This window comes from Megascapheus bottae, unplaced genomic scaffold, assembly GCF_031878675.1.
Source record: "Megascapheus bottae isolate mThoBot1 unplaced genomic scaffold, mThoBot2.hap1 H_3, whole genome shotgun sequence".
Classification (NCBI taxonomy): Eukaryota; Metazoa; Chordata; class Mammalia; order Rodentia; family Geomyidae; genus Megascapheus; species Megascapheus bottae.
The window spans coordinates 763,008-903,995 of NW_028327860.1; the positions used below are offsets into that span (position 1 = coordinate 763,008).

The 140,988-nt window shown below is 50.3% G+C and overlaps 4 protein-coding genes across 7 annotated transcripts in view; 2 read left to right on the plus strand and 2 right to left on the minus strand.

Annotated features, from left to right (window-relative positions):
• Positions 1-304: 304 nt before the first annotated feature.
• Positions 305-11,344, minus strand: LOC150038940 (protein ANKUB1-like). The gene is made up of 5 exons (XM_090328212.1): positions 9,593-11,344; positions 8,971-9,114; positions 6,374-6,590; positions 2,221-2,335; positions 305-1,247 (listed from the first exon to the last, which is right to left on the minus strand). The coding sequence occupies exons 1-5, from the start codon at positions 9,680-9,682 to the stop codon at positions 305-307; spliced, it is 1,509 nt and encodes a 502-aa protein (XP_090184338.1). The 5' UTR covers positions 9,683-11,344.
• A 1,970-nt stretch (positions 11,345-13,314) lies between these two features.
• On the plus strand, positions 13,315-49,947 carry LOC150038941 (E3 ubiquitin-protein ligase RNF13). 4 transcript variants are annotated; one of them, XM_090328219.1, is made up of 10 exons: positions 13,315-13,423; positions 22,572-22,698; positions 25,171-25,251; positions 26,660-26,785; positions 36,181-36,268; positions 39,425-39,515; positions 42,590-42,695; positions 45,985-46,078; positions 48,313-48,393; positions 48,623-49,947. In XM_090328219.1, exons 2-10 carry the CDS (start codon positions 22,585-22,587, stop codon positions 48,982-48,984), a joined length of 1,143 nt encoding a protein of 380 aa, XP_090184345.1. In that variant the 5' UTR covers positions 13,315-13,423; positions 22,572-22,584; the 3' UTR covers positions 48,985-49,947. The 4 variants fall into 4 exon arrangements, with proteins under 4 accessions (XP_090184345.1, XP_090184346.1, XP_090184347.1 ...); XM_090328220.1 differs by lacking the exons at positions 13,315-13,423; positions 22,572-22,698; positions 25,171-25,251 and having other exon boundaries at positions 26,698-26,785; positions 36,181-36,278; XM_090328221.1 differs by lacking the exons at positions 13,315-13,423; positions 22,572-22,698; positions 25,171-25,251; positions 26,660-26,785 and adding an exon at positions 30,350-30,415 and having other exon boundaries at positions 36,181-36,278.
• Positions 49,948-53,636: 3,689 nt separating this feature from the next.
• Positions 53,637-57,515, minus strand: LOC150038942 (profilin-2). The gene is made up of 3 exons (XM_090328195.1): positions 57,317-57,515; positions 55,907-56,099; positions 53,637-54,276 (listed from the first exon to the last, which is right to left on the minus strand). Exons 1-3 carry the CDS (start codon positions 57,446-57,448, stop codon positions 54,179-54,181), a joined length of 423 nt encoding a protein of 140 aa, XP_090184321.1. The 5' UTR covers positions 57,449-57,515; the 3' UTR covers positions 53,637-54,178.
• Positions 57,516-137,950: 80,435 nt separating this feature from the next.
• The window catches only part of LOC150038943 (TSC22 domain family protein 2-like), a 33,103-nt gene continuing 30,065 nt past the window's right edge, over positions 137,951-140,988 (plus strand). The window contains exon 1 of the mRNA XM_090328213.1: positions 137,951-139,179. Within this exon, the coding sequence (XP_090184339.1) occupies positions 137,963-139,179 (1,217 nt within the window). The 5' untranslated portion in view covers positions 137,951-137,962. The remainder of the gene's footprint in view (positions 139,180-140,988) is intronic.

The window sequence follows — 140,988 nt, forward strand, 5'->3', positions numbered from 1 at the left end:
CAGAACTGGAGGAGTCACTACATAAGTAACATGAGTCTGAGACCTTTGGTTTGTTGTCATGAGACATGAACTGGCTATATAACCCAGGTTGGCCTTGGGCCTGTGATCCTCTTGCCTCAGCCTCCCGAGTGTCAGATGGTAGGCATGCGCTACCACACCTACCAACACGTGGTCCTTGCTGCTGGGGCTTGTTGGGTACACTGAGGCAACTGATGTTGCTCTGTTATAGGGGCGCTTACAAAAATGTTCTCTGCCCTGGACCTTCTGTATTAAAGGCCACCTGGCATGCTCAGAGGAGAAAACTTTACCTTGCCACAGCGAGACAGTAGACTGCGTTCTCTCTGGGGGTCCTCCCACTGTACCGTGTGAAAGATGAAAAGGAGGACCTCAGTAGATCCTCAGCATGTGGTGTTGCATAGTAAAGGGATGGGTGGGAGTAGCCCGCTCTTGAAAATGGAGGGAGGGGAACTTGGGGGAGGTATGTATTCCTCATGTATGGTTCTTGTTTGCCAGATGGTGCAGTAATTCTCTTCTGGTTTCCCTGCTGAGGTCTTTGTAAACCAGAGAACCCATTTGCATCTTCCAGAGGAGGCAATGTGAGGGTCTGCTCTCTGGAGCCCCTCTGCGAAACCACCAGAGAACTGCCAGCTTTCTTGCTTGTAGTTTGCTCCTTGAGGGGAGGAAGCCTGCTCAGCGTGATCTGTGAGTCCCTGTTCCCAGCCTTATGCCAGCTCTTGGAGGTCATCTTCGGTGTGGTAAAGCCATCCACCATCACAATATCTCCCACCTTTGCCCCCGAGCTCCTTGTTCTGCTAAGCTGGCTTTTGTGAAGGCTGTGATTCTGAGCTCGGAAGATCCACTGCTTTATTTTAATATAAATCCTCATCGGGACTGTGATTTTCAGAAATGGAACCGTGGACCACATTTTGCCTAGCAAATATAGCACACAGTCTTCATGCCTCTGTCTGGCCGCGATGCTCAGGGGGGTTTGTCCCTCGGCGTCTCTGCATACAAGACACAGGACGCTGCAGTTGACAAAGGCCTTCAGGATGAGCAGTCGGCCAGCCTCTGCAGCGGCATGCACTGGGCATCTGGAGACATCGACATGAAGGGCTTGATGGCACCACGCACGGTAGGGGTGAACGCCCACTGCCTCCTGGGGCCTTGCCCCCTGCTTCAGGGCCCACTCGCTGAGGTCAGTGTAGCCATGAAAGGCGGCCAGGTACAGCGCCACTCTCCTCTGATACCTGGATGAGGAAAACGGGTCGGGGAGGGTGTGAGATAACTGAAAAGCAAGAAGCGTATTCGTTTCTTCCTTTTCCCGAAACATTTTTAGGAAAAGACTTAGGTAGCGTAAGGTTAAGTTATATGGGCCCGCCTTACATTTAGTAGCAAATGGGAATTACTGCAAGCAATGCAGCATAGTTTGGGACTGTGTGAGTTTGAGGTGTGCATTTTTTGTGTTTCTTTTCTGAAAGTCCTTGTTTTCTGGCTTCTATAAGTACCACTGTCTTGACCAGAATCACTGCCTCTCCCTTCCCCACATCCCTCCTCTCTCCTCAGCCTTCCCCAATACTGGCCTCTATGTCTCCCCTCCCCTCCACTTCCCTCCCCTCCCCTTTCCCCAGCACTGGGCTTCTGCCTCCTGTTATTCTCATAGAGGTGAGTGTCATGTAGCACATAGCTGGGAATGTGGCTTGGTGGTAGAGTGCTTGCCTAGCATGCATGAAGCCCTGAGTTCTATTATTCCTCAGTATCACATAAACAGAAAAAGCTAGAAGTGGCACTGTGGCTCAAGTGGTAGAGTGCTACTAGTCTTGAGCAAAAGAAGCTGACAGACAATGCCAAGGCCCTGAGTTCAAGAAGGTGGAGGAAGTAGAGGAGGAGGAAAAGGAGGAGGGGGAGGAAGGGGAGGAGGAGGAAGAAGATAAAGAGATAACGAAAAAGAAAATAAAATAAAAAATAAATAACTGAATAGGAGTGGCAAGTATGTTCAAAAGTGCGAGAAGCATAAAATCCAAACCCAACTAAACCGAAGTCGCCTCATTAACTATTTCTGAAGGCAGTGATCCATCACCATAGGCCATCCGGCCTCCTGCAATGCCCCTGTAGCCCATACCCTGGACTGGGCCCAGCATCCTTCTACTTGGAGCTGGAGCTATAACAGAGCCTTGGTAAGAAATTATGTCAGTGAAGGCAGAATTTACTTCATCCCCTTACTTGAGTACTGGTCCTTCTTTTGATAAATAGCGTTGGACTTTGAGTTTTTGTCCAAGGAGACAGCCCATTAGAAATTCCTTCCATCCATCCCAGACATCCAAACGAAGTGTTGTTCCTGTGGATCAAGAGAAGTGGTTTAATTTACGTGCATGCAAATGTCACAGTAAAGCCTCCATTGTGGGCTTGGAGTTTGGTCTAGTGGTAGAGTGCCTCACACATACAAAGACCTGGGTTTGATTCCTCAGTACCACAGATATAGAAAATGCCAGAAGTGGTGCTGTGGCTCAAGTGGAAAGCCCAAGAACAGTGCTCAGGCCCTGAGTTCAAGCCCCAGGACTGGCAAAAAAAAAAACAAAGTGCCTCCATTGTACACTTAATGTGTGCTAATACTAACAATAATTTTTGGGAGGCAGTCGTGGAACTTGAACTCAGCTCTTCAGCTCAAGGCTAGCACTCTACTCCACAACAATAATTTTTAAAAGGTAATTTCTAGTTCAACCTATCACTATGATTTGACAGTCCATAACACTTTTAGTAATAACAAAAGCTTTTCCAAGGCAAGATGTGAGCAGATGCATGAGGAAGAGTAACCTTGAAGAAGGAGACTTGGTTTTTGTTTATGCTTTAACTTGAGCCTTTATTAGCTTGGAAAAGGCATTTCCCTGGCCTTCACAGATGAGCCATGGGAAGCTTCAGCCTCCCTGCTCTCCTGAAGGTGAGGCCACACAGCCTCTCCGGGCCTCTCTGGCTTCAGGTACAGGGAACCCCACTGCTTCCAGAGTGGAGTGCTGGTGTGCCCCTGTGCACTCCCACCTGCCTTGTCTCTGACCCACCCCCTTCCGTGCCCCTATTGTGAGTCCCAGGAGCCTACCCCATCTTTGCCTTTTCAGGACTGAAGAATTATCTTGAAATTTCCTGCTCAGAGCCTAATCTCAGGGGTCACATTTCTGCTGAGTGTTTTCAGAGCCTCCAGTGGGGGCTACCGCCTTGTTCCTGCTGGACTGACTGCCAGAGGGTCTTCTGCCCTGCAGCTGCCAGGTGTCAACGTTGCTTCCTGTTCTGGGACTTCCACCAGATGTGGGGCTGAGGGTTCCCACCCACCACCCATCTGTGCATCCTTAACCTCAGAGTTTCAGTTCAATCTTCCTTAATACCAGGAGAGCACCTCCATGCATCCTGGTGTTTTGTTCCACTTTAAGGAACTTGTTTAAGTCCCAGTACCAGCAGACACACACACGGCCATGTCAGTTTTCTGTTGGCTAGCAAATGTAAGCAAACTACAAGCAATTCAATTGCTAGTAGTCAGTGGTCCTAATTTCTCAAAGAACAAAGGTAACAATTGAGAGTTTTTTCTTTTAATACCCAAGTTTTAAATATTCAGAGAATTTCTAAGCACCCTCAACTTTTAGCCTCATAGGTCTCTAATGCCTTCTTTGTCACACGCTTAAATTTCCTCTGAAGCTTAGGGGTTCTGCTGGAACATATAAATCCACTTGAAAACTGAGATACTGATTCAGGGAATACTTCCCAAGCTTATCACTGAAAGGACAGTTAACGTAATAAAACCCAAGCCTCGGGACCCTTACTATGCACAGTGTAGCCTGGAAAGCACCTGGTAGCCACCAGCCTGTTCCAGACCACTGTCCCCAACACGGGGTTGGCTCCTGTTGCCCTCGTTTCTGGGTTCTTTCTGAATATGGAAACCTTTATCCTGGCTTGAAGCCTCCCTACACTGGGAAAATCAAGAGAAAATATTGATCGGAACTTAAAGCACATCAATAAAGACATACTGGCTTGACCGTATAAATTATTGAAAAGAACCCAGCTGTGGGTTTGGTCACTATCTGTGGGCAGTGTGACCTTGGTTAGGTTGTCTCTGTAAACCCCTGTTTTCTCGTACATAAAGGGAATTAAGATGGCACAGTAGGCTTCCCAGGGTTGGCAGTGCAGTCCTGGAGCCAGCCCAGACTTCAGTATCTGAGCTGGCAGGGCTCTCTGCTCCTGGGTTAAGTGTCCAAGGGGGCTGTGTGCTCTGGCTGACCCTGAATACCACCAGGAGGGAAAACCAGTCTCCGGCATCAGAACGTAAAGCGCAGGCACACACTCATGCAATCTGTTCCAGAAAGGATAAACGTGAGGTAAGCAAGAGCAGAGGATGGGGCCTGGCCAAGATAAGAGCCAGAAATGGAGCTAAAATGAACACCATAATTTATGCAAGTCCTATATACATATTTTTCTTATTTTATTCATGCAGCCCAAATCCTGATCCTTGTGCCTTTCCCTCCTGAAGGGCTAGGATTAGAGATTCCATTTCTGGCTAGTCTGATAGATGATTAGTAAGTTAGTTACTGAATCACTAAATGTTCTGTCATCCCAAAAGCCCTTTGCTCACTTCACATCTTAAACTTTACCCTCTTTCTGTCTCCATCTGCGTGATCATTGCCATCCCCAGTGACCTTTTATCAGCGCAGAGGGTTTAGGATTGTCTGGCCTTTCCCTAGTCTGGTGAAAAGTGTGTTCATCTTCTGTTAAAATTCAAAATCCCAACAGCTTCCATGCTCACCTTCCACCTCCACTGATGCCTGCTTGCCGTGAGCTTGGCATGTCCTGAGTCCTGGCAGTGCTGGCCTCTGGCCCTTGCTACATGGTTCTCTGTAGCACCTTTCACAATGTTGAACCTCTCCTTTATAGGCAGAATTCCCACCTTAAATCTGCTAACATGACCCATCTCTCCAAGTTTGTCCTGGAAAGGAATTAAATGACCTTGCTTGTAGTAAGAGCTTTGTTCTGAACTCATTTTTGCTATGTCACTTTAGAAAATGATTTTTTTTCATATCTACAGCATGTAACCCGTATCTTGAGCGAGCCACTCAAAAACTACGCATTAAACAAAACAAAACAAAAAAAACCCAAGCCCTGTAAAAGACAGGTTGAGCCATTTCTAAATTCCTCAGCTCTACAATGTCATTTTAATCAGAACAGTGTAGGACCTAGGGACAGCATGAGTTTCTCCCAGTTTTGTTTTGTCTTTTGGCATATTCCTGGATAATTCGATTATCAGTTGAGGTATCATCACACTCTTTGGGCAAAAATGGGGACAATAATTGATATAAAAGTTTTGACTGTCTCAGTTTGAAACTGTGAGTAGTATTGCCAAGAAGATACAGTAGCCAGGAGAAATAGGGATCAGTGCATCACACTGTTAGCAGTTGTAGAAAGCAAGCCTACTCAACCCAAGTGTGCTACAAAGCTCGGGAGTCGGCTAGAAGAACTCAAAACTCAGATGCAGCTCACTCCCCTCAAGCAATACTCTATTTTTTTTTTTTGTGGGTCGTGGGCGTTGTCCTTGCGTTCTTCAGCTCTACCCCTTGAGGCCACATCCCTGCAATAATCTTTTTTTTTTAACAATTATTTTTGCGATTCAAGTAATTGTCTAATGTGGTTAAAACTAAATGTAGAATCTGTTAAATTTGAATTTGTCATTCTGATGGCTGGCTACAGCAGATACGACCCAGAAGTACAGCACTTAAAAAAGAGACTATTATTTCTCTGGGGAAAATGTCTGCCTACTAAAGCACCTCATCCTTCACCGTATTGGTGTCACACTGTTAAAATGATTGCTTTAATCTAACTGGCAACAGTTTAAGATAAGAAACAGATTCAGAATAGCATTTTATGCTGCTAACTGCTTTAAAGAGAAAGAAAAGTATATGAACTTGAATTTACTTGTATATATGTTTGCGATACACTGAACAAGAACAGATACAATGGTGTGAGTTGTGGATATTAGCAAAGCCTGCTCAGAGAATAAGCAGATGGAGACCATTCTCCTTCTTAAATGCCCTGGCCACAGGTCCATCATCCATAGCTGTGCTCTGTTCAGCAGCTCCATTTGCGTGAATTTGGAAATGCTTTTGATTCTAAATTTTCAGAATAATGATGGTTGCCTGTGGGACAGCGCCTGAGTGCCAGAAGGACCAAGAGGTCCAGGAAACTAACCACTTTCCATCCTTCTATACATGTGCCATTTAAACCATTTACCACTGCAAAATAAGTTAAAAGTTTTAGCCTTTGAAAATACAGATTTCCATTTTCTCTGGTGTCCCAGAGTGCCGATGGTGAGCAAGGCTGCCAAGAGGGCGGCGGGCAGTACCGAGGCCGGCGTGGTAGTCTCCGAGGGTGTTGCAGTCGTACATCTCCAGCCCCTGAGGGCAGCGGAGGCAGTAGGCACTCACTGGAATGCCACATTGCCGTGTCACAAGTGTCCGCAGGTCTGACACCTTTTTACCCAAAAGAGAAATGTCTTCCAAGATGGGCATTGTCTCCTGGGTCACCGCATTGAACACGTAGAGGATAGGCTTATCTTCTTCCTAAGGACGAACAGGAAGGAACTCACTGTCTGGTGAGGGGGTGAGGGACCGAGATGTTAGAGAGGTGCTGCTTCCACAACAGTGGGGTGACAGGTAAAAACAAAGACTTGTGTATTATCTCTCTCCCCAGTCCTGAATGGGGAAGGAGAAATGAAAAGATGGAAACTGTATTATTTGTTTATTTTTGCCAGTCCTGGGGCTTGAGCTCAGGGCCTGAGCACTGTCCTTGGGCATTCCTCAAGGCTAGAGCTCTACCACTTGAGGCACAGCACCACTTCTGGCTTTTTCTGTGTCCACAGTACCGAGGAATGGAGCCTGGGTCTTCGTGCATGCGAGGCAAGCATTCTACCACTAGGCCATGCTCTCAGCCCCTGAAACTCAGAAGTTAAAAACACAAAGTAAATTGACAAAAAAAAAAAAGCAGATAATTTCCCCTTAATGCTAAGGAGACAAAGAAGAGGCTCTCTAAATCTGATTTCTTCAAATGTTAAAAAAAATCTGGAAACTCTTGATGAATGCCAAGGAGAGGAAGAATAAAAGGATATAGCAGGCAAAATGAAGTCTGGAAAGCCACCTGAGTTTTGTGTGGGCCTCACTCATTTTACCTACCCTGAACTACTGTCTAAGGATGAGGTGCCAAATGACAGGAGGACATGTTTTGGTCCAGCTCAAAATACACAAAAGCCTCAGATAGAAGCCACCATCTTGAGTCTTTAACCCCCACTCCTGCATGAGGAACAGGAAATGGTTGATCAATTCCTCCCCAGAATACTATAAGACGTATCTGTGAAAATATTCATTGTGTGTGGCTCCTTTTTATGAGAATCCCTGGAATGATTTTCATGACTAGAGCTCCAGGACGTGTGATTGTGTGTGGAACCCCTCATCCATCCTCTGGGGACACTGACTTTAAGGAACCCCCAGCTGGGAGAAGACATGGCAAGGCCCTGAGACAGACTGTTCTCACTTAGTCAACACAAGACACGCAGACCCCGTGAACAGTTTACACCCATGCCATGCTGGCAGCGGTGCAGAGGTGTGATTTTAGTGAAGCCCTCCTTCATCGTGCATGTTGATTTGGAGCCTAAATTTTTGGATAATTTAAAAACTGTCTAAGTTGGGACCGGGAGTTTGGCCTAGTGGTAGAGTGCTTGCCTAGCATGCACGACAACCCGGGTTCAATTCCACGGTACCACATACATAGAAAAAAGCTGGAAGTGGTGCTAAGGCTCAAGTGATAGAGCTCTAGCCTTGAGAAAGTCCAAGGACAGTGCTCAGGCCCTGAGCTCAAAAACTGTCTAAGAGGGAAACAGGAGTGGAGCTGTGTAGAGGGAGAAACGGAGGGGAGGTTTCTCTCATTGCTCAGTGTTCTTCATTGTGTATTTGCTTTGGCTACAGAGACCTTTAGTTTCTATGTTTTGCAATATGCTAGATGTATTCCCTGACAGCAATGTAGAACTTCTAAAGTAGTTTTAGTTCCATAAGCATTTGTTTTACTTAAATGAGTTCAGTCTCTTAATACTTTTTCTGGCCAGTCCTGGGGCTTGAACCCAGGGCCTGGGGCACTGTCCTTGCGCTTTCTTTTTTTTTTTTTTTTTTTTTTTTGCCAGTCCTGGGCTTGAGCTCAGGGCCTGAGCACTGTCCTTGGACTTTCTCAAGGCTAGAGCTCTACCACTTGAGCCTCAGCACCACTTCTGGCTTTTTTCTATGTATGTGGTACCGAGGAATCAAACCCGGGTCTTCATGCATGCTAGGCAAGCACTTTAACCACTAGGCCAAACTCCCGGCCCCCTTGCGCTTTCTTAAGGCTAGTGCACTACTACTTGAGCCACAACACCCCTTGCAGCTTTTTCTGTGTATGTGGAACCAAGAAATTGAACCCAGGTCTTCATGCTAGACAAGCACTCTTACTACTAAGCCAAACTTTTGGCCCCTGGCTTTTTTTTTTTTTAATGCAGCAACCCTATATTTTTGCTTTCACTATTAAAACTACAGTATACATTTTTGAAAAGTTCCTTTTATCTTACGATCCAAATGGGAAAGAAAATGATGCTGACATATCCTTAGTAGAGGCAGGATGGAAAGTTGGAGGAAAATATTCATCCTGCTAGCAACATTAATCAAGCCAAACCCAGACTAAAACCAGCAAACACGGGAAATGGGTGGGGAGGAGAAAATGATTACATTTCCTCTTTCCTGATGAAAAGGGAAACTGGTTTTACGTCCTGTTTCTCAGATTTAGGACATTAATGACTTCTTTTTTTTTCCAGAAAACAAAAACCACCTCCTTCTAGGTGAAGAGACTAATTTGGGTGGGTTATCCACAACTTGATTTGAAGTGTGATAGACACCTTGGCAGATGTTACTCAGATCATCATACCTTAACAAAGCATTTAAGAGTTGAGCAGAAAGATATTCCAACATCAGCAAGACTCCAGCTGTTCCTCAGAGCAGCCCCAGCATACACTAGCTCCAGATACCGCCGGCCTTGTTTGTCCTCAGAGAGAGGAATGTGGAAATAGTCCTTAAAGACCAACAGCACATTATGAGGACAGGATATCTCTGTATTACTAGACAAGAACTGTAATCTCTCTCTCTTTTGCCTTCCTTCCTCTGTGTATATGTCTTTCTACTTCTCTGTCTCTAAGTATTTTTTCCAGTTGGCATTATAATTATTTTCTGATAAAGGGAAAATATATTAGTGTTCTTAACTTGGACTCTTTAGACATCCCCAAACGTTTATGAAGAGGGAGGGATACTCACTTTGAGATTTTAATTCAAGCACTATATATAATAATATAGTAATTACTATTACTATTTGTGGTACTGGGTCTAACACCTCCAAGGCTACCAGATTCTTATCAACTTATCGTATAAAAAATAATGATCTTTTCATTACTTTCAGTTTCCTGCTTGCTGAAAACATTCCCAACCATTCATTAAGTTATTCTGCATAATTAAAATCCATACATACTTTAGTGGCTCTGGAACAAAGTGCGTACCTTTATCATCAGCTTGACGGTTTCCACTGTGTCATCGGCAGAAACCTCAAAAGGTTCAAAGGATCCTTCAAAAGCTATGAAAATCCTCATTATGTAATCAGCTTCTCAGGAACAAGAGAAACAAAACAAAAAAGCTGCCTCTTTTCAAAGATGCTGCTAAATAGTTGGAAAAAATCCAATTCACAATGAAGGACAAAGAAGGGGGGAAATATTAAGGGCAAAATTGATGGCTGTCACTGCCCAGCCTGGAGGGGGACTTAAGAGAGCCAGAAGAGCAGGTCCACAGTATCACAGGTGGGGCCAGAGAGACAGGAAATGTTTCCCTGCCACAGGCTGCAGTTAGCAGCTGCCTTGTTCCTGCATTATGGCAACCTACACACAGGACAATGGCAAGGCGGGTGTGGACAAGCTTCGAATGTAGCACACAAAAGCACTACACACCGATCATACCTGGTAGTGTGATCGCCACCTTGTCTCTGGAGATCACATTTACTCTAAGACAGCTGTCAGACGAACCTTTAAAAATAGATAGGATTGTAGAACACGGCCTGCATGAAGCGAGAGTTGATTTTGCACAATGAGATAATCCTGAAAGTCCTCAGTAAATAACTCTGAGCAGAAGCATGCTTGTTTCCATAACAACTCTCTGTACTTGTCCTCTGGCAGTATTTCTGATCCTGCCACCGGGTTTGGGACAACATTCCTGCACCAGGGAGATGAATGTGTATGCATTCGGCCTGTTGTTCTTGCATAATGGAAGCTGCTGAACAGCAATACAATACAGTTGATGTTTCTTATATTATTTGCCTTTATTTATATAGCAATTTACAATTGCTATTTTCTTCAACCCCACTTGATGTTGCTGGGATTGATTTTAATCCCTATTCAGAGTGAGCAAAGATGTGTCTTTAGTCAAGTTGATCAAGTAAGCATTTTATTAGAATGTTAAAAAGAGGCTCTTCTGCAACTCGTTTGATGTACCTGATTTAATGCCCTTATATCTGCACAGTTTTTCATGTGTAAATCTTGCCCTCTTCCTGAAATACCTCCTTGACTGAGTACAGGATCATCACCTTGCATTTCCTTTTCTTAGCAGCACTTAGCACAATGAGCAGGCACTCAGAAAATGGTACTCTGTATACCAATTCTCTTCTGATTCCATCATGCAATAATGGTTAGAAAAGGAAAAGATAAGCCAGGTGCTGTGGCTCACCTTGTAATCCTAGCTACCCAGGAAGGGGCTGAGGTCTGAGGACTGGGGTTAAAGCCAGCCCGGGCAGGGAGGTCCGTGAGACTCTTGAACCACCAGAAAACCAGAAGTGCAATTGTGGTTAAAGTGGTAGAGCACTAACCTTGAGCAAGAGCTCAGGGATAGTGCCCAGATCCTGTGTTCAAGCTCCTAAACTGACCAAAAAGGGAGTACAGGTGTGGCCACACACTCAGTTCACTTATGAGTTTTAAAAACTGTATTTTATTGTTGGGGTGATGTATAGAAGGGGTGCGGTTACATTCATCAGGCAGTGGGTCCATTGCTTCTTAAACATTGATCGCCCTTCCCGTGTTTTTCTCCCACTTTCACTTATGTTCCATGTCATCTCAATGGAAATTTAAGGATATGCAGAATATTTGTCTGTCGATGGTCGTGGGGTGCATGGGTGGTAGACGTTCCTATGACACAGTTAAAAGTGATTTCTGGATGTCTGAGATTAGAGTTGTGAGTGAGCTTACGTTTGGAGCTGGGGTGGGGTCCTGTTCTGTGGGTCCTGTCCCGGGGAGGGGTCCTGTCCCGGGGGATCCTGTCCCGGGGGGGGGGGGGGCAGTCCTGTCCCGGGGGGTGCTGTCCCGGGGGGTCCTGTCCCGGGGAGGGGTCCGGGACGGGGTCCTGTCCCGGGGAGGGGTCCTGTCCCGGGGGGGGCCCTGTCCCGGGGGGTCCTGTCCCGGGGGTGCTGTCTCGGGGGGGGGCCCTGTCCCGGGGGGTGCTGTCCCGGGGGGGGGGTCCTGTCCCGGGGGGGGGTTCTGTCCCGGGGGGTGCTGTCCCGGGGGGGGTCCTGTCCCGGGGGGTGCTGTCCCGGGGGGGGGGTCCTGTCCCGGGGGGTGCTGTCCCGGGGGGTGCTGTCCGGGGGGGGGTCCTGTCCCGGGGAGTGCTGTCCCGGGGGGTCCTGTCCCGGGGGGTCCTGTCCCGGGGGGTGCTGTCCCGGGGGGGGGGTCCTGTCCCGGGGGGTCCTGTCCCGGGGGGTGCTGTCCCGGGGGGGTCCTGTCCCGGGGGTGCTGTCTCGGGGGGGGGGGGCCCTGTCCCGGGGGGTGCTGTCCCGGGGGGGGGTCCTGTCCCGGGGGGGGTTCTGTCCCGGGGGGTGCTGTCCCGGGGGGGGGGGTGCTGTCCCGGGGGGGGGTCCTGTCCCGGGGGGTGCTGTCCCGGGGGGTCCTGTCCCGGGGGGTGCTGTCCCGGGGGGGGTCCTGTCCCGGGGGGTGCTGTCCCGGGGGGGCGTCCTGTCCCGGGGGGTGCTGTCCCGGGGGGTCCTGTCCCAGGGGGTGCTGTCCCGGGGGGTGCTGTCCCGGGGGGTGCTGTCCCGGGGGGTCCTGTCCCGGGGGGGGGTCCTGTCCCGGGGGGTCCTGTCCCGGGGGGTCCTGTCCCGGGGGGGGTTCTGTCCCGGGGGGTCCTGTCCCGGGGGGGGTTCTGTCCCGGGGGGTCCTGTCCCGGGGGGTCCTGTCCCGGGGGGGGGTCCTGTCCCGGGGGGTGCTGTCCCGGGGGGGGGGTCCTGTCCCGGGGGGTGCTGTCCCGGGGGGTCCTGTCCCGGGGGGTGCTGTCCCGGGGGGTGCTGTCCCGGGGGGGGGTCCTGTCCCGGGGGGGGTCCTGTCCCGGGGGGTCCTGTCCCGGGGGGGGGGTCCTGTCCCGGGGGGTGCTGTCCCGGGGGGGGTCCTGTCCCGGGGGGGGGTCCTGTCCCGGGGGGTGCTGTCCCGGGGGGGGTCCTGTCCCGGGGGGGGGGTCCTGTCCCGGGGGGTGCTGTCCCGGGAGGTGCTGTCCCGGGGGGGGGTCCTGTCCCGGGGGGGGTCCTGTCCCGGGGGGTGCTGTCCCGGGGGGTACTGTCCCGGGGGGGGTCCTGTCCCGGGGGGTGCTGTCTCGGGGGGGGGGCCCTGTCCCGGGGCCCTCTCCCGGCGGGGTCCTCTCCCGGGCGCCCTTTCCTCCGGGCTGGCCGGCTGTGCGGGACGAGGCCTCGGGCGGGGCCCCGGCGGCTGGCGGCGCTCGCGCTCGGCCGGCTCCGGGCCGCGGTCTCTCTGCCCGTTCTTTTTCTGGCTGGTGTCTGGGCTACTGCTCCGTCCGTGCGGACGGTGGGTGGGTAAAGTCAAGAAGAGGACGCCCGGCGCCCGCCGGCGGAGCCCCGCGCCCGGAGCCCGGAGCCCGGCCGCCGCCCCCCCACCCCCGCCAGGCCCGCGGCCCCGGCCGGCTCTCGGTCCCGAGCAGCCTCGGCGCCGCACGCCGCCCCGCCCCGCGCTCGCTTCCCTCCCGGGCCCGGGTCGCCAGGCCGGCAACGCGACCCGAGGGCCGGGCGTCTCTCCAGCGCGGCTGAGGTGAGCCGCGAACCTCCGCGCGAAGGTGTGTACGTGGGGAAGGGGGCGGAGCCGAAGGACGGACGGGCAGCTCCGGGGCCCAATAGCCTTCCTCCGTTTTCAGGGCGGCCAGTGGGAGGCGGGGGGCGGGACTTCCTGCCGACGCCGCGGCGGTCCCGGCGCACTCGGGGCGGTGGGTCGGCGCGGACCTCCGGGGATGCGGGCCGGCTGAGGACTTCTCCGCCGCCGCGCGGCCGCGAGCCCGACTGCCGGGCCGGGCGTGAGGTAAGAGCCCGTCCCGCTCCTCGGTGGCGGGGCCTGGCCGGACACACTTCTCCCGGCGCTCGAGCTCGGGCTCGGCCTGGCCCCGGAGCTGGAGCTGGGCGCGGCGACGCGGGAGAGGGGGCGCAGACCCGGCCGCCGGCGCCCGGTCCGCCCCGGGGGCCCGTCCCGGGGTGGGTGGCGCGCGGCCGCCGGCGGGCCTCGGCCCCGCAGCCTCCCGGGCTGGGGCTCGGCACTTCACCTGCGGGGCTGACGTAGAAAGTTCGGGGGCTCCCTCTCCTCCCCGGAGCGCCGGGCCCCCTGCTGCCCGCCTGGACGTCGGGGTGACCGCGCTGACCACGGAGCCCGGCGGCCGGGGGCCCGGCGTCCTGACCCGGAGCGCCGCGCGACCTCGCCGGCAGCCGCTGGCTGCGCTGCGCGCGGCGGGTGGATCCTCGGCTCCGTCCCACCGGCCGCCCCCAGCCCGCCCGGCCGCTCCTGGAGGTAGAACAGCGGAAACCACGGCTGCGTTCCCCTCGGCCGTGCAGTGAGCCGGGGGTGTGCCTCCGGAGGGAGGCCTGGCCCTGCGGGACTCCCCGAGAGCCTGCGCCTTGTCCTGCAAGGCCAGACGGGTTCATTACTAGATTTCTAATCGGTTTGTGCAGGGAGATAAACATTCTTTCATAAAGCTTTAGGTTCTGTCCTGGTTTGGTTTGGTTTTCCTTCTTTCTTTCTTTTTTATTTATTTCTTTTAAATCAGTCCTGGGCTTGAGCTCAGGGCCTGAGCACTGTCCTTGGACTTTCTCCAAGCCAGAGCTCTACCACTTGAGCCTCAGCACCACTTGCAGCTCTTTTCTATGTATGTGGTACCGAGGAATCGAACCCAGGTCTTTGTGCATGCTAGGCAAGCACTCTACCACTAGGCCAAACTCGCGGCCCTTGGTTTTGTTTTTTATGTGCATGAATCATCAAGAAAATGTTAATTTTAAATGCATTAGCATAGATTACAAAAAAACAAGTATTTCGGGGCTATGAGTTTGGCCTAGTGGTAGCGTGCTTGCCTAGCATACATGAAGACCTGGGTTCGGTTCCTCGGTACCACGTACATAGAACAAAGCCGGAAGTGGTGCTGTGGCTCAAGTGGTAGAGCTCTAGCCTTGAGAAAGTCCAAGGACAGTGCACAGGCCCTGAGCTCAAGCCCAGGACTGACAAAAAACAAACATACAAAAAACTCCAGGTATTTCAAAATACTGGATTTCAAGTTTAAGAGTCAGATAAGGTTCACCTCTGCCACTTACTAATTCTGTGACATTATCTATAAATGAGGAGAAACTTATAGGGATAAAAGAAAATCCGGTGGGTCATAGTTGTAATCCTAGCTGTGGTTTTGAAGCCATCGTGGACAAGAAAGTCTGTGAAGAAACTCGTATCTTCGGTTAAGTGCCCAAAATGCCAAAAGCAGAACTGTAGCTCAAGAGATAGTATGTTGACCTTCAGCAAAAAAGACTTGGTTCAGGCCAAGTCTAGCCCAAAGACTGACACTTAAAAAGGAAGAAAGAAAATCTCTGTTATATAGTTAAGCCTTAAAGTATTTTTTAATTGGTTGAATAGAATCACAGTTATTTCTCTCTGTGCATAAGGCATGTCAACTGCCTTATTAAATAAATATGTGCATATAAAATATATGAATGTTTTACCTAAGTTATTCCTTAAAGTCAGCTATTCAGTTGAATACTGACACTTGTGGAGTTTAGCTTTCATTTCTCTCCAGCACTTTGGATGGGCATAACTTGCTTGTTGTTTTGTTTTACTTTTGTTTTTGGTGCCAGTCCTGGGGCATGAACTCAGGACCTGGGTATTGTCCTTGAGCTTTTCTGCTAAAGGCTAGTACTCTGTCATTTTAAGCCACAGCTCCACTTCCAGTTTTCTGATGGTTAATTGGAAATAGAAGTCTTAATGGACTTTCTTGCCCAGGCTGGCTTAGAACCATGATTCTCAGATCTCAACTTTCTGAGTTGCTAGGATTATAGGCGTTAGCTGCTAACAACCAGCCCAAAGTCAGCCATTTTTAGATCATACCAACAAGAAGTAAGCATACCATAATATAACCAAACCACTTCAACTCATACATCTGACTTTTAAATAAAAGATATAATTTTGGGCATTTTAAGATCTGGGAATTAGTAATATTTAGCAAAGGGCAAAAGGAGTTTAAGTAAAAATAGCAGTTTGTACCCTTTGATATGCTACCACCATATGTTAATGCATTTGGCAGTTACACATGATACAAAAAGGGGAAGGGAGTTGGTAAACATTCTCCTTTGTCTCAAAGAGGAAACAGTAGACAAGTGAATTCCTTTTAATCTTGTTTAAAAATTCAAGTATTCTATACATATTAGCATACATAAAAAATAGCTGACTAAACTTTTACACTGCACAAAAATAGTCTTGGGAACAACGACAGCATGTGATTGACATGGTCATTTTCTACATCATGGTGTATAAGTAGCTAAACAGTAATAGCTAACATTGTTTGCCATAGGCCAAGTCGACTTCTAAATACTTGACCTCACATGATTCTCGCAGTCATCAAGGTGGCAGATAGTTGAGTTATGTCTTTTTCATAATGGGGAATCTCAGACACATAACAGCTCACGTGTTTCTGAAACATCCAGATATATTATTTGCTCAGTTCAAACACAGATAATGGAGTCGCTGACATTGGAGCCTACATATTCTAACTGTAGCCTGTCCCTCTTGTGACATAGTTCATTAAAAGTTACAGAATGCCAGTGGACTATTTTGGATTCTTACTTGCTGATGACTTTGGGCAGACTGGTTTCCTTAACTCCTCCCTAGTAGTGTTTGGAGATTAGGATAATTTGTCAAACACGTGATGGAATATGTTCAGCAAATGATGGCCCTCAGCTTCCTTCCTTTCCTTGAGGGTGTGGAGAAGGGTGGGAGGAAAAACAGTACTACACCAGGTCACTCCAGAGTCCCATGTAAAGGTGGGAAAGGCAGGCTGCATTTGCCAAGGCTGTGTATAAGGAGCAGGCTGGTGAAGAGATGGATGCAGATTGGGGAGATCCTTCAATGGCCTATATATAGTGTTCAGTTGAGAAATCTAGAGCAATGTTCTCTTTACTCTGGGAGCAAAGTCTAGGACTAGAGTAGCAGCTGGGAGATGGCAGTTCTGTGCCGGGTAGTTAACAGCAGCTGAGGCAAGGTAATCAGTGCTTTTTGTCTTCTGATGGGCATTATTTTTGGAATCAAAAAATTTTATTAAATGGCAGTATCATATATCAAGAAGCTAATATAGTAACATTAGCTTAAGTCAGTAAGTAATGGAATCAAGATTAGAGCTCTGATCGAGATGTTATATTCTCCTTATAGTCCTAACAATTATGCCTTAAAAGCTATTGAGAAGATGGGCGCAGGTGGTTCATGCCTGTAATCCTAGTTAGATCTGAGGATCGAGGTTCAAAGCCAACCTGGGCAAGAAAGTCTGAGCCTTTTTTTTTTTTTTTTTTTTTTTGCCGCCAGTCCTGGTGCTTGAGCTCAGGGCCTGGACACTGTCCCTTAACTTCTTTTGCTCATGGCTTAGTGCTTTACTTGGACTTTATCTATTTATGTGGTATTGAGGAATTTAACCTAGGGTTTCATGCTTGCTAGGCAACAAGCACTCCACCGTTAAAACACATTCCTAACCTACTGTGAGACTCTTGACCTCCAATAAACTGCTCAAAAAAGCTGGAAGTGGAGAGTGCTGACATGAGCCAAAAGAAGTTCAGGGTCAGCTCCCAGGCCCAGAGTTCAAGCCCAGGACTGGCAAAGAGAGGGAGTGAAGGAGCTATTGAGAAACCACAACTGGTTTTTATATCTGATAGTGGATAATGTTTAAGTCTCCAAATCATTTATTTTAAATTTGGGAAGACATAATTAAAATGATCTTTAAAGATAACCATAAAGTTAGAGTAAAATAAGAACAGTTCAAATCTTTTTTTTTCTTGTCATTTGAGAGAAAGCTTTTGCTCTCTTACTCTGTAACTCCAGGTACTTTTACGGTTCCTACAAACAAGCATATTTCCTTACAGAAATGGATGAATTTGGGTTGGGACAGAAGTACAGCATGAGACTAAAATATCTTTTTGTTGTTGGTGGTGGTACTGGGGCTCAAACTTGGGGCCTGACCACTGTCCCCTAGCTTTTTCACTCAAGGCTAACACTCTACGCGTGAACCACAGCTCCATTTCTGGCTTTTTAGAGATAATTATTTAGTAACAGAGTCTTTTGGTCCAGTTTTTTTTTAAATCAGTAATGCTGAGGAATGTAACTTGAGAATCAGTTAATGCAGAGGCTTTCTTCAGAACATGGCTGTCCTATGAGTATTAATTGGCACTGAAGCTGTTGACATCAGACTGTTGAATCATCCTCACAATTAAAAATGATTTAGAAAGAAAAGCTCTGAAAGGAATATTGGTCTTCCACTCACTATTTCTATCATTTTTAAAGTTTTAAAGAATTAATTTTGTGTGGATGAGATGTATAGTCTTGCCATAGATTTAAATGTGAAGTTAGGATTTGCTGTGAATTTTGGCACTTGTTCCATTTTGCAATTACCAGAACTGGATGAGTAACCACCATCTGAGCCCAACCTTCCTGCAGATGATCTCATGTGCCAGTGAGGGTGCTCCCGTTCTCAAAAATGAGGCCAAGAGGAAATTCAGCACAACTACAACTTGGTTTCTTCTCTTTTCTTTTTTTGGTTGTTAGGCTTGAACTCAGGGCATGGACACTGAGCTCTTTTGCTCAAGGCTAGTGCTCTACCACCTTGACCCACAGCTCTACTTCTGATTTCCTGGTAGATAATTGGAGATAAGAGTCTTGTGGGCTTTCCTGCCTGGGATGGCTTTGAACTGTGGTCCTCAGATCTCAGCTAGGATTACAGGCGTGAATCAACAAGTACCTGGCTTCTTTACCATTCTTAAGTGTATTAATCCAGTCATAAGGTCAGAGCCCTAGTGATTCAATCCTCCCAAAGTTCCACCTTTGGGTATGATTGTATAGTGTAGAAGACCAAGCTTTCAGTCCATACAATACCCCATAACAAAAGTCATATAATGAGTGATTGTTGTCGTTAATGTACTATGTTATCTCTCATCTCTTTTGCTGTCCCTCGGTTATCTCATATTGTTACAGTATTTCACATTGGTATATTGTGTATATGCTTATTTGGTTATTTGAAATAGGATAGGGAAGGGAGGAAAACAAGATGAGGGGCAGGGGTGGGGGAAGAGAAATGGGGACCAAGACATGAAAAAGGGTATCAATGTTTGGGAAGTAATGCACCTTCTATCTAGTGAATATAATGTAACCCTTCTATTAATTACAATAAAAAATATGGAGAGAAAAAAAAGCTGATAAGGAAGCAATGTAATAATATACCAAGTTATAAAAAGGGAAAATAAGGTGGGAGCTTGTTGGAGACTGCCTCAGGGTCTCTTAACTTGCTGTCTAAAACTTTTAATATGATAGCTTAGTAAAAAGTTTTAGGCCGCTTAATTTGTGCTAAAAGACATCTGGATCATTATCTTTATTTACCGGTTGCTTTACTCCGTGCCAGGAGACATCCGGACTGCTATCATAATTTATAAGTCACTTTGCTCTGTGTCAAGAAGCATCTGGACTGATATCTTGACAGTTAATTTAGAGACTATTCTGATTTACGCTAAGTGTTATCTCGACAGGTCACTTGCTCCATCTCCTGTCTTCCCAAACCTCCTTTTCCTGCCTATAATGAATCTTGCAAAGTAAAAATTCTGCTGCGCTAGCCCCTGCTTTCGAGCCCTATATAAACCCCCTCTGACTTTCAATAAACAGACCTTGATCAGAGCACTGTCTTGGTCTCATTCTTTGTGTTTGTCTGTCCCACTCATTTAGGTACGGTTCCCTCTCGGGTCTCAGTTGACTGAACCCCGCGGGCCGGGGCAGGAGCTGGTGGCTCACATCTGTAATCCTAACTACTTAGGTATCTGAGATCTGAGGGTTGTGTTTGAAGTCAGCCTGGGTAGGAAAGTCCATGAGACTCTTACTTCCAGTTAGCCACCAAAAAGCTGAAAGTAGAGCCGTGGCACTATCTTTGAGCAAAAAGCTCAAGGATAGAATAGTGCCTAGACTGTGAGTTCAAGCCTCAGTCTGAGAACACAGTGTTACACACACACACACACACACACACACACACACCACTTGCAGTTGTGTACATCAACAATAAACACATCAAAAAGAATTATTTTATATATAATAGCAACAAAACCAATAGAATATACAATAATAAACTCAACCAAGAAGTAAAAGGATTTTTATACTGAAGATTGCAAACTTTGGTGCAAGAAATTGAAAACAAATAAATGGGATATATCCATGGATCACTATCCAAAACAGCCTATGGATTTATGGCAGTCCCTGCCAAGATCTTAATGATTTTCTTTTTTTTTTGACAGAAATTGGAAAATTTATTCTAAACTTCTTATGAAGTCTCAAAGGATCCCAAATAGACCAAGCAATACTGAAAACAACCAAGTTGGAGGTCTCATATTTTGTGATTTAAAAGTTTACCACAAAGCTACAATAATTAAAATAGTGTGAAACCATCATTTAGATAGACCAATAGAATAGAACAGAGAGCTCAGAAATAAAGTCTTAGATGGTTAAATGAATTTTGACAGTTGGGGTGTGTGTGTGTGTGTGTGTGTGTGTGTTGGGGAGGTTGTATATTGCTCTTTCAATGAGTACTTTTGGAAAAACTGAGTATCCATTTGTGAGATGAATAAAGTTAGATTTCTACCTTATAATGTATACCAGAATTAACTCAAAATGTATCAAAGACTTAAATGAAGGCAATAGGTGAAACTCTTAGAAGAAGACACAGCTTTATTTAAATTTGGCAATAATACTTTGGATATGATATCAAAAGCACTAGCAACCAAAGGAAATGTCGACAGCCTGGAATCGTAAAAGTAAACACTAGTATGCATTGGAGGTCTTCGTGTTCTGACTATCATCCTTGCATTTCCTGGGTTCAGAACTATAGAAGGAGCGTTAGTCTTGTTTAGACCAAGCAGGTCACTATGGTCAACCTGATGCCTATTTTTTTCTTCCTGGTAAAGTGGATTAGCAACTATATCCTATTCTGTAAGGATTTCTGTGTTTTGTGACGTAATTTTGGCCAGAACTTGCTCATAGTCAGTGATGTGTTTAGATGAATGAATGTGAGGTAAGGTGTGAAGTAATGCAGGTATAAGCTTCCAAGAGAGTCCTTACAGCAAAATCACACAGGTGGGCCCAGTTCCTCTAAAAACACATACGAAATGTCTAGAGATGTAGTGCCCAGAGTTGATGTTGGGAAGTGTTCATGTGCACACCCATTGTGGGTACCAAACTCCAGAACCCTAGACACAAAAGGAGTGTTTCATAGAAGCCACATTGTTCACAAAATGTAGGCATTAGATTCTTACCAGGAAATGGTGGGGGTGCTAGCCAAAGGCCAGTCTTGCAGTCAAGATAGCCTTTCTAAGGGAAACAATCTCAGTACTGCTATTAACTGTTTTCCTGCCTACCAGAATTTTATCAAGTGTATTTTACCTTTAAAAGCAGCGTCGGAGCTATACATCTTGAAAAGTTTTATGATAGTTCACTAACTCCAGCCAGGGGTCAGTGGCTCATGCCTGTTACCCTAGCTACTTAAAAGGCTGAGATCTGAGGATGCAGTTCATAGCCAGCTGAGCAGGAAAGTCTGTCACTTATCTCTACCAAAAACTACCCGAAGGGCTGGGAATTTGGCCTAGTGGTTAAAGTGCTTGCCTAGCATGCACGAAGACCCGGGTTTGATTCCTTGGTACCACATATATAGAAAAAGCCTGAAGTGGTGCTGAGGCTCAAGTGGTAGAGCTCTAGCCTTGAGAAAGTCCAAGGACAGTGTTCAGGCCCTGAGCTCAAGCCCAGGACTGGCAAAAAAACAAAAACAAAAAAACTACCCGAAAAAGCCACAAGCGGTACAGTGCTAGCTTTGAACAGAAAAGCTCAGGGACAGGGCCCAGACACAGTCCAAGTCCTAGACTGGCAAAACAAACAAAAAACTTGTAGTTTACAGATGCTATTTTTAATATAAAATTTTGCAGTTGTCACTGCAGTCTAATTTAAGAGCACTTTGGCCATTCTCCCTCCAAAGTCTGTAACCATTAACAGTCATTCTGCCCCATATGTCCCTCTTCTTTGCCTCAGGCCGCTTGTCTTGATCCCTGTTGACCACTAAACTACTTTGTGTCTGTCTGTGGAACAAATCTTTTTCTAGCTTATTTTCACCTTGATTTCATCTGTGATATTAATGGCCTTGAAAAATGGTAGTTCAAAATTATTCATGATGTCTTGCTTTCAGTTGAAGCAGTGAGTCAACAACATCTATGAGTCAAAGATTCAGCTTTACTTTGAAGTAGCTTCCAAATCCGGAGCACTTAGCAATAGTAATCATCATCAAATGGTATTACATAAATTGGTAGCATTTAGTGAAGTAATTCATTATTGTGTCATGTTTGTAAACTTTGTGCTTATTTTCAAGTATGTTATACAATTGATGGAGGCTTGCTGATGAGAATATTATTTATTGCTTCTCATTTAGTGTCTTGATTTGTTGTAAGATAAATAAATTGTATTTACTGTTGAGCATTTAGTATCTTGATTTGCTGCAAGATAATGTAGAGGACTGCCCTGTTGCTGTTTGGATATAGAGAGGCAAAATTGCATTGTTAGGAAGTAATAGGTATAGATGTATGTACATATATACATATTCATACATACATACATACACACACACACACTATATATATATATATATATATATATATTTATATATCACCTATCTACTCTCACATGTTTGGGACTAGGAATGATTTAAGATTTAGGAGTTTTGGGGCTTTAAAACAAACTTGGTTATTTGCCTAAATATTATATATATCTACGTATATATACATATGTTTATTCATATGCTTTTAGAGTATGTTTTAATTTTGGCATTCCTGTGTTTGTAGAGGAATGCTTTCGGGTATTAGGAATTGATGATAACAGACGGTGTACTCCTGAGAAGAAGTCAGCAGTTTCTTGTTCTTTTCTCCAGGAGACTTTACGAGATGCTGCTCTCCATAGGAATGCTCATGTTGTCAGCCACACAGATCTACACCATCCTGACTGTCCAGCTCTTTGCATCTCTAAATCTACTACCTGTAGAAGCAAACATTTTAGCAGTAAGTACAACATAATTTATGTCCCAAAGCATCCCTTAAGAAAATGCTTTTTAAAGACTTCTCAATGATAGAATCTTAAAGGTATTTACTTGTAAACATACCCAAGCATAGACACAGTTACTTGAACGTGGAGCCTGGTTCCTTTTCATTGCTTGACGTCTGACAGGAGTCGTGTGTAGGCTGCATCTGAAAAGTGGTGTTGCTGCTGAGCGTGTGCACCTCAAGTGCCCAGCATACAGATCTACATGCTTATGTGCTCATGTAGAGTTTTGCTGGCTTCTTGATGCCAAGTGTATTGTTATTATTGTTGTTGTTGTTGTTGTTGTTGTTATTATTATTTTCTTCCAGTTGTAAGGCTTGAACTCTGGGCCTGGGCCTTGAGCTCTTTAGCTCAAGGCTAGCACTCTACCACTTTGTGCCTCAGTGCCACTTCTGGTTTTCTGGTGGTTAATTCATGCCCAGGCTGGCTTTCAACCATGATCCTCAGATCTCAGTATCTAGGATGACAGGTGTGAGCCACTGGCGCCCAGTGCCAGTTGTGTTCCTACAGGCTGTAAGATCTGTACGTTACTTACATTGATGATATTTTAAGATGATCTAAAAAATGTTTATTGAAAGACTCAACCTAAGGATAAATAAGTCCAAAGAGAAGCATAGATGTCTAGTCTTCGTTGGTGAAAAAAGATGTTAGAAGAGCAGTGTTCCCCAAAACCTTAGTAGTCCTCTTAGCCGTGTTTTTCCTTTCTTTCTTCTACATTGCAAGTGGGAGCATGTCTTATATTTCATTTCTATAAAGCTAGGAAAAGAAGAATTGACTCTCTGTGTGTGCACAGATGATATGCTAGGTCTTTTTGTGTGCAGCTACTTTGCTTGGTGCTACTAGGAAAGCAATGGAGACCAGTTCCTCGAGTAAGAGCTCATATGGACCACTAGAGCTGTTCTGACATTGAGAAGATAGTATGCCCCTTCTCCTTTCCTTCTCCAAAACAGTCCCCCTGCACTTCCATATATTTTCTTTCAATCTAAATTACACAGGTTCAACACTGTATCTATATATTACCCCTTTCTTAACCCGTTTTCCTCCATCCTCTTCCTTTTTGATAGTTTTTGGTGGGTTTCATTACGCTCTTTTCACACATACTTTTCACACATATACTTTTTATGGTTGAAGTGTTTATTTTTGCATTTCTGAAGATGACATAAGCTAGACTGGGACTCCCTGATGAATGTGTGATTTAGGAGTGATATCAATAAATTGGATGTGTGACTTAATCCATGTTTTGTGGTGCTTTAAGGCTCCCTTGTTCCTTGCCTTCTTTTCTATCTATCTGTGCTATCTGTGACAGACACTACTACTTGAGCTTCACCTCAAGCCTGACATTTTTGTGGATAGAGATGGAATCCCACAGATTTTTCTGCTTGGGCTATGATCCTCGATCCTCTCATCTCAGCCTTTTTTTTTTTTTTTCCCCAGTCCGGGGGACTGAACTCAGGGCCTGGCCACTGTCCTTGACTGTCCTTGGGCCTTCCTCAAGGCTAGTGCTCTACCACTTAAGCCACAGCACCATTTCTGGCTTTTCTCTGCACCAAGGAATTGAACCCAGGTCTTCCTGTGTGCTAGGCAAGCACTCTACCACTAGGCCAAACTCACGGCCCCTGATCTCAGCCTTTTGAGTAGCGAGGATTATAATCATGAGCTAGTGGCACCCACTTATTCCATCCTTTTGGTCTATATTTAAAAATGTTTGTTGATGTTTAATAGTTAGGATCTACATGTTGTGAATAGTATCTTAACCTCCAACCTCCTCTAATCTATCACAGATTTCACCACTGTGTGTTACGTGTTTACTATATTTGCTTGGTTTTATCTGTCTTCCTGTTCTTTGGCTCTTTGCATAGCAGATTGAAAATTACAAACGATTGAGCAAGCTCACCTTACAATTATATTACCATTCGTGTGTGTGTGTGTGTGTGTGTGTGTGTGTGTGTGATACTTAGTATCAAACCTAGGACCTCATGCATGCTTGAGAAGTGCCACTGAGCTATACTCCTAGCCTTATTTTTAGTTTCTATAAGCACAGAGAGGTTTTCTTTATTGTTATTGATTTAGTAGAAGACTCAAATATGGAAGAGGAAAGTTGTCAGATAATCTCTATGTATTTTATTAAGTTTAGTCCTCTTATAGCTAAGCCCTGTATAAAGTTATTCAGCTTACATGAAATTGACAATGCTCTAAAAGTGTAAGTTAATACTGTTTCCTTCCCCAGTTGAAGTCAGATTCAAATTTCAGCAGTTATATTATAAATTATGTTTTCCTTACTATATTAGTGGATGAATATTTACAAAATGACTTCATTGTAGTAAGTTACAGTAGTAAATCAGAATTCTGGAAATAATATATCTGGTGTAATAATTTTTAAAATGTCATATGTAAATTGGCTTAAACTTAGCTTATTTTAATTTTATATTTAGTATAATTTTGAAAATGCATCTAAGACATTTGAGGATCTCCCAGCAAGATTTGGTTATAGACTTCCAACAGAAGGTTTAAAGGTAAGAAAATAATGATTTTTGTTGTTCCTTGTTTAAGATTGACAATATTTCTTATCATTTTATCTTAAAACAACCCATAATGTATTTGAGGCCTTGAGATTAATCTCACACTAGAAGTGTGAAGACAGTGTAAGTAGGAGAGGGGAGAAGGATGGCAGCTCTTCCAATCTTGGTGTGGTGTAAATGGACATAAATGGGCATATTAAAATAAGACTCTCCTTTAAAACTAGTTGAAGCTAATTTTTAAAAAAGGAAGTGAAGATCATCTGTTAATGTTTTATTTTGCAGTAGTCATTGCTGGCATTTTAATATATTTCAGATGTGGGTTTTTTTGTTTGTTTGTTTTTTTGCCAGTGATAGCTTGAATTTAGGGCCTGAGCACTGACCTTGAGCTTTCTCAAGGCCAGCGTTCTACTACTTGAGCCTCAGCAGCATTTCTAGCTTTTTTCAGTGTATGTGGCACTAAAAAATGGAACCTGGGCCTTCATGCATGCTAGGCAAGTGCTCCTGGCCCCTGAGATGTGTTTTTAGGATATATGCCATGTATGTTTGTAGATGTATGTGCATAGATGTATTAAATAAATGTTTATATATTAGAAATCTGTATGTAACACTAATAGAAATTTGCTACTTACCTTTTTCCTTTGTGTATCTGGATTTTCTTTTCTTGCAGAAAAACAAGGATTTACATTATTTTTAATGGCTATGTCATTTTTTTCCCCCAGAGCTGAGGACCGAACTCTGGACCGTCTGCTGAGCTAAATTCCCAAACCCTCCTTTTTTTTTTTTTTTTTTTTTTTTTTTGCCAGTCCTGGGCCTTGAACTCAGGCCCTAGGCATTATCCTTGGGCTTTCTCAAGGCTAGAGCTCTACCAGTTGAGGCACAGCACCATTTATGGCTTTTTTCTATGTATGTGGCACCGAGGAATCAAACCCAGGTCTTCATGCATGCTAGGCAAGCGCTGTACCGCTAGGCTAAACTCCTGGCCCTACAAGGCATTTTGACCAGTGGAGTGACTGTCTTACATGGGGCCTAGTGGTAGAGTGCTTGGCTAGCGTGCATGAAGCCCTGTGTTTGATTCCTCCATACCACATACACAGAAAAGGCTGGAAGTGGTGCTGTGGCTCCAGTGGTAGAGCGTTAGCTTTGAGCAAAAGAAGCTCCAGGGTAGTCTGAGGCCCTGAGTTCAAGCCCCAGGACTGGCAAAAAAGGAAAAAAAAAGTATTAAGACACTGAACTCATTTAAGAAAAACAAATGTTTGTGGAACTAAAAGTACTTTAGAAGTTCTGCATTGCTGTCAGATAGTACATCTAGCATATTACAAAACATAGAAACAAACTAAAGATGTATGTAGAGGTAACTTGGTTTGTTGAATGAAATAGATCATTGTAACCAATTCTTTTTCAGGGTTTTTTGATTAATTCAAAGCCAGAGAATGCTTGTGAACCCATAGCACCGCCACCACTAAAAGACAATTCATCTGGCACTTTCGTTGTGCTGATTAGAAGATTGGACTGTAATTTTGATATAAAGGTACTGTTTTCTTATTTATGAATTAAGTTTTCTTAGGAAAAATGATTTAAGCCAATATAGAAAATAATTCAGACTTGAAAAACAGGAGTGAAGGCAAGGAAAGTTGAAGAGAGGAGATAGTGAAATAGTTGATTCTGTTACTCCCTGAAGTGGCTGAAGGTGGCATTTCAGATAATGAAACCAAGCTCTCATAGAACTTCCCTGACTACTATGTCTGATAGAGCTTATTTGGTGACACAAGAAAAGCAAATCAAGCAAAGTTAGATGAAGAAAACCCAAACAGATGGTGCTCAGTACCTCACAGAACCAAAACTGATTCTGAGAAGTCTACTGATTCCATGAATGGTCAGTATTTATAGAAAAATTCACGTGAAGAAGCATAGAAAAAACTTAAGTCACTTGGCTTCACGGCCTTCTGAAGTTCACCAGTTCTAGTACTGTGATTGAACTCTGTATCATGTTGGGTCCAGTGCAGAAGCTTAAACTGACTTCCTTGCCTTAATAATTTTACTTAACGCTATGTGTATAACCAGTGTTGCGACAAGTCTGTCTGTTTACCAGCCCCGGCAGAAAGGCACATGGAGACTGGTTTGAGGCAACCTTAAGGTGACTTGTCATAGACTACTTTGGGCCCAAGTGTGGTGCTGTGCCTACAAGACACAGCCTGGCTTCATGTACTGTCTGCAGCTTGGCTGCTGGTGGCCAACTGGGCAGCAGGAGAAGCTGCTCACATCCCTCCTGTGCGGGAATTTTGACTAGCTTTTGTTACGTGAAAGAAAGGACACCTGCATAGCAGACCCACAAAAGGGCTAAAACGGTGATGATAAAGGGTGTGAACATGTAGCCCGCTTGGTACCGAACACGTGCTGTTAGGATTGTGTATTTGTTCTACTCTAGACGCAGTTTCCTGAAGTGGGAAGTAAATTGGAGGTTGAAATCAAAGTTAATTACAGCTTTAATTTGAATTCTTATAGGAATTAACCCAGAATTAAATTATAGAAATTACAGGTTGTTTGGACAAAAAAATGAACTGGGCCACGCTCGCGGGCCCTGTGTTACCTTCTTGAAGTTTGTAACTTGCTGTGTGCTGTGCTGATGTATTTGGTGCCTTTATCTACTAGACTGTGTCCTTGGTGAGCTCACTGTCTGTCTACCTTCCTCAATGGCATGTGCCAGGAAACCTGTCAGTCACTTCTTGGGAAGCTCTGCCCTTCTTTCTGTCCCCTGTGGCAGGGGAGTTAGCTGTCCAGGTATGCCACACTTCCACTTGGCAGATAGGTCCCTTGCTGCTCTTAGGACCTTATTTCATTAGATTTATTTCACTTCTTTGTGTGTATAGTGTTTAAAGGTTATGTCTTGTGTATATTCATGTGTCCATTTTTTATCATAGGGCAAGAAAAGGTTGTCAGACAAGGCTCGACCACGAACTCCTGTTATAAATGCTCCGATTCCTATTCCTATTTCTTCTTTAAATATAGTAATTACAAATGAGTAAATACAGATGAAGTGGCATCTGTACACACAGATAGAGCAAATGACAGATTTTCTCTAGTACAGACTATCCTGAATGGTTTGTGACCCAGAGCACCATCAGGGCAGCAGAATATTCCCAGTGGTTTGTGGGTGACCGGGAGTTGAACTCCACACAAGGGGAGCACCGTGGAGATGTTTGTCTTGGGTTGGAAGAGGCATGTTGAGTCTTCTCATCTGTCTGGCCCCGAAGGGAGGCCTCGTGTGACTGCATAGGACATTCCCGTGGCCAGAAACAGCACTGACACTGACAGACCCTGTTTTCTAGAACTCGACTCTGCAGAGGAAAAGCAGAAACAATGCCATTTTGTTTGTCTTTGTACAATAGTGTTTTTTTTTTTTTGGTGACAAAATGTGATTGTTTGTGATTATTAGTTTTTGCTAAGGGTGAGCACATTCAAGGTTAAAAAATTCTGCTGCCTTTTCATAAATAAATTCAGCATGAGATAAATCTTTCAGATAGAAAATTGACCTTGAGATATTCACTGGAGAGATTGCTCATAAGGCTCACATTGTCAATTTCCTCTGAAAATGCCCACTTAGAGAGAAAACATTAAAATCATACCTTAAAAGAGAACCATTTGGAACTATACAACTTTTGTGATTATGAACAAAGTAGTTGCTTTTTGTTTGTTTGTTTTTTAAGTCTTCCCAGGCTGGCCTCAAACCACTATCCTTTCCATCTCAGGCTGAGTAATGAGGATTACAGGTCTGAGCTGTCAGCACATAGGTTCTGCCGTGTGTGTGTGTGTGTGTGTGTGTGCGCGCGCGCGTTTGTCCGCCCGCTCTTGTGTGTGCCTACCTGTGTCTGGGTGTGTGTCCATGTGCCCCTGTGTGTCCTAGAGCTTGAACTTGGCCTGGGGCCTGTCCCTGATCTTTTATGCTCTAGATTAGCGCTGTACCACTTGAGCCACCGTTCAAATGCCTAGGCTGGTTTTGAGCAGAATTCCTCAGATCTCAGCCTCCTGAGTAGCTAGGTTTATAGGTGTGAGCTACCTATACAGAGCTTTCTTTTACCCTTTAATTAATAAACATACTGCTTAATAACAACCTAATACCATGAAGCTAATCATTTTATAATTATATATATATATATTATTCATTTAAAAATACAAAATTGGAGCCGGGAGTTTGGCCCAGTGATAGAGGGCTTGCCTTGCATGCACGAAGACCTGGGTCCAATTCCTTGGTACCACATACATAGAAAAAAGCCGGAACTAGTGCTGAGGCTCAAGTGGTAGAGCTCTAGCCTTGAGAAGGTCCAAGGACGGGCAGGGCTCAGGCCCTCAGCTCAAAGCCCAGGACTGGCAAAAATAAATAAGTAAATAAAATAAAAATACAAAATTATCTTCTAGTGAGAGGAAAGTAATATCCAGTGAAAGTATTTTAAATTATATATGCTTTATTCTAACATAAAGCAATATAAACGCCAGGAAGTTTATCTCTTCCTCATACCTCCTTTTGCTTGAGAATTTTACATAGGTGTCAAGATATTGAGATGCCTCATATATACCATAACTGAGTAAGAAGGGGCATGAGGAAAAAGGTGGCATATATCACCAGTTTGTTAATGAGGTTAAATGTCATTCAGAGCTTTGCATCAGCTCTTCCAAGAGAAATCTACAGTATTCCTAAACTGATATTCAGAGGAGGATAGGTTTGATCTTTGCAGGTGTAGGAAAGAGTCTTGATATTGGCAGGGTTATTTGCCCCTTTTCTGAGTTTCACTTCAAGAAGTTACCTCCAGACATTTTTATGCCATGGAAAGTACTAATGGTGTCTGGAGTCTCCTCCCAGTCCTTCTGTTGCTTTGACTGAAAAAGGAAGATGATAGCCAGATTTTAAGCCATACCTTATTTTGCAAGGCTCTCTTTTTATCTTTATTTCTTCCCTTATATTGTAGGAACAATACTTTCCTTACCTCCAGTAAATACTGAGGTAGAGGAAAGAGCTTTGTGAGCCTGAACTGGTGATCAGGTTACCTGTTGCTTTGTGGTGGCAACCATTTTCCAGGGAACTTTATCATTTGGCCTTTGGAAAGATTTACAAACAGAAGCTGGAGTGCATTTCTGGAGAGAATCCATAGAGGACCTTAGAAATGTAAGTGGCACGGAAAGTGACAACCCAGTTATGTCCCATTGTTCACACTGCTGAGACCTGTGTGGGGTCAGTGGTCAGGTTTGCATTTTAAGTTGGCCTCTGGAGATAGAGATTTCAAATGTGTGTTGCTTGTCTTAACCTTTCAAGCACTAGGGTTACAGCTGTGCCACCCTCATGCCTGTTTTGTCCTTTTTTTATAACCATCTTTTTTGTGTGTTTTGGAGTATAGCATGAATACTAAAATTACTTATTTCATACATACTTTGTAAATGTGCAGCTTAAGTAATAAAAATATATACCTGTGGGCTGGGAGTTTGGCCTAGTGATAGAATGTTTGCCTAGCATGCACAACTCTCTGGGTTCGATTCTTCAGTACTGCATAAAAGGCCAAAAGTGGTGCTATGGCTCAAGTGGTAGAGCACTGGCCTTGAGGAAAGGCCAAGGACTGGCAAAAAAAAAAAATAGCTGGTAGTACCTAGTAATTAGTACCTGTGTACTATCAGATATTACTAATTACTAATATGTTTCTTTCTGGTATGTTATTAATATTACTTTCCAGATATTACTGTTTAGTTACTTTCTAGTATATTATGTTCATAAAAGACATTGTTGGATAAAACTTCATCTTTTATATGACATCTCCAGGTCATGTTAAGCTAGTGTTTGATCTTTGTGATGAGTTTCCTCTTGGAAGTGTTCGTTCATTAATTGCATGTTTTCAGTGTAATGAAGTCAAGTTTACCACTTGGTGATGCTTTTTACAGCTGCTGGCTTTTCATCCCGTGTTTGAAACACTGCAGTGGGAAAGATTCTTTGGTGAGGCCTAAGCACACCTCCTCATGGCTGGGTACTTTTGATTTCTTGCTCTCTGTTCCATCACACCATGTTCTTCCCCGGCTCTTCCCCGGCAGGACAGGGTTCAGTGCAGACTGCCCGTAGATGCCTGTTTTCTAACTTGGGTTTCACAGTAGTGTGAGTTCCCTCCAGTTTTGTGTCCTGAACCTTGGAGAACAGTGCCCAGCAAAGGAGCAGTACTCAAGCCTGTCACTGGGTGGCGCTGAGTTTCTTTGCGACAGATACCCCTGCTCCATCAGTGGCTTTTCACATTACATTCACAGGGTTACCCTCTGTGTGAGTCCCTGTCACTGCTGTGTTCCTGGTAAGCAGACAGCAAGCACAGACAGTTATCCCTTTGTTGCACAAAAGGTTCTTCCAAAAGCTTTATGTCCGTGATGAGTGGATTGCAGTGGAGCTTCTGCTGTGATAGGTTGAGGAGTAAAAGTTGACTAGAGAGAGTATGAATCTTATCAGTAGCCAATCAGAAAGTATATAAAGTTAAACCAAATCCTTCATTTAAATATATACCTTAAAAGACACAGGTAGCTGGAGAATACTTTGAGTACCCTCTTAGACTTACAGTTCCAGTAATTAAAGGCAATAATTTAGGCAACGTTTTAGTAGTCATTTGTTTTAACTGGTATAGTTTATTGCAAATAATTGAATTTCCCTATATTTCCCTTCATTACCTACTTCTTATTGTTACTCTATCTTGCTAAATAATAGAATTTAGGACTAAAATTTTCTTCTAAATCATATAGTTTTGTTCTATGTGAGCTGTTTAGAATCTGATACATACTGACAATATTCTTTTCTCAATTCCCATTTAAAAGAGATTATCTTCATACTTACAATAAAATTATTAAAATATTAAAAACATTAAAATACTTGAAATTAAGAGAAAATATAGTTCAAAAAATATTATCACTTCTTTTCTCCATTACCCATATTCAACTTATTCTGAGGAACTCTGGTATCTGTCTACCAGGGATGCATATGTAGAGGTGATAGAATGAATGCCTCCCTCCTGTCTGTCTTTGTCTGCATTATTTTCTCTCTGTTGTTCAAACAGAATGAATTATTCTCCATACCCCCCCCAAAAAAAATACTATTAGAGTAGAGATAAAAGTATTTTAGGGATTCTCAGGCCCTGAGGATAAGAAAGGGAGGAAGGAGTGGGGGAGGGAAAGAAAGAAAAAAAAGAATTTGATAGGCTGGGAATGTGGCCTAGTGGTAGAGTCCTTGCCTGGCATGCATGAAGCCCTGGGTTTGATTTCTAAGTACCACATACACAGAAAAGGCCAGAAGTAGCGCTGTGGCCCAAGTAGTAGAGTGCCAGCCTTGAGCAAAAGAAGCTCAGGGACAGTTCCTGGCCTTGAGTTCAAGCCCCAGGACTAGCAAAAAAAAAAAAAAAGTATTTGAACTTCAAATATAGGTTTGAAATAGAAGCTTTGAAGTTGGGCATAGTATAATTGCTTGCTTAAATTTGTACAACTTGTATATAAGAAAAGCAGGACTTGCCGGGTGCAATGGCTCCTGTCTGTAATCCTGGCTACTCAGGAGGCTGAGATGTGAGGTTGGAGGTTCAAGGCTGGCCGGGGCACAAAGTCCGTGAGACGCTTATCTCCAATTGATGACTAGAAAACCGGAAATGGTGCTGTGGCTCCAGGGGTAGGGCGGTATCCTTGAGCTGAAGAGCTCGGGGACAGAGCCCCATCCCCAGAAAGGAAAAAAAGGGAAAAAAAAGCAGGACTTGATTCCAGATTACGCAGTTCCAAGACTGTAATGGTAATCATTTGGCTCTTCTGTCCCTCAGCATCACTCTTGAAGTCGGGTCATTCTTTGTGCTTTCTGTTGTGTTATTTTGTTTTTAATATGACATTTGTCTTGTCATTCTTCTCTTCTGCATTTCTATAAACTCTGCTACATTATTTTTAACACTTTCCTTCTTGCCATATGCTGTTTTGTTTATAGATTTCATTTTTCTCACAGAATCTTTGAGATTAACAGTACAGGAGTCTCAGCTTTCTTCTTTTCCTTCTGTTCCTTGTCCTGATCTATTGGAAAATCTGATTATGTTAGTCAGCTTTCTGCTACTACAATAATGCTGGAGAGAACCATCTTGTAAAAAGAGAAAAGCCTTAATTTTTCTCATGATCCAGAGGTAAGGAAGTTAAATGTAGTGCTGACCTTATGCTAGTAGGAAGCTAAGGGAGCAATAAGACACGTGTCCCACACTCCTCAAGGGTATCCTTGCACCTGGAACCTCCACTGAGCCCTTCCTCATAAAGATTTTACCATTCTCTAGTAGTGCCAGGCTTAGCTTGAGAGTTTTGTGGGGACATTCAGGTTCACATGGTAGCGGTAGCTTTTTGCCTCTCTGTCTAAGCTGTTCAAGAAGTAGTGTCCAAATCGCAGCTAGGCCTGAGTGTGTGGTCGTAAGCCCTTTCTTCATTTCTAAAATGGGAAAGAATACTTATGTTATAGAATTGTATTGATATTGGAGCTAATCTAGCAAATAGTTTACAGCTTTTGTTTGAAGCTACATGATGTACATTCTGTTAATTATTCCTCCAATTCCTTATACTGTGTGTTCTCCAAATGATCTTGATTCATGATGGCCCTGAAAGCACAGGTTCTTTCTTCTTATAAGGTATGTTTATTAGTGTCAGTAGCATCAGTTTATCTAGACTGGAAAAAAGATGAATTACTATGTTATTTCCAGGTTTTCTTTTACAGTTGGGCTTCTTGACAACTCTTCCATTAACAGTCTAGTGTCTAATGATGTGCTGGCTGTTTATAATTACAAGTTCACAGTCTCTTTTTTGGAACTGTTGGTTAGATGCTACCTGGGCTTCATCATACAGTTACATCTAATTTGTTGATTAGATGTAGAATGCAGTGCATTCACTACATTTTGATCTAAAAGCTCTGATCAGTCTCCTTAACCAAGCAGGCTGGCAATACAGTTCAGAATGCTTTTAAATACAGTTTTCAATTTTGATGGCTGTTGTGGATTTAGGTTTTTGTTCACTGTGCATAGTTGTATTCATCAATCTTTTGAATTCTTTGCTTTCATCTGACACTATGTGTTTGAGGTTGCATCTTATGAATGAGAAACCTTCCAATGATTGCTGAATGATTTAGGTTTTATTTCTGTCTCATGTGTTCTTAAAAATACCAGCTGCTGCTTAGTAGAACTGCAATTTAATTTGACTGACATACGAGTTTTATAGTTCGTAAACAGGAATATATTTTCCTTGTTTGTATTCATAAGCTTTTTGGTCCATATGTTAATGTGTTCCTTCATTTAATTTCTTTATTTTGAAAATCAGTAAAAAACAACAACAAATTCATACTTGTTAAAATTTTGAAACATGCTTCTATTTTTTTTTTTTTTGCCAGTCCTGGGCCTAAGCTCAGGGTCTGAGCACTGTCCTTGGACTTTCTCAAGGCTAGAGCTCTACCACTTGAGCCTCAGCACCACTTCTGGCTTTTTTCTATGTATGTGGTACCAAGGAATCGAACCCAGGTCTTTGTGCATGCTAGGCAGCACTCTACCACTAGGCCAAACTCCCAGCCCAACATGCTTCTATTTTTGAGAGTTCACACTTAAGCTTACAAATTCCCTTGCCGTTTTAGTGGCTTTCTATTTTAGGAAGTTTTCTATTTTAGGATTTTTATTACGCAAAGACAGCTTCCCCCCCCCCCCCCCCCAGTCTTGGGGCTTAAACTCAGGGCCGGAGCACTGACCTTGGGCTTTTTCTTCAAGGCTAGCACTCTTCCACTTAAGCCACAGCCCAACTCCCAGCTTTTCTCTATGTATGTGGTACCAAGGAATTGAACCCAGGTCTTTGTGCATGCTAGGCGAGCACTCTACCTCTAAGCCAAACTTGCAACCCCCAAAGACAGCTTTTGATAGTGATTATATCTCTGAAGACAGTTGCATTTGGATGAGTGGAAGAAATAACTCTCCTCAGTTGCTTGAAGGTCTCACTTTTGCCAAGGGCCAGCCTCCAACTTTGATCCTTCTTCCTTTGCCTCCTATGCCAGGATTACAGCTGTGTGCCTGCTTATACATTATATCTTTGCTCTGCTATCTATAACTTTTTTGGAAAAAAAAAGTAAGTTAAATTATACAGTCTCAGAAATTAGGCACATTAGTCCAGATTTAAAGAAGTTAAAACTTAAGGAAAAAATTTTGATACAGATCTAATATTTTATTTTCAAAAATATGTTTGTGGCCGAAGGTGCTTTTTGGATATAGTAAGAAACATTTACTTTGGTTAACTTTTTAGAATAGTCATTAAAGCATCGAAGAAAGCAACAGTAACCCTAAAAGTATGGTGTGAGTAAAATCTAAGTGACATCCATACTTCTGTTTTAATGTAATTAATAGTAAGTTGACATATATGCTAAATAAGTAATAATGGTTAGAAACTATAATATTTTTAAGAATTTTCCCCTCCTTCTGGGAAATAGTAATTTGGGGGGATGATGCTATGGTGACTGGAATTTTCTCAATTTCAGTTGACAAATTCACCTAACACAAAACATTCCTTGTCATAGTTTTGTTACCTACTGGATTTCCTGCTTTTATTACTGACATTAGAGTTGTAACTGTGCTATGAACTCCTTGTCTTAATTAGCTCTTTAAAAATCTGTTTCTGTCCAATTTAATCATTTATAAATGTTTATAATGTTATAAATGTGGTCTGTTAATCTAAGCAAGTATTTTATTGATTCAATGTGTTCAAATGACATTTATTTAATGAGTTCTTCCTACTACTACTGTGGAGGCCATTAGGGTAAGCGGATCAATTTCTTGTAATTATTTCTCCTCCTCAGTGTTTTCAGTAATAGGATAAAATTACTCAGAACTATCTGTAAATATGTTGGTTTAATGTCACATGACTTCTGACTTGCAGGTATTGAATGCACAGAGAGCAGGCTACAAAGCAGCCATAGTTCACAATGTTGAGTCTGAGGACCTCATTAGCATGGGATCCAACGACAGTAAGTACAGGTATCACTTTTCTTCTCTCCTGCTTGACAGAAACTGAGAAGTAACTGGGCTTTCCTTCTTCCAATTCCCTGAAAATCAGTCCTTCTATTAGTAGTCCCCAAGTGTCAGTCCTTTTGGGATAGATATGGGTTTGTTTTTTTTTTGCCAGTCCTGGTCTTGAGCTCAGGGCCTGAGCACTGTCCTTGGACTTTCTCAAGGCCAGAGCTCTACCACTTGAGCCTCAGCACCACTTCCGGCTTTTTCTATATATGTGGTACCAAGGAATCGAACCTGGGTCTTCATGCATGCTAGGCAAGCACTTTAACCACTAGGCCAAACTCCCGGCCTAGATATGTTTTTAATTGAGCAAACTAGTTACTATTTATGAACTGGTTGCTCTTTCAGCATGTTTTATGAGAAAAGTTTTGTAGGGGGATAGGTGCCAGTGGCTCACTCCTGTGATCCTAGCTACTTAAGAAGCTGAGCTTAGGAAAATCACAGTTTGAGAACAGCCCGGGCTGAGACACCCTTCTAAACAACAGCAGAGTATAGTACTGCCCATCTATCCTCTCAGCTATGACGGGGAGCCAAAAATGAGCAGATTAGGGTTCAGGTATGTGCCCAGGCAGAAGGGAGACCCTTTCTAAAATAATCAGGGCAAAAAAAGGCTGGAGACATGAGTCAGCAGTAAGGTGTCTGCCTGGAAAGGGTGAGGTCAGACTTTGGTAATTCCACCCCCCACACACACACACAAAAGCAAGCTAGAAATGTCAGTACCTTACCACATGTTTTGTTATTGCAAAAGCAAAAAGCCTTTTTGTCATGGTCATTGGTCCCTAAGGAGGATGTGCTAAATAGTTAAGGAAGCACATAACTATAGAATTTTGCTGTTGCCATGGAAATGCTTTACCTGTTACATTTCAAATATCCCTCCATTTTAATCTGGACTTTAATGCTTGGTTCACCCTCTGAGATATGTTGCCCCATACTCATGCACATGTATGTGTTTAAACATTTCCTTTATCCCGGCACAAACACTGTGAGATCACAACCTCGTTACCGTCATTGAAGAGGAGAGGAATGTATTAGAAGATATATGAGAGCGAGCCTGCATCTGTTCATCTTTTCAAGATAGTCCCTAGCAAGAAGCAGTGTTGATGCTTCCACAAGGAAGGAGATTTTCAAAGTATCTTGCCCCCAACACTTCATGCACACTGTGGGCTGCCTGTCACTTCAGCCAGGAAGTGGTAACATACTAGACACTCAGCATAAGGGCCAAATGTAGTGGTAAGAGCCAAGAAATGTGGGTTTATCCCAGGCTTGTTAACAGACAAACTAGCCTATGCCCTTGGCAAAGTTGTGTAATCTTTTTTAAGCCTATCTCTTTACCTATAAAAGTGGAAGTCATTTGACGTTGTTATTTGACCTTTCTGGATTGGGAAGATTGCATGAAGGAGGAGGGTAGGTGGGAAGTGCCTTGGCAAGGCAGGATGGAAAGGCCCTGGAAGGGGAGCAGGTACTGTACCTGGGTCCAGACCATGCACATTCCTCGTGGTAGGACCGGCACCAGATATCAGCGCCTCTGGTAAATATTCTCCATAGCCTATTCTGTATCTGGCACTGCTCTAGGGAGTGATAAAGTATGATGGCTTGCATACTTGTCACTGAGATAATAAGGTGTAGCAAGGAAGAGAGTGCTTTCTGGATGCTGTCTACCAGCTTGCCCTGGGCACATGACAACATTGTTATGCCTCAGTCTTCTCATCTGTTGAGAGGAGGGTTGAGTTGGTAGAAACTGTGAGGTTCCTAGAAGATTGCTTGGTTCTTTGCATAGCTTTCCAGGGGCTGTGTGTGGCTGGGAGGGGAAGGTAAGTAGGAACAAGTGCTTATATTAGCGTAAAATAGTGTGGACGGCTAGGTGCCGGTGGATCACACCTATAATCCTAGCTCCTATGGAGACTGAGATCTGAGAACCACTGTTCAAAGCCAGCCTGGGCACAAAAGTCCATAAGATTCTTAACTCCAATTAACCCCAGAAAACCAGAAGTGGCCCTGAGGCTCAAGTGGTAGAGCATTAGTCTTGAGCTAAAGAGCTCAGGGATAGCAACCAGGCCCAGAGTTCAAGCCCCACCACCAACGAAAGAAACAGGATGGATGTGCAAAATCCTTCATCTGCAAGGTTACCAGGCTCCCCAGGATCAACAAGAAAACCAGCTCCGTGGTTGTTGCAGTCAGGACAGGATTCAGAATAAAAGACAATGAGGAAATTGGGGACTTGTTTGCTTACAAACAAGTATAGAAGCTTACAAGAACTTTTGATAACTTTTAGTCTACCTTATCTTTGGATGGGAAAGAGTGTGGTATTCTTTGTTTTTTGTTGCTTTCCCACTTTAACAATGAATACTGAATGTGCATTACAGAGCAGACTTCAGTATTTCATAGAAAACATAATAAAGTTCATTTGAAAAGTAAAAAGAAAAGGTTTTCTATAAAGCCAAGTCCGTTAACTCACAGCTCATACATATGAAGGCTGTTTTTTTTTTCTTTTTTCCTAGCAATAACACTTAAAAAAGATAGTTTTAATTTCTGTTCCTGAGTAATGGGTAGTTATATGAAGTTGTCTTGGGGTGGCATTTGGTGTGAATGTGGATATAAGTTCTAAATTTCTTTAGGTACTAGTCATGATTTAACAACTCCTAGGGCAGTGGAAATTTAGTTTCCTACCCCACAGCCTTCACCAGCATCTCTCAGCCTCCCACCATCGAGGGCCTGAGATGGTGGTATTTCCTTGTAAACGGTTGGAAGCTGCTTCTCTTATGGAAATGGGTTTGTAAAAGCTTTATATCTTGGTTATTTAGCTATAAAGTTATCTGTGCAAAGAAAACCTAAAATCGCTTCCTCATTTTCATTCCCTAATAATTGAGATTATGTCTATAGTGGAGTAAATCAGATGGAAATATCAAGGTAAACTTCATAGGCATATTAAAAAAATTGAGATAATGTATCTGTGGAAAATACTAGCTTTGTTATTGTAAATGGTATCATGTTTCTAAACTACTTTAATGATGAGTATGAATCTGCAGTCTTGTAAAATCAACTGATAAACAGGTTGACTGTACACTAAGAAAACAGGCTCTTACAAAAGAATTTATTACTCTTTCCTATAGTTGAAGTATTAAAGAAAATTGACATTCCATCTGTCTTTATTGGTGAATCATCAGCAAATTCCCTGAAAGATGAGTTCATGTATGAAAAAGGGTAAGTAATGAACAGCAAAATAATTGTTTAACTTAAAATTATTTTAAGGATAAAATTATATTAATTGTAATCAAATATGTTTTAGAATGAACTATATTGTGCTAAATTCTCACTTTTTAAGTCTGCCCTTGAGACTCTTATCTCCAGTTAACCACCAGAAAATCAGAAGTGGTGCTGTGTTTTAAAGTAGTAGAGTGCTAGCGTCTCTCTTGTGGTAAATTGCAAGGGACTCTTGTTTTTTCATCATCCGTCTCTAACTCTGTGCACAGGACTCATGAGCAGATCATCAGTAAGTGCTAATCCTGTGCTACTTCAGGGCTCTTCAAGACAGATCCCTCTGTACTGGGAGGAAAACAGGGTATGCCACAAATGACACCAAAGGCGGAGGGCTGGGCCTGTCTGATGGGGGGGGGGCAGGGAGATGCAGGATATCTTGTGAGACAGTCGTGAGCTTTGTCTGAAAGGGACAAGCTAAGGTGGTGGTGGGATCCAGTAGTGGGGCTGCTCTGGAAAGCTGGGCTGGGTGTGCCTGTGGGTCTGCTGAGGCTCAGTGATCTGGGTAGCAGACGTTGGCTGTCAGAAGAAAAAAACAGAGCTTCTTCCTGTATCTATGAGAAAAATAAACAGATTATTGTTAAGCAACTTAGGCCTTGATACTTTGAAATTAGCTTGGGAATGCATGCAAAGGAAAGTAAGACTGACTTCCTGGCTTGCTTAGAAGTCTACTTCAGTGGTCAATTGTTAGCTTCAGGCATGCACTGTGTGTAGAGGTGGATGTGGAGACAGGATGGCAAGATACTTAGTAAAGCTGTTTAAATACCCCCCTTTTCAAATCCAGATTAACCTGAGATGAGGACAGGGGTGACCCTGCAGACTTAGTGAGTGGTAGGAGACCTGGGCAGGCAGGAGGTGGAAGGGAGGCCAAAGGACTGGTAACTGTGCCATCGTTTTCTCCCTCCCACCTGGGTTACCACCTCCGACATGAGTTTGTTTCAAAGAAAGATGGATCCATTGGGCCTGAGCTTTTTAATTGAAGAAGTGCAAAGCCATTTATTCACTGTCCTCATAATGCTCCCTATTTGCTACCCAAGCCACACTCCTGGGCCGAATACTTTTTACATTATAGACTGGTGTGGACCAGTAGGCCAGGCTCCCACAATATGTCATGTCCAGAACTGAAATGATTTGAAATGTCCCAGGCCAACGTTAATAGATCCTAAAGAATATTAGGGTTAGAATTCAAGCCAGTGAGTCTTCAGTTATGGTTCTTCAACTCAGGGCCTGGATGTTGTCTCTGAGCTCTTTTTGTTCAAGGCTAGCACTCTACTACTTTGAGCCACAGTGCCACTTCTGATTTTCTGGTGGTTAATTGGAGATAAGAGTCTCAAAGACTTTGCTGCCTGTGCTAGTTTTGAACGTTGATCCTCAGATCTCAGCCTCCTGAGTAGGTAGGGTGACAGCTGTGAGCCACTGTGCCTGGCTGAGCCAATGAGTCTTAACATTGCTCCAGAAAATTGTGGAATGGATTCCATTTCTGTGCTTAGAAACACATGGGGTGTTTTTTCTAAGACGTGTTCATTTCCAGTTCACAAGGACTTCTCAATTCTTATTCTAACAACTCTCATTTCTGAGCACCTGACTCTTGTCTCATACGACACAGGATAGCTGTGTCTTAGGAAGACATCTGCATTTTTTTTTTAAAAAAGAAGAAGAAAATACATGAGAAGGATAAGCTTTCCTACTATTAAGATGTTACAAAGCTACACTTGGTTAATTCAGCTGTGCAGTGGTCTGGCTTCTACGTCCCAGCAGTGTAGCAGTGTTCATTTATAGCATGTTGGAGAGGATGGAGCAGGGGCTACAGAAGATTACTGTGTCCTAGGAAGGCCTCCTAGACCTGAATGGTACCATTGGTTCAGAGACTCAGAGCGGTTGTGCCAGGAACCAGGGACATTATTCAGAAAGAGCTAAGCCCCGGGCTACTGTTGCTTTCTCGTTTTTTTATGCCAATGTTATGTATCACTTTAATATTTATGCATTTTGTAGAAATGTTTGTGAAATCCTTTACCCCCATTCCTCTGAAAGTGATTGATGTCCTGTGTTCCAGAATCACAATATGGTTGGGAGGGAATTGTTGATATTTTTTCTTATTTACATCTAGCAGAGCAGTGCAGAACCCCTTGGATATGAGTTTAATAATTTATGTGTTATTTAAGCATATGGATTCTTTTTTTATGGGGGTGGGGAGTCATGGGGCTTGAACTCTGGTCTGGGTGCTGTCCCTGGGCTCTTCAGCTCAAGGCTTCCACCATACCTTGAGCCACAGCACCATTTCCTGTTTTCTAGTGATTAATTGGAGATAAGAATCTCTCAGCTTTGTATTGCCTGGACTGGCTTTGAACTGCGATCCTCAGATCTCAGGCTCCTGACTTGCTGGGATCACAGGCGTGAGCCACCGCAACCGGCTTAACGATGTTCTTTTGAGGAAAGGAGAACCTGTTTGAATTTCCCTTCTACTGAGAATTACAATTTTACCTGGGACCCCTGGCTTGTGAAGTGTCTGGCAAGGCATCCAGCCTTCATTGCTGGCACATATTAGCCCAGGAGCACAGTTGGTGTTGAGCAGTGCGACCCCTCCCAGACTGACAAAGGTTACTGAAGGTTCTGAGGCCATGTCCCATTTGCGTATGCAGCACGAGCAGTGTGCTTACTCTGATGAGTTCGTGTCACAGTGCTGTCCCAGTCACTAATGATGCGGTTGGTAAGGCCTAAGCAGCATTCCATCCCAACAGCACCACAGCATACACACTTTGGTGTTTGTTTTCAGTCACACCATGGAGAACGTAGACAATGGGGAAGGCTTGCCTCCACCAATCCCAACCCACCCCAGCCCTCAAGTTGTGTGCTTCCATTTTGGTGTCCATTGAATGTAATGCCTCTGTGCCCATCCTGGCTATCCTAACCTATTATAAGTTACTCGGGGGGACAAAACAAAAACAAAAAACTGTTTTCATTAACATCGTAGTTTGACAACTGTTACTGATTCTCTGGTACTAATTTTTGTTTTCCTCTAGGGGCCACATTATCTTAGTTCCAGAATTTAGTCTTCCTTTGGAATACTATCTGATTCCCTTTCTCATCATCGTGGGCATCTGTCTCATCTTGATAGTCATTTTCATGGTAGGTAAATTAACTTAGGGTAACAATTAAAAATAGCTAGATGGATCTCAATATATAGCACTGTCTGAGAGAATCCCTGCCTGAACAAGTATACATTACATGAGCCCATTTCTATGAAGTTCTGAGAGGTTAAAAGAATGAGTGAAAAAAAAAAATGAGTCACGTGATTTTCTGGCAGAGTGAGAAGAATGTGAGGGAATTACTGGAGAGAAAGTCACGTCCTGAGTCTTTCTTTGTTTGTGCTAGCACTGGTGGGTACTGGGGTCTTCCGCTCTCACTAGGTTTACCTGCGTGCGCAGGGCTGCTGCTCTACCACATGGGCCATTCTTATGGTGGGTGCTGTACTGGTTACTTGGAGGTAGTCTCACGGACTTTTCTGTTTAGGCTGGCTTTCAACTGTGATCCTCCAGGTCCCAGCCTCCTGAATAGCCGGGATTACAGGTGTGAGCCCCTGGTGCCCAGCTCACACTATCTATTAAGAGTTTGGGGTTGCATATGGATACCTGTGTATCCATAGTGGGGTTGTCTGAACCCACCAAATTGTATACTTAAACTTGTGTTTTCCATTGTATGCATATTGTACCTCAAAAGAACTGTAATGTGGCTTCAGTAATGATATACATGCTGTCGTATTTTGGAGGAAATATGCATCTGTCTACTACTTATTTTGAAATGAAATGTAAACGTGAAGAGGAAAAATGTAAAACATATTATTGTGGTTGAGCTGCTTGGTTGGTTTTCAGGTGTGGAGCAGAGGCCGGTAGGCCTCCTCAGTTCTCTGGCTTGTTTTTCATGTCAGAACCTTGGTGGTGAGAGGCAGGCTGAGGGCAGGGGCTCTTCATCCCTGTCCTGATTGGTTCCGTGGCTCAGGTAACAAATCAACAAAGCAGAGGGTCTTCAGTATCTGTTTCTAAAGTACCGTGGAGACTCATGTTAGTACACATTTCAGTAATTTTTAGTATATTCACAGAATTGTCTGAGCTTCACCATAAATACCTGCAGTTGGCTTTGGGTTTTTTTTGTTTTTTGTTTTGGCCTGTCCGGGGGATTGCACTGTCCTTGGGCTTTCTCAAGGCCAGAGCTCTACCACTTGAGCCACCACACCACTTCTGGCTCTGTCTATGTATGTGGTACTGAGGAACCGAACCCAGGTCTTCGTGCATGCTAGGCCACACTTCAGGCACCTAGTTGTATTTTGACTTTCTTTTTGGCAGTACTGGTGTTGGACTCGGGGCCTCATGCTTACTAGGCAAGTGTGTATTCTCATTTTCTAAAGCAATCGAACAGTGTTGTGAGCCACGTTTTATCATTGCCGTTTAAGAAGTAACAAGCAAATGAGGGGCTGCTGCTGGTTCCTCACATGTGTAACCCCCGCTTCTGATCTGAGAAGCCAGGTTCGCAGTCAGTCCAAGGCAGAAAAGCCCAGGAAATGTTTACTTCCAAATTAACTAGCAACAAACGGAAAAGGAACGTGGTAGAGTACCAGCCTTTAGCCAAAAAGTATGTAAGAGTGAAGCCCTGAGTTTGAGCCCCAAACACGCGAGGTTCATTTCAGTACTACCATGATTTCACCTAATCCATGTGCAGTGTTTTTATATGCCAGTTGCATGAAGGCCTTGCCATCTGTGTGCCTCTTCTTGCACCAGCCACGTTTCAGGTGCTTCTTTGTTCTGTGTCCCTGGTGGCTGCACACCATACCAAGCCCTTAGGCCTCATCTGGCAGATTCTTTTGGTTTTTTTTTTTTTTTTTTTTTTTTGCCTGTTTCAGCTATACATTGTCCAGCCTATGAATTTGTGTTTCTCTGTTTGGTATTTCTAGGAAAATATCCCTTTTGTCACTGTCATGACTGTCTCCTACAGATATTTGCTTTAAATTCTATATTTTATCTAACATACCAGCTCTTCTTTTCCTGTTTTTTGGTGTGTCTTTGTCCTTTTACTTTTTCTTGCTGCTTTTGCCTTCATGTATCATTCAGATGTTTTTCTAGACAGTGTTTGACATTGTAGGTATACTGACCTTGAACTTGGAGATTCTCCTCCCCAAATACTTCCCAAGTGCTGGGCTTAGGGGGCTGCACTCCTGTGTCCAGCTGTGCCTTTCGTTTTCATTTTGCCTCTTAGTAGCATAAAACTGAAATACTTTTCATTATATACTGTGATACAGTCCTTAAAAAAAAGTCGGGTTAATTCAATCCACTATTGTAGGCCTCTGTATTTTAATGTTTGTATCTTACTGTTTTATCTTCAGTGTCAATTAATTAATTTATCTATTGCCATTCCTGGGGCTTGAACTTAGGGCTTGGGCACTGTCCTTGTACACTTTTTGCCTTAGCTCTCTGCCACTTGAGTCTGGCTTTTTCTGTGTATGCGGTACCAAGGAATCGAACCCAGGGCTTCATGCTTGCTAGGCGAGCACTCTGCCACTGACTAGGCTGTGCTCCCAGCCCTTCAATGTAAATTTAGATTGCTTGTTTTTCCTTCACATAAATGGAACTTGTGTACTTCTTGAGAGACTGTGTTCGTAACTCACTTGTCATTGAGTACATTACTTATATTCCTTTTACTGCTGAAATGTATTTGATTGTATACCAGTTTATACATTTGCCTGTCAATGCACAATAGGTTGTTTTTAGCTTTAGCATTAGTAAATAAAGCAGAAATCATTACACATATATTGTGTAGACATATGCTTCTGTTTTTTTGTTGGCAAGTATATCTAGGAGTAGAGTGGTTAGGTGAAGTGATAAATGAACATCAATGGAGGGTGAGCCTTTTTGTTTTTATTTCCGTGCCAGTACTGAGGCTTACACCTGGGACTTTGTGCTCTCACTTTGCTTTTTTACCCAGAACTGGTGTTTTGTCACTCACCTCCATTTCTGGCCTTTTGCTGGTTAAGTGGAGGTAAGTGTTGATGAACCGTCTTGTCTGGGCTGGCTTCTAGCTACAATCCTGAAATCTCAGTCTTCTGAATATCTAGGATCACAGGTATGCCTAACAGAGCCCAGTCTGGGTGGTGTTTGATACTTAGTTCTGGTTCTTTGGATTTTCTTTTCCTTCTTGGAAGCCTAGGAAATTATAGTATAAAGTGTTTTATTTTACTTGACATTTCTGAATGTATGCAGTGGGTATTCTATATTATCTCTGTCCAATCATGCTCCTAGAATTAAAGTGCAATAATCAGTGTATGATTGGTAATTAGGTTGTAAGTTTAATCTTAAGGATTTGTTATTTTAATGGCCATTTTGATTTTGCATGTTTAATCTCTGATTTTTTTTTTCTTCTTTTTTAGATCACAAAATTTGTCCAGGACAGACATAGAGCTAGAAGAAACAGGCTTCGTAAAGATCAGCTCAAGAAACTACCTGTACATAAATTCAAGAAAGGTGGGGTGGGGCTGGGAGTTTGGCCTAGTGGTAGAGTGCTTGCTTAGCATACACGAAGACCCAGGTTCGATTCCTCGGTACCTTATATATAGAAAAGCCGGAAGTGATGCAGTGGCTCGTGTGGTAGAGCACCAGCCCTGAGGAAAGCCCAAGGCCAGTGTTCAGGCCCTGAGTTCAGTCCCCTGGACTGGCAAAAAAAGAAAAGAAAGAAAGAAAAAGAAAGGTGGGGTGATTTTGTTTCCTTTGGTGTAGTTGCACATACACTGTGACTACCCTCCACCCTGGCTAACACCACACAGAAAATACAAGACATACATACATTTCTTTAAATTAATTTTTGCCCGTCCTGGGTTTGAGCTCTGGGCATGGGTACTGGTCCCTGATCCTAGCTTCTTTGGCTCAAGGCTAGTGTTCTACCACTTGAACCTTGGGATCTGACTTAGTTGCCCAGGCTGGCTCCAAAGGCAGTCCTCGGGTCTCAGCCTCCTGAGTAGTTAAGATGATAGGCGAGATCCACTGGTGCCTGGCCGGCAGAGAATTTAAGAAAAAGGTGTCTGAACTGCTTTTTATTATCATCTGTGTAGCAGTTCTGAACAGTGTCTTGAATAAAGTAATGCTCTGGGTCAGGGTGGTCTACCTCCACATTTCTTCTTGTTCTCCTGGCCCTTCAAGCCTGTGTAATGTGGTGCTGAGCTAAGTACAGCAGCTACTGAATTCCTGCCCCTTATGTGGATCGTCTCATTTAATTCTCAGAATTCTGTGAGGTAGGCGCTGTTATTATCCCTTTTTCCCCTGTCCCCTCTGGTTAGAGAGGAGGAACTAGAAGGTCAGGGAGGTGCAGAACTTTAGTCAGTGCTATAGAACCAGTGTTGAAAGAGCTGGATAGAATGCAGGACTTGCAGCAAACTTACCTGCTTTTGGACCCTCCGATGTTTTTCTCTAACATGTTCATGCAGTACACGAGTGAAAGCAAGTCACAAAGGCTTCTTAGGTCATTGCTAAATCATTTGGATAAGCAGCTGTGTTTAAGAAAGACTTCCAGGGCCGGAAGCATAGCCTAATGGTAATGTGCTCACCTAGCATGTACGAAGCCCTGGGTTCGATTCCCTGGAACCACCTACACAGAAAAAGCCGGAAGTGACACTGTGACTCAAATGGCAGTGCACTAGCCTTGAGCCAAGGAGAAAAAAAAAAAGTGTCCAAGGACAGTGCTCAGGCCCTGAGTTCAAGCCCCAGAACTGGCCAAAAAAAAAAAAAAGAAACAAACAAAACTGACTCAAGTGCTGTGGCTCAAGTGGTCGAGGTAGAGCACTAGCTTTCAGCTAACGTGCTCAAGGACAGTGCCCAGGCCCAGAGTTCAAGCCCCACAACTGACCAAAAAAATACTTCCAGGCTGCTACTCCCGTTAAAAATTTGTAATTTGAATTTCAAGAAGCTATGAATTTAACGTCTGTGATTGTAAAGGTGATGCAGTCAGGTGTAAGATTATTAAAATGGCAGTGGTGTTGGGGACAGACGAGATCTGTGTGTCTGGCCGTTTGCTTACCTCACTTTCCTCACCACCCAGAAAGCTGGGGTAACACGTTCACAAACGAAGGTGGATGTCAGACCTACACACTTGACGAAATACCACAGAAATGTATTTACTTTTAAAAAACATTTGGTTGATCTGAATGGTTGCTGAGCGTGCATGGGCCCTGACCTCAGCCTGGAAACAGTAATCAATGACTTAGACAAGGAAATTTCCTTCCTTGTGCAAAATATGTCAAAAGTAGCACGTGAACAACATGTAAAACACGAATATAATTATGAGCCTTATCAAAACCATTGATAAGATGAGCAAATGTGCTATCCATTTTTAATTTAGGTAAAAGGCTGATCAATCTTTGAATCTGACATAAAACCAACAAAGGCAACACCAGTGATCCATAATCAAAAATATTCAAAATAATCAAGGAAAATGAAGTTATAAATTAGAAAAGCTGCAAAGCTTTTCTGCTGGTTGTGTGCAGTGGCTCCTGCCTGCCATCTGTCCCACCTCCACTGAAAGCACAGGTAGGAATTGTGTCCTGGGTAAACACGAACCCCTATCCAGAAAGAATGACAGGAGTAAGGGCAGGAGGTATGTGGCTCAAGTTGTAGAGAACCTTAAGAGCACAAGGCCCTAAGTTCAAACTTGAGTGCCCGGAAAAGCTGTATCTGCGTTAATGTTTGCTCATGGTTTTCCATTTCAGGAGATGAGTATGATGTCTGTGCCATTTGTCTGGATGAGTATGAGGATGGAGACAAGCTCAGGGTCCTCCCCTGTTCCCACGGTAAGAGTGGTCACGTGGTGCCTTGAGTTACATGTGGAATAAGCGCATTTAGCTCAGCACATTCCACAGAAGAGGCAGAGTGCGTCACGGGCCAGGCTTTCCACTAGGAGGAATGGGGGTGTGGTTCATGAAAATGTGCGCACGTTCATGTCTGTCACACAGGAAGCGATGAAACACAGTGTCCTTAGCCAGAGAGTCCGAACTCAAGTTGTCTCTCTTGCTTTAACAGCTTACCACTGCAAGTGTGTAGACCCTTGGCTAACAAAAACCAAAAAAACCTGTCCTGTGTGCAAGCAGAAGGTTGTTCCTTCTCAGGGTGATTCAGACTCTGACACAGATGGCAGCCGAGAAGAGAACGAGGTGTCGGAGCACACCCCTCTGCTCAGGCCGTTCGCATCTGCCAGCACCCAGTCCTTCGGAGCGCTGTCAGAAGCACACTCCCAGCAGAATGTGACCGAGTCCTCGGACTATGAGGACGATGACAACGAGGACACTGGGAGCAGTGACGCTGAGAACGAAGGTAGCGGCCGCAGCGTCGTGGTCCAGCTGCAGCCCGGTGAACGTGACTACAACATAGCAAACACTGTGTGACGGACGTGGTGACTGGCCTACTGTCTCTAACATGCTCCTTGAGATCTATAACTTGGTTTTCTGCTCCTTTCAGATTACTGTAGAAATAACTTGTTTGCTATTCTAGCTTCATCAGATGACTGATACAGGCTTTGACCCCGTACTTCATTTTACTAACAAGTGACAGACTGGTGCTGCAACTCAGGCATCAAGTGAGTGCTTTGGGGGTCAGATACAGCCAGATCCTTTTGTTAAATTCTCAGTACAGCTTGCTTGCAGTATGCCCAGTGTGTGTTACACACACAGTCAGTGCTGTGGTCCTGTGGCAGGATCGAGGCCAGCCACAGAACCGCTGAGCTGGACACTGGCTCTCTTTGCTCAGACTGCCCATCAGTACCAGAGGCAGCAAGGTAGTTTTGCACTTTCCCTCCAGCCCCACAAAGAAACGCAAAGCTATCTTTCCTTCCTGTTCTCAAGTTGTCTCATCCTATAGGAAAGATCTGCAGTTGGTATAGATTTCAAGGTTATCTTTTTTTTCCAGTTTTTAGTACTGCAGTGTTAGGTTATAAATTTGACTCAGCTGTTCAAGCACTGTCTGGACTTTAGGCACGGATTTCAGTGTCCTCAGGGGTTCTCTGTTGTCATCAGAGCAAGGACGAGACACTGCACATGAATGCCACACTTCAGCAGCTGATAATACTGGGATCATATACCTCTCAATAAAGAGCATCTCGTGCTAATTAGTTAATTAGCCCTGCTAATAAACTACATACAGAGGATATTACTCAAGTATTGGATTTGGAAGTAAGTGTTGCTTATGTTAACAACTAATGTATGAAAACAATGTATTATGAAAAGCTAACTCATACATTAGTGTGACTATGTAAAAATACTTAATGTATAATCAGAATGCTAAGGATTTTTGTATGGCCTTGAATGAGGGGAGTTGACTGTTAATAAATGTTTTCCACTCTTAAGAGCCAATGAGTATTCTACTACTGTACTGTCACATTCGCCTTACTTAGGTGCAGAATGTTCTACAAGGTCCACGGCCCACATCAGCCAGACAAGTCTTCAGAAATTCATGGCATTGAGACGATGACCAAAAACACCCCCAAATAAGCAGTATACATCTTGAGACCTCATTGTAATGATAGTGTCTCTTCACAGTAGAGACAGACAAGGGAAACCGAATCAAGTCAGGGTGTGGAACAAGTGGACTAGGTATGAACCTTTGTGGCTTAAGAAAAAGTATTTTAAAATGTGTTAAAAGTATTAAAAAAAAATAGGAGAAAGGGATATGTATGTGTGAATGGTTGTATGATCTGAAGCCAGACCCTGGTTGGTTCATACTTGTAATCCCAGCAACTCAGGAAGCTGAGATCTGAGGATAGCAGCTTGAAACTAGGTAGGACAGGAAAACCAGTGACTCTCCAGTTAACTACCAAGAAGCTTGAAGTGATGGAGGCTTCAGTGGTAGAGCACTAACCTTGAGTGAGAACATTTAGGGACAGCGCTCAGGCCCTGAGTTCTAGCCCCAGGACCAGCACATGCACATAAATACATGTTCTAAAACCGGTGAATGCAACCTACGTTGTTAATACTACCTCACCCCTTTCTCCTCTAAGAGGAAGGGCTTGAGAAACTGTTACCTTGGAGACTAAGCAGAGGTTGAAATGTGCTTGGTTGTATGGCCCTAACCTTGTGAATCATTTGCTTAACTTGGTCAGGTTACAAAGCACTTACATGCAAATAACTGCATGATAAATACTAGCTTTAAAAACCCTTTAAAGCCATGCTTAAATGGAGTATTTTTAGCAAAGTCACTGTAATGTATTATATGCATCATGGTTTATCTCTTCAGTTTGTTGTTTTGTTGGTTGTGGGGCTTGAATTCTGGGCCTGGGCATTGTCCCTGAGCTCTTCAGCTCAAGGCTACTGCCCTGCCTCTGGAGCCAAAGCCCCACTTAGCTCCAACTGGAAGTGGCCAAGATCTGAGGCTCAGGTTCAAAGCCAGCCTCCTGAATAGCTAGGATTACAAGTGTGAGTCACTGCCCGGCTTCTTCAGTTCCTAATCCACAGTTGAAAGCAAAAACCTCTGGTTCCTTTCCATTTGAATTAGTTTTTCTAGGTCTAAGGTTTGTTTGTTTTTCTGAAATTCCAAATCTGTGATTTCACTGTAAAACGACTTATGAGATATCTTTAATAGCACTTGCTAAGAAAGAGTTGTCCTTTTTTCTCTTAATATTCACTTAAAGTTATGTATTTAATAAGTTTATTGAATGGGATGATAACTAAAATGAAAATACACTTGTATTAAACACCTAATTTTTAAGGTTTGAATTATAAAATTAACATGTTTATTAAAACACGGGAAATCAAAGCATAGTCACTCAGAAACGTAGCCTAGAAATCAACTTACCTTGGACATTCTGCCTTCAGAAATATATAAGCATATGTTTCTGTCATGCTTCGACATCTGTTTCACTCAAAGAACATAAAATGGTTTATCCAGCCCTGGTTACCCTATGTGCTGTCTACAAGGGTGCATGCTAACGTCACAGGCACACAGTCAAGTCCGCGTGTCTGTATTTCTGTGTTTTCCTATTGGGCTTGTGGGCAGACTTTCTCATTACTGTAGTGGTAGCCACCCTCCTAGACCCTCCTTCACACGTGCCCACTACTCTCTCAGGGCTCACTACCACCTTGACCCCAAAACTGTAACAACAACAAAATATAATGTATTCTCAGATAAATGTACTCTGTTTTTCTCAGGAAAAAGGACATTACACTGAGGGAAATAAAGGCTGAATTGAATGATTTCAGTTTCCAGGCTATGTCTGCCCCACATCTCTCCATACTCTCAGAGCCTACGTGTACAAGTTCAGAATGAATGCTCCCAGCTTCTCAAAACACTGCTAATGTGCAGTGCATTTTAAATAAGGAAACCATCTCCAGCCCACTGTTGCTCAAAGGCAACAGGCTACTGGAGAATGAGCAGGGGCCCTGGTGATTACTTCTGAGAAGGGCTTTCCAGGGTTAGTGATGGATCCTCGTGGCCAGGGTGGGGTCTCTGCATGGTAACCAGCTCCACTTTCACTTAACTCCACTGTCTTGAGTCTCCTGTTCTAAGTGTCTGCTTGGTATCTCATGGTAATAATGACTAAACAGGTCTAAATTTACATAACCAACTAAGCTTTCATACACAGATGGGAAACTTAGGAACTCCAGAATTGAACTGCTCGAGCATGGTCAACATGTTACTCGGAAAGCCGCAAAGTGCAAGAACTTTCTAGTGCTCTTATGTGATGTCTGTACACGGCTCCTGCTCCGATGTGTAAGTCCTGACAGTCAACCCAGAACCCTTAGTCATGTGTCCTTGGGCCTCTCACACAGAGAGGTGAACAGAAGAGTACACTTACTTTCTGGTAGGAAGGTCCATTTTCTTCACCAACCTGAAAAAGTGCCCCAAATTGACTAAAAGCCACATTTAATAGACCAGAGCCTACTATAAACAAATTTGTAGTTATTCAGATTTCATGCCTGCACAGGACTTTATATTCCCACCGTGTCAAAAACAGTAACTATAACCAAGCATGGATGCCCCACCTGACATCCATGTATATTTGTAAGCCAACAATTCGCATAAAAAACACGAGTCTAGAGTATTTGGTTGGAATAAATTTATTTCATCTGTCTGTAAACAAGGTGTTTAATAGTTATGGCATTTTTTAAAATGCATATTAAATCAGATGAGTTAGACTGTATCCCAGATGTAACAAAGTGCAGGGAAAGAAATGGACAAACCAGCAACAAGATCTGTTTTTAAATCTGTACATTATCCACAAGGCCCAAACAATAAAGCAGTTACTAGAACATCCCCAAAGTAGTGCCATTCGAAAGAAACCCTTTACTAGGTCAGTGAAAATCCATCTCACAATAGCAACAGTTCATTTGAACAATAGTATGGCACAGAGTACATTATGAAAAAAAAAAATCACAAGACAGCCAAGTCCACAATAAAGCAACCTCATATAAAAACCCAAGCGGCAAATAAAGATTGGTCCTAGGAGGAACAAACCGGACGCACTCCAGATGGTTACGTGGGGTACCTAATTCCATAATGGCAACCTTGTACAGTGTCACTAGAGAGTAGAGCTGGTGTGCAAAGCAGAAGACAGGAACACAAATCTGAGCCATTGCAAAGATGGAGTTCAATGATGGGGATTCAGTCACTATGGTTACTATAAGGTCATGGGAGGAAGTGCCTTTTGCTCTTGCTTTGCAGTTGCGCTCTTCCCGTGTCACTTCCAGTGACACTACAGAATAACTCTGTCTTAAGAGCAACCACAACACTCAAAGCAAATACTGCAGCTCTCACTAACTCATCAACCAAGGGGGAGTTCATGGGCTAAACAAACCAGGCACTGCACAGAAGAGGATGGAAGCAAACCAAAGACCTTATGCGCGAAGGGAGGGGCTGAGAGAAGAGGAAGGAGTGAAGGAAAGATGCATGCACTTTTCCCTCCCAACCATGCCTTACAAAAGGAAGACTAAATGAGCCAAGTAAATGCTCAAAGTGCGTACAAGACGTCGATCAAATTAGATTGTACAACCGGCACCTTGCTTAATATTAACTTATTTAGTAATCAGTATCCCATTAATTGCTAAGTGATGCCCAACTTGGCATGCCCCTCCCCCCAATTTCAAGGTATCATGCAAATGATTATTGTGCTGCAATTATGTTGCCAGATAAGGGTTGGTTACAAACAGTGGTAAACATACAAATGACCCATTGGGCACACAGGAATCATGACCTTAGAAAATAGGGAAAGAAAAACTAGCCACCAAGCCTAGTGTGGTGGCAGTGTGACCATAACTGGGGTGGTGATGCCATCTGCTAGGTGGACAGGGAGAGGCTGCTCACGCGTGAGGCCTCCTCACACGCTGTCCTGTCCCGGGGACACCTTCCTTTCCCATGACTATAACCAATGCTGGAGCACACAAGGAAACAAAACAGAAGTGAACAGAATTACCGAGGGGTGGGGGAGATAAAGGAAAACAGCTTTCCCCACCATCAGAGGGATACAAAGGAGACACAGGTTCATACCCCATCACCCTGCGTTGCTAGTAACATTTCCAGAATAAGACTTAAGCTTACAGCTAGGAAAGTGTAAGAGCGACCTCCCCTAATACTTCACGGTCTGCCTAGCGGCTAGAACCCAGAGTCTCTCAAGTACTTTGCCATCGAGTATGCCTTCTTATTCAATCCGCCTCCATGGACCCCTTCTTTTCCCATTACAAAGACCAAGACTGAAAGAGAAAGAAGAAAAGGGTTTCAGGAGGAGTGTTAATCCAGAGAGTCACACAGCAGGTGGATCCTGGTTAGCGAGCTAACAAGAGTTAGTTTTCCACGAACTGTCAAGCACTCAAGTCAGAACGGAGAGCTCGGAAGCCTATAAAGAGCCCGATACTACTGAGCAGCGTCAGCACAGGCAGCAGTTCCACACCCTGTCCACACCCTGACCACTTACTATCTCCCACTGTAAGGCAAAAAGTTCTGATGATGTGGCAAATTCATATTTACTCCCAAATGGATGAGCTTTAAACACTCAGGTAGGTAGTGTGTTTGTTTACAAATCCTCAAATTTAACATGCTTGGTGAGTACAAACTCCATTATATCTTATCGGTGAGACAGTTACGTGTGAGTAAATAAGGAATCGCTACTTCCAGAAAAATGTGACAACTTTAAACAGCCAGAAAAACCTAAAATACAAGTATTTCAGTCTTATCCATACAGATAATCCTCACTCTGCTATTTTTTTTTGGCCAGCCCTGGGCTCGAACTCAGAGCCTGAACACTGCTCTACTGTCCTTGGGCTTTCTCAAGGCTAGAGCTCTACTACCACTTGAGCCACAGCACTCCTTCCAGCTTTTCCTACTTACGTAGTACTGAGGAATCGAACCCAGGTCTTCGCGCATGCTGGGCGAGCACTCTACCACTAGGCCAAACCCCGGCCCATTCATCTTGTTTTTGAGTCTAAAATCCTGAAACAGGCTTACTAGCAGGTGTGTAACACTCGGCTCCACAGTGGAAGGCGAGGTCCGGCTCTGCTAGGCTCGCCTGTCACAGGCTGCACTCACGCCACTGGGTGGCAGCAGCTGCCGCCCTTGGAAACTTGTGCGGAGCCCGAGGCTGCTTTTTTAATTTTAAATGTATAGAATATGTATTTGTGTGAGCAGCTCATGCTTAGACCTGTCTACTCTTTCAAGTCATGCAGCTTTTCCATAGACAAAGGACTGGCACCTAGGAGTGGCCTTTGGGTGGTCACTGGGACGCGGGAGAGATTTAATGTATTGCATGGGGGGCTGGCTCAGCTCCTCGAGCCGCCTACAGGGCCTTCTTGTCAACGTTCCTACAGGCTGATGCGGTTACATGTCAGAAAAAAACCCTCAATGCCAACTTCCTTTGAAAAAACGGGTCTACTTCAGTTTCTGTCAGGTTGACAGCGGTATTTGGATCAAGAATGCAGACTACTTTCTGCAGTGCTGCTCGGACATGCTCTGCCTTGGCAGATGGCCAGCCCGCCCTGCAGGGGACAGGAGTGTCCCCCAGCAGGGCTCCTGGCTGACCGGGGGCCAGGCCTCCCTGCGGCCCTCCTGTCCCCCTCCTGTCCCCAGCAGGGCTCCTGGCTGGGCCCGGGGCCACCCGCCCTGCGGCCCTCCTGTCCCCCTCCTGTCCCCAACAAGGCTCCTGGCTGGCCCCGGGGCCACCCGCCCTGCGGCCCTCCTGTCCCCCTCCTGTGCCCAGCAGGGCTCCTGGCTGACCGGGGGCCAGGCCGGGGGGCCGGGGTGAAGGGGGCGCGCGGAGCCCGGCCGGGAGGCGTCCACTCGGGAGGTTCCTAGGGGACCCGGCATGCAGCCCGGACCCGCCGCGCTCACCTCTGCCGGCGCGCCCCACGGCCACGTTGTAGGTGGGCTCCCCGCCCTGGCTCTTGGTCCGGATGTCCATGGTGCAGTCTCCGTCCACGTACAGGCTGTCCCGGATCACCGAGCACTTCTTGGCGCCCAGGGTGAGGCCGTTGGTGAAGAACCCTTCTCTGTCCTTCCCTACAATCATGTCTATCTCCAGTGGCTGTCCGCGGGGAGGACACACAGAAGGAGAGCTGCCATTAGTTCCTGCCACGCGCACGGTGGTGAGGCTCCGGGGGCCCGGGCGGGGGGGGGGGCGGGGGAGGGGGAGGAGGCCCGAGGGGGGGCGCGCGCCTTTCCCGCCGCCCACTCCGCCCCGGTTCGCCGGTGCCCGGCCGCCTGGACTCGAGTGGGGGCCGGGGCTCTGAGTGGCCGGCGGTGGACACCGGGCGAAACGCAAGCGTAGACCTTAGAGACTCCGAATGGACGGGCGGCGCGCGGGGAGGGCGGGCGCTCCCCGGCAGCCCCGGGTCCCCGCCGGCCCGGCCTCCGCGCGGCCGCACACCGCAGCGCCCCGCCGCCGCCCGCCCTCCGGCCCGAGCCGGAGGACGCAGAGCGGGGCGGCCGGCGGCGGGGCGCCGGGGAGCGGCGTCGCCCCCGCCGGATCTGCAGAGTCATAGCAGGCCCGGCCCTCTCCCGGCGCCCGCGGCCGGCCCGCGCGCGGGGCCCGCACACAAAGAGCGGCCGCGGGCGCCGGGCGGGAGCCGGGCGCGGGCGGGCGGGCGGCGCGCGTGGGCCACCCCGCCGTCCAGGGGCGGCCGCTCCCCCGTGCCGGCACCCGAGGCCCAGCGCGTCCGCACGCGGGACCCGACTTGTGCGGGAAGGGGGCGCGGGGCGGGCGCGGGGCAGAGATTCGCAAGACAATAAGCGGCGCCCGAGGCCCGGGAGGAGGCGGCGCGGGGCCGGGGTCGCCGGCGCACGGACCCTCGGAAGCCCCCCGAAGCCGCCCCTCTCCGAGCCCAATTGCGTAATGCGGAGTACCGGGGCTAGGATGGATCTCCACAGGAGCAATCGATGGCAGTTCGCCATCTTGAAGAATTGAGAAAAAAACATCGGTGGAGCCGAAGCCGCGATCCACGAATCCATCCCCGGGGTCCGCGCACGTTCCGCGCGGAGCCACGGCCGGGCCCGGCGGCCCTGCCCACCCGGCCGGGGCCTCGCGGGACCGCGGAGCGGGGCCTCAGCCCGGCCACGACGGGGCCCCTCGGGCAGGGAGGACCCCCGCCCACAGCCCGCTCCCCCGCGGGACCGGGGGTGGACTCCAGCCCCGCTCGCCCGCGGGGACCCGGACGATCCGCGCCCCGCGGTGCCCGCCGGCCCGGCCGGCCCGCGCAGCGCCCTCGAGGCCCCGGCCCGCCCGGCCCGCCCGGCCGCGCTCACCGTGATGCTCTGGAAGACGCCCCCGGCCGTGGCCGCCCAGACGTATTTGGCGTCGCAGTAGCCGACGATGGCGGCCTCCTGGCAGCAGCCGTCGCACATGAGGTTGTCCACGTAGCTCTGCCAGCCGGCCATCTTCGCCCCTTCGCACTGCGGTGCGGGCGGCGGCGGCGGCGGCGGCGGCGGCGGCGGCGGCGGCAGCGGCGGCGGCGGCGGCGGCAGCGGCGGCGGCGGCGGGCGCGGCGCGGGGCGGGGCGGGGGCGGGAGGAGGCGGCTCTGCGCAGGCCCGACCGCCCCCTCCGCGGGGCCGCGCGGGACGGGCGCGGGGCCGGCGGGCGGGGCGCGGGGCGCCCGCGAGCGGCGGAGGGCGCGGCAGGGGCGGCGGCGGCGCGGCTGGGGCGGCGCTGGGCGGGGCTGGCGGGGCGGGGAGGCGGGGCGGAGAGGCGGGGGGAGGGGCTGCGGGGCGGGGGCGCGCGCCGCGGCGTGCGCGTGCACGGGCGCCCTCCGCGGGTCCCCGGAGGGCGGAGCGGCGCGGGCGCGCGCGCAACCCCGGCTGCGGTGGCGATGCCCACGGGGTGCGGACGGCGGGAGCCGGGGTGCAGAGCCGGCGCCGCGGTTCCCCGGGCGACGGCACGCGCCGCGCTCGCGCCTCGCTGCGCTCCTTTGTGGCGGCGGCGGCGGCGGCGCTGGGCGCGGGCGCCCGATCTTCCCGCAGCCGCCGGCCGAGCCGGCGCGTGCCCCGCGGAGCTCGGGGACTGCGGTCTGGAGGCCGCGTGGGCTGGTCCTCCAGAAGCGCCCAGACCAGCGCCGGGGAACAAAGCCGGCCGGCGCGGGACGCGGGGCGGCCGAGGTGGGAAGGCTGCGGGGGGCCGGGGCGCGCCGGGGACTGCGGCGGAGGGGGCGGCGCTGGGCCTGGCGCGCGCCCGAGCGCGTGCCCAAGCGCGTGCCCTCGCGGGGCTGGGGCGAGGGGCCGGGGCGCCGGGGCGGGCGCGGGGCCTGGGCCGGGCCGGGCCGGAGCGAGCGGAGCCCCGGCCCTGGCGCCGTCACCCCGCACGGTTAACGGCAAGCGGGGATCGGGAGCCACGCGGCCATCAGACAGCGGCCTCCGCCGCGCCGCTCTGAGGCTGTGGCTCCCGGACCTCCGCCGGGCTCCCCGCCCGCCCCAGCCCCAGCCCCAGCCCCGCGGCCGCCTGTCCACGGGAGAAGCGTGGCCCCAGCCTGCCTCAGTCCTCGGCCCCTGAGCCTCTTCCTCCACTCCATCCGCAGCGCCTTTTTCTGCCTCTTCTGGGCGTGCGGTGCTGAGGAATCGAGCCCAGGGCTTGGTGCATGGGAGCCGAGCTCCCCGCCGCTAGGCGAGGTCCCCGACGGCGGGGGTCGTGGAGGGCGTCCCGAGGGCGGGGACCTGGCCTAGCGGATGGGCCCTCCACCACCCCGCCCTCGGGATGCCCCCCACCACCCCGCCCTCGGGACGGGCCCTCCACCACCCCGCCCTCGGGACGCCCTCCACCGCCCCGCCCTCGGGATGGGCCCTCCACCACCCCGCCCTCGGGACGGGCCCTCCACGACCCCGTGGTCCTCGGGACGGGCCCTCCACCACCCCGCCCTCGGGACGGGCCCTCCACGACCCCGCCCTCGGGACGGGCCCTCCACCACCCCGCCCTCGGGACGCCCTCCACGACCCCGCCCTCGGGACGGGCCCTCCACCACCCCGCCCTCGGGACGCCCTCCACGACCCCGCCCTCGGGACGGGCCCTCCACCACCCCGCCCTCGGGACGCCCTCCACGACCCCGCCCTCGGGACGGGCCCTCCACCACCCCGCCCTCGGGACGCCCTCCACCACCCCGCCCTCGGGACGCCCTCCACCACCCCGCCCTCGGGACGCCCTCCACCGCCCCGCCCTCGGGATGGGCCCTCCACGACCCCGTGGTCCTCGGGACGGGCCCTCCACCACCCCGCCCTCGGGACGGGCCCTCCACGACCCCGCCCTCGGGACGGGCCCTCCACGACCCCGCCCTCGGGACGCCCTCCACCACCCCGCCCTCGGGATGGGCCCTCCACGCCTTGTCTGGCCCTCATGCGTTACAGAAGTGTCTCAATTGGACACGACCCTCCATGCAGACGAGGTGCAGACCACACCTGCCCTGTCCCTTCCCCGAGCAACCTCAGCACGCTGTGTTCTGCCACCTGCACCAGTGTGCAGGACTGTCCGCCGAGGCTGCCCTCCTCCCCCTGCTGCCCCCCTCCTGTCCCCTCCTATCCCCTCCTGCTCCCCTCCTCCCCCTGCTGCCCCCTCCTCCTCCTGCTGCCCCCTCCTCCCCCTGCTGTCCCCCTGCTCTCCCCCTGCTGCCCCCCTCCTCCCCCTCCTGTCCCCCTCTTGTCCCCCTCCATCTCCTGGACAAGCTCTCCTTCACGCTCCTGTCGTTCTTTGTAAGTCTATGATAACTGGCCACGGGATTTCATTGCGATATGTCACAAACATAAATGCAGTAGTTTAATCACATTAACCACCCTCACTGAAACCATTTTTTAAGGCAACATCCACCCCTCGTATACTAAAACCCAGACATTCGTGAGAGACCTGCTGGGAGACTCCTCTCAGGCCCGTGGATGCTAGGAAACTAGGACCAGCAGACTTGGTCTCCAGATGCAATGAAATCATGGCCTGTACCAATGCAGTCACATTCTCAGAGACATGCACCACACGCTAAAAAGGCATGCCAATGCCCAAATCTCCACGTTATCATTGAGACGTATCCAAAACAAGCTATGGGAGAAAGCATGCAACATACGACATTCTCACCAGCGCTCTTTGAGTTGTAATCTGAGCCAGGGGCCACAGAGGGCATGGACCCTCAATATCTACCTGACTCCCAGTTAGCTCTAAGTTCTAGATCTCCCATTGCTGCTTCTGTAAGTGCATTGTTTGAATGAGTGTGTGTGTGTTCATTGTTCCTTTGGCTGTGATGCAAATACAATTCTTACAATGACTCTCAAGAAAGTCTCAAAGTCACTGTTCTGGCAGAAACGGAAAGACTCGGGCTCCTCAGCAGCCCTGGTGTCTTTCCCTGCACCCTATCTCATGTCCAAGGCTGGAGAAGAGTCTGGCTGGTCCCAGAGGCAAGGCTTCAGGCGTGCCAGGGTGGGTTATGCATTTGGGAGATGAGCTGGATGATTAGGTAACACAACGAGGCTTTTCCTGGGACACGAAAATTTCTAACAAATATTTGCCTCTTTTCTAGCAGAGGTTGGAGCCTGGCTGTGTGTGGCTGCCTGGAATAAAAGATGAAGCTTAGGAAAGCCAGCGCTGTCTCCTCCGTGAAGAGCCAGGCAGGGGCGGCGTGGGGAGAGGGAAGCAGCCAACTATGGAGGCTTTGGAGGGGTTTGAGGGAAAGAGGCTGGGCGAGGAGTCGGGGTTTGTGAGTGGCTGCGGTAGAGCTGGGCATGGGAAGATGCTGGCTGTAAGGTGGGCATTGTGTCTTGCTGTAGACCCTTCCCCACCCCCAATCCTTTTCAAAGCCCTTCAGATGTGGAATGTGGGTGTTGTGGCTTTGGAGACGGGTTCCTGGGCCTCTGGGCTTTCAAGGGCCTGGCTTTAGCACCAAACCTCGAGGGCTTTCTGAGAAGCGCTTTGGGAGGTCATTTTGGAGAGGGCTTCAGAAGGGACATCTGACGATGGTTTCCCAGAATGGGGCAGAGGGTGGAGACCTCTGTCAAAGTAGGGCATTTTCTGAACATTTGGCTACCTGTTAGAAGGCTCCATGGCTTGGTCTGGTTACCTAGAATGTACTTGAAACAAAACACAAGAGTGGTTGCTTTTGATGAAAAAGTCTAGGACTGGACCCTCTGAGAATTCGCCAGAGACCAAAGGCGGGAGTGCTGCAGACCAGCACTCGTCTAGCTGGAGAGGCGTGGGGCTGCGGCGAGGATTTGACAGCCAAATTGCCGTCCTCTGCAAGCTTTTGTCTCTTCTCAATTGGCTGCACGTGCAGACGTGCTTTCTGCGGTGTAATTGCCCCTGGGGTGGAGTCAGCACGAAAGGGGACGCAGCCCCAGTGCAGAGCCGAGGGAAACACACTGGAGGGGGGGGGGGTGTACCCAGAGCCGCTCTGCTTCCCCCTCCAGGGCACTGCGCCTTGCAGCCAGCGCTGGGCTCCCTGGCGCTTCCTGTTTTTGTGAAAATGCTTAACCTGCGGGACCGTCTGCGTGTGGCTTCACCCTTGCAGTTGTCGACGGTGATGTCCACCTGCCTGTTAGGCTCACCTGCGTGTGGTGTTTGCCTTTAAAAGCTCAGCCCCACAGCCGCTGGGGGCTGCTCCCTGCCAGCCCGAAGGTGGAGAGCAGCGTGGCTGCCGTGGTAACGCCTGGCGCAGGCCGTGGGTGCGAGTCCTGCTGAATACAGCACTAACGCCTCGGGGGGCTCTGGGAAGTGCCGGGAAAGAAACAGCAAACGCTCCTGTTTCAGTGCTTACTCCTTCACAGACTAGAAAATGGGGCTGCAGTTAGCACTGTCCGTCTTGGGGGAAAGGCTGCAGACAATTGAACAAGGTCTAAGGAAAAAGAGGGCCACAGAAACAGGGACAAAGTGGTTAATCGGCTCGATCTCAAGTAACTGCTAGAAACGCTAGCGACAGGGCAGTACCCACCAAATTGTCCCCAGAGGGTCAGGTGGCTGTGGCGGGCACAGTGCCAAGCAACAGCCTGTCCCACGCTTCCCGGTCCGCCTCTCACCGGCCACGCCTGTGCCTTTCCCGGAGGTGTGAAGCTGGGCTCGCAGCCCGGCCTGGGGAGCGTGGAGTTGAGTCCCGGCTGTGACCATCTGGGACACATTTCTTCCTGACCCTCGGGGCCATCACCCTGGCTCTCCTTTTCTTTCTTTCCCTCTATTTTGAGGAGTATCTGCCGATCTTGAATAAGTTACAAATATTAATTCTACGTCTTTGTTTCCACCTCTCTCCTCTACTGGGGCCGCGTGAAGCTCAAGCCTGGGGCAGGGACAGCGAGGGCCTGTGCTCTGCTCCCCGCCAGGTCACCATCTCAGAGCTCGGGGCTCTGTTCTCCTCCCCAGGGGTTCTTGGACCCCCATACAAACAGCCCCCCAGCAGCTCGGGTACACACTCAGGGATTGCTAGAAAAAAAGCCAAGGTCCAAGAGTCAGATGGGCAGAGAGACTACGGGGGGAGGAGGAGGAAGGGCTGGGGACAAAGCTGCCTGGCTGCTCTTTCCCAAAGCCTCTTCCTTTGGGAATGATATTGTTTCACAAGCCCTTGTCCGTGCACCCAGAAGGTGGTGGAGGAAGTCCTGTCCTTGCACTCAATCTCCCCAGCTCACACCGCTCTTTGCCTGGCAGATAGAGGTGGAATGCGCCTTTCTTTGGAGGGAAAGCTGCGTGGTGGATGGGTGGGGCCATTTTCTGACAACTAAGGAAACCCCCTTGTAATAAGCTGCCAAGCCTAGCCACCAAGTTGTTTTCTTAACCTGCTCGACCACGTGTGCGGCTTCGTCCTCGTTGACTTAGGGTCCCGCTCACCTGCGTGTAGTTACGGTCACCTGCGTGTAGTTACGGTCACCTGCGTGTGATGTTTACCTTTAAAAGCTCAGCTGCCCCGTGTGCTCGGGGGTGGGGGGCGCTCGCTGCAGCCCATAGCTGCTGGGCTACAACGACTCAGCTCCGGTCACGGGCTGCTGGTGACTGCGGTGCTGTGAGCTTGAATCCCACCCGAGTGGGATACACCACATCGAGCCGCCTGTGGCTGAGTCTATGTTTAAAACCCAGTGTGTGGGGCCAGGAGTTTGGCCTAGTGGTAGAGTGCTTGCCTGGCATGCAGGTTCGATTCTTCGATACCACATGCATAGAAAAAGGCTAGAAGTGGTGCAGTGGCTCAAGTGATAGAACGCTAGCCTTGAAAGCTCAGGAACAGTGACTGACAGAACTAAGGGGACCCCCACCGTGGACTCCACCAAGGAGCCTGTGGCCACCTTTGTAGGCCTGAGCTTTGGGGATCACAGCTTCCTCCAAGGACAGGGAGGCATAGGAACTCCCATTTATTCTGTAGCTGGCAGCGTCTGGGGCAGGGGTGCTTCTTCCTGCTAGGGTGACCGTCTTCTCCTTCAGGGTTGCTGGCAGCCCTCGGCCAGCCATGAGATTTACGTGAGACGTTACGGGGCGGAGCAGAGGCTGGAAGGGCGTAGGAAGCAGAGAGACGTGCAAGACCACTTGAGGGCCAGTGGACGGTTGGGCTCGGGGAGTCAGGAGAGGTTGGCATGAGCCCTTGTGGAGGCTTGTGGGGTGAGGGGGCCTAAAAGGAGCCCCATGACTGGGGAAGGAATGTCCTGGGCTCAGGCTGCAGCAGGCTCTGCTGTCCTGCCCAGCGCTCATCCGGAGCTGCGAGGGCAGAGCCTGGGCCTGCGCCGGGGAGACAGCGCTCGCTTGGGTGTTCCTGTTTGCTGTGTGCCAAGTTTAAGCAAGGGATAAACACTTGAATTCCTCGCTTAGGCTTTTGATTCATACACTACTGGGAGACACTGGTGCATTAGCAAAAAAAAAAAAAAAAAAATGGGGAGTCTAGACCAGAGGCCTCCTGGGGAGGGGAGCGGATGGCAGGTGTGTCCTGTGGGGACCGCGGGGTGGTGGGTGTGCAGCAGGGAGGAGCCAGGGCGAGATGGAACTTGTAAAAGACCAAAAATGGAAAGTACCAAAGCACAGAAACAGCCTCCGGAGGCCGGATGTTCTGTCCTAAGATGACAAGTTGGCCATGGGTAAGACAGAACGTCACGTCTCGGGCACACAGACCCTGGGCCTGCATGTTCTGTGTGTTCCCTTTGTGCCGCTGAGTGCTGTGCCAAGCTGCCCGGGGCGGGGGGGGGGGGGGATTCCAGGCTGGCTTGTGTCAACTACAGCTTCCACCAGAGGGGACCGGGAGTCCCGGGGCACAGGTCCTGCCATCCCCAGGGGTGCTCAAGGCGGATGCTCCACCATTGTGAGCCCAGCGCCACTCCCCGTGTTCTGGTGGCTCATGGGAGATAAGAGTGTCAGCCTCTCCCGCCCGGCTGGCGTCAGACTGCGGTCCTCCGATCTCAGCCTCCCGATGAGCTAGGATTACAGGAATGAGCCCTAGTGCCTGGCTGCGTATTTTATAGTTTATAAATGATATCGTGAGTCTCTCTCTTTGAGAGAAACTTCAGTATGTGGTTTTAGAAAATGTGACATTTTAGGAAAGTTTACACGTGTTCATCATAAAAAGCAAAACAAGAGACGGGCAAAAAAGTTTTAATGCAAAATTGAATTCTCCAGTGAAACTGGCTGGGTTTTGATGGTTTTCCCTGCCCGTGTTGAGCGATTTGATCATTCTACATTCTCACTGGTCCAGAGTTTTATCTGGAAATTCGTGCAGCAGAGCCTGCCGATGTCTTTGCCGCCTCCTGCTTTGCTCTGAGAGCTTGTACATCTGGCATCACTGTCGGGGCGCGGGCTGACAGAAGGTCACAGGTGTTGGGGAGGGCTCTGTCATCTTTCCTGTCCTGTCCTCTGTTTCTCAAGTGTTGTTTTTAGCCTTTGACTCTCCACTTGAAACATGAGATGTCACCACACTGTTGTCATCTCCCTCCTGACACACGGGGTTCCTCCCGGCTCAGTCACCGGCTCTTTCAGGAAACAGTCCTCTCTAGAATCTTCTGTCTCTTGCTGTCCTCCCCCGCCCAGCTGGCACCCTCTCATGTTGAGACTTGACACAGCAGACTGCCTGCCTTTATGGTTGCAGCTCACTGCATGAAATTCTTCATCTGTGTCTCCTGGAATATTGACGGGATGACAGGAGACACGGCTTTGGAGGCAGCGTGAGGTCTCCTCCATGTCAGGACACTGTAGTCCAGGCTGTGATGCCTGGCTGACCCGGGGTGAGGGGAAGCTGGGCTGAGGGGGCCTTGGACCTCCTCCCTCCCCTCACAGGTTTGCTGCCCTCCGACTCCTCTGCACTCTGCTCTTGCCCTCCTTGCAGCTGCTCACCAGCTGGGGGGGTGGGGGGATGTGCTGTCTTGGGGCTCATTTTCCTCCTCGGGTCTCTTACTGAGGTAGATCTGAAAGCCAAATGACAAGAGGTGTGGCTCTCCCGGCTGCTTCTTACCCATGGTTTACAGTTCTTATTTTTACGGCAGAACTCTTTTAACCCAAGCAAAATCTTGTGTGGAGTCTTAATATGCCACATGGGCAAAATCCAGGTGTCCCTTTCCTGGCTGCCCCACAGACCCCGAGTCCGGCTGCTGCTGGCAGTCGTCTCCCTCCTCAGAGGTGCGTGCAGCGGGCGCCCCTGCTGCAGGTGGGAGGCCGGGTGAGCTCAACCATCTGGCAGCGACTCGTGAAGGTACAGGGCGTTCTGCTGCCTGCAGCCCTCCCCTGCGCCTTCCATGGCGAGCCTAACCTCACAACCACCGACTTCTGTCCCTCTGGCTCTGTGTGGGCTGGGACTTGAACTCAGGGCCTAGGCGTCCTCCCTGAGCTTTTGTGCGCAAGGCTGGCTCTCTACCACTTGAGCACAGCTCCAGTTCATGTTTGCTGGTGGTTCACGGACAGTAACTGAGTCTCGCAGGCTTTCCTGCTGGACTCTCAGACCTCAGCCCTCGGAGGAGCCAGGATGCAGGCGCCAGCCACCGGCGCCCGCTGGCTTTGACGTTGAGAAGGCCCCGTGAGGTGGAGACAGGCGGTGTGAGCCTTCCATGCAACCTGACTCTCGGTCTTGCACGCCTCAGCAAGCTGTTTCTTTGATTGCTGAGTAGAACTTGACATCATTCTCTTCCTCTGCAGCTGCAGCCTCTGTAGAGTCCAGAGTCACCCAAAGGAACCTGGAGTCCGAGGTCTAGAAGGACCTGAGGCCCGCGTCCAGGCATGGGGCAGGCAGCGTGGGGCCTGTCTTCTCACAGGCCTGGGAGCAGGCAAGTGTGGGGAGCGCTGCCTCTCCTTGCTGGGGGCTGATGTCTGCAGTGGGGTGGGGACCTGCTGCCCACCAGGTCGCCCCCCTCAGCAGCCACAGCTGGTTGAGTCAGGCTGCAGATGTGGGGATGCCAGCACCTAAGGTCTTCACGATGCTCGAGGCCTGCCCGGAGAAAACCACGGCCTCCGCCACACAGGAGCAAAGCACAGCAGAGAGGCCAAGCTGAATGTCTCTTTTTCTTTGCTACTTTCTCATGTGCTGTGGTGGCAACAATGAAACCCTAACCCTGCCACCAGAAATCGGAGCAGGTCCGAGAATAACTAGCAGACTGCCTGTGTTTTTCCCTGTGAGGTTTCCATGCCGGCCATGGGCTGGCCTGCGTGCACAAGCTGCCCGTGTGCCTTTCCCCTCCCGTCAGAAAGCCTTGAAAGGAGCGTTCCCGCCGTGGGAATAACAGACCCTCTGAGCCCAGCCGGCCACCGGACCCCTGCACGGCTTTCGCTGCCCAACCGTCCAATAACGCCTCCCGCCGAGATGAGCGTGAGCTGCTGGCCTCACTCCTAGCGTGGACTCTGGTGGCCAAGAGCTAACGGTGAGCCTCCAGCCAGTCCCTCCTCGGGGCCCTGGGCCAGTGTCTCGTGGTACCTTCCTCCGACCGCAGTCCTTAGCACCCGTCTCTGCTGAGTGACCGTATACTTTCCCACTGAAGTTACTCCGTGGGTGCAGACACCGTGGATGGATCATGAAAGTAGAGGTACCTCCCTCACAGCAGGGAAGCAATGGCTGTGTGACATGTATTGTTCCACTTCTTCCTGTTATGTCCTCCCAGGGCTTGAACTCGGTGCCTGCGAGCTGTCCCTGAGCTTTTGTTTTGCTCCAGCCTAGCTCTACGCTTGAACCACAGTTCCATCTTCAGCTTTCTAGTGCTTTATTGGAGCTAAGTGCCTCACAGGCTTTCTTCTTGGGCTGGCTTTGAACCAGGATGCTCAGATCTCAGCCTCCCGAGTAGCTGGGATTACAGGCGTGAGCCCCCAGTGCCGGCTGTTTGAATGTTCACATCCCCACTTCACAGAGGAGGACTGAGGTTTGGAGGTTTCAGACATGGCAGCTGCAGTTTGAACCTGCATGTTCTGGTGTCAAAGCGCAAGAAATCCTCTTCACAAAAGCCTGTTTTCCTCCCGAAACCTCAAAACCATCAGGAACAGTCCACAATCACTAGGATTTCATTTTCTAACACCCTTTCAAAATAACTCGGGATCTTATTTGGGACCAAATGAGATTCCACCATGGTCTGAGACACACATCCAGGCTCCTTGTTCCAATAACAGCCGAAAATGTTTACTCGAAGTTGACATCAATGAGCCCTTGGTTTATCCCCACACGCCTGAAGCCCTCCTGGCCTCGAGGCCTCTCCTCACCTCCATGGAGGGCAGCTGGCACCCAGCCTCCTCTCAGTCCATTTGCGAGAGCCTCTGCCTTCGGGCACATGGCCTTTCCTCCTGACTCACACCACTACTCACCCAGGGCTTTCCTGGCCCATCTTTTCCTGTCTGAAGCTTCGGTTCTAGAAAACTTCCCCCCACCTCACCACCCACCCCTGCTTTCTCCTTCCTGGGTCAGGGGTAGCTGTTGGGGATCTTCTGTGTTATCTGTTGCCATTTTCTCTTTTACTTTTTGTGCTCTACTCAGTTTATTTCCTAGATTTCATTCTGCTCCTGAGTCTTCGTCCTTAGTCCTAAGAAATCACTGGAATGTTTACTTTGATAACTTTTGTGGTTTGTCCCTGCGAGCACTTCCTCCTTATTTGGTACTATCTTTTTTCCTGAGTTTGACTTGTTTGATACGTGCAGTCGCTTCTCTCCCAGAAGCCAGGGATTCTAATAGTTTGTTTCCTTCTGCTCTTCTCGTCATCTTCCAGTCATCTGTTTGCATTCGTCCAGTCGAGGCATCTGTTTGCAGGCTGCTTCCCTTCTCGTTGGGAAAATGTCTATTGTCAGTGAAGCTGGACCTTGGTCTGGGGTTTTCCCAAGACACTGGGCTGCTCTGTAGAGCTGTCAAGAAGAAAAAGACCATTTAAAAAAATTCCAAGGAAAAAAATCCACCCATTCCATAGCAAGGATTAGTGAATAACAAAATTTTGCTCATGAAAGGAGCAGGGCTGCACAGACTCCTGCGAGAAGGAGCGTGGTTCAGCGATGGCTGTACACCTTGCGATTTCCTTTTCTTTGCAAATAATAGCACTCAAAAGGCCCTTGCCTGAGCTGGACTTTCATGATCAGCTTTGCCCTGTCATTTTACCAGTAACTAAAACTACACTAATGCACAAACCGTGCACACAAGAATGGAACTCTTTAAGGCTGCTTTTAGTTAGCAGAAAGTTTCCCAAATATCAGATCTATTACTAAAAAGGTTTTCAAGTGACATTGAACTGAGACTCCCAGGGGCACGAAGCAGGTACCTGGCCCCAAAGCTGGCGAATTCACTTACATCAGTATTCACAACAACTGGGTCATGATAGCCTCATTAAGTCTTGTCTTTTTTTTTTCCCTTTCCTGTTTGCACCATCATTTTTTTGATAACTCTCATACCTAGAAGCACCTCTGCTCTTTATTTTTTTTGTGGGGGGAAGCAGAACGCCACTCATGACGCCCATCTGTCGTGAGCAGGCCTGGGAAAGCATGCCGTCACTGGACCCGTCTTTCCCTCCCGTAGGGAATTACTCAGCTACTTTTACTTGGTGCTATGCCCAATGAGGTAATGGCAGTTTCATTGGACTGGACAATTCCTTGTAGGTTAGAAAGGTGCTGAGGACTGCAGTTCAAGTCGTAAAATTTATAATTCAAGTGTTAGCGCGAGCACAGCAGAAGAGAAGTGGAACCAGCATGGGGGGAGGAAAGTTGGGGAGCAGGGGTGAGAAGCCCAGGAGGAGAGGAAGGCGGCTGTGTGCGCACAGGGGTGGGGAAGCCCTCGGGGAAATGCTGCGTTGGACTGCAGAGTCGGAGGCTGCAGATGAGACTGAGGGCCCCGGGAGGAGCGGTCAGCGTGGTGGCTGGCTGGGGACGGTGGCTCAGGCTGGCCTCCCCAAGGGCTGCCTGCCAGTCTGCGGGACCATGAGGCGTCACTGCAGCTGAGGGGGTAGCTGGGAAATGGAAGGAGCCGGCTAAGCCCCCAGCTCCTCCTCTGCCAGCAGATGGGCCGGTTGTCCAGTCGACCGGCGTGAGGGGACTGGACTCCAGGTGTGGTCCCAGATGGGCACTGTCACAGGGCACCTCTGGGCCCCACTCAATCCCTGCTCTTGCAGAGGAGACGCCAGCTTTCAAATCGGTGCTTAGGGCTTTTGTGCCCTCCGCAGCCTCGGGTCTCGTGTGGCACCTGACTGGCCTTCCTCCAGCCAGGGCTGGGGTCTGGGTGTAGATTGTGCATGACCAAGACTTCAAAAGTTAACTTCTGGTGGAGGAATGATGCAAGCCGCCAAGAGGCCATGGCTGAGCATCACAACTGTGTGGCACAAGTATCGCTGCGTGTGTCCCCTCTGTGACTGTCCAGAGGGCTGGGGTGGAGGTGTCCAGGGGCAGGCAGGACGCTTCTGCCCTAATCGCTGGGTGTTTCTTCCCCCCATACCCTTCTCCAGCCCAGCCAGGCCTCCGGACGCCATGCCATGGGTGCCACCAAGGAGCCTTGACGCTCTAGCCCCGCCCTCCACCCCACTCCATCCAGCCACGCAGTCGAGGCGGAGGGCAGAGGTGAAGTCAAGAGCAGCTCATTGCTGGCATGAGAAAGGGGAAAGGACCATAGGTGAAGAGAAAGCGGCCCAGGTCTGCTTGGATCTGATTTCCCAGAGCATTCAGGGGCGATTTTTTTTTCACTGTTGGGGGTTATTTTGATATTTGCATGTTGGGTGGATGTTATGGTACACAGGAAACTAGTTAAGGGCGCTAAAGGATACGGCTGAACAGGAGCCGTTAGGCTCCTGGCAGAAAGCAAACCCCCCCCCTGTGGAAGGTTCTAGTCAAGAGCCTGTAATGAAGGACTGCTCGTGGAAATGCAGGCGGGGGTGGAGGGGAACCAGCAAGGGGCGTGGGTGCCGGGGCCACCCCGTCTGCAGGAGGCAGTGTTTGAGAGGAGCCCGTCTGGGATTGAACCGCTGTCAGCCACAGAATCAAAGCAGGTCAGGCGCATGGCCCAAACCTCAGCCTCTACTCCAGTCAGACCGGCAGGGGCTCCCAGGGCTCAAACCCAAGGGGGAGTCATCCTGTGAGAGGGGGCGAGGGGGGACCCACAGACCCTACCCATTCCATCCCCGGGCTCACAGATAGCAGTGTCTGCTTGAAGTGGGCTGCACAACAGCCTGCCTAGCGGTCAGCGGACAGAGGTCCAGGAATCGGTGGACAGAGGCCTGGAGTTGGAGAGGGGTGGGTGGTGAGTGCCACCTCTGGCGGTGAGGTCAACAGGCACCATGCCTTCTGGTGGGAAGTGCCGAGGTACATCTAAGGCCACCCGTGGGTGCAGGCAGCACTGGGGGCCGTGGGAATCGAGCCCCGTCCCCTCTCCAGCTCCCTGCACATCCAGTTCTTTGGACGCAGTGTGTGTGGAAGTGTGGCTGGTGTGTGATGCAATCCGAGCTAAATATAACCGGGAAGCTGCATCATCGGCGCCCGCGGAGGGCTGCCAGCAGGCGGGGATCCAGCAGAGGGAGGCCCGCCGCCCCCCCCCCCCCCCGGCTTCTGCAAGTCACCGAGGCCCTCGGAGAGCCTCAACGGCCACACTGCTGCAATGGCCGCACTGCCACGGGCAGACGGCGCTGCCTCACCCCCAGGCTGGCTCCGTGGCCGGGATGCTGACCCATCAGCTAGGACTCGGGCTCATGGTGTAGACAGCTGAGCTCAGCCCCGTGACAGGACCCTGCCAGGTGGAAGCATGGGAGGCCAGCAGAGCCCTGGGGGCCCGGCCCAGCCTGGCCATGCAGACCCTCGGGCCCTGGGCCCGGCCAGCCTGGCCCCGCTGCATGCTGGCTTACCACCTGGAGACTCCACGAAGCTCCTTCACTCCCAGGACCACTTTGATGCAGAGCCTGGCCTGCTCCTGGCTCACAGTCAACGCTGGTTGGAAGCCAAGTCCCCATTTCTTACTCTAAGGTGGAGAGCGTGGTATAGTCTACCTCCTGGGAACGAGTTAGGATTCGCTGAGGAAGGCATAGCTTTAAAAGCCTGGTCCGAGAGTTCTGGTGGAACTCAACGTGCAGAGTTAGAGGACCACGTTTCCTTCATTTTTCTATCTGTCCACCCTTCCACAGTCTCACTATGTCCCTCGTGCTGGAGCTCATGATGCCCTGCCTCTGTTTCCAGGCTCAGTAGAAGACTTCCGACGGCTGTGCCAAGTGTCCTGGACTCCCAAGCAAAGCCTCGGACACAGCCGTCGAGCTTCTCTGCAGACACGTGAGCGTGCAGGGTGCCTGGCCTGCGAGGTCAGTGCTGTCTCCCGGAAAAGACAGTTGGAATGGGTGGCAAGGAAACCCAAGCCAGGCCGCTCTGCAGGCAGCCTGTCCTCCGGGCTGCTCCTGCTCTGCCCTCGGTGCCTTCCAGGAGCCCTGAGAGGCATCTGCTTTTTTTTCTTTTGGGGGGTATTTGGAGCCAGGTGGGGGGCTGCCTCCCCTCACTGTCCACACAGCCTGCTCCGCGGGGCCCCAGCTGGCCGAGGGCGGGTGTGGGAGTCTGGCTCCAGAGCCCCCGTCTTCCCTCCTCGTTTGCCCCTTGTAGCTATGACAGGCAAGCCACGGCGCTCAGTGCGTCTAGCGCATTGTGGTTCTAGAGAGACAAGATAATGAGTGTTTTTCTTAGCTCATCCATGACATTAACATAGAATATATTTGTAATTGCATTTAGGAGCATTTATCCAATGGAGTGTAACTGGTAATTTTAAAAAAGGGCCCAGTAATGTGACGTCGCCGCAGGTTTGAGTTCGTCTCCGGGGACACCACACAGCTCGGGGACAGCAGCTCACCTGGCTCCAGGACAATGCTCGCACTCCAGAAATGGAAACACAGCCCCCACCACAAACACACGCATGTGCACTCTCGCTCCCTCACTCTGTGGGGACAGGCGAGGCTGTGTCCGGATCTGGAGGAGGCCAGCTGAGTGTGGGTCCAGAGGTGTGCAGGACCTTCTGTGGAGAGCCCAGGTTAGTGTCTGAGGGGCAGAGGCCACCAGAGCTGGGCACTGGCTCTTGACACCACTGGATGCTGGGGAGATGACCGTCTAAGCCCCATACCGCTCCACTGTAAGAGGAGATGGTGGCAGCAGCGGACACCCAGCGCCGTTTGCTCTGTGGTGGCACAGCAATACTTAGCACCTTACACCAAAGGCATCTAAAGCCTTTGTCCCCCAAGATGCCGTCTCAGATGCGCACCACGCTTCCTGAGGAATCTTCTGGAAGGCTGCCTCAGCCCCGAAAGACTCAGGATCCCCCACCCCCGCCGGTGCGGTCTGAGATGGAGACGTGGGTCCGGAGAGGAGCAAAGCCCTAGAGAAAAGCGATTTCCTCCATGTGGAAGAAATGAGATATGTGACCATTTCTTCAGGCCTCATCTCTCAGTTTACTCTTTGGGTCCTGGGGCTTGAACTCTGGGGCTGGGCGCTGTCCCTGATTCTTCAGCTCAAGGTTTCTGCCCTACCCTGGAGCCAAACCCCACTTCCCATTTTCTAGAGGTTAATTGGAGATAAGAGTCTCGGGTCCTTTTGTTTCCGGGCTGGCTTTGAACTGAGACCCTCAGATCTCAGCCTCCTGAGTAGCTAGGATGACAGGCCGAGCCACGGCGCCCGGCCCTCAATTTACACTTTTGAAGGTCATTCGTGCCTGAAGAAACGCCTTCCCTCACAACACAGATTTACATTACCCAAAAGACAAGCACTTCATAATTATACCAGGTTCAATGGCAAATGCACAGCTCCACACAGGGGAAACTGAGGCTGGCACCACTTCTCGCTGTGAGGCGCAGGCCAGGCTGCCAGCTGCTTGGCCTTCCTCTTGTGCAGTAGCTGATGCCAAGACTGAGGTCAGAGTGGCTTTGGCACTTCTGCCTTAGTTCCTGCTCAGGCGCCGATTCAGGGGTTCAGAAATCGGCTGGTTTTGAAGCAAGAACAAAACCCTTAGTGGCCATATGGAGATTTGCTGTTCTGCCTCCACTTTAAGTTAACCTTATTGGTGGAGTTCCTGCCAAGCCTGGTTCATTTATTATGCATGTTCCTTTGGGTGGGTGGAAGAAAAAAAAAGTGAGAATTATCCTCTAAATAAAGCAATATCTAAGCCTGGCTTATAAATGTTCTCAAGTGTATTTTTATTTGCCAACCACTTTTTACTTTTTGGTGGGGGAGGGGGATGTGTTTATTAAATAAAAGGAAAAACAGTATCTTGAAATAAGCACGCTTCAGTCGTGGTACACAACTGGGAATGGATGGCTTCTCCGATTCATGCTCGTCATGCAGGGCTCCCTGGCCAGCAGCGAGGTGGCAGAGCTGGGGAGAAGGCGCTGGACAGGGGCCTCCAGTCTGAGCTACACTGGCACAGGAGGAGGGGTGAGGCTCCAGGGCAGGTCACAGACCAGCGATTTCCTTCTGTGGCCTCGCCCTCCAGAACTTTCCTTTTATCTGGATATAAAAATGAGCATCTACTATCGACTTAAACTTAGAATGAGAAGCTGGGCAAATGTTCTAACCTGATCACGAGAGAAATCACAGGCTGGGCATGATAGGGCAGGCCTATGGTCTCGGCACTCAAGAGGTGGATGCAGGATTGATCACAAGTTCAAGGCCCTATCCCCAAACAAACAAAAAGATAAGTAGGGAGAAGATAAACTAAGAAGCCCCCATGACTGTGCCTCTCCGGAGAGCGTGCTGGTCAGGGCAGGCAGCAGCAGAAGCCCTTCGCACGTTCCAGGAGAGAGGCCCAGGGCCGGATGGGACACACACCCAGTGTCACTCGTGTTAGTGAAATCCAGACGGTCTCTGGGAACATAATTTCATGAATAAAGATGATCAGCATCTCTGAACTGTATTTTAAGATTAAGATGTCTCAATAGTGCTTGTCAAATTGACAGCAGTCAAAGCCATAATAAGCACTTGATTGAATTATAGTTAGCTCAAATATAAATGTGAATAGGACCGTGAATTCTGGTGTCAAATGATGTCACCCAAAAGTTGATTAGAGCCCTCTTCAATTTGCCAAAATGCAGGTTTGTGTTCCTAATGGTTCAAAGACATTCTTTTTTAATTTTTGCCAGCCCTGGGCTTGATCTCGGGGCCTAAGCACTGTCCTTGGGCTTTCCTCAAGGCTAGAGCTCTACCACTTGAGCCACAGCACCACTTCTGGCTTTTCTATGTATGTGGTACCAAGGAATCAAACCTGGTCTTTGTGCATGCTGGGCAAGCACTCTACCACCAGGCCAAACTCCTGGCCCCTCAAAGACATTCTTTTAATGAATAATGTCTACTTTTTAAGAGCTAGGGCTTCCTTCCTCTAGCGAACGTCAGCCAGGCCCTTCCGTCTCAGCCTGGCTTGTGCACAGCCTCTCATGACCAACGTCTGCTAACCTGGCTGGAATCCGGAGGTGTGGCGCGCAGGAGTGGATAGCTCGGTCGCTTTCCCAGCGAGGAGGGCGAGGGTAGGAAAGGCAGAACGAGTTCTGGAGCAGGCACACGATCCTGGAAACTCACCGAGAAATTAACATTTGTCATTAAAGCTTGCAAGAGAATTTGGAGAGAACATGTTGGTTCCAGCTCAGCTGGAGCTGGCTTTCTTCTTGTGATTTGCTCTATACTTAGCCATGGAAAAGGCCACCCATTGTAATGGTTAAATAAAGCTTCTGAACGCAGACTCCAGCAATGTCACAAGCGCGGGGTAACGGGAGTGGACTCCTCTGGGTGTCCTCCAGACACGGCTGGCGGCTCGGATGAGCCCAGCTTTGCTTTGCCTTCAAGCCCGGAGACCCCACGGAGGCGGGCGTGGCCGGGCAGCAGGGTGGCTGCAGGTCGAGGATGGGGGGGGCATGGTGCCACGGAGACCCTCACCAGAGGGGCAGAGGCAAGGTTACCCACGGCTGCGTGGCTGCTACGTGTAAGACACAAGCTGGAGCAGGTCACCCCATCCCCACGCCTCCTAGTCCAGCAGAGGCGCCGGCCCAGAACTGTGCGTCTTCCCCCAGCAGGCCACAGGTGCAGCTAGCCTTTGTGGAGAGTCCTGGAGCCTCTCCACCCAGCCTGCACGTGCTCAGAATATCCACACTGCCCCCACCCCCAGTTTCTTTAGAAGATGGCCCAAACAATGGCAACCATGGCAGAAAAGAAGCCAAAGCTGTACAAGGCTTAGCTCCTGGTGTCCTTGTTGCAGGAGCACCGGTGGCTTACAGCCAGCCATGGGGAGCAGCGAGGCGTGCTGTGGCCGGCTCCCCCCAAGTGCCCCGAAGGCCCCACCCCAGCTCCCACCAGAGGCCTCTCAGTACATTGCCCCTGGGGGCTGTAGCGTGAACTCTTTCATGAAGGCTTGGCTCCTGGAAGCGTGGAGAACCCTCCCTTGAGCTCCTGTAGGCATTAAATGTCCATCGGGTTGGAAAGCCTTTAAATCCACAGGCAAACCTGCACGGGGGAGGGGTCTAAGCGCTCAGCACAGGGACCCTGCTTGCCTTTCATCCTGGCTCTTTCATCCTAGCTCTTTCGCCCTGGCATGCCCTGGGGGCCGGCTGGGGAGGGCGCCAGAGGCAGGGCAGGCCCTGGGCGCTGCCTAGGTGGCCAGCCGGCCTGAGGAGCAGCTGCTTTATCTCCAGCTCCTTGGAGTGGTGTCTGTTTTGCGATCTTGGGTGGCCTGTCAAGTGTGACACAAAGTAGGGGGCAAACACAGCCACCCGGAGAATCTTAACACAGCAGTTCCTCCACCGCGCTAGTCCTGTCGGCTGTGACAGTCAGAAAAACGGCGTTGCTTCAGCGAGCCTGGACGCATCGCACGGGGCCGGGCCGGCTGTACTCTGCGGCCACAGGGGCCTGGCTGAGGAGAAGAGTCAGCGAGTCACATCTCCCCTGGGCCCCTTTGGTTCTCACCTCATGACAAACGCTCCTTTGCAGTTTTATAAACAGACTGCTGGAACGACACCTTTTTGGAGGCGTGAGGCGGGGGAGGGGTGTTTCTGCACACAGAGCCCTGGGACCTTTGTCCTTTCGTTTCTATTGGCAGCAGTGTCTCTGCAGGCCGAGGTAGGGTGCCTGCGTGCAGCCCTTGCTTTGCGGGCAGTTCTCCCCTGGTCCCCCTTCAATGTCCTCAGTTGCCTGGTTCAACCGCTTCGCAGCACCGTGGGAACGTGTTTCCCAGAACTGTGCGAACAAGTGTTATTTGCCTTCACCTCTGTGCTCGCAGACTGCGATTCTGAAATGGGGGTTTTTAGGCATAATTGAAGCTTCCATGCAAACATTTCTTTATCTCCCGTGGAAAGGAAGCAAGAGTACTTTTGCCCGGTTCTGCAGGCATCCGGGGAGTGTACCAAAATTCCTTCCCCACAGACCCCTGGCAGCAGGGGCCGAGAACAATTCAGTGACTTAGTCCCCAGCCCCCTGACCACACACACAGCCCGTGCTACACCCAAAGCTGTCCTGTCCCCTTCACCTCGGGCCCCCCACTCACTGCAGGGCCACTCCCCAAAGTCCTGGGTGAGAAGACAACCCTGCGACAACCTTCCCCAAATGACTGTTCCAACTTTCCTGCAGTGCAGGATGGAGTAGAGTCTTAGCTGATTCCAGGTCGGAGGCAATGCCTTAGCGGCTCTTTCAAAACAACGTTTTCACCACTTACCAGGTCCCTGACGTCTCACTGGTACAAACTGGATGGTGAAGTCTGGGCTCCCTGTGAGCAGAGTAGATCCTGGGGCCGCTGCCTCAGAAGCTCAGGGGTGGGGGTTCCCTGGCCTGGCAGATCATCAGGTACATAGCACTAAAATTTTTCAGCTTCAAGCCAGACACGGTGGCTCTCGCCTGTCATCCTAGCTACTCAGGAGACTGAGATCTGAGAATCAAGGTTCAAAGCCAGCCCGGGCACTAAAGGACCTGAGATTATCTCCAGTTAACCTCTAGAAAACGAGAAATGAGGTTTGGCCCAAGGATAGGGAGAAAACTTTGAGCTGAAGAGCTCAGGGACAAGCTGAGCTCAAGCCCCACGCCCCACAAATCAAATAAATAAAATTCTTCAGCTTCAACACAAAAGCCAGCTGAGGAGTTTATTTACAACGTAGACCTCCAAGACTAAGCCCTTAGCACTGGGTCAGGCCTCTGAGTCTGCACCTTTGTCGGGAGTCCCACAGTCTTTTGCCGGCCGTGTTTTGAGATGTGTTGCCTGGAGCGGGGGAAGCGTGACTCTCCTGGCCAGGTTCGCCTAATAGCAGGGTACAGGTCCTGGCCAGCCCTGCTGGTTCTGGGCTTCTGTGTCCTCATTTGCTAAGTCGGATTGCCAAGATTCATTAACCCCGAGAGAGAATGTCTGCTTTCCTGTGTCAGGACCCTGACTAAATTCTGCATGATGAAAGAGCGATTGACATGATTCAGATTGTTTGGGGTCTCCAGGGACCCCTCCGCTGAGCCCGGGCTCACAGGAGCCGGCTGCAGCTCTGCTCTGAGCTCCTGCGGGTCAGCAAGGGAAGCCGGGAGTTCCGTGTTCACCAAACAAAGCCGGCTGCTCGGAAGTGGCCTGGCTCTGCCTGGGGCCAAACCCACAAGCTCCGTGCACTGGTGTCGTCTTCAGATACCGTGGGCCCTTTGGGGCACACCACGTACCACACGCCGGGGTCAGTGTGCCCATGCCAGCCATCTGCCTGCCTGCCTCCCACCCAAACACAGCTGCTGCCCCAGCCATCTGGAGGAGAAACAAAGGCTCCCCCCTCCTCCCTCCTCCTCCCCCCTCCTCCCTCCTCCTTCCCCCTTCTCCTCCCTCCTCCTCCTCCTCCCCCCCCAGTGAGAAGACAGAGGGGTGGGTCAGGGAGTGGACGCTGCAGCAGCAGCGTGGAAAGCAGTGACTGCAGAGACAAGGCTGGCTGGCACACGGAGCCTGTTAGCCATGGGACTTCACTCCTGTCCTGAAGAAAGCACTGCGTGGTGGGAGACACTGCTTTCCATGCTGCAGCAACAGCGTGCGTCCCCTGACGGCGGCGTCTTCTCCCTGGAGAGGCAGGAGTGAGGGACATGGATGCCTCTGCTGCTCTGTCCTTCTGCCTCCTCCGTCCACACCACGTGTCTCGTGGTGGCCCTGGGTTCTGTCCTTGTGCCTAGGCACGGGGCCTGAGACCTCGACTGCCCCTGCCTGCCTGGCACGGCTGTGTGTCAGCATCCCTGCCTCTGTTCCAGCCTCCAGATCCCTCTGCTCTCCGCTCAGAACATGGCAGATGGCCGTCCAAGAGGGAGCCGCTGGCGGGGCGCCTCCTCCGCCTTCCCCACGCCCACCCTGCACTGCTGCCCGTACCTGTGTCTACACACGCACGTGCACACATGTGCTAGGTGTGTAAGCATGGGTATGGATGCATACACAGGCACTTCTGAAGTACAGGGCCTCCTTGACTACAACTTCTTGTTCCTGCTTGAAACGTAAGATTCTCGATTACAAGCAAACTGCACACGTGACTGTCTTCACGGTAGACAAACGCTGCTGGGTCCCCCCCCCCCCCATTAGAAATGAAGTTTACAGTCCAGGAGCAAGGCACGGTGGCACAGGGTGTGTTGGAAGGAGAGGAGCCCGGCATGTCTGCTCGATGTCTTCTGAGTGTCCGAGCCAGGACGGGAAGCAGAGACGGCCACCCGCCAGGCCAGGATGGAGGGCCTCAGTTTATCCCCCCCTGAAGTGCGGGGTCTGATGGAACCGCGCGTGAACGTGCAGCCCCTAGGCGTGCTGCGGGGGGGGGTCGTCTGCACAAGTATTGGGGTGGTGCAGACCGCGTGGCTCTTCACAGGTTCCGGGAAAGCCACCGAAGAGCCACGGTGTGGAAGGAACGTCCTGTAGTCTAGCTGCAGGGATTTCGTCAAACAATAGCACTTGCTCATCCTGTGGGGTCTCCGGCAGAATGCGGAGGGACAGGATCGGGTCCCAAGTACAGGGTGTGCATGAACAACCTCACCTTGAAACACGCATGTCTACATGTACGCACACACATACGGGCATCCTGCAGTTTAAATATATACGTGATCTTAAATAGCCCACAACAGCCTACATATGAATGCGCCGTGCATACGTAGGCTAGAAAATCCTCTTTCTCTAGTGCATTGGAACGCTAGCTAGAAAGCTCAGCAAGAGAGAAGCACGAGCGGCTGCATGAAAAAGCAAAGCCCTCTGTTGTCGGGCAGCTCTGAAGCGTGGTGGCAGGGCCCAGCCCATGTGGGGGTCGCAGGTATGTCATAAACAAGGTGGTTTCCCAGTTCCCGCAGCCCTGCTCTCCAGCCAGCAGTGCTGGCAGGTCTCTGTCCTCTCCCTGGAACCTTGGTGATTGGTGGAGAGTCCTCTCCCTGTCCTCCCTGGGCCAGCCGGCCCATGGCGTCTCCTGCCCGCCCTCTGCTGGCTCTCCGGGCCCGCACAGGGCAGCGCCTGCACTGTGGAAGCCAGACAGCAGCGTCTGGAACCCCTGCTCCCCTTCAGCAGCTCTCTCTGCCCAGCAGGCCGAGTGGAGGAGAGCACAGCGGGAGGGGTGGTGTGAGAAGGCGAGGGTCTTGGGCAGAGCTGGAGGGGCTCGCCACGCGGCGGAGACGGCCCAGCCCACCTGGGGCTTGTGCCCAAGAAGCTCTGGAATTGCTGGGGGGGCGGGGGTGACAGCCCGTCTGCAGGTGCCAGGCCTGGCAGACCTGGCTGTGGAGGAGTTCAGTGGAGCTCAGCTTTCCCTAAGAATACGGCAAGGGTATCTGTCTCTTGGTGAGACTGAACAGGGGTGCATGGCCCCTTGTTCCTGCTAAGCTGGAGGGGCAAGGGGGTCTCACAGGATTCGGGGGTGGAGAGAAATCTACTCATTTTCCCCTCGGACAGCCGGGTCTTCCTGCCTGCCACAGCCCCAAGAATCATCACGATTCGGTTGCGTAGGTGCTCTGCGAGCTCAGCGGACTCTCCCAAACTCTTGTGGAATCAAATTGGGATTTATTTTGATAAGTCATTGAGGACGAAGGAAAGGAATACATTTCCTGGCCGGGGCCCGGTTCGCGCCACCCAGCTGGGCGTCCGGGTGCCCCTTTCCTTGGCATCTCGCTGTCGGGGCAGGGCAGTTCCGCACGAGGTCAAGCGCTCTGGAACATAAGCACACTGGGCTCCTTATGTTCCCATGCTAATGGAAACATTTTAAATTCGAGTTTGAAAAGGAGAACAGCAGGGAAAGTTTGGAAAGAACAAGTTCTCGGGGAAAAGCAGGGGCATTGAATTAGCTGGGAAGACTTAAGTTTCACAAAAATAGTGCCTTTCCCCCGAGTCCTTGTGGGACTGCTGCACAAACGAGGGGAGGCGCAGCGGGCTTCCCCGCGGAGGAAGGCTGTTTTTTAAGCATTAAGGAGAAAAATGACAATGCTGGCTCTTTGTCCTCAGAGGCGGGGAGACCTCAGAAGCGAAGGCGCAGCTGTCTGAGCCACAAGCGAGGCTGGAGGACCCCCGACACAGGCCCCGCTCGTGGGAGAGGGCTCTCCTCTCCTCCCAGGCTGCCCTCGGCCCTGGTGCAGGTGTCCTTGTCACAGGCCCAGGGAGCTCAGCATGGACTTTGGGGGGATCAGGCCAAATGGCCCAAAAGTATGAGCACTGAACCCAGAGCGTGCAGCTCATGTGGGCTTCTCCAGAACGGTCTGAGCTCGTTGTCCTTGGAAGCCACAGACACAATGGCAGCTCCCAATGCTGTCTGTGTGAACCGAAGCCGTGTCTACACAGGAACTCTGCGTGGTGACCAGAGCTGATGGAGGGAGCAGCACAGCCAAGTGTGCAGGACTGGAGTCCACCAAGGGAGATGGCCTGAGTGTCCGTCCCCGCTCACCCCCCCAGCTGCCTTCTCGCCCCCAGGACTCTAGGCCTCTCTGTGCCACCGGGTCCTCTAAGCCTCGTATTTTGTGGGTAGCAGCATGTCATTCAATAGGGAGCTTGCCTCCTTATTTGTTTTGTGTCTATTTAACTGACAGCCAGCCACCTTTTCCTGAAGCTGGGTGTTGATCTGGATGTCTCTGGGATCCGTGCCTTGTGAGGCCTGGACCAGGAGCTCCTCACACGTGGAGAAGGCTCCAGCGGCAGGGGCAACCGACAACAATGCTTTCTGCCCGTCTTTGCACGACGCATGAACAAAGACGCAAATCTGCTTGCATCAGCACAAAAACTGGTTGTGGAAAGGGAGGCTTGTCATGTCTGGAGCAGGAATTAAAACAAAAACGCCTCATCTGAACTCCAACGACCAGGCGAGCGTTGGAACACGTAGCACGGTGGAAATGTTAATGAGGCGATTCTACTCGTCAGCGGTTGTACAACAAAAGAAACCCTTTCCAAGACACAGCTGTCAACGATTACCCTCGGGTGGAGCTGGCTGGCAGTCAGGCTTTTTAAACTGGTGGAAACCCAGGGCCCATTTGACAGAACCCAGCCAGACTCCAGGACCACCTGGAACCCGGGCAGCGAGCAGGGACATTCTGGTGGTGGCATTCCCAGCCAGCTGGGAATAAACGGCCGGACTCGGAAGACTAAGACGCAGAAAGCACATAAGCGTGCGGCAGGATGGAAGCTGTCTTTCCGGCCGGTGGAGATCTGAGTGGTGATCCCAGGTCTGGTGGGGGCCTTAGATCCCTCCTGGAGCTTTCTGGTTGTCTTCTCTTTTATAGATGGCACTGTGACCAGAGGTGAGGGCCTCTTCTCCAGCTGAGGAGTACTCCGGGGAACTATTTCTCTTGCCTGACACACACAGATGCACACGCATGCACATGTGTGCACACACAGACTCACAGGTGCACACAAGCATGTATGCACGCACACGGGTACACGCACAGGCATGCGTGTGCAGATCTACTCGGAGCTGGCAAATGTGCGTGTACGGTGGCCGTTGGCCTGCGGTTGGCCTGAGTTCATCCTTACTACCCGAGGTCAGGTCAGAGGTCACGGCAAGACTGTCACCTTGCTCGTCAGTAGGCTAACTACAAAGGGGTTCCCAGTGTCTCCTGGGCCTGCCCACCTGGGTTAGCACATCTTCAGTCCTGAGCTCACGTGATCTGCAGGCTGCCACTGTGCCCTGGATGGCGGTGGGGCGCCCAGGGCTCAGGCTCTCTGCCTAGACGCTCTGCCTATCCTGTGTACGTCTAACACGCATGATGCCTCCATGCCTCAGACCCTGAGCTCCAGGACCCCCCAGCTACAAGGCGCCCCTGAGCCGTTCCTCATGCGTGTGACTCCTGCGAATCTTTACTCTGAAATCTCTGACCTGAAAGAAAAAAATCCACCGGACTCCATGTTGCTTCACAGGGAATACCAACGTTCTCCTCGTGAGTGGAGCAAGAGAAAGAGTGGCTGGAGTTCTCACTCTCTGTTATAATTTCCAGCGTTGAAACATTTTGCATGGTTGTAAAAACTGGTCTCCAATGTATTGTCTTTGGATGCAAATACTCAATGATGGTGACCATAAAAACGGAGGCACAACTCGTCTTCCCCACTGTGCCACCTTCAGCAAACCTCAGCCTCTATCCCTTCGGCGAAGCACCTTGCTCTGGCCTTGTTTTGGAGGCATCGTTTGCTGTTCTAGAGGTGGGCTTTCACAAACCCACCCAGCAGAGCTCTGGAAGACGTAAGCACGAGTGAGAAGGGCACAGGGCTGGCTGGCCGTCGACACTCGCTCAGCTGTGCCATGCACAGGCTGCAATGCTTGAGTTCTGTGCATTGACTTCTTTGCATCACATGCCTGTGCCATGAATCCACAAGACGGCTTGCTGTGCCTTCCACTCCACGGGCAGGTAGCGAGTCTCCCACCAGCCCCCTGGACAGGCACCAAACACCCTTAGAGTCTAGCTGTGCTCTACTTCACGCAAAACCGCGGCCTTCCTGGGTGTGTAGCCTGCCGTGGGACGGCCCAGGCTGCAGGTGACTTCAGGCCCTGGCTGGGGCGGGGAGGAGGTGCCCTGTGGGAGGCAGGTGAGCTGGCGCTGCCCGTCCGGCCTCCTCCCCCGTCACAAAACCGGCCCTGGGGAGGCTGGCAGGGCCCCCTCTGCTCCTCAGAGCGGGCACCTCCACTCACCGGGGGGCAGGAAAGCTTTGCATCAGTCTCGGCCACCTTCGCTGGGAGAAGCCACATGTGTGTTTTACCTGTGTGATGGCAGTCTGGGTATGGTGATAAAAATCGCGTCGGCTCCTGCGGTGTGCAGGGACCGCGTCCGGTAGACAGATGACTCCACGACGGTCCGTTTCCCATCCTGCTGCTCTGCAGCCGACGCGCGGGGTCGACAGCGCAACCCCCTCGGCAGAGCCTCTGAGCTCTGTCCGTCGCCTTCCCGGCTCATCCGTGGCCGCCCTGGCTGCTGACGCCCATCGCCCTGGTGAAGGGCAGGATGGCACCTCAGCCTCTGCCAAGCGCCGTGGACGCCGGCCGCTGTGGAAAGCGATCCGGAGGAGCCGGGCACAGGAGGAGCCCCCGAGCATGGGGACGGCGTGAGAGCGCGGTGTGCCAGGCAGAGCAGTGCCAAGGGAAGGCGAGCCCCGAGCTGCCCTGGCTCCGCTCCCTCCGCCCGCGGGGCGCCGGCTCCCTCCGGTGGTGGGCGCCGGCCACTGCAGGTCCCTGCCGGGTGGGGGACCGCGGCTGGGTCCTGCGACACTTCAGGCTGTTCACACGCGTGTGCATGTGTGTGCGCGCGCACGCGGGGCGGTGCGTGCCTGTGCGAGGCTGGGGAGGTGGGGGATGGACTGGGGGAGGCCCAGGCCCAGGCCCGGGCCCCCCTCTGGGGATGGGGGTGGACTGGGGGAGGCCGGCCCACCCAGCTCCACAGTCACCCCAGCCTCTCCTCCGGTCACCCCCAGTCACCCCAGGTCGTGAACAACACTTCCTAACGCCAGGAGACCTGGGAGAGGCGCGGAGCCCGGTGCCAGCCCCGCGGCCAAGGCCAGGCCTGGGGAGCTCGCCGCCCCGCCCGCCCCGCCAGGACGTCCGCTCCACCGTGACGGGGCGCGGGGGGGGGGGGGAAGCTCGGGTTCCCCGACGTTTTGTTCAGGGGGCTGGGTCAACATGGGGGAGGAGGAGGAAGAGAGGAGGAGGAGGAGGAGGAGGAGGAGGAGGAGGAGGAGGAGGGGAGGAGGGGAGGAGGGGAGGAGGAGGAGGAGGAGGAGGAGGGGAGGAGGGGAGGAGGGGAGGAGGAGAGGAGGAGAGGAGGAGAGGAGGAGAGGAGGAGAGGAGGAGAGGAGGAGAGGAGGAGAGGAGGAGAGGAGGAGAGGAGGAGAGGAGGAGAGGAGGAGAGGAGGAGAGGAGGAGAGGAGGAGAGGAGGAGAGGAGGAGAGGAGGAGGGCAGCCCCCACTGAGGTCGCCTGGATGCCCTAGGGAGGACGGGACGGGACGGGACGGGACGGGACGGGACGGGACGGGGCGGGGCGGGGCGGGGCGGGGCGGGGCGGGGCGGGGCGGGGGTGGGGAGGCGGGTGGGGAGGGGGAGGGTAGGGGGAGGGTCAGGACCAGAAGTGCGGAGAGCTCCGCGGGGTGAGGTTGGTGAGCAAAAGGAGCTGGAAGCCTGAAGACGTGGAGAAGGGGGACCACGCCCCTGCCATGCCCCTGCCATGCCCCTGCCACGCCCCTGCCACGCCCCTGCCACGCCCCTGCGCCTGTCCCGGCCACACCCCGGCCACGCCCCGCGTCTGTCCCGGCCACGCCCCGCGTCTGTCCCGGCCACACCCCCGAGTCTCCCGGCCACGCCCCGGCCACGCCCCGCGCCTGTCCCGGCCACGCCCCGCGCCTGTCCCGGCCACGCCCCGCGCCTGTCCCTGCCACGCCCCCCGTCTCCGGCCACGCCCCCCGTCTCCGGCCACGCCCCCCGTCTCCGGCCACGCCCCCCCGCCCCGGGAAGCATCGGAGCGGACTGTCCTTTTCCTGCGCGGAGACCCCGCGCTCTGGGGCGCTGCTCCCGGCGCGGTCGGCAGAGGGCGGAGGGCGGCTGGTGTCCGCTCCGCCCTGGCCGGGGCTCGAGGCTCGAGGGCTCGGGGAGCAGCCTCCGCCATCCCTCAGAGCCTGCAGCTCAGCTCCCCTGGCGCCGGCGCCGGCAGTGTCGGGCCGGGGTGGCCTTGGCACGCTGGCTGCAGCCCGGGCGGCGGGGGGGCGGTGGGGCGGCGGGGGGGAGTGAGGGCGGGGCCGACCCCCCTTCTGCCCCTCTGCGCCCCCCTCTGCGCCCCCCTCTGCGCCCCCCCCCGCTTCCCCCCCCTGCTTCCCCCCCCTGCTTCCCCCCCCTGCTTCCCCCCCTGCTTCCCCCCTCTACACCCCTCCTGCTTCCCCCCCTGCTTCCCCCCCTGCTTCCCCCCCTGCTTCCCCCCCTGCTTCCCCCCTCTACACCCCTCCTGCTTCCCCCCCTGCTTCCCCCCCTGCTTCCCCCCCTGCTTCCCCCCCTGCTTCCCCCCTCTACACCCCTCCTGCTTCCCCCCCTGCTTCCCCCCCCTGCTTCCCCCCCCTGCTTCCCCCCCTCTACACCCCTCCTGCTTCCCCCCCTGCTTCCCCCCCTGCTTCCCCCCCTGCTTCCCCCCTCTACACCCCCCTGCTTCCCCCCTCTACACCCCTCCTGCTTCCCCCCCTGCTTCCCCCCCTGCTTCCCCCCCTGCTTCCCCCCCTGCTTCCCCCCCTGCTTCCCCCCCTGCTTCCCCCCTCTACACCCCTCCTGCTTCCCCCCCTGCTTCCCCCCCTGCTTCCCCCCCTGCTTCCCCCCCTGCTTCCCCCCTCTACACCCCTCCTGCTTCCCCCCCTGCTTCCCCCCCTGCTTCCCCCCCTGCTTCCCCCCCTGCTTCCCCCCCTGCTTCCCCCCTCTACACCCCTCCTGCTTCCCCCCCTGCTTCCCCCCCCTGCTTCCCCCCCCTGCTTCCCCCCCCTCTACACCCCTCCTGCTTCCCCCCTGCTTCCCCCCCTGCTTCCCCCCCTGCTTCCCCCCCTGCTTCCCCCCTCTACACCCCCCCTGCTTCCCCCCTCTACACCCCTCCTGCTTCCCCCCTGCTTCCCCCCCTGCTTCCCCCCCCCCCGCTTCCCCCCCCCCCGCTTCCCCCCCCCCCGCTTCCCCCCCCGCTTCCCCCCCCCCCGCTTCTCCCCCCCCCCCGCTTCCCCGCCCCCGCTTCCGCCCCCGCTCCCCCCCCCCCAGAGGAGCCGAGGCGGCTCTGCTGTTACTCAGCCTGCCTTTTGCGAAGCTGCCTCAGGAGAGGGAGGCCTGGGGCTGGCGGGGACACAGATATGCGGGAAGGTGGTCACGGCACCAGAGAGAATTCCTCATGTATATTTAGTGGTACGTGGCCCTGCTGTTCCCCCCTCCACTGTGGTTAAGAGTAAAATGCAGAGCATCAGGGACACGGCCCCTGTTGTGTGCGCGTGTGTGAGTGAGCGCGGTGGGGGTCACTTGACTGGGTTCCCCCTAGGTGGACTGGGATTGGACGGGGTTGTCCCTCTTGGCACGGGGAGTTTGTTCTAGTGGAGGAGTTGGGGGCCCGCTGGTGGCACCGCTTCATGGCCCATCTTCACGGGGCAGAGGTCACATGCACAGGCCCCAATTCTTGGGAGAAGCTGTTTATTCAACTTCTGTTACAGCGACAAGCAGACACAAAGTGTTTCCCTGGAATAATTTCACTAATCATGAATACGTCACTTGCACAGGCTCCAGCTGGAGAAATAAATCCACGAGGTCTTTAGATGTTGAGTCCCTTAGATAGTTTGATGGCATTTTCTATAAACAGCAGCGAGGCATAAACTAGTCTGAGGATGCTATGATCCGAGAGGCAAGTTCACTGGGAAAAGCTCGGGGCACTAATTCAGCAAGCCTTTGATTTCCACCCCTGCCCCTTAGATGCTGGGAACGGCTCCTCCTCCGGAGCCAGTCCTGGTTTCAGAAAAATCTGTACAAAACTGGAAAAGGAGGCAATAATTGTTGGTTGTAGGGCTTGGACTCGAGGCCTGGGCACTGTCCCCGAGTCTCTTTGTGCTCAAGGCTAGAGCTCTACCACTTTTAGCCACTGCACCACTTCTGGTTTTCTGGTGGTTAAGCAGAGATAAGAGTCTCACAGAGACTTTTCTGTCCTGGCAGGCTTTGAACCCCGATACTCAGATCACAGCTAGAATTACAGGCATGAGCTACCGGCGCCTGGCTCCCTTTTATTAAACTAGACGCAAACAGAGCATTGAGCCACAAACTCTGTAGTGGATGGAGCCACGCTTCTGCTGTGGACCTGCATTCTTGGCATCTGCTTGCTCTTAACAGAATCTTAGAAGGCACCGAGGCTGCTGGCAGGGGTGGCAGAGGCGGCAGGAAGAGGCCTGCCCACTGCGGCCTGCCCACTGCGGGCTGCCCACTGCGGGCTGCCCTCTGAGGTGGTCCAGGGTGAGACCACAGGGTGGAGTGAAATCGAGACCCCCGGGGCCAGGAGTCGTGCTGAGAAGAGCCAGGGCTCCTCTGTGCTGCTTCTGAGCCCAGCTTCTCCTCCCGGCCTCCCCCACAGCTGGCTGCCTCCATTCCTCCATGCCCAGCCCCTCACCCATCTCTGAGGTGCACAGGTTCCCTGGACTCCACATGGACGAAAATGTTTTCCGGCCCCTGAAGAAAGTCCATTGAGTTGAGTTGCTTTGTTTTTTTAACTGTCATCTTTTGCCTAGAAAAAAAATTTTTTTACAGTTTTTTAGGAAGGAAGTTGGGTTTTGGTTGTTTTTGTTTTGTTTGGAAGGGGGGGAAAAGGTCTTTTTAAAATACAACCTTGGTAATTTGTTTTATTGAAAGTGCTCAGTGACCGAGGAAAGGGGCTTGTTTTGTTTAGATTGCTATGCAACAGGAGCCATTGAGCAAATGGCTTCCCAGTTTTTATTATTTTAAACCTCACCCACGAGAAAACTGACCCACAGTTAGGGAAGACAGGAGAAATTGAACACAGAATCTAATGCTTTTAAGAACTCTGATATTGCAAGTAACAGAACCTTAAAACAGGACTCACAGACAAAATTATCTTCTAAGCTAAAAATCATCTCTGTACATCACCTTTACAATAACAAAAAAAAAAACGAAAAGGGGCTGGGCGCATGGCCTTACACGCATGAAGTGGCAAGTTTGATTCCTTGGTACCACGTACACAGAAAAAGCTGGAAGTGGCACTGTGGCTCAGAGGCAGAGCCCTAGCCTGGAGGAAAACGTGTCCAAGGACAGTGCTCAGGCCCTGAGTTCAAACCCTTCTGTGGTTTCTGGATTTTTTTTTAAGTTGCAGAGAAAATGCTCAGGAGAGAGTACTCTGGACTTGGTTTTCTGGTGATGAATTGGAGATGAGAGTCTCACAGACTTCAGTGCCCCGGCTGTCTTTGAACAGCAATCCTCAGATCTCAGCCTCCTGAGTAGCTAGGATTAGAGACTTGAGCCACCGAGCCTGGCTATTGGGAATTTTTTTTAATCCATATTTTCAGTCAGACTCCCTTAACTATTGATTTTGCTTTTAAGATTATGTGCATTTCTGTCGTTCAAAATTGACTCAAGGGCATGGCGATGTATAAAATAGAAAACAAAAAAGTCCCAGGGTTGAGAAAGTAGTTGTTTTGCTAGGGTAGAACTGCATTCCTCCTTCCGTTTAAATTCAGTCATTCTGGTCACATAATGGTGACGCTGGCCTGAGAGAAGCTGAAGATCTCAGCCCTCCGGAGACAGACAGCCTCCAGGGAGAGCAAACCTTTGCTTGTGGACGAGGGAGCTTTTCCTCGGTTCAGCCTGAAGTGTTCATCAGATTTCCAGTCGGAGGAAGGCTGACCAGGCTCTGCCGAGTGGCACCGACACTGTGCGTCCCTCCCTCCAGATCTCACAGTCGGCTCATTTACACTGTTGCCCTTTCACGAGGACTTGAAAGTTCTGCCAGCATGCCAGCGTTGTTCCGAGAGTGCAGGCCACAACAGGCCCTTAATTATTCACACGGTGGGCTCCGGCTGACCGTTCTGGAGGATCTGCAGCTGTTGGCTGGGTCCAGGGGGTTGGCATGTTGCAGATGCACAAATCAGAATGGTGGGGGGAGGCCCCATCATTCCATTTTCCATGAGAAACAGGTCATTACAGAACGACGGAGCCGCACTCACTCTCATTCTGCCTCTCCCTCCCTCCTCTCCTGTCAAATTATTTTCCTTCTTCTTCTTCCCTCCGTGTCTCCCCTCTGTTTCATTACGGGCTGGAGCTGTCTTACCATCCCCGCCCTTCGTTGATGTATGTGAATGATTCCCACTCGACGTGTATCTCCTCTGGCTTCTTTGTCCACAGCCACTCTGCAGGTGTACTGCACGCATTTTCTTAAACCCACTGTTTCCATTCCTAATGTGTAAGGAGACGGCACTCACATCCTGTTGTGTGGTGATATCTTGGTTCTCCCCACAGACGTGGTTTACTGTCTACTGTAACCCTTTCCATTCCTTTACCCACACCTCGCCCCACGGAAGACAAACTCGGCAGTTTACCTGTAGCAATTTTCTATTGTGTCATGCAAATTCTGTCTTGTCTTCGTCTCCCCCTGGGGAGGAAAGTTATCTATCTGGAACGTCACCCAGCTCTGCTTTCTCTCAGCTGGTGAAAATGGCAGTGAAAAGGGAGCAATTCCTGTCTGGGGAGAGGGAGGGGTCTTTGAAAACTTCTTTCTTGAGTCTGTTGAGAGTTGTTCAGGATGGATGCCCAGAAGTGGTATGGCGGGATCGTAGGGAAGGTCAATTTTCAGTTCTTTAAGAAACTTCCACACTGCTTTCCAGAGTGGCTGAACTAGTTTACATTCCTACCAGCAGTGCAGTAGGGTTCCTTTTTCTCCATAACACCGCCAGCATCTGTCATTGTCTGAGTTCAAAATCTTGGCCATTCTTGTTGGGGTAAGGTGGTATCTTAGGGTTGTTTTTATTTGCATTTCCTTTATGACCATAGATGATGAACATTTTCTTATATGCTTTTCTGCCATTTAAACCTCTTCTTTTGATATGTCTCTCTTTGGTTCCCTTGCCCATTTAGTGATTGGTTTGTTGGGTTTGGGGGGAGGATTAGTGTCTTGAGTTTCCTGTAGATACTGGATATTAGCATTTGTCTGATATATTATTGGTAAATATCTTTTCCCAGTTGGTTGGCTGTCTTTCTACGTTAGTGGCTACACTTTTTTTTTTTGCCAGTCCTGGGCTTGAGCTCAGGGCCTGAGCCCTGTCCTTGGGCTTTCTCAAGGTTAGAGCTCTACCACTTGAGCCTCAGCACCACTTCCAGCTTTTTTTCTATGTATGTGGTATTGAGGAATTAAACCCAGGTCTTCATGCATGCTAGGCAAGCACTTTAACCACTAGGTCAAACTTCCGGCCCCCTATGCTTTTATCTGTGCAGAAACTTTTTATTTTTAGGTAGTCCCATTTATCGAGTCTCTCTCCAATCTGTTGTGACCTTGGGACTCTGTTCAGGAAGTTTTTGCCTGTGCCTATGAGTTCCAGTGTCTCTCCAACTCTATCGTGTAGCAGTTTCAAGGTTTTTGGTCTGATATTGAGGTCTTTGATCCATTTTGAGTTAATGCTTGTGCATGGCAAAAGGCTAGGGTCAATTTTTAGTTTTCTGCATGTGGCTGCATGGCTCTTATTTTTAAAACAGGGTGAAATCACTTTAAAAACAAACTTTATAACATTTTGGTATGAGTTATTTCTCCCAAAGCACATTGGCCCCGTCTAGTACATCTGTCCTAGTCCTCACTCAAGAGCAGAGAGGGGCCTCTCCTCCCGCAGGCGCGCTCAGTTCTATCTGAGACCTGCGCTGGTGTTACTGGACCTCACTCTGGGCCGCTTCCCCTGCCTCTTCTCCATTTTCAGACTTGTGGAAATGAGCTGGGAAAAAAAAAACCTGGCAAGTCCACTCTTGATTATAAACAAAGCCTACTTGTCTCAAAGCTTTGTCAAGGCAGAATTCTGGCTATAAATTTCCTTTCAAATCGTGCCCGGCAGATTGTCCCGTATCTGTGCAAAGATCCAGCTTGTCAGGAGCAGGCTCAACCCTTGATTTGATGAAGAGAGTTCAAGAGGGAGCAATGGAGGGAAACAGGACTGCAGAGACCAGAAGACGGGTGCTGCTGTGTGGCCGTTGGTGGGATGAGAGTGGATTCCTCCATCCAGCCCAGAATCCGGCCTTCAAGGAGGAAAGCAAACAGGCCCATGATGTCATCTGCAGCCAGTCCAGGCAGAGCCAGGAGGCCCGTTGGAGCTGGGAGAGCGGCCCTGCAGGGAGGGAGGGAGGGTGGGCTGAGGCATGAATTATGTCTGCAATGCTGTTTGCATTCTGTCCGGGAGTTCTGAGCTGTCGTTGCTGCTTCAAAAGTTACCCAGGACGCCCCTCCGCTGATCACATCCCAGGAGAAACGCACATGGCAGGCGGCAGGGAGCGAGCACCAGCTTTTCTCACCGTCAAGGCCCCAGGATACCTGTTAGTCACTCAGTGTACACACTGGGTGGCCCAGGCGTCCTGCCAGGGCCCTCCACTTTCTTGAGAGAGTCCCTGTCTTCTCACTAAGTAGAAGCTACCGTGTGTGTGTGTGTGTGTGTGTGTGTGTGTGTGTGTGTGTGTGTGTGTGGCGGGGGGTGGGGGAATTTATTCCAGCCACCCTCGCCTCCCTTTATCCTTCTGAGTTCCCAGCAGTCCATGGCTCTGGTTTTGATTAAACGCCTCTCCTTGTCAAGTCCTGCATTCTCTCTTATCTAGCTTCCTGTGAGTTCATATAAAATTTTCCAAGCCATCTCACCACATAGCTTTGTGGACTGGAGACGCCACGAGGGCTGAGGCCCAGAGGCTCCTGGGGCAGCACCATCCCGCCCCACGCTCGGGGGCTTCGGCCATCATGGTGCCGGCTCCCCCCCCCCCACGGCCCCCCCACGAGGGCCCCCCCAGGCCCCAGCAGCGGTATAGACTAGCACAGCCACAGGCAGTGTCACCCACTGAACCCGAGGCCTGCGCTCATTGATGACATTCTCCACAGTAAGAGACGGACGAGGACACGGGCAGAGAACGCCGCAACCGGCAGCAGACCCATGACAAGGCACGGTGCAGGCGGCAAAGGAGAATTCAAAACCTCTAGCACTGTATTTTGACCTATCTTCCAAACAAAAATGAAGTTTAAATGGATCACAGATTCAAGTGTAAAACTCAAACCTTATCCACCTCGTCCGAGATAACTCCAAGGAAAAGCTGGACTTTCCTTTTATTAGTGAGTGTCTAGAGACAACATCAGCGAACAAACCAGGCAGGATAAAGTCGATAGATAGGCATTTTCTGAAATTAAAACTTGTTTTGTGAAAAGATAGCATTGAAGGGAAATAAAAATGCAAGCTACAGCCTGAGGGGAAATACTTGCAAAAGACTGAAAAATTATTTCTCCAAAGCATACAAGGAATTCTTAAAATAAGGGGAAAATTCCAAAAATAAGGAAGCAAACAACACTTCCCCCACCCCTCAAAACAAACTAACAAACAAAAAACTAGGCAAACATATAGAAATAGCAAAAAGAAGATGAGTGGATCCAGGGCGAGGCGAATGGACAGACTTTGAGGGGATTCTCTGAGCAGGGACTATTCCACATGGTGTGACATCACGCGTTGTCAAAACACATAAAACGAAGCAATGCAAAACTCTGAAGCAAACGCTTATGTACAGATCTTAGTTTAAGTACATCAAATGTACTAACTCAGTGCATGGGTGAGAAACAGGGGCGCTGTCCTGTTCACCTGATTTTCTGTGAATCTAACATTGCTCTAAAAATGAAGCCTAGCTGGGCGCGGTGGCTCTCGCCTGTCATCCTGGCTACTCAGGAGGCTGAGGTCTGAGGATCAAGGTTCAAAGCCAGCCCAGGCACCAAAGGACCTGAGCCTCTTATCTCCAATTAACCTCTAGAAAATGGGAAGCGGGGCTTGGCTCAAGGGTAGGGCGGTAGCCTTGAGCTGAAGAGCTCAGGGACAGCGTCCAGGCCCAGAGTTCAAGCCCCACAATCCCCCCCCCCCCGAAAAAAAGAAAGAAAAAAAATGAACTCGATTAACTGGAAATTGTAACCACTGTTTGCTCATCTACATTTTCTATCCTGATAGGGCACAAGAAGCCTGGGTCAGCTCTGTGCGCGCGCGTGCGCACGCGTGCGCACGCGTGTGTGTGTGTGTGTGTGTGTGTGTGTGTGTGTGTGTGTGTGTGTGTGTGTCTACTTCAGTTATACTACTAGTGGCCAAATGCAGCACTCACTGCTTGTGATGCTCAGACATCTGCCAAATGGGCAGTCCTGGTAATTTAATCACCCCACAGGCAACCAGCAGAGAGCTTTAACAGAACCCTCCATTCTTCAGCCTGTGTCCGTAACCGTCCACCGAGAGCCTGTGGGGCTGTGGGGAGCCTCCTTCACACATGTCTAAGTCCCAAAGCAGGCAGTCTCCCCAGGAAAAGATACAACAACCAACCTGGGAAATCTCGACTCCCAACTGAGAAGACCCACACGTTAGCAACAAAAAATGCAAAGATCTGGAAATGAATCCCCCGTGCCTCTCTGGTTCAGGACTTTTCCACCCTGACGGCTGCTCACTTTGGGCGTGCTCAGGCACAGGACACCTTTCCATCTGCGTGGGTTTTGAGGCCCAGTTGTCTGTACGAAGTTCAAGGCACTCTGCCAAGCTCCAGAGGCTTCGGCTCTGCTGCACAGATGTTTGCCTCGACTTACCGGCTACCAATCCCCTCATTTTAACAACAGACCTTAAAAGGAATCTGATACACACAGCCTACTGAGGGGTGCTCTGGGTTCTAGCTGAAAACCACATCTGATGTCTGGTTCTGCAGGGGGCCTCAAGCCTTTGGAAGAAGATGGCTTTAATCTGGCCATGACAAGGCCTGCTGCCCTCTAGATCTCCTGTTTGGGGGGGGTAATATGCGCACATGACGGACGCATGGGGTGTGTGTTATGATAAAAATCCCAATTATGCCTTGCACCATCTGCTAGTAGCATGTGCTGTGGACATGTTGCCAGGAAATACTGAGAACAAAGGAATGGAAGCGAGAGGCTCTCATTCCAGAGAAGTGGCACTCGGCGCCCCCGGCTCACTGGCTTGGCTACAGATGGGCCGGAGACTTGATGCCCAGGCTCGCAGGAGGCCATGGCTGCGGGCAGCCAGAAGTACCTCAGGGTGTTTGGGAAGGTGACTCTGGAAAGCAGCACGATGCTTTTCTTATAAATGCCCAGGCAGGAAAGAGTGACGAGACAGACCTGGTTTCCATTCTGTGTGCCTGTGTGGGGACGAGCCTCCGAGAGTGGTTTCTGGGGACCGAGCCCAGAACAGGCTCACGCCGGCTTGTCTTGAGTCAAGGCTCATAGAAGTTTAAAATTTTAACGTGCAGGTTAGCTATGGGAATCAGGACCGTTGTAACTTACCATGGGCCTTCACCCTCGGGATAACTATGAATCGGGGTTCCTGGAATGGTGAGAGGGTGGCAGGTTGAGCAGTGGCTTCTGTGGCTGCTGGCACGGATGGAGCTGCTGGGGTCCAGAGGGGCTGAGACGCAGCTCGGACTCCCTCCCCCCCCACACGTGGAGAGGAGTCCCACGGCTACCGTCCCGACTGGCTCTGAGGGGCCCGAGAGCCCCGGGGGAGGAAGGCTGGGCTCTCCCCGCTTCTTCCCCGCACTCTGGAGCTGACAGCAGCCCCAGTGCCGCTGTGAGAAAGACTTACTGGAGCAAAATACAGGAAATGCCTGTGTGGGGATGGTTGCTGGAATAACTGCTATCACTGTTTGTCGTGGGTATGGAAATACTTGATTGTTCTCGGTTACCATGGCCTTTCTAAGCGCCTGAACTTTAAACTTCACAAAGAGCCAGGCACCGGTGGTTCACACCTACAACCCTAGCTCCTCCAGAGGCTGAGCTCTGAGGATCAAAGTTCAGAGCCAGGCCCTGCAGAAAAGCCCACGAGACTCTTGTCTCCAGTGAACCAGCAAAAAACCCTACGCGGAGGTGTGGCTCCAATGTTAGAGCACCAGTCTTGAGCAACAAAGGGAGAGGATAAGGTCCTGAGTTCAAATCCCAGTACCAACACAAATTAAATTGTATTAATTAACCAATGAATTTATTATGAAGGCCCCGAGTCACAGGGCTTAGTCACTGCAGGAACTGGAGAGTCTGTTTTTCCAAACCCCAGAGCTTCACTGAGAAATGTGTGTGTGCAAATATAAATGGATAGCAGTAAACTTGGAGATGGATTTTTCCACTTGGTTTACGTTTTTAGTGACTAATAAATGTACTTAAGATGCATTTGACAGAAATAAAGTGCTGGGCAGATGTGAAACGTTGCTATTGTTTATTGGCAGTGGCATTTAACAGATACTAAAGAGAAAAACAGAATTGGGGCTGAGGGTAGAAGTGGGGGTGAGGGGTTGGTGGAGGGCATTGGTTTCTTCTCAGGAAGCAAACAAGGATCAAGCGCCAAACAACTGCAAATAAGTCAGATTCCCCATCATAAATCTTGCCTCCTGCTCTTTGATCGTCATTATCAAGCAGAAGCCTGAGAAAACAGAAGACCGTCCGTCCAGCTCAGAAGGTCAAGGACGCTCTTGGCACCAGCCACCCCACATTCCCGAGGGGCGTGAAGAGGGGCGGGTCTGCTCTGAGGAAAACCGCGGCTCAGGGCTCTGCTCCCCTGGACGGACACGGCCCAGGCCACCTCTCCACAACCCCACCTGGGCTGTGTCCCACCCTTCAAGGGCCCAGCGCCCTGGGAAGCCGGGGAAACAGGCTTAACAAGATACAAGTTTTATCAAGCAACCCAAGATAACTACACATGGGGAAAACAGCACACGGCCTGCCACGCAGAATGGAAGCACTGTCCGTGTGGCAGGATTTAAGATGACTTCTTGACCCGTTTCCTTTGATTTTTCTTTGCTTGGTTTTCCGAGTTTTATGGGGTGTTACTTTTAAAATAGAAAACAGTTATTTTAAAACAGAATGAGGTAAGCGGGTGATGCTGGCTAAATAAAACAAGTTCTTTAACAGGGCTGGTTAAGCAAATCAGTGCCTTCCACTTCAGTGTAACCACAGCCTCCCAGCTGGGGATTTATTTCCTTTAGCAGATATCACCAAAGCTGCATTCCTCCTGGGGACTGTTGTGTTTCACTAACAAAATTTGTGAAGAACAATGGCCCTGAGGTTACTCTTCTAGCAACCTCGAGCTCTGAGGACTGAGTCGTGTAAAGGTATGGACAGGCAGGCAGGCAGGCAGGCAGGCAGGCTGGTGTGTGTGACGCCAGCACTCAGGCACCGAGGCAGACGGATGCCAGGATGCCACACACCCAAAAAATCCCCGGCCGTGGGGAGCGGGGCCCCCTCATGTCTGGAGGAGGCGAGAGTTCTCAGGGAGGCTGGAGGGCTGGGTGAGGACGGGGAGAGACACCGAGCTCCCCCAGCGCCCGCCACCCTCTGGGGGAGGACCGAGGGCCCCTCGGCCCCCTGGGGAGCGCTGGTTCTGGGGACTCGGCTGTGAAAGGCCGCATCTTTGAATTCCCTGTCTCTGGGGCCGTGGTGCGTTGCATTTCCTGGTCGATGTTTGGGCTGGGAAGAGGACCAAAGCCTTGATCCTGAGCAGGGTCTGTGCTGAGGCAGTGCAAGGCAGCAGGTGCCCTGAGAAACATTTTCTCCCCACCGCCGTGCCACGCGCGGTTTCAGTGGAGCACACGTCTGGCACCAGCTACAGGCCCCGGGAAGAAAGACAGTCACCCCCCAAGTCCACCATCCCATCCGGACTTGAACGCACGAAACCTCACCCCTCCCTCAGCCTTCTTAACTCCAGGCCGGCTCTCCACCACTTGAGCCACACCTCCACTTCCAGCTTCTTGCTGGTTCACTGGAGGGAAGAGTCTCAGAATTATCTGTCCGGGCTGCATTCGAACCATGCTCCTCAGATCTCTGCCTCCTGAGGGCCAAGGATTACAGGCATGGGGCACCAGGGCCCCAAGAGGAAAGCTTTCTCTTAGTCCAGTGTGCCCTGAGGGTGTGGAAAAGGAAGTTGTTGTGTCTAATAGACTGGTGTTCTGTAGGCTTGACTCAAGTGGTAGAGCACCAGCCATGAGTGAAAAAGCTGAGTGACAGCAGGAGGTCCTGAGTGGAGGTCCAGTACTGGCTTGCACGTGAGTGTGCATGCTCACACACTCACACACACACCCCAAAGTATTATTTCAATCCCTTCAATTTTTTCTGAGTTGACTTAGTGTGTGTGCGTGCATGTATGTGTGTGTGTGTGTGTCAAGAGAGCAGTGGTCTGTGGCTGGAGGGTCCCCAGGACACCCCTGGGGCTCGGAGTTGTTGCAGGATGGGGATGGGGAGGGGGGGAGCAGTGACTTGGGGACAAGAGGGAGCGGCCAGCCGTGAACTGTGAACCCGTGTTCTTTCCCGCACACTTTCCCTGAGCTTCAGAAGGTGCCGGAGTGCCAGGCTGGGGGCTGACAGGAATACAGAGGCTGGAGGAGACGCCGCTCCTCCACAGCTGGGTCACAAGGTGACCGTGTGCTGAGACCAAGGCAGCTCTGAGTCCAGCAGGCCCGGCTGAGGCCCCCGGAGGGTCCAGGGAGAAGCGAGGTCACAGCAGCCGCCCTGCACGCCGTGGGTAGCCGGCAGGGAGTGGAGCCAGCGTACTTGGCTGTGCCGGGCCCCGGAAGTCCTCCAGGTTGCAGGATGGAGGCAGGGAGGCATCTCTGAGGCACCCCAACTGCATGCCCGTGCCTCGTCACCCTCCTTCCCCTGTGCGCGTTCTGCTGCGCCACTGGTGACGCCCTGAAGGCACAGCACACGGCACGCGAGCGGTCCACCGGAGTTCTCAGATGACTTTTCTTTGAGCTCTTGTCATTTGCACTCTTCTGGCTTGTGTGTGCACAGTGCTGTAGGTTACACAGGGTGCGGGCTGCAGACACAGGCCCGCCGCTTCGCCCTGCAGCACTGACCCTGGAGAACTGCGCTGTGCTTTCCACTCCACCTTCTTCCATGGAGCTTCACGTGGCTGAGGACCTCCAGCGTTGTGGGCGTCTTAGTGAGCGGAAGCCCGGCTCACAGAGGGCCATGGCTGCTGAGCCAGGCAGCTGACAGTTTGGGAATAATACCCCTGTGAGATATGAACGTGTGAGCTTGAACGTCACTTCTGTTGCTAGGTTTGTGTGCATTTCTGTTTGTAAGAAGTCGCCACGCTATTTTCCGTAGTGGGTGTGCCATGCTTTGTTCCAATCGACGATTCATGAGAGCCTCCTGTCAGGCACCCGGAAATATAATCTCGTTTTTATCTTCAGCTATTTTAATAACTCCACAGTAATATTACATTGTGGCTTCAGCTGGTGGACTCTACTATTTGTGACATTTTCAAGTGTAATATAGGTTACTATCCATCTTTGGCAAGGAATCTATTCAAATGTTTTGCTAAATTTTACTGGGGTTATTCACTACTTTTTGAAGATTTCATTTTGCCTAACTTTACTGGGTTTATTTGCTTTTTGAAAATTTCAAAGAGTATTCATTCTGGGTTTAAGTTCTTTCTGAACATGTGACTCTCCTCAAACTCGTGTCTTTTATAACTTGTCTTCTCATTCTCCTTTGAATATATTTTACAGAGCAAAGTTTTAAGTGCTCTCCAAAGCCACTCTATCAGTTTTCATGTTTTGATGTTTTAGCTAAGAACTCCTTACTTAGCCCAAGGTCGACAAGATTTTCTCTCTCATTTCCTTCTAAGAGCTATATAGTTTTATGTTTCTACACACTGGTCTGTGACCCATCTGGCATTAAATCTTTCTCTGGAGCGGTTTGAGCTCGTTGACGGAAGCCAGCAGGTCTGTTCATATTTGGTTCCTGGCATGTATCCTTAGACCTGTGAGATCATTTGTGTCGGAAGTCCACCCAGCGTTTCTTGTTCTTCACTCAGTCGACAAACGTATGTCGCTGCAGCGATTCACCTCTGTTTCCGCCTGGAGAGCTCCAGAGCGAGCCGGCGGCCCTGGACAGCCCCACGGCCAGCTGCTTCACTTTCCTGAGCAGCCATTGAGAGACGGGCAGTAAGGAAGGGATGGCTGCTGGCATCTCTCCCCATTAAGGTTCTATTGTTTCCCTCTTGGACAAAAAGAAAAAAAATTAGATTTTATCCAAATGAGCAAAGTACAAAATGAAGTAACTTGTCAGATCACTTAAATTCACCAAGTCCCACAGTCCTCTGTGTCCTGACTCCACAGATGTTAAAATGTTACCCGGAGCTGAAAAGGAGCTTTGAGGTCGCCTGTCTCAGCCCTTCAGACCACCACTTAATCAGGCCTGCAGACGGTCTTGCTGAGGGCCTCCTGCGAGCCAGAGGCTTAGTACAGGCCGGATGAGAAAACCAGCATCCAGCCAAGGGACGGCAGCTGCCCACGGCTGGAAGCCCGTCAGGAGGCCCTGACCTCATGGATCTTGGATTTCTGTCCTCCCTGGTTCCTCCAGGCCTTCTGCAGGTCCCAGCACCCTGGAGCTTTCTCTGCCCACGTGGAGCCAGCCCAGGGGTGAGTGACAGGCCATGTGTGTCTTTGGGTTTCAAGGAATGGACCATCCATCAAGGGGGAAAGGATTTAGGGAAAGAGACAGTGCTGGGAAATGAATTTAAAGATGAGAGGACAAGCTTTGAAAAGGAGGCTTGGAGAATGAGGTAACCAGAAAGAAAGCCCAGCGGTTGTGGTTTGGAAAGAGAATTTTAAGAAGAGAGCCTATTATTAAAGAGCTTTAAAAGAAGGGTCTAGAGTTATTGGGAGGGGAATGGGAGGAGGAGGCTGTGGTTTGGGTTAAGGGAGTTAAAAGTGAGGAGAAAAAAAAAATCTGTTCTAAGAAGTCATCTGAGGCTCCGGCCAAGATTCTTTTTAGACTCTCTAGTTCACAAAATAGATAGATACATTTTATAAATGTGCCTAAAGGAACAAAAATGCAGCCAGTGTTTTTAAACAAAAACTCTGTTTTCTCCTTTAAGATAAATGTCCAGGTGACCTTCTAATGCAGTCAGGGCAGTGAAAGGGCCCCCAGAGCTCAAGGCTTCCTCTCTCCTGTCTGTCCAGGTAGTTTCTGCCTCAGGACAGCCCAGGACTCAGAGACCCCTATACAAAATGACCTGGCGTGGGGCGGTCAGTGGTCAGTCCCACCCAATATTCAGGGGCCACATCCCCAGGGAGCTTCCACGGGGGACTCAGACACGGGTAGAGAAGAGAGACGGCCCCTGGGCTTGGGGCCCCTTTGGGCAAGGATTTCAGACCCTCTGGAATCATAGAGGGGTGACGGTCGCACTGCTGGTATGCTTGAGAAAATAAGCTCTTAAAAGAGCTGCCCGCGGGACGTGGGCTGCTTCCCTGTAATCACAGGTCGAGCACGCTGGCTTGCGTGGGCACAGCCCTGGCGGGAGTGGTGGCAGTGGGGAGAAACGTTAAATGACCGCCCCATCTGAGTCGGAGTTCAGATGGTGGGTTGAGTCTTGGGTGTGGAGTTTTCTCCCAAGGAGGAAAATGGTTCCTGAGATGTGAATAAGCTTCGCCTCACCCCATATCACAAAAGAAACGGATGTGCATCTGCCGTGCACTTGAAGATGAAATCTTTTTCATCTTTCACCCGGCCTTGTCCGCAGCCGCTGGATAAATGATGTTAGAACGAGAATAAAGAGAAAGTGGCACCCACCATCCAGACTCCCCGAGGTCCCACCGTCAGTCCTGAGCTGTCGCGCCCCTGGTCTCGTTCCACGGACTATGTCAAGGGGACTGCTGTTTCATATGCCGCTGTTTGCACTTGATGGTGTGTGAAGAACCCTTTCCAGTCCCGCAACTCCAGGCCTGGCTCCCCGTGGCTCAGGCCTCCCAGCCCGGGGACAGAGGGCGCTGGCTCTGAAGCAGGCCCCTCCATATGCAGTTGACAGTACACTACATGAACCCAGCTCTTCCCCATCCGGAAATATGAAACTGAGCCAGGGAAAGCCACAGCCTCCAAGAAAGGGTCAGCTGGGTCCACGGCCAGCCCAGGCCCTGGCCGGGGAGGGGTGGGGGAGGGGGTCCTTGGCGAGCTCAGGCCCCGGGCGGCAGCGGGGCAGGGCTGTCTGCCCAGCTCTGTCACCCCGCGTTGGGTTGGTGTTGGATGCATCAGTATGTACACCAGTTCCTCTGCTCTATGCTGTTTGAATTGTTGGCTGTGGACTCTTACAGGAACACCACTATTCTCAACAGCCTGGAGCATTCTGGAGATGTCTCCTCAGATTAGGTGACCCACAGCCTTCCTGACTCCCCATTCGCATGGTTATTGCTTATGCTTTCTGACAAAGGAGATCAAATATCTCGTTTAACATGATTACATAGGCTTGAAAACTCTCTATTGAGGTTTGACAGAAAGCTTGTGCCAGCACAATCATAGTTGCTGTAATAACTGTATTATGAAATTCAGAGTACTTCAGTATTTGGCAGTACACACAGAAGAGTTAATTGTTATAACTTTCCAAAAATAAGTCACAAGTAAACCATTAGATCGTCTCTGTAATCGCCATTATACTTCTAGTTTCACTTGGGCCTGTGGGCTCACCGAAACTTTATTAGGCCAGATGCCCAACTGTGTTTAACCTGTGCTCACACATTAAATTCTAGGGATAATTGTTCATATATGCTTTGTAAAAGACATCCTGGAATATGGCATGTCATATTGAAGGATAATGAACCAATGAAAAAGACATTTTAGTTAGGAACAAGGGTAGTTTTTCACTATGAATCACCATCTTTGTGTGGATTTGAAAGGGGCTGTTTACTGCAGTGCACTCTGCCTCTGGCCAGCACCTGGGGTGCAGAGAGGGGCTCAGGCCAACCCCGGGACCTGGCCCAGCATGCACAGTGCCCAGAAACAGGACCTGACAGGACCAGAGAGGTAATCTAGCTGAGGAGTCGCTGGCCCAGGAATCCATATGCAGACTAGATAGTAGTCACAAGTTTTCTCAAAATGAAAAGGGGGGAGAAGAGAATAAGATAAAATAGCACATTAGCCAAATTCACAAGGGCTGTTTGAATGGACAAGAAGTTAGATCAAAGAAAATATTAATGAAGCAAAAGAAAAAATCAAGCTGCACCCCCCCCCCCACCGGCTCATATGCTGAAGGGGCCGTCCCTCCCCCAGGTGGCGCTGTTAGGAGGACTGGCGACTGAGGACCGCGTGCTGGCCTCACAGGAAGGCTGATGCATAGGACAAGGCCGGTGAGAGCACATCCCGGCTGAGGCCTGGCTGGGCCTGCCCTTCCAGTTAGTCTCTGCTTCCTGGCTGCCTGGGAGCAAGCAGCTCTCCCAGCAGCAGGCGCCGCCTCCCTCTCCACGCCAGCCCTTCATGCTGTTAGAACCTGGTTTTAGCTTTGCAAGTTCTGTAACAGCTGCAAATGTTTGAAATCACTGTGTTGCCTGTGTGCACATGCATGTGTACAATGTATGATATAAGATGTGTGGACATGCATACACGCGTGTTTGCGTGAGTTTCATATACACACGCATAAAGGTGAATTCACAGTCATTATCCCGTGTGGACATTATCTTGATGCTTTTGAGTCAGACGCAGTGGCTGGGTGAAGGCTTGCTCTGCCAGTTTCCACAGGAGATGCCGAGGCACCAGCGTTTAAATCTCCCACGTACCTTTGCTCCAAGAGATAGAATTAAGGCAAGATTATTTAACCCAAGCCCCAGAAAGTCGTTCCAAACCCTTGAATCATGATGACAGACTTGACAAAGCTTCTGCTGAGTTACTGCCTTGGAGAATTCTTTGCATGACTGGAGGCCTACAGACCTGTGATTTATCAGCATCCATCAGCTGGGCACACCCATTTTATGTCCACAGAGGAGAAATATTCATGGCATGAAATTGATTAGTCCTAATTGCTTCTAAAATTTGGGTCAGTACAGGAGACTGTATAGTAGGCATCATTTGTTTGGGGGAATATATATGTTTCTATAGAGAAAAATGTAAATATAGACAAGATATAGAAGTTTAGATGTACTACAGAATAGTTATGTGAAGAGGTCATTGCACAGGCTTTTTAAGCTTATTTCTGGTCCTGTGTTTCCTTTTCCCAAATACAGTTTTTGTATCACAAAAGTAATGAGAGCTCATTGTAAGAATTTAAGGATGCAGTAATATTTTCTACTCTCCTTATGAAAAAATGGGGTTGATCACATAAGAAATTCTCCATTCTGAGACAGTCTGGCAATATTTTGTATCATACCAAGTTAAATTATTTTGGGGGCCAGGAGTTTGGCTTGGTGGTAGAGTGCTTGCCTAGCATGCATGAAGACCGGGTTCGATTCCTCGGTACCACATGCATAGAAAAATGCTGGAAGTGGTGCTGTGGCTCAAGTGGTAGAGCTCTAGCTTTGAGAAAGCCCAAGGACAGTGCTCAGGCCCTGAGCTCAAGCCCAGGACTGGATATATGGGGGGAGGGGCAGTGAAGTCTCAAGGGAATCTGACAACCTGCTTGGGCTACAGAAGAACTACATCTCCCAGGTTGCTTTGCTACATTTTCTAGGCTGCTTTGCCACATTTCCCAGGCTGCTTTGCCTTCTGGGTTCCAGCTAGCCAGTGGAAGGCCTGAAGGGCTAGAATGAGGGGTGGAAAGAAGAAGGAAGCCAGGCCACTTCTCGGTGAGTTCTTTCGCTACTCTTAGCCGGTGAGGTCCTGCTGTGGCCTCGACTCCACCTGGGAAGTCTCCAGGCTGCTTCTGGGCTCTGATAATGGCACTTCCTCTTATTGTCCTGCAGGCCTAAGCTGGGAACAGCTTCCAACCATTGCCAGTCTCTGGAATTCCTCTCTGGATTCCATAGTTTTGTTTCTTGGCATTTCCACTTTACAGGCAAATTTCCTGTCGGAAAGCCTGGATGAGCTTCTGTGCCAAAGAACCTGATGCCTTCACTTCACATCTTTTGTTTCTTGACTGGAAATACCTGTGCCCACGGACGGCAGAGACAGCCCAGCACTCGTGTGTCACACCCAATCATATGCCCACTCGTGTGTCACCCGTGACTATGCCCTCAGACAGCAGAGACCACCCGTGCTCGTGAATCACACTGGGTCTTATGTTCCGCTTGTAGGACTTTCAGTACTTGCACTTGGTTAGCTTTTATGCTCCACCCCCATGGCTCATAACTTTTTCTTGATTATAGATGAATTTTATCCCCGTAATTATCTGCCCCGGGAGGGCGCTGTGACTCCGGTCCGGGTACACGAGGCATTCCAGCGGGTCACTCCCTTCTCTCCTGACCACGGAAGGAAGCGTGGTTTCAAGCTGCCTTAGTGCTAGAGATCGAGCCCCCAGGCCTGCATGTGCACACATCCCGAGTCCTGGCCCTCGGGGCTGAGGCTCAGAGGTTCAGCCAGCCTGGGCCGTGCAGAGACTTTGTCTCAAACACCGAAAAGTGAACGAAACAGAACAAACACATGGAAACAAAACTGGTTTAAAAGTCTCACTTTCCTTGTTACTTAGGAGAAGCCAATAATTCCCAGTCAAACCAGTGGCTGTCTTTGAGGACCGGGGTGTGTGTACCTCCTCGACCAGTTATAGGTCCACGTGTGTCTGAGAGCAGAGGGGCATAGTTCGTCTGAAAGTACTGGGTTTCCTCCACTTAGGCATCCACATCCCGCTCTGGCCGGGTGGAGATCTGATCTCTGCAGGCTGGGGACCGCGTGCTGCATGGCACGCACACCCACCTCACCTCCAGGGAGTGCCATTGTCTCAGTCCATGTGCCTCGGGTGGGAGTGAGCCCTCCTCTCTCCCCTCACGAGCCTCTCCCCCGTCTTGACCTGATCCTCTGCCATGTCACCAGTGCAGAGCTGTGTCTGATCTCTTAGTCAGCCGATCCAACTCCTCTTCATCCATCCCTACTCTTCCTCATTTTCCCATGTCCATCTCTCCTCCAGACCTGTCAGAGCCTCTCCTCACCTGATGCCACATCGGCACCTCTGGAGTGGCTGATTAGGCATAAGAGGCAGGTCCCTTTGCCTGCCGAGCTTCCCGGCAAGGCCCCATATCCAATGCGGTATTCACAATTGTGAGTTGTTCTTCTCTAAGAAACCCCTAAAACGCTGTAGCCCCAGGCCCCGTGCAGCCTGAGGCTGTTCCTGCCTGGCAGGGCCCCGGGCTGTGTGAACTCAGACGCTCTCATGCCTGTGCTGCTTCCAGGAAAACCGGGCCTCTGGAACCCCAAGCTGAACTTGAGATGCTCCTGACCTCACAAGCATTGCTTAACCTGGTGTTTAGTTTTAATTATAAGACAAAGCTTTGTTTCATCTACTTTATAGGTTAAATAGATTTTTGCTGATTAGCTTTGGAAACCAACCACTTAACAACTAACTTGTAAATGAACTTCTGGAATGTAAGCCATTTCTAAATTGTAGGCTTCAGGGACTTCACATGAGTGAGTGCTCATGAAACCATAGGCCTTGTACGCCTTTTTTTTCATTGTGTACAACCTAGGTACAAAAACGGATGGCATTTTATCACAGGAAAAAAACAATTCCCAGGCGGGGAGTTTGGCCTAGTGGTAGAGTGCTTGCCTAGCATGTACGAAGTCCTGGGTTCGATTCCTCGGTACCACATACATAGAAAAAAGCCAGAGGTGGTGCTGAGGCTCAAGTGGTAGAGCTCTAGCCTTGAGAAAGTCCAAGGACAGTGCTCAGGCCCTGAGCCCAAGACGGGCAAAAAAAAAAAAACCAGAAGAGAGAGAGAGAGAGAGAGAGAGAGAGAGAGAGAGAGAGAGAGAGAGAGAGAGAGAGAGAGAGGGAGAAATTTAAACAATTCCTAACTAAACTCAAGGAAAAGACATAATCTAATCTAACTGGGCCAAAATCCTATTATCATCCCTCTGCTTCCAAGTCCCACAGAGGCAGAGAAGACGTTCAGGGGCAGCTCAGGAGGTCCTAAATGAACCTGAAATCTGAGTTCCTGGGCCCTGGCAGGAGATGGCTGAATTGCATGCACACCTGGATTCTGTTGAGTTTTTTTTTTTTTTCACATTGCTCACTGCATGCTGCGTTATTGTTACAACAGAGGGTTGTCTAGCTTCACTGAATCACACAGGAACACAGGCCCAGTGTTACCAGAGCTCTTTTATTTTTTAAGAGAACACAAAGCTGGGCACGATGACTCACACCTGTCATCCTGGCTACTCAGGAGGCTGAGATCTGAGGATCAAGGTTCAAAGCCAGCCCGGCCACAGAAGGACCTGAGATTCTTATCTCCTATTAATCACTAGAAAACAGGAAGTGGGGCTTGGCTCAAGGTTAGTGCGATAGCCTTGAGCTGAAGAGCTCAGGGATAGCACCCAGGCCTAGTTCAAGCCCCATTACCGGCAAGACAAGAGAGAGAGAGAGGGAGAGAGAGAGATCACAGAAATGCTGGAAACTAATGCTTTTCAGTGTTAGCAATACCATGCAGCTCAAACAGAACGTGACTCTGGCCCCAACCCAGCACAAGAATTCAAGATGGCTTCTGCATTGCCTGACAGGTCAGGTTCTGCCGGTACCGATTCAGTTACCTGGAATCTAGTTAGGGCTCTCGAGTAGGTCATACCGGTGTATTCATCTTGAAGCCAGGGGCGTCTGGCTGTGGTGACAGGAAGCAGGAAACACCTGTCACCCTCGCTGGGCCCTCCTGGGCAGGCGTGGAGCTGCCAAGCTTTGCCGGGAGCGTCCGTGTTTCTCTCCCATCCACATCTCCTTCTCACAGTTAGAGCTGTTGCTTTCTATGCACACACAGCTACATTCACCCAAAGAAACTGCTCCCAAGCCTTCTCCACTGCCTGCCCATTTTCTTATGTGGATTATAAGCCCCCACTCAAGAGTTATCTCCTCTATGGGGCCTTTTATTTTATTTTTTTAAGAAGTCTTTGCCCATCTCCCCAGTCTGCTCGCTCACGGGCGCTCTCGCCCTGAGAGCCGCTCCTCTTCTCAGGTGGGACTCCCGGCCTCAAACCCATCGTGTTCACCTTTGCAGGGTCAGAGCCGGCTGCCATGGCGGACACCTGTTCTCGAGGCCAGGGTTCCATCTATGTTGTGTGCTTTTGCTGTTCTTGTTCTTGTTGCTATGTTACTCTGGTTTTGTTTCATTTCCTATACACCTTTATCAATGCTTCATCACAGTTGGGCTCTGAACTGGGTGGATTCCAAGTGCAATCACCCGTGTTACTGGGTTGCCCTGAACGGAAGCCCTGGCACGCTCAGCACTGAATTGTAGCCTCATCGTTCCCAGGGTCTGAACTGCTTATCCCTTCTGTACCTTCTGTACTTCTCCAGTGTTGTTTTCTTTCAGGGCAGAGATTCTCTTATACCCAGTTACAGTTTCTGACTAGACTGTTCTGCGTTTGAACTACATATTTGCTAGAAGTCTACATCTTCAAGAGGAGGAGGGGCCAGGACAAGTCCGCCCTGGAAAGGCCTGGGGCTTATCTTTTTGCTGTTGTTAGAAAAGTACTTCCTCCAAATTATGTTAAGAATTAGAGCAGAAAAGGAAAAGCCTAACAAAGGTGACTCTTTGGGCTCCTTGGATGATTTAGGGAAGGCTTCTGCTGGCCCAGGGAGATGAGGGGCTGTGTGACGGGGGCACACTCGGGGGTGCGTCCCGGCCAGGCCCGGTGCTTGGGAAGCCAGCCTCGGCGCTCAGGGAGCCAGCCTTGTCGCCACACCCTGCCCTCCCACAAAAGAAATCAGCGGCCAGGAGTGGGCCCTAGTGGTAGAGTGCTTGCCTATCACGCACAAAGACCTGGGTTCGATTCCTCCGTACCACATATGTAGAAAAAGCTAGAAGTGGTGCTGAGGCTCAAGTGGTAGAGCTCTAGCCTTGAGAAAGTCCAAGGACAGTGCTCAGGCCCTGAGCTCAAGGCCAGAACTGGCAAAAAAAAAAAAAAAAGCAAATCAGGGTGCCAATAAGCATGGTTATGACAGAGTAAACTTTCATCCATTAAAAACAAAGATAGTCTGTCAGCATGGGTGCGTCCCAGGTCTCGTATGTCAGTGGGTGGAATGGACATGGCGGAGTGAGCAAACGCGTGTGAATGAAGGCCCCGACAGAGGGCAGGAGGGATGCTGGAACGTTTGAGCTATGGCAGGCGATGCGTGAGGGCTTTTCCGGCCCCAGTGCCAGCTCCTCGGCGTGACGCCCGGGGAGCCAGGTGCCAGGTCAGGAGGGCAGGTCCGCTCGGGTGACTCAGGAGCACAGGCTCCTGGCAGAGGAGGGCACGGAGTCGGTCGCTGCGGCTCGGCGTGATTCATGCTGCAGGAGGGGAATTGCCACCTTCGGCTCGGCCTTAGGCCCGTGTCTTGGAGCTGCATCCTGGCTGCCCTAAGACAGAGCTCCGTCTACAAGCTGTTCCTCCAAGGGGAGAGGCATGGACGCCCTCGTGCGCCCCTCCTCGAGCTGCAGGCTGGGAGGTGGTGGCTCTGCTCTGCGGGGTCAGCAGGGTCAACTCGCAGTCCTGAGCTCCAGGGTCCACGCCGGGATGGTGGAATGACTCCACAGGCTGCCACGGGTGGACTCTAAAATCCATTCAGCAAACGGGTTTAAAGGCCCTTTGGGAAGAGCAGGAAGGAGGGGGCTAGCTGATGGTGTGCAGAGGGTTGGCTGGGCTCTGGCACTCCTGTGGACAGCCATGTATTTCTGCACATGGAAAAGCTACAGGAAACAACCTCGAAGTTTTACCCTAAGGAAATGACAGATGTTTAACTTGACTTAAGCGGTATAGCATGTGCACACATATTTCAAAACATTAGCCCAGTGCGGTGGCTCAAGCCTGTAACCCTAGCTACTCACGAGGCCAAGATCTGAGGATCGAGGTTCAAAGCCAGCCTGGGCACTAGTTTTATGTGTCAGTAAAGATTAAATTTCAGGCTAAAGATTGTTTAAAGAGTGGATCACAAGGATGTTTGTAAAAAGTCACTGGAAAGTAGTGTTCAAAAGGTAGTGGATATCATCGTGCTTATGACATAGTGGTATGGGCCATTTCACCCGTCCGATTGGCTAGGAATCACCCTTGGCCTTTGCCCCATGACCAGCCTAGAGTGTGTGGCTTCCCTGTGGGTTTTAGAACACATTGCAACTTCCTGTGCCCACTGTGCCCACCGGTCTGCCCATTGGACCCCCTCGGGGAGCGCGCTCAGATGGAGTTTGTCCACAGTGCCCCAGGGATTTGGGGATTTGAAAGCATTAGAAAGATGAGAGCAGCACGGCCTGCACACTCACCAGAAGTTCCTTTTATGAGTGGGGAAGTGAAGGTGGGAAACTAGACTTTTGAGAGTCACAACCCTCAGACCCCTGATCGTTTGGTGAGTTTTCCCGCCCCAGCCACGGCCGTCCTTCCTCGCCCAAACACTCGTGCATTCCGCAAGCCATCATTAAATGAAGCTCCAACTCCACAACACTTGCCCCACTGTGTGCCCAGCCAGTCCCCGAGGCGTCGCTGTCACAATCTGCCCCACTGTGTGCCCGGACAGTCCCCGAGGCCTCGCTGTCACAATCTGCCCCACTGTGTGCCCGGACAGTCCCCGAGGCGTCGCTGTCACAATCTGCCCCACTGTGTGCCCAGCCAGTCCCCGAGGCCTCACTGTCACAATCTGCCCCACTGTGTGCCCGGACAGTCCCCGAGGTGTCGCTGTCACAATCTGCCCCACTGTGTGCCTGGACAGTCCCCGAGGCGTCGCTGTCACAATCTACCACAGTTGCTGACGGGAGGAGCGTGCTCTGTGTCCAGGGGCCTTTTCCTGGCTGGAGGGCTCTGAAGCACCAATCCCTGACACAACGGCCCCTTCCCCAGGTCTAGGGTCCCAGCCGTCCCTTGCTGGGCTTCTCATCCACACAAACGCAGAGCCGCTGACTTAAACAGTGGAGACAGTCTCAACTTCAGACGCCGTCCTGAAGGCCAGCAGGACCCTTCATTGCGCTGCTACGTTAGATGGTTGTCGCTTTCAAAAGTCATTCTGGTTTTCCCATCAGCGTAGAACGCTGGACTCCGTACCACGCTACCCTCCCGGTGGAGTCAAAGGACCGCAGGGACCAGAAGAGGAACAGCTCTGGGCGTCCGGGCCATGGGAGGCACCAGCCAGTGTGGTGCTGAGGGACTGGCCATGGAGAGCTGGAGGAGACACGGCCTGCAGGCTTCACGCCCCCGCATCCTCCCTCCCCACCCCCGCAGCCACGCTGGGGGTGAGAAGTCGTCTTCCAGAGGGGGCAGCGGCCTTGTCCTAACAGGGCCATCACTCACTCTCGTCCCCCACCCTGCTCCGTGCCTCCTACTCCGCTAAGATGCCATGGGCATTGAAACTCTCCTCCCACTGGCGTCCACCTCATGCTTCCGTCTCGGCTTGCTGGGTGGGGACGGCAGGGAAGAATGCGTGAGTCTCTCGAAGCCTCTTTTCTGGTTGAAGGAAATGAAGCAGGGGCTTCGCTGATGGCGTCGGAGGCATGCACCCACACGCAGACGCCGGCATTCCAGGCACTGGGGGTGTGACTGGAACACCTCGGCCCTCCCGTTTCCCGTCAGGAGGAGGGGATGACAGCACACAGGCACGGCCCTGACTGCTGGCCAGGAGGACAGGGCAGGGAGAACCACCTGCAGGCCCCCACCTGCAGTCCTAGCACCTGGGAACAATGAGACTGAACTTAGAATTCTCCAGGCAGTGGGATAGCATACTCCTGACCCTGGCCTGGGGTTCTTACCTGGCGTCTCTACTCCACTCTCCCTCCCTCCCCGCGTCTCTCTCCCTTTTTCTCTCTCTCCCCACTCCCCCCAGGGCTTCATGCATGCTAGGCAAGCACTCTACCACTAGGCCACGCTGGAGGCCTCCCTCCCACCCCCACAGGCCCATGCACACTCAAGAGGCCAGGCCCAAGACTGGCTAAAAGTCAGTGTAAATTCATGGGTAGGGAATTTTTGGTCCATGTAACTGGAGCCCCCTGGCTTATAACCATCAAATCTCATGTTAGAAATGGAAAGCTGCCCATAATATATTAGCTATCAAAGCAAGATCTGAAGGTTTTAAGACATCTGCATGATAATTCATTCCCAAAAGCCATATGTCTGCGTTTGAGTGTAGAAAACTATCTAGCAAGTTGTATGTCAGTTATGTCAAGTATTATAGTTGCTGTTAACCCCACGTAGTCAGAGGAAGCACGAAATTTTTCTTTTTAGTTGCCCTTATTTTGTATGTTTCCATTATGAACATATAATATATATTATTTTAAAATAATAAAAGTTAGTGTCAAAAAACAAAAATATTAATGTACTGAGAGACACATGATATTTGTGAAAGCCTCAGAAAGGCAGTCCTTCCTGTCCAGCAAGAGCAGATGGCTTAGGAACCTCATCCGAGGACTCACCACTGGTAAGGGATCCCGCGAAGCCGTTGGGAGCCCACACTCACAGTTACGTCCTGGCCGGGTTGTGAATGTGGACATGATAGGGACTCGTGTACACGCCCTCGGCCTGCAGGGCACACGTGGTCCTCCAGTGCCTGGAATGCCACACACGGAGCTCTGCCCTGCTCCAGGGGCACCTGGCGAGAAGACCCCGCGGATGTGGGCGGCCATGACGATGGCCACGCTGCTGTGGAAAGTGAAGAGGAGCACTTGTGACTCAGGCCACCCGTGTGGCATGCTCCCGCCCTGTGTCCAGGCACGAATTGGGAGCATGGACCAGCGCTTCTCGGGAGAAGCAGTTCAGTCATTTTGGATGTAACCCGCAGACAGAACCAGGGTAATCATCGCATACATGCTCAACAACCTCGGTGAAAAATGGTCAGGCCGCCCTAGGATATATGTAAATATAATATCATGAGTGACTATCTGCCCCCTGCAGTTTCCCCAAATTGCCAGTGCTAGAGCAGAGCGAGGACAGTGGTTGAGTGAATGAAGGAGGAGATGGGCGGCCTGGGTGACAGGCGGGTGTGGGCAGAAGGCAGGCTGTCCCACAGGATGCAGGTGTCATCTGTGAATCACCTGGGGTGAGTTTAGGGTCACTCAACACCTTGTCCCCGGGGCATATCAGAGCTCACCAGGGGCTCCTCCCTCATTCACAGTGGATCTCACGCAAGCCTGCAGGTAGTTGCTGATGACAGAACCAAGGTCCTCGATAAGACGCGAGAGCTCATCCACAACTGGAGATCAAAGCTCAGGTCCAATGCTATTGCCTCACTCCCTGCAACACGACAGAAGCCCTACTGGCGGGACCAGGACCCGGCCAGCCTGGACTTCAGACTCACTTGACTTTGTGACTATGGCTGTGTAACAGGAAGGGAAGTGGCTAAGCAAGCAATGGGGCTTTGTCCAGAGGGGCGGGGAACTGGTGATCTAGCTGGAACAGGCAGGTAGCCAGTGAGGGGCCGAAGGCTGGTAAGTCTTCCTAATTCTGCCTGTGTCAGGTGGACTTGCCCTCTGGACAGAAACCTGGGCTGCCACACTGCCCGGGTGAGGGGCTAGTTCAGCAGCAAGTCCAGGGCTGAGTGCAGACGTGACAGGAAGGTGGTTGCTTTCGGCTGCATGCATGTTGCTCCTGAGATGCGCAGCAGTTTGTGGCAGAGCCCTGACTCCCCAAACCTGCGGCATTCATACTTGGTAAGAACCTTTCCGTTGCGCCTTTGGGTGGCGTGGGGGAAGGGGGGACAGGGGACTGAACCCAGGGCCTCAGGTTGTCTAGATACGAGCTCTACCGCTCACCTCAGCCTGTCTCAACAGCGCACACATTATAAACACCTGAGGAAGTCCCACCCTTTGCTGTTTGCCAGTCACAGCTGCGACTTCCTCCTGAAGAAATAAGTCATCGCTGACTCTGCAGAGCACTTTTTTTCTTTTTCTGAGTTTACCTCAGCAACCACCCCTAAGCATGGGTTCGCTTGGCCTCCTCTGGGGACAGCACGAATGTGGCCATAAAATCCATATTCCTTTGTGCTGGACTTTCCCTCCGTTCAACGAGGTTTCTAAGATGTGCCCGCATTACGGTTCTGCTGATTCCCTGCACATCCATCCAGGGAGCATCCGGGGCTGCGATGGCACCCAGCTCAGAGGTTCTGGCCAAGTCTCTCATGGGCGTGGTAACCAATGTCCCCATCACGGGATCAGACGTGGCGCCCTCCCTGCCACAGACGCAGCCTGCACACATGGAGAAGTATACTCCAGGTTTGGAAGGCAGGAGTGTCAAAAAAAGAGTGTATATCTGTTTCAAAACATAATTCAGGGCCGGGAGTTTGGCCTAGTGGTTAAAGTGCTTGCCTGGCATGCATGAAGACCTGGGTTCGATTCCTCCGTACCACATACATAGAAAAAAGCCGGAAGTGGTGCTGAGGCTCAAGTGGTAGAGCTCTAGCCTTGAGAAAGTCCAAGGACAGTGCTCAGGCCCTGAGCTCAAGCCCAGGACTGGCAAAACAAAACAAAACAAAACAAAAAAACAAAACATAATTCAGAAGTCTATGTTTTGTGAAAATGCCGAAGTAGCAAGACAGAGTGATTTTTTTTAACTCGGTGGTTACAAGTGTTGGTGAGAGTCAGGAGATGAGTGCAGGGCCAGGGGTCTTCTCCCTGGACATGGCTGCCTACGAAGGGATCTGGGAACCTTGCTGGGGACCTTGGAAAAGCCACATGGCCAGGTAGCCAGTGCCTGAGGCTTCCAGTATGGCACTGAGGACACACACATGTACAACTTACACACTTGCTGGCAGAGTGGCTCCAGGGGTACAGGGCCTGCCCAGCAAGTGAGAGGCGCTGGGTTCAAATAGCAGTACCAGAACAAAGAAGCATGAGGACACTACAGATAAGCTAAACCTAACTTGACAAACTTTCCACAAAATAACACCGTCAAGGTCATGGGAAACAGAAACAAAAACAAAAACAAGTGAAAAAAGGATACACTAAGCTGACATGATGGCTAAACCAAGTGCGATCCTGGGCCCGATGTCGGGGTCCTTCGTCCCCTGTCCCTCCCAACTAGTGGGAGGGATGGGGAAAAACACGCCCCGACCAGGACGAGAGGAGAGAGGAGAGACCCACTGCCCTCCCGCACTCAGCCTTCCTTCCCCGGAGCACGAACAGACGCCACGCAGCTTCATCAAGGCAGGAAAACCTCTCTCTCTCTGTTCCCCAAATCCCTCCTCCTTATATTGGGTGCGGGAGCCTATCAGCACAGCAGGTGGGCAGGATAAAGAGGTCCACGTGTTCACCCCTACTACATCTCAGCAGAAAGTTATTAGACATGGCGTTACATGGCCCCCAGCAGCCAGAAACTTCCCGGGAAGATGGCTAAAGACTATAAAGAGGAATTTGTTACACTTAAAAAATAATCATAATAAAGGACATTGCTAATCCTCCTTGTCTTCCTGGAGACGCCATTCTGTAGCAGACACCATCATGGTAAGACTCTCTTTGCCCAGGGGGGAGGAAACATGTTTTATTGCTATATTCCGCTCGCTGGGACAAAACAAATTGGGCAAATCACTGATCACACGTGCCCAGTTTCTTAGAAGGCTCTCTAGAAGGCTCTCGGGTTATGTGAGAGCTGTGTACTCCAGAGAACAATTCAGGGCCAAAGCATGGGTCTTATCTCTCTGGCTCCTGCTGGGTCTGTGCATGTCCTGTCCTCTTAGCCTCTAATGTCACCTGCTCTGATCCTGTCCCATCTTCTAGTTCTAGCTACGTTGTCTCTCCTTCCCAAAGGAAGCATTCTGATCCTTGTTTCTCTACTGGAGGGACCCTATCTCAGATGATTGTTTTTACTCGTAGAGCATCCAACATTTTTTAAAGAATTTGTATCCATGCCAGACACATCCATATGTGTTTTTACTGTTTACCTTCCTCAAGTAAGTATTCCTTAAATGAATAAACTGGTAGCTTAAATTTTTTTCCTTTAGTAGAATGAGCTAGACTCACTATGGGGCGGGGGTGTCTTTATTCTGAAAATTATTGAGTAAGTGAATAAATAGCTGCAATAGTCAAACTATTTCTATGCTTTTGCAGTATTCAAATCTTTTCAGTGTGTGTGTATGTGTGTTTTGGTTTGCTTGTTCTTGCTCTTTATTGTGACTGCAGAGTTCAGAAATTACTATACTTTCAAACTCAAGATGCCATTGCTGTGGGTTTGACATACTTCCCCTTTCACCAAACTCAACCCACAAATCACTTGCGTGGCTAAGGCTTTCTGGAAATGTGTGTCCTGCCTCTGGCCACATTCCAGAGGACTGAGTGTGTGCTGCTAAACCGGAGGAGCAAGGGGTGGGGAGGAACCCTTACAAGGTCTGAGCTGGGCCCGCCTCCTCGTTGCAGAGGGAGGAGACCAAAGGACCCGGCTGGGAAACAGACCACGGGGACCTGCAGAAGGGAGGGAGGCCTGACGGCCCTGGACTGAGCTGGGCACAGGCAGAACCCCTGGAGACATGACCCCTGGACTACTGCCTCCCGGGGCCCTCATCCTCTCCTTGCTAAGCCCCACCTTTTGGGGAGCCCAGACCCAGATCTCGCTCCCTGAACTCAGGCCTTGCCCACTTGGGAGCTGTGGCTCTGGGTTGGGGAAGGTACAGGTGTGCACAGAGCTGGGTGGCTGCTCTCTTGAAGCTTGTAAGACCACCAGAATTTCAGCAGGCTCTCAGCACGCCGAAGCTGCCGAGAGCCTCGTGCTCTGGACCTAGTTGAACATCCCTTCCCTCCTTGCGTCCCTCCCTATCTTACTGCCTAGCTTTCCCAGTCGAGCAAATGGGCACAGCTTCTGTGTGGAGCCAGGGATGGGAGGCGATGGTAAAATGCAAGCTGGTCCCAGAAACAGCCGTCGGTGGGCAGAGGGGCCGCCATAGTGGCCATCTGATGTTTATGTTTTTAATCGCACGTGGCTGGGTGGAAAGCAGAGCTGAGACTGGTACTCTATGGCAGATACCGAATTTGCCCTCCACCAGCTGTGACCCCCGGACCTCCATCCCCTCCTCTGGGGCTGGCAGGCCACCACGGCAGCTCTTCATGGGACTAAGGAGAGGGTGAACACGTAGAGCGGCAATGCTGTTAGAGCTGACAGAGATCAGCCACCATCGTCTTTAGTTCCCTTCAGCAACAGCGGTAATTTTTAGGTATTTCCACGGGTAATTTGCGAGTGTGATCTTTTAGGCGACGTACATTAAATTTCAAGTTTAAAGGTTTCGCGGAGGCTTATCTGGACTACCAGTTTCCTTGGAAACAAGCCAGGCTCTGGGTTACCAACAGTTTCCAGCCAGTGCATGGCAGATGTGGAGCTGAACTTCTGAACCATTCCTCCCAAAGGGAAAGGCTGGAAAGTCCTCACGAGAGGACATCGTGGTCACGGCTGTGTGCCCCCCCTTTAACACGGCGGGGGCCGTGGGGTGCCACGCAGAGGCCCGAGACCTCTTGGGGGGCGGGGCAGACAACTGCTCTGCGTCACAGTCTCAGGAGATGCAGCCAGGCTCCTAGAACCACGGTTTCACCGAGAGCTGTGATTGTGCTGTAGCTGTAAAGGCTCCAGTCCTCCGTTCCCATACCGGAAAGGTTTACAGTCCAGGAAACTTTTTTTTCCTCCCTGTCTCCAGCCAGTGGCCTGGCAGCAGCGTGATATCACCACACAGGATTGCAGCATGACTTAACTGTTGGAAAGGTGACAGAAATTCCAGGATTACAATGAAACCGCTGAGCTGCTAAATGAGTCATATTGTACAGGGCAGATAAGTCACTGTGAGCTGTGATTAACTGCCAGTTCAAACAGAACTATTGTCTGAGCCCATCACTCATACTTTAAATGATCACATCCAGTTAACCCAGCTCTCAGTGAGGTGGGGGGCTCCAGCCACAACCGCTCGGAAGAGGACACAGTGCGAAAAGCAAACACCACTCTATTTTTAGGAGAGTATTTATACAAAATCTCCTCTGCTGTCTTATAAAATTAGTCACTTTAATCTCTTGATGATTGCCCTGATCCACGGAGAATGAGCACGGGGTCCTGTTTCTCAGAGACTGTGGAACTGTTAACCTTACCACCCTTCCAGTCTTCACACACGCTGGCCCCCTCGTGCCCGTGACCCCAGCACTTTGTGAAAGGGGCCATTTATAGCCACAGCCAGGACATGGTAGATCGACCTTCTTCTACAGTGTCACCTGTTAAAACAATGCTTGCATTTTCTTATTTCTAGCACATTATTAAAAAATTAGGAAACATTGCAAAGTACAAAAGGAAGGAAAATCCCTACCCTTCCACCCTCCTTAAAATAACCACTTAAACTTTCTTTTCTTTTTTTGCCCGTCCTGGCCTTGAGCTCAGGGCCTGAGCACTGTCCTTGGGCTTTCTCGAGGCTACAGCTCTACCACTTGAGCCTCAGCACCACATCCAGCTTTTTCTATGTATGTGGTACTGAGGCGTTGAACCCAGGTCTTTGTGTATGCTAGGCAAGCACTCTACCACTAGGCCAAACTCCTGGCCCACCACCACTTAAACTAAACTTTCTCATACTGTGTGTGTGTGTGTGTGTGTGTGTGTGTGTGTGTGTGAGAGAGAGAGAGAGAGACAGAGACAGAGACAGAGACAGAGACAGAGACAGACAGAGAGAGAGCTGTGACTTGAACTCAGGGCTGAGGCACTCTCCTGGAGCTCTGTCGCTCAAGGTTAGCACTCTACCACTTGAACCACAGCTCCACTTCTGGTTTTCTTGCCGTTAATTGGAGATAAAAGTCTCATGGACTTTGCTTCCCAGGTTGACAATGAACTGCAATTCTCAGATCTCAGCCTCTGGAGTAGCTAGGGTTACAGACATGAGCCACTACTGTCCAGCTAATCATTTTATTTTTTACACTAATTGGTCTGTGATCAGTCTCTATAATAGAAGTTAAGCATGTCTTACTTAAATGAGCCTTATTCTATGAAGGGAAAAATAGATATTAAACTAAAACTAATGAATAGGTCTATCTAACTGTCAGGCCCCCGTTTCAAAAATCTGACTAGATTACCCTTCTAAAAAGAACTAAACATGGCTGGGAGTGTGGCCTGTGGTAGAGTACTTGCCTAGCATACACAGAAAAAGACAGCAGTGGTGCTGTGGCTCAAGTGGTAGAGTGGTAGTCTTGAGAAAGCTGAAGGACAGTACCTGGGCCCTGAGTTCAAGCCCCAGGATGGGCAAAAGAAACAAGAACTAAACACGATTGGATTTGCAGTGGGGACAAACATTCCAGCACAAGAACTTTGGTCTAGGTGGACAAGAACTGGTTTTCTTCCCTACCGTCCCAGTGTCAGACAGAGAGAGTTAATCAACAGGATTTGGGAACGGGGCCTCCTTTCCCAACACACACACAGGGATTGCACAACAGAGGGTTCTATTTTTTCCACTTTTTAATCATGTGACAGCCAGGCCTTTTCTCTCACTCACACCCGTAAAACTTCACCTTTTCTCATCCTTTATACTTTTTGTCTACTTGACATGAAAACCCTAAGAATGCAAATGGCACCCTTTCCAAGCCCCAAATAAATATGATATAATTAGCTACATCAGCATGACCTGCATCTTTTCCCCTGGAATCTTTCCCGGTAACTACCTATGAAAGGTTGATTTCCCACACACAGCGTGCCAGGGAAAGTCCCCAGATGGCATTCGATCTTTCCATCTTAGCATCTCCGCTCTGCCCAGGCGTCGCCCGGCTGACCCACTTTTCTTTGCCTTTCTTCCCAACATGAGGTTGTCTCTCACGTTTGCCAGTGAGTACTGGCTTCTCTTCACTGAACTCCTTTCTTGACCCTCTCCCTCCCAGCATTTGCACACTCACTACTAGTTGCTAATGCCTGCCTTTTATTATTCCCTTAGGATTTTTGCCAGGCCCCCGAGTGACCTTGGTGGCTGCAGGGTTCTCCTCCAGCTCTGTGGCTCTGCAGAGCTGCTCATTTTCTCCTTCGGTTTCCAGTTGGCTGGGAGCCTGCCCTCTGCTCTCTGCCCGGAGCAGGCTTCTCATCCAGCTCGTGATTTTTCTTGCTGTGTGTTTCACCGTAGCAAGGTGAAAAATCCAACCAAAGTAATGAGAAGATGAATATGCCCCGGGCAGACCCTGACCAGAGCCTGGGGACCGGCCCAGACCACCCAGCCAGGGCGGAGGGATCCTGAACACCTTCTAGTCTAGTCTTGCCCTTTCGCAGGTGATGTTGCGTTGGTGTGCTCTGCCAGTTGTATTTGTAGGAGTCTGATGCAGTCAGCCGTGTTTCGCCTGCTCCCATGCACAGTGTGTATGACATGCCTGGAGGCCACGCCTAGCTTTTGATGAACACCATCTACGCTTGTTCACCCACGGTGAATCCCATCACGCCGCAGGTGCAGGTCTCAGGAAGTGCCCTCCTCACAAGTACATAGTGCACAGTAGAGCTTTTAAGGATTAACTAAATAATCCCCATAGATCCAGCATTTTACAGTAGGCAGGAACCAGCCAAGCATTAAGCAATCCTCACAGTCCCAAGTGCCCAAAACAAATGCAGAAACCACTGGCCATGTTCCGTCTGTCTGTCTCCGGCTCGTGGAAACAGAGCTGGACTTTGTAGTTGGTTCCCTCTGTGCTGCACTGGTTCAAGCTGGGCCTTGATGAGCCCAGAACAGCATGAGAGATGGAAGACAAGATGCGTTCTGCCAGAGCAGAAGTAGAAGCACCAGTGGCCCGGGAGGGAGGGGCGTCTCCTGAATAATTCTCTTCAGCCTCAAAGTAGAAATCGGCCTCCCCACCTAAGATCTTGTTGCCAGGAGAAGTAAACGATGGATTTGAATATACTTGCAGCCTCCCGTTTTACTGTGCCTCATCCAATTCAGAGTAAATCCCAGTGCCAGGCCCGGCACCACCTCTCCCTGGCTACCTTGGCAGCCCTGGTCAGACCCCTGGCGCTGCCATCTGCCTATGCTGAGCCACAAGCACCAGTCTTTCCTGAGCAGGTCCTGCGGTAGGTCCTCAGGGATGGTCCCTCCCCTCCCCTCCCCCACTCCGTCCCAAGAGGCCCCTTGCCCCAGGAGCCTGCTGTCTCCCCAAGCACAGATGACCTCTCAGGGGCTCTCAGATGTTTTAAACCTCTCTCACTCTCCAGGGAGAATTCCCTGACCACAGAAGCTGTGCCTTTACAGAACCTACTACGTGCTGAACACAGATTCAGGACCTATGAAATGAAGAATAAGAGACAGCAGGGCTTACAGTTCAGTGGAGTAAGTCAGATGATTAACAAATGAGTCCATTTCCAGACGAAGAAATCTAAATGGTGCAATGTGTGAAAGCATGGGGAGCAAGGAGAAGGGCCACATGAGATAGAGTCAGCCACGCCTGGGGGAATCAAGGCAGGGAGGGAGAGCACGTCAACAGTTGCTGAAAGATGAAGTTGGCTGGACCTCCTTCAAGGATACAGACTCCTCCCCATAGAACAGAAGTACAGTCACTTCTCAGTTACACGGCAGAGAAAAGTACCCAAGTTATCACCCCGGCTTCCGCCTTGGGGCCTCAGGACTGCTGGTGAGAGGCGAGGCTGAACCAATGGCCTTCTAGTGAAGCATGTGTCGGAAAGCAAACACTTGTCAAAGAACGCTGCAGAAACATGCCCTGAACCCTCACTGGGAAACACGGGACTTCAGTACACAGGCCTCGTCTCAGGCAGGCCACCACTCCGAACACGGCTCGGCACTGAGGGCGCTGGGCTAACTTTCATTCCCACAAATGAACTTCATTAGACTATGCTTTTGTTTTGTTCTGTCTCATTTTGTTTGCCTTAACCCAATACTTTGGGAAGCTCTGATGTAATCACCCTACACACCCACAGCCTTGCTGTGGTAACCTCTAGCTTTCAGTTCTATTTTGTTCAGTGGAAAGATGAAATAAACAAGGTGGTAGGATTTTTGAGAAAACAAAATGTTTGCCTTGCATGTGTAAAAGCAAAAGATGAGAGAGGGTATCTGATTTTACTACCTTCATTCATAACCTTAAGATAACTTGAGCAGAACTGGAAATGGTTAAAAATGTAGCAGTAAACATGTGTGTAAATATGTATTAACATACAAACTCTGTGAAAAGAGGAAATCTAAGTGTTAAATTTAAAATCCAGTTCAAATGTATTTTAGGCACTGCAGGGTAGTCAATTTTTTAATAAAATTAATAATTTCTGCTCTATCAAGTGCAAAAAGAAATTAAATTTACTCCTCAACAAACCCCATCTGATACTTTCCATTGTGACCATTCTTAATGGCAAAACCATAAGGCACTTAAGATTAATTTTTAAAATCAAATACATTAGATCAGTACAATAAAGAAATTTAACAGGGAGCAAAAATCCATATCAAAGGGTAATTAGTCCCGCTGACACTTTCCTAGTAGCTAAAAATAAGACCAACACCAAGTTCCTCCAGTATCAGGCTATAATTAACATACCTGCAGTCCACCTGGGAAATTAACTTTATGCTTCTTTTATTAGAAAAAAACTCTAAACATACAAATCACTCTAACCACACATGTGTTAAATGTCAATCAAAATCTTCACATATACATACGTAAGAATATACAGAACTGATTTTTTTTTTTTTTGCCAGTCCTGGCCTTGAGCTCAGGGCCTGAGCACTGTCCTTGGGTTTTCTCAAGGCTAGAGCTCTACCACTTGAGCCTCAGCACCACTTCCGGCTTTTTTCTATGTATGTGGTACCGAGGAATCGAACCTGGGTCTTCATGCATGCTAGGCAAGCACTTTAACCACTAGGCCAAACTCTCGGCCCAGAACTAATTTTTGATTTGTTTTGACTTGATGCTTTTTTTTTTTTCCACTTGAACTCAGTGTTTGAACTCAGGGCCTGGTGGTGCCGAGGCAGGAGCCTTAATACTTTAGCCACAATCTCAGGCTGGTAAATTTCCATTTTTCCTAGTACCTTTAAAATTATGTCATATCATATAAGGTCACCTGAAAATATGCTGCTGAGGGAATGAACACTATTGAGTGCAATAACATTACATGCTGCTCGCATAACGTATTCTCACATTGGGTTTCCTTTGGTAAATATCTAATACTTTGTTTCTCTGTATTGAGCTTCAGAAAATTAATGTATGCCCAATAAAATAAGATCAGTATCACTGTTAACAAAAATAAACCGCAGCCACCCCCAAATACTAATTTAGGCAACCATCGAGTCAAAAATCACCTCTTTGTTTTTTGCCAGTCCTGAGGCTTGAACTCAGGAACTGGGCGCTGCCCCTGGCCTCTTTGTGCTCAAGGCTAGCACTCTACCATTCTAGCGTTTCCTGTATTTCTGCAATGAAACACATCAGAGATAATCCAGTTGTCTAGTAACACAAGAAACACACGAAGTCAAGGGCCTTGGGTCCCTGCTTTGTGTGTGCCTTCTCCACATCCTCCTCCTGCAGGGATCCCAGACGGCCCTGGCAGATCTCAGTCCTGGTGGCCAGCGGCTCCCTTCTGCCACCTTTGGCCCTCAAGCTAAAGCGGAGAAGCCTGCAAAGGGGGCAGAGTCACCCCTCGTCCCTCTGAGGCTGGAGCTGCAACAAAAGTTGGACTCTCCTCCTGCACTGGACTGGGACCTCTGGGTCAGCTCCCCAGTCCAACCCCGCTGCAGTTGACCACAAGGACACTGTCTGTCACCAGGGCCATCGTGCTGCCCGCTCACGTGGTAGGTCACAGAGCAGTAGGGGACGGGACCAGAGCACAGGCAGAGCGGCGTGCCGTTTCCATCAGGCTGTGTAGCCACGTAGAGGGTCTGTGTCAAGGTGGTCAAGGATTGCACCATGAGACAGCATGGAGGAGTCATCTGAAAACCACCCGGTCACAAGGTGCAACCCCAGGGGGTTTCAGAGCAACCTGACAGTCAGAAAGAGTATGCAATCAAAAGTGAAGAGACACCCTAGAAATTCCAGCTGGAACCCCAACACCCCCCTCATCTCCCAGGAGGAGCAGGCCCGGAGGATGGCAGAGTCCCCTCCCCTAACTGCAGTGTCTCTCAGAGGAGGAGGGCAGAGGCTGCAGGACCGCCCTGCAGCAGCAAGGGTGTGGGATGCTGCTGGCAACTGGGCCTCAGCTACGCCCTCTTTACACAGAGCCACAGACACAGACAGAAAGACACAAAGACAGAGGGACAGACACAGACAGACACAGACACAGTCACAGATACAGAGACAAGACAGACACAGAGAGACAGATGCAGACAGAAAGACAACAGAAACATAGACACAGATACAGAGACACAGGCAAAGACACACCAACAGATAGAGACACAGACCAAAAGAAGGAGAGGGAGAGGGCAAGGGCCAGGGAGAGGGAGAGAGAGCACGCACACAGCACACAGCACACAAGCAGGGCTCCCGTGGCCTGTCCTGGCAAAACTAGGTGGTGGGTGAGATCGCCCGAGGGAGGTGAGTAGCTCTGCAGAGGGAAATGTGGAGCAAGACAGAGAACAAAATGATAAAACCAGGAAGGTAAATGAAGAAGAAAAGGCAGGAAAGGGGATGCTGACTGCAGCACCATGGCTCCGAGCTGAGAGACAGGAACTGAGAGGAAAAAGAAAGAGAGAGGAAGCTGGGACTCAGCCTTGGAAGAAGACGAATCCATTTGATCCCCAGGCCCCTTCTGAGAGAGGAACCTGCTGGGTGGGCTCAAGACTCGTGGTTCGGGAGGGCCTGCTCTCTTGGCCTGGATGTTTCCTTTTAAATAATCAAGCCACAACTGATCCAAAGATTTGTTTTGAGCTATTTTGTATGGGGGGAAAAATAGAAGACAAAAAGCAAGATGTCACGTGACCTTCCTGCACCTAGAACTTGAGCCTCCACTCGGCCCCTCCCCAGTCTGGTAGAATTCCTGGGATGGCGGCTGAGTAGATCCTCAATTCCCTCGAGCCCCCCCTGGATCATTCAGCCCGGACACACGGCTGTGTCTGTGGAGGAGAAGGGCTCTGCAGCACCACTGTTACTCCCGCTACTGATGATTTACTGCGGTCAAGTCCTCTCCACACGGGAGGTTCTTCTTGTGTCACTCTTCTAGGAGGCATTGTACTAAGAAAGGGGACCTGGAGACACGGTGGTCTGGGGGCCCTGGGAAGGCCCATCCAGCCACAGACCCAGCTGCCTGCTGGAGCCCAGGCTCTCCCTCCACAGACCTCACGTTCCGCACTAGATAAGCTCCCAGCAATCAGGACAAACCAGAAAGCCAACATGGGAGCCCCTCTCACTGAACGAGAAGCAGGGCTCGGCACCGCGGGCAAAGCCTCTGCCCTCTGTCCGTTCCTGCCCATCCACCACCCCAGTAATGTAGCATATGGCTCATCTATTGGGGTGGGGGCATATGAGGTCTGGGCCAGCAGGGCAGGAGCTTTACCACTTAAGCCAACCCTCCGGGCCTCTTGTGGGGCTTTGGAGGTAGGGCTTTGCCTTATGCCGGGGCCAGCTTAGGTTGTGAGCCTTCCACGCGTGCTGGAAGCGTGGGCTGCCAGCCCAGCACCCGGTGCAGCTCTCCCCTGCCTGCCTCCCAAGCAGCTAGGATCACAAGACTCTTGAAACACAGAAATGACCCAAGAACTGCAGTGCGGATTAGAGGTGAAGGGAAGGAGGCCGCTCACTGGTAGATGAGGTGCTCGGCATGGAGATTCTGGGTCTGACTCACACCCTAAGTGAAGGGAGGGGACAATTGGTAAGTCACCTGGCAGGGTGAAAGCGAGCCTAGGGAGACGTTCACAAGAGACAGCCGGGCCAGCGGCCCCCAGTCTGGACTCAGGCCCCACCCTGCGCCATCCAGTCATCACGGTGTTAGTCTGTGTGCACACGTCCTCGTTCACCCTCCCAGATGACCATAAAGGCCCGGGCAGAGCTGAAACACCACCGGCCTAAGGTGAGAGTATTAGCTCAAGAGAGCATATTCTATGATAAACAGCAGGATAAAAATTCCACTCTCCACTTCAGAAAGCATGCAGAGAAGTGAGGGGGGGAAAGGCAAAGAAACCTTCAAGTAAAAATTATATTTAATAAAAGCAAGAGTCTCTCAGACCACAGTGACTTCCATTTCCACACACCAGGTTATAACTTATTTTCTTTTCACGTATATCTAAACTCTCATTTTACTCAACCAATGCATTTATCCTACAGGACCGTGAAAATGACCTCATGACTTTTTCATATTGCAATCATTGTTATTTCATTACATTTTAGTCAAGTTTATCTCTCAATTAGGAGAAAGCTGGCTTAAAAAACAAAAACAAAAACTGAGGAACCGACTTTATCAAATCCTGGAAGGAAAAGCAAGTACAAAGATGTGAACTACAAGCAGCTGGAAAGCAAAATCTCACACAGTGCACAACACACTAAGTCCGGCAGGAAAAGAAGTACCGCAGTACCTTGTTTTCCTGGCCTGAGAAATGATTTCAGGATGGTAAACCTTCTGCCAGAAATGACTTCCTCAGCTGTCTAATTGATGGACTTAGCGTAGGGATCTGGCCAACATATGAAATCATGTTTGCATATGTATACATTTTTATATATCTGTTCACAAATTCTTTAAAAAAAACCCACACACAAGAAAGTTAGAAGAAAGTGGAAGTGGCCTCCACTGGACTGCAGGGCCGGGAGGCTGGGAAGGTCCCGTCATCAGCTCGTTCACCTGGGGGGGGGGCGGGGGGGAAACCCTGCAGCCACAGAAAAACCTCCCATGGCACAGGCCTCTGAGGCCACATCCTCGGACCCTCCATGCTGGACAGACGCCCTGTCTTGTACCAGAAGGGAAGCTAATTGTCTTCTGAAGGGTACTTTGGAGGGGGGGAGGGAAGGATGAGCTGGAGCCTCTTCTAGACATGGCCCCATAATAAATCCTTTGAGTCACAGAAGAAGGTGTTGCCATGACAGGGAAGGGGTGATGTATGTCGTAAACTAGGACGGGTGTTCTCTACCCTCCTCTGTCAGGACAGTGGACACCTTTTTACATGTGTCATTGATGGTGGCCTGAGTTCCGCACTCTTCTGCCATCTAGACAAAAATAAAAGTGACACTGCTTTGACATTTTGGGGAGTAAAGGAAGCAACTTTGTGATACTATGGGCGGCATTGTTTTCAAGACTATTTGCTTATTTATTTTTCAAAGTTTCTAGCTATAATTCGGCTATCTCCTTATCTTCTGATATAATTGAGGGCCACCTCCCCACCGGCAGTGCCCCGGGGCTTTCCATCCTTTCCGGCTGAGCTCAGGAGTGACTCATCTGCGAGGTGTCCCACCTCATGGCTGCTTCTCCCTGTCCTGTCCTCACTCTTTCGCTCAGACACAGCATCCTGCCATTCCCCAGGCACAATTAGCTTCTCAGCTCTGCTCTCAGACTTTCCTCCATAGAAATCTCCAATGTCTCCTTTGCCTCACTTGGAAATTCTCAGCAGGACTCACCCTGAGATGAAGGCAGCTCTTGTGGTCTTGCTCAGCCTTCCTGCACACGCCGTGGTACCTTCACTCCCAAGGAGAAAATAAGGTCTTCCGGGGGATCTCCCCTGGCTCGGTCATCCTGGGGTGCCTAGAGGCTAGCAGAAAATGATGAGTGTAGTTGGTGAGTTCTTGCTGTAGGAGGAAGAGAAAACAGATGGCTAAGTAGGAATTGGTGAGCTCCCACCGAGAAGACAAGCAGTCCACCTGCTATGACTAGACATGTCTGTTTCCACGTGCTATCACAGCACGAAGCTGCTATCTCAAGGAAATCTGAGAAGTGGCGACCTCAGGATGGCTCTCTCAGCTCCTCTGGGAATCCTCACCAAGCTGGTCGGCTGCTCTGCAGCTCCCGGCACCAAGTCTGGGCCCTTGGCTGCGGACATCCACAGGCCCATGGGGTCCCGAGGAAGGGTTCTCTTTCCTAGCTGACTTTTCTTGGCCATTGTCTTTCCACCAGGGCTCTCCACAGCTTCCCTACCCCAGCAGAGTCTCTGCTGCCTCCTCCAGCTTTCTGAGCTAGCTGTTAGCGTTAATACTTGGCACAGCAATGAAAAAGAAATGAAGGCTGCTCTCCCTCCCGTAGCTTCACATAAAGGTCCCAGGGGAAATGCCTGTGTCTATGAATAGTTGTTTACCAGCCGTGATTCACAGGATCCACGGGGTCTCGAGGGGTTCTGTAGCAGTCCAGGGGACCGGTTGGATGGCATGTTTTGACTACTCCATCACCTGCAGGTCTGAGCATTTCTGGAGTCCCTCTCACAGCTCCATGTCAAGTGCAACACAACTCAAGCCATGTTTACAGTTGTCAAAATAGCTAGATAGCATGACCCAGGTGACTGTCCGTCACAGCCACCGCTGGACGGGAGAAATAGGCGTTGTGTGACGGCGTAGTGTGACAAGGGAAAAGGGAAGCAGGCAGATACTTCCACGGGCCTTCTGATTCTCTGCGTGGATATATCTTGAGTAGACTAGACACCTCACCACGAGATTCGAATCGTCCTTGCTTTCGACCAGTTTGCTGCCTAGAAAGAATGGAACTGGTATTTTGAGCACTGGCCAAGTGCCTTATAATTTCATGAACTCTCCCTGGGCCTGGCTTTGAGGCTGGTATCACACAGCCTCATTTTACAGACGACAGAACTAAGAGAAGGAACTCCTCTGAGGTCCTACGGCCCTGTAACTGGCACACAGCTAGCTGGGTGGCGTTTGGCCTTAGGTCTGCCTGTACCCGGCACCAGTAGTTCATCCTCTCTACCACACCTCTGCCAGGGGCTTCTGGTGACTCTGCATTGCTCAGACCTGCTAGAGATTACGTGCGCAGCTGCACGCCAGGCTGCGTGGGCATCGTGCTCTGCTGAGCAACTCTTCCAGAACAGTCTTTCCCAGAGCAGAGCACTGAGTCAGAGCTGCACCACAGGAGCAGGGGTCAGCCCGCCCTGAGAAGAGACGGGTCTCTACATCTGGATAGGACTCGCGCGTTACCTCGTCACTGGACAGGGGTTCCCACTTATCAGAACTGCACATGCACATAGCCTGTAGGCCCGGTGTTGTTCTGGGGTCCTGGGGTCTCAGCTCAGGGCCCCACGCTGGCTGGGCCCCAGGCTTTCAGTGGTTTTGAGGCGGGGTCTTGCTTCCTGCACAGGCCATGCCTGGACTTCCACGCCCCTTCTGCAGGTGGTGGTGGTGGTTGTTGGGGAGATGGGAGCACCACTGGGGACTCAGATAGCCAGGTTGGCCTCAAAACCCCACCCTCCCATGCTCAGCCTCCAACCAACTGCCATTGCTGGCGTGAGCAGCAGCAGCAGGAAAGCCTCGGTTGGGCCATTTGTTTGGCTAGGGGACATTGTTCAGTTATACCCAGAACTCCTTCAACAAATTTTTCTTTATGGCGCTGACAAGGTTTTCTAGCCGATGGGATTTTTCTGGCACCGGTATTTCTCCCCACCTTCCCACTGTGAAAAAGGGGGTGCCGTGTGCTTTCACCTCCCTCTCCCTTCTACCACCTCACACTTCACCTTCCCAGTTCTCTGTCGCCCAAGATCAGCCAGCAGAATTCTGCATGGTGAATGCGTAGTATTTACGTTATACGACAACTCTTCTCCTGTGCCTCAAACGCGTGTTTTCCAGGAGTTAGTTTTGACTCATCTTGCCACATCGTCTACAGGGTTTCTCCCACTATAACCCACACTCTCTACCAACTGTCTTAACTTTTTTTCTGAAAATATTCAAACACATCAGGATTTTCATTATGTTCCTCTCCTTGAAAAAAAAAAAAGAAAAACAAAAAAAAAAAACAAAAGCAAACCTGTCCCCAGACTGTCATACGCATCCTCGGGGCCACTGGCCGCCTCCTCCTGTCCCTCTTCCAGTCTCTGCCTCGTTTTGGTGGCGCGCATCCTGAAGTAGCAGTGTGACAGGTCTCTGACAGGTTTTCTAAGCTCTCACTTTCCCAGTCACAGTTGTTCTCCGTATCATCTGAGGCTCAAGACTCACCCTAACGTTTTGGCGATAGTCTGAAGAATGTAATGTGAGCATTCACTTACAATTCCTGAGCTGCTAATCTGTGCTCTCAACCCCTTCTGCCACCTTGCACGTCATTCCTGTTTAGAACTGGACTCCGTTTCACCCCAGGAAACCCAGGGGTGGAAAGTTGAGGTGGCTCACCCTGCCCAGCGGGGTGTTCTCTCTTGGGGTGCAGGAGGTGCAGCAGCTGCTGCAGGGTGCACGACCTGAGCCGGGGAATTCGCCGTCCGCTGCACTGAGAGGCTCTGGCACTAGGAGGCACGTCAAGCCAACTACACCTACATTCCAGAGGAAGATGTTTTCCCATCTGAAACAAAATGACAGGGCAGGAGATGCCTGCCCAGCACACACGAGACCCCCCACACCCAAAAGAAAACAGCACCCCTACTTTCCTTAATAAAAAGACAAGGGCTGGCGCCATGGCCCAAGTGGCCGAGCTCCAGGGTCAAGCATACTGGGTCTAACATGGAGACGGGGGCCAGGTCCTGTAGAGAACCTTCTTGACCGCAGCGGTAGTCCCCCACACCGCTGCCTAGTTAGCTGGCCCCCTCCCTCGCCCCCTGCTTCTTTCCCTCCCAGGGCAAGCATCTGCCTGCCACCTCACCTGCTTCCTGCCAAGGTCAAGCTCAGCCTCGCTGTCTTCTCACCCTCTCACCCCACGACTACCACCAGAAGTCTCGAAGCAAACCAACATGGAGAGAGGCACTCCCCACACACTCAGCTCCTGGTCCTAAGTCAGGGGCTGGCGCGGCCGTGAGGACCTGGGTCTGAGCGTGCTCAGCTGCAGGGCACTGGTGGCCTCACTCCCTCTCCCAAGCATCTCCCCGCTGGAGGTGACACCAGTTACCCACAGATGCGGAAGAGGTGTAGTGATCGTGCCACACTGCCAGCTTCTGTGGTACCCCACTCCCCCCTTCTCCATACCCATCTTCCCCAGAGGCTCCCTTCTGCCTCCTAAGACACAGGCCAGGACTGTTATCCAGTACACAATGCTCCTTTAGGATATATATGATAAAATAGATATTTACATACCTACAAATTAAATATGTATATTGACATCTTCCATCATAAAAATTTTAAATAACTTTAAAATATCATTTTCTTGTTTAAATGATGTTTATTCAGCACACATAGTCTTTGTCTCATAGATTTTAAATAAAACTGTTTTTGAACAAACCACAAAAATTCAGATACTAGAGGATATAATTTTATTCAAACTGAGACACTTTATAAAACATGCAATGTTCTTAAGGAAGTTTTATTCTGTAATTTACATGAAATAATATTAGTGCTAAGACCCATCACCTTTACTACTGCTTATGTAAGATTTTTCTGAATATATTTTTTTTTGCCAGTCTTGGACTTGAACTCAGGGCCGGAGCACTGTCCTTGAGCTTTGTCAAGGCTAGAGCTCTACCACTTGAACCACATCATCATTTCTGGCTTTTTTTTCTGAGAAATCAAACCCAGAGCTTTGTGCATGCTGTCCCTCCAGCACTTGCCCCCATGCACCCCCCCTAAAAAAAAGAACCAAACAAAACTCACTTAGGGATTGGCTTTTGATACTTCTGCATCCTGAAGAATTATTGAGAAATCATGTCATACTTTTTAAGTATTTGCTACAGGATCCTCTCCTTTCAACTATACAACATCAGCCATGCTTGTGTATTATTCTTCCTGATTCTTTGAAAGGTTGCAGAGTGTACATGAACAGTGAGCCAAGTACCACAATTGCTATGAAAATTATCAACCAACTAGAAACGTTGGGCATTCTATGACCCCAAAAAGTGTTTTCTGTTTTGTTTTGTTTTTTCCAGTCCTGGGTTTGAACTCAGGGCCTGAGCACAGTCCTTGGACTTTCTCAAGGCTAGAGCTCTACCACTTGAGCCTCAGCACCACTTCCGGCTTTTTTCTATGTATGTGGTACCTAGGAATTGAACCCGGGTCTTCATGCATGCTAGGCAAGCACTCTACCACTAGGCCAAACTTTTTGGCCCTGCCCAAAAAGCGTTTTAACTAAATGACTCATTCTGGCTCATTCATGGATTCTTCTGAGTTCTACTGGGCTGAAACGGTGTTAGCACTATGGAAAAGCCCGTTTTCAAATGCAGCCTCTGGTGTGTGGTGGCTCTATGTCAGGCACCAACCATAAATTCTTTGCAAATGCCTCGGGATATAATGCAAAGTCAGTATTGCCAGGCAAGACAGTTGTTCCCAAGGCAAGCAGGCCCACGCTGAAACTCAAACCCTAATGAGAATAAATGTATAGAAATGAGGGAAGCCAAACCAAACAGAGAGGAAAACAAAACCCACATCGTCTATAAAAGACATCTCAAAAGTAAAACCTAGGCATTCGTTCCTCCGTAGTATTTAGATCTCACTTAAAAATATCCCTTTTTTTCTAGTAGTTTGTTACTCCACTGATATATCCATAGACATACATTTTTAAAACTATCTAAGAACGTTTTGCTCCTAAGAGAAGCTGTATTTATTTTTTCTATGTAGACGAAATGTTCACCTACCTAGTTAATTTTTTTTTGTCAGTTGTGGGACTTGAACTCTGGGCCTGGGCGCCGTCCCTGAGCTCTTCAGCCTCCTGGGTGCTGGGGATCCAGGTGAGTAGCACTGGAGCAGCTGGCTTAGCTTTTAGAAAGCAGAACTCAATGGCAAGGGGTGGACTAGGGCTTTTGGACAGTATGTCTCTACCCACAACATGCTGCTGTGACATGACTGGGTCTTCTAAGCGTCCCAAGTAAGCTGTAGAATAAGCTAAGACATTTAGAATGATATTTCACAAAAATGCGGTGCTGCGACATATGTCCCTTTTAGTGTTTCCACACTGCTACTTGCCTCCCTCAGAGAAGAAGAATGAAACCTTGACCATAAAGAAACAGGCCAGAAATCACCTACTGTTCCAATTTTTCCTTGCAAAGAGCAAAGAAATTCTTTCTAAAAGAAAACCCACCAGCACCAAAATATTCATTCTTGAACTTTTCGGTGTCCTTGGATTTTTCTTATGTATATTTTTATCTCGTTAAAAAAAAAGTGATCTCAGCCTTGAGACTCCCTAAAATTAATTCTGTTTGTTGGAAGCGCTTTGTCAGGTGGTTCCATCACACTTATCTAATAATTACGATTTAAACAGAGTTGTTCCCTTTTCATGATTTAAGTAGGCCATCTCAATTTTATCTAGAATAATCAACACCTCTGCCCTTAGAGTTATGGTTTTGTTGAGGAAGATTTGTCCTACAAGTACTTAACTAGTTGTTTTACCAAAAACAAAAAGGGCAATTAAATATCCAATAAATGACCAAGCATGTCTACTCTTTTGGTATGATACACAAAATTATTATAGCTCTATAAAAAGAAACATTGCTTGGAACTGTGGTGCCTACCTAGAATCTGTGCTGTGAGGAGGCTGGGGCAGGAGGACTGGCCGTTTAAGGCTGGAATGAACCAGCCTGGGTAATTCAGTAAGACCTTGTCTCCAACGAGCATGCAAGCATGCAAGCAAGCAAGCAAACAAAAGCCCATACCTGTGATAATATGAGGATGTTTTCTCTAGATTTTACACACTCACACTCACACACACACACTTTAGGCCATCAAGAGTGGGGAAGATGTAAAGTTTTCTTGGAAGTGCAAACAGATCATTTAATCCTCCACAAATCCTCTCAGGGTTTACCTCTTCATTTAAAACAAAAACACGCGTCCCTTCCCTTGGCCTAGAAGTGAAGTGGCCCAGGGTCAACCTTCCTGGTTGTCTTCCTTCTCATGCCCCTCACCAACTAACTGCCAACCCAGCCTTAGCTCTGAGCTTCTCCTCAAGCCTACCTGCAGGGTGCTGACCTAACCGGCCCTGCCCCACCTGGCACTATTTCCTTCTTTCTTCATACTTACCACTATATGAGTTCTTACATTTCTCTGGTTTCCATTTGTGCTATTAAAATAGACACAGGGCTGGAGGCATGTTTTGCTTACCTGTAACATGACATAGATAGATGCATAGTTACATGTATTTCACAGCACACATGGGAATCATATATCTTAAACCTATTGAAACAAAGACTTCCCTTTCCTTGTCTAGTTCCCAACTGTTTTCCCCAAACCCACAAAGGTGCCAGCACACCGTAGACTTCTAAATACATGCTGAATGAATGAACATGCAAAGCTGGTATTTGTTTCTTATATTTGGAGCTGGTTATTCAAATATAAGCTTGATGCTGCTATGATATTTTCTATCCCAAAATAAATAGTTCAAATAAAACATTAATATGTAAAATTACTTTGAACATAGTAGGTAGTTACGCTTCAAGAAATTTAATGGTAAAGGCATGAATGAGAAACTTATCACCACATAATTTCTATTTCTTGAAAATAGACATTTTGGTGGCAAGGGTTTACTTTTTCTTCTTAGATGGCAGAAACATTCTATTGATGGAGTGCCAATAAGCAGGCAAAAGTGGCATGTTTAAAAACAAAAAATCTGTATCAGTTGTTGAGTAAATTTAAGGTGTACAAAGACTATAAAACCAAACAGAAAAAAAATGGGTGGAAGGTTAAAAATTCTAAGCATTTGAAGATTTTATATATATATATAGAGAGAGAGAGAGACAAATCATTAAAAATAATTGTTACAAAACGTGTGTCAAAAAATCCTGTTACTATTGCTCACTGGGCAATAACCTTAGGCCATTTTCATGTGTATTTTGTGTCTTCAGTTTAGTGGCTCCCTTTTCTTATAAAGATTTCAAGAATGGGGGAGGGGACTGAACACCAATGTACCAAGGAGTGGCTCATTATATAGAGCATTTTCAGCAGGTTATGGGCTGAGCTTTCACTGCGTAGACACACTTTCAGGAGTCGTAGTGTCCAGAAACTAAAGTGCTAGTCATCTTGGAATGAAAACAGCAATTGGGAATAACCAGGAAGTCAAGGCCTGTCTGTGCCTCTCGACTTGTGGCTCCAGGGATTAAAAACAGCCAGTCCCATCAGCCAGTTTACTCAGACCCTCCGATCATCAGCAAAGAATACCCGAACCTAAATCCAAGCTTTGTAAACTGACCATCGTAATACACCGAGGGAAAGTGAGCCTAGAAGTGTAGAAATTAGCCATGTCTTTCAGTGTTCTTTTGTGGGTGGCAAATTATAAGTTAAACGTACAGGCATATTATTACTTGAAGCTATACATAATCATACCAATATACACAATCACACCTAATTCACTTTACAAGAAAGACAGGACAGAGATGATCATTTCACACACAAAAAAATTGTCACTGAATATCTGCAAGTAACCAGCTCGTCCATACCAAGACTATGGCTTCTGTATGAAACCATCTGGCTATGTGTATCTAGTGGTTCACACCTGAAATCCTACCTACACAGGGGGCTGAGCTCTGAGGATTACAGTTCCAAGACAGCCCAGACAGGGAAGTCTAGGAGATCAGAAAAAATGCCCCAAGTGGAGCTGTGGCTCAGGTGGAAGAACACCAGCACTGAGCACCCAGACCCTGAGTTCAAGTCTCAGGATTGGTACATTCGCATACTCTCCCCCACTACACTCAGGTATATCTAGAAACGTTAAAAAATAAATTAACAAATATTATTGACAATAGTGTTGCCAATAGTATGACCTGAGTTGCTTCCTTTACTGCCCAAATGTCAAAGCAGTGCCACTTTATTTTTCTTTTTAGCGGTGGTACTGTGGCTTGAATTCAGGGCGTAGGTGCTATCCACTACACTTTTTGCTCAAGGCTGGTGTTCTACCACTTACAAATTCAAGTTCATAATAAAATAAGCCTCTAATAGGACATTACGCTTATTCAAAGTACATCTCTTTCTTTGAGGGAAAGTAAGCCATTCTTCTGAACCTCAAAGGTCTTGGAGACTCGATTTCTTCACCATTACAGAAAAAGGAGTGGAAGACATCTTGTTGTTTGTTTTTTGTTGTTGTTGTTTTGGACTTGAACTCTGGGCCTGGGCGCTGTCCCTGATCTCTTCAGATCAAGGCTAGCACCATACCCGAGGAGCCATAGTACCACTTCTTGTTTTCCAGTGATCAATTGGAGATAAGAATCTCATGGATTTTTTTTTTTTTTAGTGCCTGGGCTGTCTTTGAACCCTGATCCTCAGATCTCAGCCTCCTGAGTAGCTAAGATTACAGGTGTGAGCCACCGCACCCAGGCTTGACATCTTTTTTTTTTTTTTTTTTTTTTTTTTGTCTTCTGGGGCTTGAACTCTGGGTCTGGGCACTGTCCCTGAGCTCTTCAGCTCAAGGCTACCACCCTACCCCTGGAGCCACAGCACCACTTCCAGTTTTCTAGTGATTAATTAGAGATAAGAGTCTTATGGGTCTTCAGTGCCCGGGCTGGCTCTGTACCTTGAACCTCAGATCTCAGCCTCCTGAGTAGTTAGGATTGCAGGCGTGAGCCACCTCGCCCAGCTTGACATCTTGTTACTATAGAACACTGAACCTTAAGTGTATGTCAAATGTAAGTTTTCATGGATGTGGGAATTCTTAAACAGCTTATTCTCAAGTAAAGAATTATGTTTCTTTAATAAAACTATTTAAGGAATCTCACTGAGTCCTCTTCATTGCAATTTCTTTCCTTTTGGGATGGTATCCTAGGACAGTCTCACCGCAAAGGTTTATTAATATAATTCTATTCCAGAAATGGAACCTCGGTAAAAGCCACAGTAATAAATCAAGGGCTGCTTGTTTACTTCTAGCAAATGCTTTTTAGAAAACAGCTCCTCCATTTTGTGTTTTTATAAGAAACTTGGTAATAAAAGCGAAAATAAACACAAACTATTTCTAAACCTCAGAACAACTGGAAGGCTGGGATCCGGGCTGTCCGACTCCACACACACACACAGGAATGTACAAAGGGACTGTCTGCCTGCAGCATCAGCGCAAAGTGTTCCTTCTGCTAGGTGAAGTCGCCCAGGTTTTCTCTGAGAGCACAACTGCATGCTCGCTCTCTAAACTGTTCGACGTACTGTTCCCTTGAGCTCCGGGCCTGAGCGCTGCCCTTGGGTTCTTTTTCTCAAGGCTGGAGCTCTACCACTTCAGCCTCAGCACCACTTCGGCCTTTTCCCACGTATGTGGTGCCGAGGAATCGAACCCGGGTCGTCGTGCCTGCCCGGCAGGCGCTCCACCACTAGGCCACACTCCCGCCCTTGTGCTGTTAGGAGGCTCACAAGCGTGGACAGGGCGCGGGAGACCCGCTTCAAACGACTAATTCTGCTAATTTTAACGGTAAAGCAGGGTGCATCCACGGAAGGCAGAGAGGGCAGGCTTTCCCGAGCATCTGGGGTCCCCTCGCCCTCAGGTGCGGATGAGGAGCGGAGCGGTGAGTTGAGGGCAGCGGAGCAGCAGCAGGGCGTTGGCTTCTTCTGGGGTCTTCCCCTTTCTCCGTGGTGTGGCTGTGGCCACGGCAGAGCAGCCTGGTCTTGGGAGCTAGGCAGGGTAGCACCTGGTTAGGGCTTGAGTGGAAGTCCAGTGGTCCTCAGGTTTACGTCCCAGGGCCGGCGCCCGCGGCCACACGCGTGACCCCGCACGGGTCTGGGGGGACGCTTGGGGGGTGGCCTCCTCCAGCGGACGGTGCGCTCTGGCTGCGGCCCGCGCGGGTCACCACGCAGCCACCCCAGCGCCCTGCGCCCCCAGTCAGCCCCGCCCGGAGCCCCCCAGGCCAGAGGCCTGGAACGGGAGAGGAGCTGGGCACCGGGCTGGCGTGGCAGGCGACTGAGGGGCTCTCCCTCTAAACCCCAGAACGGCAGGGCACCCAGCCGCGCAGGAGACCCAACCAGGGACCCAAATGCCAGAGGTGGAGCTGCGGCCCCAGCGGCGGGGCGCCAGCCCGGAGCACACGGCGCAGTGCCTGCCCGGCCCCGCCCCCGGCCCCGCCCACGCCCCCCGGCCCCGCCCACGCCCCGCCCCCGCGCAGGCTCCGCGCGCAGCCCGGCGGGGGCGGGGCGCTGACGTCACGACGCCGGCGCGTCACGGGGCGGTAGCGGCGGCGGCGGCGGCGGCAGCGGCGGCGGCGGCGGCGGCGCGGGCGGCGGCTGCGGCAGCGGCGGCATTTTAGTCAGCGGCGGCGCGGCGGTGGCGGCGGCCGCTCCTCCCAGCATCCCTGGCGCGGCCCGAGCGGCCCCATCTTGGCCGAGGGGAGGGCGCTGCGGCCGCCGCCTCAGCAGTTTGAATTTCAGTTTCTCCAGGCCCAGCGAGCCGGCGCCCGGAGGGGGAGCCCAGGCCGCCGCCACCGCTCGCTCACGCCGCCCGGGCGCCCCGGCGCCCCGCCCGTCGCGAGCCGCCGCCGCCGCCGCGGGGCCGCTCCGTGAGGGGCCCCGGGCCGCCCGCCCCCGGCGCGGGCCGGGCTTCCGCCGCCGCGGCCGGCATGGCCCCGCGGCCGCGCTCCGGATAGAGCCGGGCCGGGAGGCCGCGGCGCCGCGCCCCGTCCCCGAGCGAGCCGCCCGGGCCGCCGGCGGCGGCGGAGGATGCGCCGGCCCGCCGCCCGCGCCCGCCGCCGCCCGTGAGCGCGGCCCGGCCGCCGCCCCGGCCCCGCGGGCCGCCGCCCCGCGCACCATGTCCAAGATGCCGGCCAAGAAGAAGAGCTGCTTCCAGATCACCAGCGTCACCACGGCGCAGGCGGCCTCCAGCCTGGCCGAGGACACGGAGAGCCTGGACGACCCGGACGAGTCGCGCACCGAGGACGTGTCCTCCGAGATCCTGGACGCGTCCCGCGCCACCGACTTGGGCCCCGAGGAGGCGTGCGAGCGCAGCTCGTCGGAGGAGACGCTCAGCCACGCGGGCGAGGCGGAGACGCCGGGGGCCGAGTCCCCGAACCTGCCGCCGGACGGGCCCGCGGGGCGCGGCGCGGCCCCGGCCCCGCCGCCCCCCGGCCCCGCCGCCGCCGCCGCCGCCGCCTGCGGCTCGCGCTTCCGCGTGATCAAGCTGGACCACGGCTCCGGGGAGCCCTTCCGCCGCGGCCGCTGGACGTGCGTGGAGTACTACGAGCGCGACGCCGACGGCGGCGTGCTGGCCCGCTCCGCCGACTGCATCCGCCACGCCGGCGCCGTGGAGCCCGCCGCCGAGCGCGACAGCGGCCTGGGCGCCACCGGGGGCTCGGCGGCGGCGGGGCTGGCCGCGGGGCCGGGCGCGGACGGCGTCCCGCCGGACCCCGCGGGCGCGGCCCCGGCCCCGGGGAGCCAGCCGCCGCCGGCCGCCGGCCCGAGTGACTGCCCGCCGCCGCACGTGGCCGGCCGGCCGCCGCCCAGCCCCGCGCCGCTCCCGGCCGCCAAGTCGTCCCTGCCCGGGGAGGCCGGGGCGCCGGCGGGCGCGGGGCTGGGCGGCGGCCTCCCGCCGTCCGGGCTCCCGCCCGCCGCGGCGCCCGGAGCGCCCGGCACCGTGCCCGCCGCCGCGCCCGCCCCGAGCGGGCCCGGCCTGCCCGCCGCCCCCGTCACCATGCCAAATGCCCTCGCGGCCCCGGGCCGGCCTGCGCAGCCCGGCGGACCCGCGCCGGCCGGCCGCGGCGGCGGCCTCGCCCAGGCGCCGGGCACCCACAGCGCACCCACCAGTCTACCGCAGGCCGACCTCAGCCAGTTCCAGGCCCAGCCCCTGGCCGGGCCGGCCGACGACGCGCGGAGGAAGTCGGAACCCCTACCTCAACCACCGCTCTCTCTCCTGGCCGAGCACGCGCCCGCGGCCGACGCCCCGGCCCAGCCCCTGCCGCGGACGCCCGTGACCAGCCTGGCCGGCTCGGTGTTCGGCATCGCCATTCCGGTGGACGGCGATGAGGACAGGTAGGCCAGCCAGGTCTCGGCTGCGCGGTGCCGGCGAGGCCTCGCGCGGGGCGGGCGGGGGGCGCTCTGGGAGAGTGGAGGGAGGAGAGAGAGTCGTCGGGCAGGGGCATCGGGAAGGGCCGCGAGAGGCGATGCAGAGCTTGAGAGTGGAAGGACGGTGGCTGCTGTCCTAAGAGCCAGCCCTTCGTAGATCCCTGCTAGGCTCGAGCGCAGGAACGGCAAGGGTCTCGTCGTATTTGACTTTGGAAGGGGCCCAGAACACCGGGGGCCCTCGAGTAAAAAGGACGAAAACTCGTGTAGGTCTTCCAGACCTGGTCTCGAAGATGAGGCTCAGTGCAGCCTGGTCGTAGACGGTGAGCCGGAGGCTTCCCGAGTGCTGTTTTTGTTGGTGGTGGTCTAAGCAAAATATTTATTGGAAGGATGTTCTTATTTTCCACCAGGAAAAGGAGGTGTGAGGTTGCTTAACAAGGTAAAAAAAGACTAGTTTATGAAGTAAGGATGCTCCCTTTAATCACTTAAGTGAAATTTACTGTATTGCTGCACCTTTTTTTTTTTCTATAACAGCTGATGTTTGGTTAGGATTTAATGAGGATTTTTCATGGCGATTAAGGAAATGCCACGTGACAGTTTGACAAATACAAGAGAGACTTTTTTTTTAAGTGGCATTTCAACTTTTTAAAACTACACTTAAAAAGTCACAGAAGGTTTCAGGTATTTTATTAGCAATTTGCTGGGGCTTTGGAGAGGTGAATTTTAGATAAGTCCAATATGAAGAAAGAATATTAATGGATTTCTAGAACTTGTATGTACAATGAGATGGTTAAAACTTTTTTCTAACGGTGTTTCTTAGACCCTTCACATTCTTTTCATTTCTATTTGGCGTTGTATTTTTGTCATACCTCACTGAAATTCATCTCCACTTTTTGTAATTTAGAGTGTAATTTAGGTGATATTGCTTGTGAGAAGTCTCTTATTCCACTTTCAAACCCTTAAAACACGCACCACCTGTCCATAAGTGAGGTTAGCTAGTCACAGAGAAATTTAATATTGATGGGACCACCAAATAAAGAAACTGATTGTACAAGCCACTCAGAAAAACCCCTCTCTGCCTTTAAGGGTGACCCATTTTCACAATGGGGACAAACATGAAGTGAAGATTGAGGTTTTTTCACTTTTGATCACAGTCAGCAGTCATCTTTCCTAGCTGCGAGAAGCTAGTTTTTTTTTTTTTTTTTTTTAAATTCGGTAGTGAACATTCTGCTTACCTTGAATATGATCTCTTCAAGAAATCACTGATTGTTGAGCATATCCCCCCTTTTTCATAACACATGAATTCTGTATGAGTGAGCACATCCTCCTCATCACAGCTACTTCCTTTTACACAGTATATATGATTATAACCCCCAGCACTTTAATACAGTGTGGCAAAGAGCAGGGATCTGTTGACAGATGGAAACCCTGAAGCATATTCATTAGGACCTCACCTCAAGATGCCTCAGTTTCTCTTACTGTATTCAAAGTTGGCCATCTCAAATCTCATTTCCAAACATGAATGGTTGAACTACAGATACTACTGTATCCTTGGTTCTTATCAGTGGCAAGAAGTCGTAATGTGTATATAGTCTCATTTTAAATGTGGCCCTTCTGTTTTGCTCACCCCCCAGTCTTAAAATCTGCAGTACTTAGAAAATCTGCATTTCCAGCTTTTGTTAGTCTTTCCTTGGCTTTTAACATTAGTTTCCAAGATGTAATCTTACACATTTGACATTTTTAATCATTGGACCAACACACCTGGTGAAAGAATGAATC

Bases quoted from the DNA above. Each gene is read 5' to 3' on its own strand.
- LOC150038940 (XM_090328212.1), bottom strand. From the start codon at position 9,682: ATGAGGATTTTCATAGCTTTTGAAGGATCCTTTGAACCTTTTGAGGTT. The intron at 9,115-9,592 runs GTACGCACTTTG...TTGGTCTTTAAG, and splicing joins CCGTCAAGCTGATGATAAAG to GACTATTTCCACATTCCTCT. The intron at 1,248-2,220 runs GTAAGGGGATGA...TTCCTCATCCAG, and splicing joins AAAGAAGGACCAGTACTCAA to GTATCAGAGGAGAGTGGCGC.
- LOC150038942 (XM_090328195.1), bottom strand. From the start codon at position 57,448: ATGGCCGGCTGGCAGAGCTACGTGGACAACCTCATGTGCGACGGCTGC. The intron at 56,100-57,316 runs GTGAGCGCGGCC...CCCCGCGGACAG, and splicing joins GCGTCTTCCAGAGCATCACG to CCACTGGAGATAGACATGAT. The intron at 54,277-55,906 runs GTGAGCGCGGCG...TTTCTCTTTCAG, and splicing joins CGTGGGGCGCGCCGGCAGAG to TCTTGGTCTTTGTAATGGGA.
- LOC150038941 (XM_090328219.1), top strand. From the start codon at position 22,585: ATGCTGCTCTCCATAGGAATGCTCATGTTGTCAGCCACACAGATCTAC. The intron at 36,269-39,424 runs GTAAGTACAGGT...TCTTTCCTATAG, and splicing joins TAGCATGGGATCCAACGACA to TTGAAGTATTAAAGAAAATT. The intron at 39,516-42,589 runs GTAAGTAATGAA...GTTTTCCTCTAG, and splicing joins GAGTTCATGTATGAAAAAGG to GGGCCACATTATCTTAGTTC.